At 45.0% G+C, this 125,886-nt stretch overlaps 20 protein-coding genes across 20 annotated transcripts in view; 12 read left to right on the top strand and 8 right to left on the bottom strand.

Moving 5' to 3' along the window:
• The window catches only part of arrb1 (arrestin, beta 1), an 11,808-nt gene extending 10,376 nt beyond the window's left edge, over nt 1-1,432 (top strand). The window contains exons 15-16 of the mRNA XM_056612072.1: nt 321-369; nt 975-1,432. Coding sequence (XP_056468047.1) covers nt 321-369; nt 975-1,077 — 152 coding nt within the window. The 3' untranslated portion in view covers nt 1,078-1,432. The remainder of the gene's footprint in view (nt 1-320; nt 370-974) is intronic.
• A 2,769-nt stretch (nt 1,433-4,201) lies between these two features.
• LOC130406693 (olfactory receptor 52K2-like) lies at nt 4,202-5,919 on the bottom strand. Its single transcript, XM_056612374.1, has 4 exons — nt 5,893-5,919; nt 5,468-5,475; nt 5,323-5,348; nt 4,202-5,205 (listed from the first exon to the last, which is right to left on the bottom strand). Exons 1-4 carry the CDS (start codon nt 5,917-5,919, stop codon nt 4,202-4,204), a joined length of 1,065 nt encoding a protein of 354 aa, XP_056468349.1.
• A 3,147-nt stretch (nt 5,920-9,066) lies between these two features.
• pgm2l1 (phosphoglucomutase 2-like 1) lies at nt 9,067-26,388 on the top strand. Its single transcript, XM_056612059.1, has 14 exons — nt 9,067-9,542; nt 9,876-10,043; nt 11,775-11,881; nt 12,747-12,831; nt 13,215-13,298; nt 14,405-14,601; nt 15,165-15,354; nt 16,186-16,283; nt 18,105-18,285; nt 19,404-19,497; nt 21,874-22,003; nt 22,190-22,376; nt 23,460-23,593; nt 24,626-26,388. The coding sequence occupies exons 1-14, from the start codon at nt 9,426-9,428 to the stop codon at nt 24,726-24,728; spliced, it is 1,875 nt and encodes a 624-aa protein (XP_056468034.1). The 5' UTR covers nt 9,067-9,425; the 3' UTR covers nt 24,729-26,388.
• LOC130406476 (olfactory receptor 4E1-like) lies at nt 26,038-27,002 on the bottom strand. Its single transcript, XM_056612075.1, has one exon. It carries the CDS (start codon nt 27,000-27,002, stop codon nt 26,058-26,060), a length of 945 nt encoding a protein of 314 aa, XP_056468050.1. The 3' UTR covers nt 26,038-26,057.
• A 1,443-nt stretch (nt 27,003-28,445) lies between these two features.
• LOC130406691 (olfactory receptor 142-like) lies at nt 28,446-32,217 on the top strand. Its single transcript, XM_056612372.1, has 3 exons — nt 28,446-28,457; nt 30,786-31,736; nt 32,194-32,217. The coding sequence occupies exons 1-3, from the start codon at nt 28,446-28,448 to the stop codon at nt 32,215-32,217; spliced, it is 987 nt and encodes a 328-aa protein (XP_056468347.1).
• A 2,035-nt stretch (nt 32,218-34,252) lies between these two features.
• LOC130406687 (olfactory receptor 11A1-like) lies at nt 34,253-35,194 on the top strand. The gene has a single exon (XM_056612370.1). It carries the CDS (start codon nt 34,268-34,270, stop codon nt 35,192-35,194), a length of 927 nt encoding a protein of 308 aa, XP_056468345.1. The 5' UTR covers nt 34,253-34,267.
• Nucleotides 35,195-38,564: 3,370 nt separating this feature from the next.
• LOC130406686 (olfactory receptor 142-like) lies at nt 38,565-40,015 on the bottom strand. Its single transcript, XM_056612369.1, has 2 exons — nt 39,092-40,015; nt 38,565-38,588 (listed from the first exon to the last, which is right to left on the bottom strand). The coding sequence occupies exons 1-2, from the start codon at nt 40,013-40,015 to the stop codon at nt 38,565-38,567; spliced, it is 948 nt and encodes a 315-aa protein (XP_056468344.1).
• A 4,687-nt stretch (nt 40,016-44,702) lies between these two features.
• Nucleotides 44,703-46,118, bottom strand: LOC130406683 (olfactory receptor 10A6-like). The gene is given in 3 exon segments (XM_056612368.1): nt 44,703-44,713; nt 45,369-45,381; nt 45,384-46,118. Coding segments are annotated over 3 exon segments (759 nt in total).
• Nucleotides 46,119-51,283: 5,165 nt separating this feature from the next.
• LOC130406682 (putative gustatory receptor clone PTE03) lies at nt 51,284-52,213 on the top strand. Its single transcript, XM_056612367.1, has one exon. It carries the CDS (start codon nt 51,284-51,286, stop codon nt 52,211-52,213), a length of 930 nt encoding a protein of 309 aa, XP_056468342.1.
• A 2,025-nt stretch (nt 52,214-54,238) lies between these two features.
• On the top strand, nt 54,239-55,189 carry LOC130406681 (olfactory receptor 142-like). The gene has a single exon (XM_056612366.1). It carries the CDS (start codon nt 54,254-54,256, stop codon nt 55,187-55,189), a length of 936 nt encoding a protein of 311 aa, XP_056468341.1. The 5' UTR covers nt 54,239-54,253.
• A 3,024-nt stretch (nt 55,190-58,213) lies between these two features.
• LOC130406484 (olfactory receptor 11A1-like) lies at nt 58,214-59,158 on the top strand. Its single transcript, XM_056612084.1, has one exon. The coding sequence runs from the start codon at nt 58,229-58,231 to the stop codon at nt 59,156-59,158; it is 930 nt and encodes a 309-aa protein (XP_056468059.1). The 5' UTR covers nt 58,214-58,228.
• Nucleotides 59,159-61,285: 2,127 nt separating this feature from the next.
• Nucleotides 61,286-62,230, top strand: LOC130406679 (olfactory receptor 1509-like). The gene has a single exon (XM_056612364.1). It carries the CDS (start codon nt 61,301-61,303, stop codon nt 62,228-62,230), a length of 930 nt encoding a protein of 309 aa, XP_056468339.1. The 5' UTR covers nt 61,286-61,300.
• A 9,686-nt stretch (nt 62,231-71,916) lies between these two features.
• LOC130406483 (olfactory receptor 11A1-like) lies at nt 71,917-72,861 on the top strand. The gene has a single exon (XM_056612083.1). The coding sequence runs from the start codon at nt 71,932-71,934 to the stop codon at nt 72,859-72,861; it is 930 nt and encodes a 309-aa protein (XP_056468058.1). The 5' UTR covers nt 71,917-71,931.
• A 3,710-nt stretch (nt 72,862-76,571) lies between these two features.
• LOC130406678 (olfactory receptor 11A1-like) lies at nt 76,572-77,513 on the bottom strand. The gene has a single exon (XM_056612363.1). It carries the CDS (start codon nt 77,496-77,498, stop codon nt 76,572-76,574), a length of 927 nt encoding a protein of 308 aa, XP_056468338.1. The 5' UTR covers nt 77,499-77,513.
• Nucleotides 77,514-84,089: 6,576 nt separating this feature from the next.
• Nucleotides 84,090-88,966, top strand: LOC130406676 (olfactory receptor 1D2-like). Its single transcript, XM_056612360.1, has 2 exons — nt 84,090-85,026; nt 88,887-88,966. Exons 1-2 carry the CDS (start codon nt 84,105-84,107, stop codon nt 88,964-88,966), a joined length of 1,002 nt encoding a protein of 333 aa, XP_056468335.1. The 5' UTR covers nt 84,090-84,104.
• A 3,401-nt stretch (nt 88,967-92,367) lies between these two features.
• Nucleotides 92,368-93,291, top strand: LOC130406675 (olfactory receptor 11A1-like). Its single transcript, XM_056612359.1, has one exon. It carries the CDS (start codon nt 92,368-92,370, stop codon nt 93,289-93,291), a length of 924 nt encoding a protein of 307 aa, XP_056468334.1.
• A 6,101-nt stretch (nt 93,292-99,392) lies between these two features.
• On the bottom strand, nt 99,393-100,397 carry LOC130406674 (olfactory receptor 2AT4-like). Its single transcript, XM_056612358.1, has one exon. The coding sequence runs from the start codon at nt 100,395-100,397 to the stop codon at nt 99,393-99,395; it is 1,005 nt and encodes a 334-aa protein (XP_056468333.1).
• Nucleotides 100,398-111,145: 10,748 nt separating this feature from the next.
• LOC130406670 (olfactory receptor 2AT4-like) lies at nt 111,146-112,150 on the bottom strand. The gene has a single exon (XM_056612349.1). The coding sequence runs from the start codon at nt 112,148-112,150 to the stop codon at nt 111,146-111,148; it is 1,005 nt and encodes a 334-aa protein (XP_056468324.1).
• Nucleotides 112,151-115,546: 3,396 nt separating this feature from the next.
• lipt2 (lipoyl(octanoyl) transferase 2) lies at nt 115,547-118,426 on the bottom strand. Its single transcript, XM_056612076.1, has 2 exons — nt 117,824-118,426; nt 115,547-116,617 (listed from the first exon to the last, which is right to left on the bottom strand). Exons 1-2 carry the CDS (start codon nt 118,272-118,274, stop codon nt 116,376-116,378), a joined length of 693 nt encoding a protein of 230 aa, XP_056468051.1. The 5' UTR covers nt 118,275-118,426; the 3' UTR covers nt 115,547-116,375.
• Nucleotides 118,427-118,823: 397 nt separating this feature from the next.
• The window catches only part of rnf169 (ring finger protein 169), an 8,778-nt gene continuing 1,715 nt past the window's right edge, over nt 118,824-125,886 (top strand). Inside the window, exons 1-5 of the mRNA XM_056612067.1 lie at nt 118,824-119,572; nt 122,804-122,874; nt 124,239-124,345; nt 124,581-124,668; nt 124,783-125,886. The exon at nt 124,783-125,886 is cut by the window's right edge and continues 1,715 nt beyond it. Of these exons, the coding sequence (XP_056468042.1) occupies nt 119,212-119,572; nt 122,804-122,874; nt 124,239-124,345; nt 124,581-124,668; nt 124,783-125,694 (1,539 nt within the window). The 5' untranslated portion in view covers nt 118,824-119,211 and the 3' untranslated portion in view covers nt 125,695-125,886. The remainder of the gene's footprint in view (nt 119,573-122,803; nt 122,875-124,238; nt 124,346-124,580; nt 124,669-124,782) is intronic.

The following is a 125,886-nucleotide window of genomic DNA, read 5'->3' as shown; positions in this document are numbered from 1 at the left end:
GGGGAGAGAGTACTGAGTGGGAGATACTTCTGAGGGGGAGGGACTAGGGGGGTTAATTGGACTGAAGTGGGTTGGGTTTAGGGTCAGGGTTCCGGTTAGGGAACGGCTCCTTGGTTAAAGGTTAGGGTTAGTTTCAGGGTTAGGCTCCCTGGTTAAAGTTCAGGGTTAGGGTCAGGGTTAGGGTCAGGGTCAGGGTTAGGTTCCTTGGTTAAAGTTCGGCGTAAGGGTTAGGGTTAGGGTCAGGGTTCAGCTCCTAGGTTAAAGGTGAAGCACTGATACAATACAGCGTTGGCTTGATTTGATCTTTTTGTCTCGTTAAGCCGCTGATGAAGTGCCCATCGACACCAACCTGATACAGTTTGATACAAAGTAAGTCTGTCTGACTTTGCTGTACCTGTCTTTATGCCTTCTGCAATGTCTGTCTGTCTGTCAATCCAGCTGGCGGTCTGTCTGTCTGTCTGCAGACAGTCTATCGTATGTGTTTTGGTCTGAACAGAGCGATGAAGTCTTGGTGGATATCGATGAACAGCTATGATCTGCAGCATGTATGATCTCTGGAGCATGTTGGAGGAGTCAGGAACTACTTAAAAGATCTCTGCTCTCCAGTGAATGATTCATGACTTTGATGAATGATTCATGGGATTATTAATGTGGTCTGCAGCAATCATCACCTGCTCTCACAGGCTTCACCTCAAATCAATTCTGATCTTTATGGACGTGATGGACTGTGCAGATTTCCGCTGCCGGGCAGAGGAGTGATTAAACACCGTGAAATATAGACCACATAAAGTTATGGATAAACGGCTAATGACTAATGGCTTGAACAACAGTGTTCATGTTGTACTGAGAGTGCAGTAGTACTTCTATCAGATGTTCAACTGTTCGTCAGTACGTGGGAGCACAGTCTTGTAGTACTTGTAGTAGGTATTCAGTTGCTTTCGATGTATTGACGTATCAACTCCTGTGCTGCTCAGCGACGATGACATCATCTTCGAAGACTTTGCCCGCCAGCGCCTGATTGGAGCGAAGGACGAGGAGGAGGAGGAGGGGGAGGGGCCAGAGACGAAGGACAGATAGAGAGCGGAGGTCTCCTCCAACGGAGGGGCACCCAGTGTTCGTCTTCATGTCCAAAATTAGCCTTCTCTCCATAGCACCACCCGGTGGGCGGCGGGAGTACTGCAGTCTAGACTAGTGTTTGAGAGGTGTGGTGGCCTGCTAGCTTAGCCACCGCTAGCAGGCGCGCAACGACATCACACACACATAGAGAGACTTTCTTTAAGGGCACCGGTCCCGACCAGTAACACAACACTATATCTGCCGAGGAGTCACCAAGGCCGGGGCATCAAGGGTAGTTAGTCCTGCACAGTGGGTGGTCTAGGCTCTCTAACCAATCAGATGGGAGTGTTTGGGAGCTCTGTTTTGATCAGCTAGATGAGAGAGTGCTCCAGTAGCAGGATTTCATGGATGACCTTGTATGCATGTCACACGCCAACATCATGGTTGAGAAGCCCCCCCCCCCCCCCCCCCCCCCCCCCCCCCAGCACAGGCCAGTGCTGTACTTCTGTTCTCCTCCTCCTCATCCCCTCACCCCCTCACCCCCTCGCCTGCTCACCCCCTCACCCCCTCGCCTGCTCACCCCCTCACCCCCTTGCCTGTTCATTGCGTGTTCATCCACCTGTTCAGCCCTTCACCTGGTTTCTTGTTCTACTCACCTGCTCATTAATTAACCTGATCACCTGTTCAGTTCACCTGTTCATCAGTTCATCAGTTAATGAGGTCAGGTGTTCACCAGTTCTCCAGTTCACCTGTTCACCAGTTCATCAGTTCACCAGGTCATGTGTTCACCAGTTCACCTGTTCATGTGTTCACCAGTTCACCAGTTCATCAGTTCACCTGGTCATTCGTTCACCTGTTCAGGTAGAGCTGCCGGTTTGCGTCCACAGTATTATTGTTATTATTCTGATTATTATTATTACTAGATGAACGTTTATTAATATATCAAATATTTCTTAATTATTTTAATAAAAGTGGTGTTATTGAGGATATTATTAAACAGTATATTGCATCTTTAATAAATCACATTTGTGGAATCCTTTATTTGATTATTTTCCTTCTCATTTCTTCACTTCTCAACAAAAATAAACAGATCTGCTCATCACTATCAAACGTTCACCCAGAAGGGTCCACAATATCCGGTTAGAGCAGGGGTTAATATTTTGTAATATTGTATTTGAAGACATTTTATTTCCACAGCTTTTTTAGAAGTGCATTCATAACTGATTCTTTGCAACAGCAAATCATTTCCAACTTCATGCAGGCCTAATTGAGGCTACTTTTAAAATCACTGAACATCAGTAGGCCTATCCACAAGTCAACAAAACATAGCTACAACCGATGACACCCGACGGCTGAAATCGGCGCTGTGTGTCTGTGCCTTAAGCGCACTTTTGAAGGAGATGCGCATTGTCTCGAAACAAATCAGCACAATGGACAGCTCTCTGTCTGATCTATGAACGACAACGGCATGTTATGAGATCGAACAGATTCACATATTTTCATCAAATTTGTTAACGATTTCAGCCACATAAATCCTCCGATTTAAACAACAAACAAAATGCGCCAAATTCACATAATTTGCTCTACGAGCGGCATCTACCCTATGGCCCAACCAATTTATGCATTCAAGACAACACAACTTTGACTTTCAATTCCATATCAGTGAGAACAATGAGGCCTTGCTTTTAATGTGTTCAATGTGGGGCTGCACTGCAGAGAGAAATAAACGCAAGTCGTCCTCCACCTGCAGCCTTGATCTGCTTTTGTTTTTAATCGGGGTCAGTGCGGAAAACCCACACTCACACGAGTAGGTGGAGGTGAAGGGGATAAGGACTTTCATAGCCTTTGTGGAGATCTGAGGGAACTCGCTCTCCACAGAAAACCAGAAACGCACCATTCAGGATCATATTTCCTACGATTTTTGCTGGGTCCTGTTTCCTCCCTTAATGCTGACTTCTGGTGACTGGTGAGGACAAGGAAACGATGCATTTTAAAACTAATACACGCGGCACGCACAATTACCGATATCAATAGAGCGTCATACAGATGTGTATTCTTTCTTTGCGTGTTGCGTGTCGCGCCTCCCCTGTGGCTCTTTGGCGCCCCCCAGGGGAGGCGCGCCTCACCTATTGAAAACCGCTGGATTAGAGCATATTCACCCAGAAGGGTCCACAATATCACATATTAGAGCGTTCAATCACCCAGGAGGGGTCAACAACATTACTGTTTAGAGTTTTACTACACACACACACGTTCTTTGTGAAGCTTGGTGGCCCCAGAAGGAATGAACCCCCGGCCTGGCAGTAGGCCTACTGCTGCCCTGTGAGGTGGACAGGTAGTGCATCATACTGGTGTGGTAGACCACATACTACTCTGATGGTCCATTCTTTTCTGAATGATTATGCTCTGATGGTAAATGTATTCTGATGGCAGATTATATTCTGATGGTACATTGTATTCAGATGGCAGATTGTATTCTGATGGCAGATTGTATTCTGATGGCAGATTGTATTCTGATGGTACAGTGTATTCTGATGGTACATTGTATTCTGATGGCAGATTGTATTCTGATGGTACATTGTATTCTGATGGCAGATTGTATTCTGATGGTACATTGTATTCTGATGGTACATTGTATTCTGATGGCAGATTGTATTCTGATGGTACATTGTATTCTGATGGTACATTGTATTCTGATGACAGATTGTATTCTGATGGCAGATTGTATTCTGATGCTACATTGTTTTTCTGCTGGTACATTGTTTTTCTGATGGTACATTGTATTCTGATGGCAGATTGTATTCTGATGGTGCATTGTATTCTGATGGTACATTGTATTCTGATGGTGCATTGTATTCTGAAGGTACATTGTATTTCTGATGGTACATTGTTTTTCTGCTGGTACATTGTATTCTGATGGTACATTGTATTCTGATGATACATTGTATTCTGATGGCAGATTGTATTCTGATGGTACATTGTATTTCTGATGGTTAATTGTATTCTGCTGGTACATTGTATTCTGATGGCAGATTGTATTCTGATGGCAGATTGTATTCTGATAGTACATTGTATTCTGCTGGTACAGTGTTTTCTGATGGTTTAAGTATTCCAGCCAATGTCTCGCTGCGTAGATAGATCCATCTCACCCCGGTTCTTTGACGATTGGAGAAACCTTAATGGAGGTGACCTTCACTGCCATGTTGTCCTTGGCTTTGACGTTAAAGACTTTATAAAAGCCGTTCCTGATCTCCTTAGTCCGGACCCCGTAGATGACGGGGTTGACGGTGGCGGGCAGCAGGATGTAGGCCAGGCCCATGAAGGTGTTGCCGCTGGTGGAGATGGGGATGTGGAGGTTGTGGGACAGGAAGGTCACGCTGCCCACCAGGTAGAAGCACATCATCACCATCAGGTGCGTCCCGCAGGTGTGGAAGGCCTTCCAGCGGTCTCCGTGGGGGGTCCGCAGCACCGCCCGCAGGATGCACACGTAGGAGAGGAAGATGAGGGAGATGTCCCCGCCCACGAAGCAGCCGATGACGGCCAGCCCCATGGCGTTGCTCCGGCCCGTGTCGCCGCACGCCAGGCTGACCAGCGCCATGTGGTCGCAGTAGCAGTGCAGGATGACGCTGGAGCCGCAGAAGGTCAGCGAGCCGGCCAGCGCCACCAGGGCCAGCATGATGGAGCCGCTGCGGAGCACGGCGAAGGCGCACAGCTTCAGCGCCGCGCGGGGGTTGATGACGTCCGCGTAGCGCAGCGGGCGGCAGATGGCCACGTAGCGGTCCAGCGCCATGGCGAGGAGCAGCGTGGACTCCAGCGACGACAGGAAGTGGGCCACGAACATCTGGAGCAGGCAGCCGGCCAGACTGATGTGATCCTGCTCCGAGAAGAAGCCCACCAGCATCCTGGGGATGATGGCGCTGACCGCCAGGACGTCCACCAGGCAGAGCGCGGAGATGAGGAGGTGCATGGGGCTGTGCAGGCTGGGCAGGCTCCTCACCACGTGGACCAGCAGCAGGTTCCCCAGCAGCACCCAGCCGTAGGACAGCGAGAAGGGCAGCGCCAGCAGACGCAGGTGTCTGCTGAGCTCCGGGAAGCCCAGGAACACAAAGGAACTGTGGGAGAGGTTCCTGTCCTGCAAGGGGTCCATGGCTGGGCAGGTTCAGGGTATACACCTGTTCACAGGAACCACATCGCACACAGGAACCACATCACACACCTGTTCACAGGATAAACATCAGTCAAGAACCACGACACACACCTGTTCACCTGGACACAGGAACCACATCACACATCTGTTCACACAAGAACCACATCACACACCTGTTCACAGGAACCACATCAGACACAAGAACCACAAACCACGCCTGTTCACCTGCACACAGGAACCACATCAGACAACCACATCACACACCTGTTCACCTGCACACAGGAACCACATCAGACAACCACATCACACACCTGTTCACCTGCACATAGGAGCCACAACACACACCTGGTCGCAATAACCACAACACAGTTAACAAGATATGTACGCTGAAATGTACTGTAACATCCGGAGGAGCCCAATAGAGGTCCCCTAGGTGGTGTGTAGAAAGGTCCAGGTCCCCCCCCCCCCCCCCCCCCCCCCCCGGATGACCTCTATCGGGCTCCTGCAGACCAAAGGACACGGGGTGATGGTGAAGGTGTGTAACGATTTGATAACGATACATGTTCTTTGTGGCCATCTAGGATAACTTAAGTGCGTGCACAGGTAGCTTGTCTTAACCCGTGCTCCCTGATTACTCAACGTGCAACAGGTGTGCAGCCTCACCAGCCCCAGAGTCCAGTCAGACTCACCCAGGAGAGGCTGCTGGAACCAGCCATCACACACACACACACTCCCACCGTGCGCTATTACACTGCCTCAATATAAGGTAAAGAAACAAAGACTCAAGTACTCAATTAAGACAGATATTAGACGATACTAATATTAATCCCAGATGATGAATCTGGATGGTAGAGCATTGGTATGGGTCAGTATTACGTGTTTAAAAAAGATTCTTTATAATAAGATGAGCCTAAGTGACACAAATATATGAAGAATACATACAATAATTCAATAAGAAATAAAGAAAAGAAAATGCATTGTAAGAATTTACATATGACAGAGATACAAGAAGCTACGGAACAAAATGACATTGTTCAGACGGCATCTCCTCGATAAAGAGGACCCCCTCGAGGAGACCACGAGGACCACGACCCCTCAAGGAGACCACGAGGACCATGACCCCTCAAGGAGACCACGAGGATCACGACCCCTCAAGGAGACCACGAGGACCACGACCCACAAGAGGACCACGACCCCCTAGAGGAGACCACGAGGATCACGACCCCTCAAGGAGACCACGAGGACCATGACCCCTCAAGGAGACCACGAGGACCACGACCCACAAGAGGACCACGACCCCTCGAGGAGACCACGACCCACAAGAAGACCACGACTCCTCGAGGAGACCACGACCCACAAGAAGACCACGACCCACAAGAGGACCATGACCCAGAAGGACCAGGACCCAGAAGGACCACGACCCAGAAGAGGACCACGACCCAGAAGAGGACCACGACCCACAAGAGGACCAGGACCCACAAGAGGACTACGACCCACAAGAGGACCACGACCCACAAGAGGACCACAACCCACAAGAGGACCACGACCCAGAAGAGGACCACGACCCAGAAGAGGACCACGACCCACGAGAGGACCACGACCCACAAGAGGACCACGACCAACAAGAGGACCACGACCAACAAGAGGACCACGACCAACAAGAGGAGCAGGACCCACAAGAGGAGCAGGACCCACAAGAGGACCACGACCAACAAGAGGACCACGACCCACGAGAGGACCACAACCAACAAGAGGACCACGACCAACAAGAGGACCACGACCCACAAGAGGACCACGACCCAGAAGAGGACCACGACCCAGAAGAGGACCACGACCCACGAGAGGACCACGACCAACAAGAGGACCACGACCAACAAGAGGACCACGACCAACAAGAGGACCACAACCCACGAGAGGACCACGACCAACAAGAGGACCAGGACCCAGAAGAGAACCAGGCCCCACAAGAGGACCACGACCCACGAGAGGACCAGGACCCAGAAGAGGACCAGGACGCACATCCCCCACCAGCAGCTTCACACATATTGAGTCCACTACCTGGGGCTTCTCCATGGACCGACCATGTGGTCTACAGCTCCGTGTCCCAGACGTTGAGAGAAGCCCTCAAGGTGAACGAGCGTTAAACCCCCACTGAACAGAGCTGAGGGGAGCTTACCTTCCTGCCGTGTGCATCCAGGTGTTCTGGCTCCAGGTGAAGTCAGGACCCCCACCTCTCCTCTTATATCTCCATAGCGACCCCTGACCCCCCCCACACGCAGGAACGGACCGACCCGCCGCGGAGCAGAGACCAGCAGCCATCCGGTCCCCCTAGTGGGACTCCACCGGGGACCAGAGACCAGCAGCCATCCGGTCCCCCCAGTGGGACTCCACCGGGGGCTGGAGGAGGATTCATTCCGTGTGTCAGTGTGGAGCAGGCGGGCTGGAGAAGGCGGAGGTCCCTGGGAGAGGAGGAGGAAGCACTTGTTGTGACCACAGTCCGTCACAGGGAGGAGCTGCCTCAGTAATCACACCTGGGGGAGTCCTGAGCCCCACAGCGTCAATCAGCCCGGATTACCCCCCGCCCTGGGGACACAATCATTTAGAAGAGTGTAACCTCAAGATAATTATTATATTATGATGACTATAGGATGCGGGTTGATCACCGTGAACAGTTCCTCAGCCTGGGAGCACACATGAAGACAAACAGAACGTACAATAGGACAGTTTATGGGTTTATTCAGCTAACAGTGACACCACAAGGAGATCAACTCAACTCAAAGAACCAAAGAAGAACAACAAACAGAGTCCGTTCATCAGCTGATCTTGGAAGAGTTCTGACCCAGTCTGGACTGGGACTGTAAACCAGCCCTGGACTGGGACTGTAAACCAGCCGTGGACTGGGACTGTAAACCAGCCCTGGACTGGGACTGTAAACCAGCCCTGGACTGGGAGCGTAAACCAGCCCTGGACTGGGAGCGTAGACCAGCCCTGGTCCTCAGGCCTAGACCGGCCCCCCCAACCTCCTGCAGGCGTGACCATGCTCTAGTGCTCTCACAGAGCGGGCCCGGCTGGGGGCCCCAGCACCCGCACCAGGAGGGCCCTGAAGGTTCTCCTACACCTCTCTGCTGCACCCCACGGGCCCCGAAGGTTCTCCAACCCCCTGCAGCAGCAGAAGGGCCCTGAAGGTTCTCCAACCCCCTGCAGCAGCAGAAGGGCCCTGGAGGTTCTCCAGCCCCCTGCAGCACCAGAAGGGCTCTGGAGGTTCTCCAGCCCCCTGCAGCACCAGAAGGGCCCTGGAGGTTCTCCAGCCCGGGGCCCCTCTGCTGAGGTTCTCCAGCCCGGGGCCCATCAGTCAGTTTGGTGGACCTGGCAGCTTGTGTCTGAGGGGCGTGTCCTCAAGACCCACCTACCCACCAGGGGGCACTAGGACCCACCAGGGGGCACTAGGACCCAGCAGGGGGCACTAGGACCCACCAGGGGGCACTAGGACCTGATGCCCACCAGGTGGCAGTGACGACACATAACGGAATGCGTGCGCCAATAAATACATTATGAATATAAACAGACTATAAATATAAACACAATATAAATATATTATAACTATAAATACAATGTGAATACATTATAAAGAAGTATAAATATAAATACATTATAAATACATTATAAATATAAAAACATTATAAGTATAAATACATTATGAATATAAATGCATTACATATACGTTATAAATACATTATAAATATAAAATCCATTACATACACGTTATAAATACATTAAAGCCATAATGTTTAATAGAGTCTGAATCACACTGGATAGGGGGTGGATCCCAGACCGGGAGGCTGGACCCCAGGATGGGGATGGGAGATGGACCATCACATGACAGTCTGGGGTTTCCCTCCAGATGCACCAGCGAACACGCAGCCGCAGTCCGCAACTGGTCGCGCCGGGTCCAGGTCTATTCCCGGTCCAGGTCCAGTCCCTAGTCCCACCGAACATCCATCATGTCAGCTTCATGCTTCAGTTCGGTTCACTTCCTGTAAACAAACGCACGTTCCCTTGGAAGCTTCCGGCTAACCAATAGCTAGGCTAAGCGCAGGGCTAGCGCTCCAGCAGTGACAGGAGTCCCTGCAGTCCCTGTAGTCACGGTCCCTGTCCGGCTCCGGACGGCCTGGTGTCCCGGCGGAGGCGGACTAGACTACCGTGGAGCGGTTCGCCCGGCAGCATGGGCGACGAGCCGGCGATGAACGGGGACCTGAACGCTAACGTTAAGACCCGGTGCTCTGCAACCGGAGACCCGGTACTGGACCAGCGGACTGATCAGTGGCTGTCCTGGGACAAGGTGGGGCTGTTTGGCAAGGGTTTAACTGGAAACCATTAACGTGCCTGTGTGCGTGCGTGCATATGTGTGCGTGACCTGTCTGAAATGTCAGCCAGTTTGTATTTCTAGAGACCCCCCCCCTCCCCCCATAAAGTCTAGGAGGACCCCCCCATACAAGACCAAGGTCAACTTGCTGTTTAATCCAAAAATAATCAGGAAAAAATTCTCCAGCCTTTACTGCATGTGTCAGACTCCTCGACACTACTGCTGTGGCAGTACTGTTGGTCAGAAGTACTGCGTACTCTCTAGCTGGAGTATGGCCTGTGGTTCCCTGATGCTTGCGGTGTTCTCCAGAACCCGCAGACCCGCGGGCAGGTGGAGGTGCTGCTGGAGCAGGGGAGCAGCGAGGAGCTGAGGAGGAGGTTCAGCTCCCGGATGGCGTTTGGAACCGCCGGTCTGAGGGCACCCATGGGTGCTGGCTTCTCGTTCATCAACGACCTGACGGTCATCCAGACCACACAGGTAGATTAATACTACCACACAGGTAGATTAATACTGCCACACAGGTAGATTAATACTGCCACACAGGTACTTAATACTACCACACAGGTAGATTAATACTGCCACACAGGTAGATTAATACTATCACACAGGTAGATTAATACTACCACACAGTTTAGATAACATTCTAACCATTGTTAGATTTCATCTTATTTCTAAACTGTTCGTATGGACTCTGCGTTGTGTATTTTTCGTCGTGGTAGTAATTCTTGAGGTGGAAATCAAAGCAACTTGACAGGTTGGATCAAAAGGTTGAATAGGTGGTTTATTCCAGGGTGTAATACACCCCGGTTCGGCTGTCGATCCCTTTTCTCGCCGAACCGAAGGGTTGGGGCGAGTATTATAATAAAGAGAACAAGAGAACAGAAGCACTCTCCCCTTGATAAGGTATATGGCCCTGGCTATGTCCCAGAGGACCAGGTCGGTTCATCCTTGATAAGGTATATGGCCCTGGCTATGTCCCAGAGGACCAGGTCGGTTCATCCTTGATAAGGTATATGGCCCAGGCTATGTCCCAGAGGACCAGGTCGGTTCATCCTTGATAAGGTATATGGCCCTGGCTATGTCCCAGAGGACCAGGTCGGTTCACCCTTGATAAGGTATATGGCCCAGGCTATGTCCCAGAGGACCAGGTCGGTTCACCCTTGATAAGGTATATGGCCCAGGCTATGTCCCAGAGGACCAGGTCGGTTCACCCTTGATAAGGTATATGGCCCTGGCTATGTCCCAGAGGACCAGGTCGGTTCATCCTTGATAAGGTATATGGCCCTGGCTATGTCCCAGAGGACCAGGTCGGTTCACCCTTGATAAGGTATATGGCCCTGGCTATGTCCCAGAGGACCAGGTCGGTTCACCCTTGATAAGGTATATGGCCCTGGCTATGTCCCAGAGGACCAGGTCGGTTCACCCTTGATAAGGTATATGGCCCTGGCTATGTCCCAGATGACCAGGTCGGTTCATCCTTGATAAGGTATATGGCCCTGGCTATGTCCCAGAGGACCAGGTCGGTTCACCCTTGATAAGGTATATGGCCCTGGCTATGTCCCAGAGGACCAGGTCGGTTCACCCTTGATAAGGTATATGGCCCTGGCTATGTCCCAGATGACCAGGTCGGTTCATCCTTGATAAGGTATATGGCCCTGGCTATGTCCCAGAGGACCAGGTCGGTTGACCCTTGATAAGGTATATGGCCCTGGCTATGTCCCAGAGGACCAGGTCGGTTCACCCTTGATAAGGTATATGGCCCTGGCTATGTCCCAGATGACCAGGTCGGTTCATCCTTGATAAGGTATATGGCCCTGGCTATGTCCCAGAGGACCAGGTCGGTTCACCCTTGATAAGGTATATGGCCCTGGCTATGTCCCAGATGACCAGGTCGGTTCATCCTTGATAAGGTATATGGCCCTGGCTATGTCCCAGATGACCAGGTCGGTTCATCCTTGATAAGGTATATGGCCCTGGCTATGTCCCAGAGGACCAGGTCGGTTCATCCTTGATAAGGTATATGGCCCTGGCTATGTCCCAGATGACCAGGTTGGTTCATCCTTGTTGAAACATAACAAATGGCAGAATGTTGGAAATAACACCTCGTATCAGTGTGAGAGGCACTGGCCTGTTCCTAGACTAGAAATGTGAACACAGAGAGACACTACAATTCTCATTCTAATCAAACCCTCTCTAATCTGAATCCAGGGGTTGTACGTCTACCTGTCCAGGTGTTTCTCGAACCTCGGTACCAGAGGCGTGGTGGTGGGATTCGACACCAGAGGTCAGGAGGCCAGCGGCTGTACCAGCGAACGGTGCCTCACTCATCTCTCTCTATTGTCCAGACTCAGTGGATCAGTCTCTATCACATTGAACTCAAAGTAGACCCTCTGTGGACTGCACTCTATTGTATCAACTTTTGGGATAAGACTATCGTATTGTATGAACTTCTAGGAATAAGACTCTATTGTGTTATATGAACTTGTTGTGGCTTGGCCTCTATTGTGTTGTATGAACTTTTGGGATAAGACTCTATCCTACTGTTTGAACTAGAAGGGATAAGTCTCTATTGTGTTGTATGAACTGGTAGGGATAAGTCTCTTTTCGGTTGTATGTACTTGTAGGGATAAGTCTCTATTGTGTGGGATGAACTTGTAGGGATAAGTCTCTATTGTGTTGTATGTACTTGTAGGGATAAGACTCTAGTGTGTGGCATGAACTTGTAGGGATAAGTCTCTATTGTGTTGTATGTACTTGTAGGGATAAGACTCTAGTGTGTGGTATGTACTTGTAGGGATAAGACTCTAGTGTGTTGTATGTACTTGTAGGGATAAGACTCTAGTGTGTTGTATGTACTTGTAGGGATAAGACTCTAGTGTGTTGTATGTACTTGTAGGGATAAGTCTCTATTGTGTTGCATGTACTTGTAGGGATAAGACTCTAGTGTGTGTGTGGTATGAACTTGTAGTAGATTGGCCTCTATTGAGTCTGCAGCCAGTGCCTGTCAGCCCCCTGCTGTCAGCCCCCTGCTGTCAGCCCCTGCTGTCCTGACCCTGATCATTTGAACCAGTGAGCATCCTGCCTGCAGCCCAGTGACCACGGTGTGTCCCCAGGCTGGTGTGGGTTCAGTGTGTGGGTTCAGTGTGTGGGTGCAGCCCAGTGACCACGGTGTGTCCCCAGGCTGGCCAGGCTGACAGCGGCCGTGCTGCTCAGTAAAGACGTTCCAGTGCTGCTCTTCTCCACCTACGTCCCCACACCATTCGTGGTCCGTGAGCGTTCTGCACTAATGTGCTAACAAAGTGTCTTGTTGTGCTATGCCTACTCTAACATGCAGTGTTTTGAAAGCCTAATCTAACATGAAGCATGTTTTGTAGCCTACTCTAACATGCAGAGTGTTTTGTAGGCCTACTCTAACGTACAGAGTATTTTGTAGGCCTACTCTAACATGCAGAGTGTTTTGTAGGCCTACTCTAACATGCTGAGTGTTTTTTAGGCCTACTCTAACATGCAGTGTTTTGTAGGCCTACTCTGACATGCAGACTGTTTTGTAGGCCTACTCTAACGTGCAGAGTATTTTGTAGGCCTACTCTAACGTACAGAGTGTTGTGTAATGTGTATGCCTACTCTGACATGCAGACTGTTTTGTAGGCCTACTCTGTAAAGAAGTTTGGAGCTGCAGCAGGGGTCATGATCACCGCTTCACACAACCCCAAAGAAGACAACGGCTACAAGGTGAGAACTTCCTGGTTCACCTGCTTATCCTGAAGGATTGTGCTCTATCTATAAAGAGTGTGTTCTATCTATAAAGAGTGTGTTCTATCTAGAAAGAGTGTGTTCTATCTAGAAGGAGTGTGTTCAATCTAGAAGGAGTGTGTTCAATCTAGAAGGAGTGTGCTCTATCTAGAAGGAGTGTGCTCTATCTAGAAGGAGTGTGTTCTATCTAGAAGGAGTGTGCTCTATCTAGAAGGAGTGTGTTCTATCTAGAAGGAGTGTGCTCTATCTAGAAGGAGTGTGCTCTATCTAGAAGGAGTGTGTTCTATCTAGAAGGAGTGTGCTCTATCTAGAAGGAGTGTGCTCTATCTAGAAGGAGTGTGCTCTATCTAGAAGGAGTGTGCTCTATCTAGAAGGAGTGTGTTCTATCTAGAAGGAGTGTGTTCTATCTAGAAGGAGTGTGTTCTATCTAGAAGGAGTGTGCTCTATCTAGAAGGAGTGTGTTCTATCTAGAAGGAGTGTGTTCTATCTAGAAGGAGTGTGCTCTATCTAGAAGGAGTGTGTTCTATCTAGAAGGAGTGTGTTCTATCTAGAAGGAGTGTGTTCTATCTAGAAGGAGTGTGTTCTATCTAGAAGGAGTGTGCTCTATCTAGAAGGAGTGTGTTCTATCTAGAAGGAGTGTGCTCTATCTAGAAGGAGTGTGCTCTATCTAGAAGGAGTGTGCTCTATCTAGAAGGAGTGTGTTCTATCTAGAAGGAGTGTGCTCTATCTAGAAGGAGTGTGCTCTATCTAGAAGGAGTGTGCTCTATCTAGAAGGAGTGTGTTCTATCTAGAAGGAGTGTGTTCTATCTAGAAGGAGTGTGTTCTATCTAGAAGGAGTGTGCTCTATCTAGAAGGAGTGTGTTCTATCTAGAAGGAGTGTGTTCTATCTAGAAGGAGTGTGCTCTATCTAGAAGGAGTGTGTTCTATCTAGAAGGAGTGTGTTCTATCTAGAAGGAGTGTGTTCTATCTAGAAGGAGTGTGTTCTATCTAGAAGGAGTGTGCTCTATCTAGAAGGAGTGTGTTCTATCTAGAAGGAGTGTGTTCTATCTAGAAGGAGTGGTCTAGAAGGAGTGTGTTTCGTGCAGGTGTATTGGTGTACAGGAGCGCAGATCTCCTCCCCTCACGACAAGGAGGTTCTGCGGTGCATCGAGGAGAGCGAGGAGCCCTGGAGTGATGCATGCTGGGACGCAGGACTAGCTGACCGCTCCCCTCTGAGGACAGACCCCCTGGTGGAGGTGACCAGCAGCTACATGGAGGAGCTCAAAGACCTCTGCTTCCACAGGTACAGACAGACTGTTACATACTTTATCTCCTGGGGTTAAACTAGACTACGTTCTATCTTCTAGAGGTAAACTAGTCAATGTTTTATCTCCTGGGGTTAAACTAGACTATGTTCTATCTTCTAGAGTTAAACTAGACAATGTTCTATCTTCTAGAGTTAAACTAGACAATGTTCTATCTTCTAGAGTTAAACCAGAATATGTTTTATCTTCTAGAGTTAAACTAGACTGTATTTTATATCATGGTGTTAAACCAGATTATGTTTTATTTTCTAGAGTTTAACTAGGCTATGTTTTATCTTCTAGAGTTAAACTGGTCTGTGTTTTACCTCTCGGTGGTAGACTGGTCTGAGTTCTATCTTCTAGAGTTAAACTGGTCTGTGTTTTACCTCCTGTTGGTAGACTGGTCTGTGTTTTACCTCCTGGTGGGAGACTGTTCTGTGTTTTACCTCCTGTTGGTAGACTGGTCTGTGTTTTACCTCCTGGTGGGAGACTGGTCTGTGTTTTACCTCCTGGTGGGAGACTGGTCTGTGTTTTAAATCCTGGTGTTAACTGTGTTCCTTAGGGAGCTGAACCTCTGCTCTCCGCTGAGATTCGTCCACTCTGCGTTCCACGGCGTGGGGCATCGCTACGTCCAGCAGGCCTTCAGCGTGTTCGGCTTCCCCCCGCCCATCTCCGTCCCGGAGCAGAGGGACCCCGACCCAAACTTCTCCTCCCTGCGCTGCCCCAACCCTGAGGAGGGCCACTCTGTGCTGGTAAGAGACCCTGGAGCTGGTCTCAGCGCAAGTAGAGCCTCTAAGAAAACATACCGCCTGTTCTGTCGTGGGGAAGTTAGTCTGGACTATTCTCTGGTGGTGGAGTTAGTCTGGACTACTCTCTGGTGGTGGAGTTAGTCTGGACTATTCTCTGGTGGTGGAGTTAGTCTGGACTATTCTCTGGTGGTGGAGTTAGTCTGGACTATTCTCTGGTGGTGGAGTTAGTCTGGACTATTCTCTGGTGGTGGAGTTAGTCTTGACTATTCTCTGGTGGTGGAGTTAGTCTGGACTATTCTCTGGTGGTGGAGTTAGTCTGGACTATTCTCTGGTGGGGGAGTTAGTCTGGACTATTCTCTGGTGGTGGAGTTAGTCTGGACTATTCTCTGGTGGTTGAGTTAGTCTGGACTATTCTACGTTGGTGGAGTTAGTCTGGACTATTCTCTGGTGGGGAAGTTAGTCTGGACTATTCTCTGGTGGTTGAGTTAGTCTGGACTATTCTACGTTGGTGGAGTTAGTCTGGACTATTCTCTGGTGGTGGAGTTAGTCTGGACTATTCTCTGGCGGTGGAGTTAGTCTTGACTATTCTACGTTGGTGGATTAGTCGGGACTTTTCTCTGGTAGTGAAGTTAGTCGGGACTTTTCTCTGGTAGTGAAGTTAGCCTGGACTATTCTCTCTGTTATTGTATTTAGTCTGGACTATTCAGTGTGTTCTTGTATTAGTCTGGACTATTCAGTGTGTTCTTGTTTTAGTCTGGACTATTCTCTCTGTGTTATTGTATTTAGTCTGGACTATTCAGTGTGTGCTTGTATTTAGTCTGGACTCGTTTCCAGGAGCTGTCTCTTCGTCTGGCGGAGAGCGTTAGCGCGCAGGTTGTGCTAGCGACGGACCCTGACGCCGACCGCCTGGCCGTCGCAGAGCTGCTACCAGGGTAAGAGCTAGGCTAACCATGCTAAGGGCTAAGTTAACCATGCTAAGAGCTATGCTAACCATGCTAAGAGCTAGGTTAACCATGCTAAGAGCTAGGATAATCGTGCTAAGAGCAAGTTTCACCATGCTAAGAGCTAGGCTAACGTGTTAAGAGCTAGGTTCACCATGCTAAGAGCTAGGCTAACCATGCTAAGAGCTAGGTTAACCACGATAAGAGCTAGGTAAACCCAGCTGGGAGAGAGTCTAACCCCGCTGAGAGAGAGTCTAACCCTGCTGAGAGAGTCTAACCCAGGGGTGCCCAACCTTTTTTGACCCAAGATCTACTTTTCAAGTAGCCAACCTCCCGAGATCTACCAGGCGGGGGGGGGGGGGGGGGGGGGGGGGGGGGTTGTATCGTGAACCTACGGACTTCAGTGGGGGTTTCATTCCATCTGCGCACGGCACCTTCTCAACGATAATCAATAATCTTCCTCCCACTCAGGGTGAAAATGGTAGGTCTTAGCTTGTTTCCCCTCAGCCATGCCAACGTTTAGGAGTGTGTAACTACTGTTGACGGCTTTCAACTGCTGTTAACAGCACATGCGCTACCGCACGTATATGTCCCGCGCAAATTTAATTTTATTAAAAAAAAAAAAAACTTTTTTTTTTTTTTTCTTCACCCCTCGCGATCGACTTGGGATCTGTCGGCGATCTACTGGTAGACCGCGATCGACTGGTTGGGCACCCCTGGTCTAACCCCACTGAGAGAGTCTAACCCCGCTGAGAGAGTGTCTAACCCCGCTGAGAGAGTCTAACCCCGCTGAGAGAGAGTCTAACCCCGCTGAGAGAGAGTCTAACCCCGCTGAGAGAGAGTCTAACCCCGCTGAGAGAGAGTCTAACTCCGCTGAGAGAGAGTCTAACCCCGCTGAGAGTCTAACCCCGCTGAGAGAGTCTAACCCCACTGAGAGAGAGTCCAACCCCGCTGAGAGAGTCTAACCCCACTGAGAGAGTCTAACCCCACTGAGAGAGAGTCTAACCCCACTGAGAGAGAGTCTAACCCCACTGAGAGTCTAACCCTGCTGAGAGAGTCTAACCCCGCTGAGAGAGTGTCTAACCCCGCTGAGAGAGTCTAACCCCGCTGAGAGAGTGTCTAACCCCGCTGAGAGAGAGTCTAACCCCGCTGAGAGAGAGTCTAACCCCGCTGAGAGAGTCTAACCCCGCTGAGAGAGTCTAACCCCGCTGAGAGAGTCTAACCCCGCTGAGAGTCTAACCCCACTGAGAGAGTCTAACCCCACTGAGAGAGAGTCTAACCCCGCTGAGAGAGTCTAACCCCACTGAGAGAGTCTAACCCCACTGAGAGAGAGTCTAACCCCACTGAGAGAGAGTCTAACCCCACTGAGAGAGAGTCTAACCCCGCTGAGAGAGAGTCTAACCCCGCTGAGAGAGAGTCTAACCCCGCTGAGAGAGAGTCTAACCCCGCTGAGAGAGAGAGTCTAACCCCGCTGAGAGAGAAAGTCTAACCCCACTGAGAGAGAAAGTCTAACCCCACTGAGAGTCTAACCCCACTGAGAGAGAGTCTAACCCCACTGAGAGAGAGTCTAACCCCACAGAGAGAGAGTCTAACCCCACTGAGAGAGAGTCTAACCCCGCTGAGAGAGAGTCTAACCCCGTTGAGAGAGAGTCTAACCCCGCTGGGAGAGAGTCTAACCCCACTGAGAGAGTCTAACCCCACTGAGAGAGAGTCTAACCCCACTGAGAGAGTCTAACCCCCCTGAGAGAGAGTCTAACCCCGCTGAGAGAGAGTCTAAACGTGGTCCGTGTCATGGTGTTGACTCGCTCGCAGGTCGGACTGGAAGGTGTTTACTGGGAACGAGCTGGCGGCCCTGCTGGGATGGTGGATGTTGTTCAACTGGAGGGAGAGGAACCCCCCCCCCGCGGACCCCAGCAGCCTCTACATGCTGGCCACCTGCGTCTCCTCACGCATCCTGAGGACGATGGCGCAGCAGGAGGGCTTCCGCTTCGAGGTAGGAGGCCCCCCGCCGCCGGCCCCCCGCCGGCGGCCCCCGCTACATCACTCCTCTCCCCCGGCGCCCCCTAGTGGCTGACATCTGCTCACTGAGGCTGCTTCAACAAGCATGCTGTGACATCAGCAGAGATAATAGACGATTACAAAGAGACTTTAAGGAGGTGTATTTAGGGGGTGTCTGTCTGTCTGTCTGTCTGTCTGTCTGTCTGTCTGTCTGTCTGTCTGTCTGTCTGTCTGTCTGTCTGTCTGTCTGTCTGTCTGTCTGTCCCTCCCTCCCTCCCTCCCTCCCTCTCTCTGTCGGGGACAGCCTTAAAGGCAGTGTGTTACAGGTGGGGTCTGTCTGTCTGTCTGTCGGAGAGAGTTAAAGGAGGTGTATTACAGTTGGTATCCGTCCGTCCGTCCGTCTGTTTGTCTGTAGGAGAGAGTTAAAGGAGGTGTATTACAGTTGGTATCCGTCCGTCCGTCTGTCTGTGTATGGACAGAGTTAAAGGAGGTGTATTACAGTTGGTATCCGTCCGTCCGTCTGTCTGTCTGTAGGAGACAGAGTTAAAGGAGGTGTATTACAGTTGGTATCCGTCCGTCCGTCTGTCTGTAGGAGACAGAGTTAAAGGAGGTGTATTACAGTTGGTATCCGTCCGTCCGTCTGTCTGTAGGAGACAGAGTTAAAGGAGGTGTATTACAGTTGGTATCCGTCCGTCCGTCTGTCTGTAGGAGAGAGTTAAAGGAGGTGTATTACAGTTGGTACCCGTCCGTCTTTCTGTCTGTAGGAGACAGAGTTAAAGGAGGTGTATTACAGGTGGTACCCGTCCGTCCGTCTGTCTGTGTATGGACAGAGTTAAAGGAGGTGTATTACAGTTGGTATCCGTCCGTCCGTCCGTCTGTCTGTAGGAGAGAGTTAAAGGAGGTGTATTACAGTTGGTACCCGTCCGTCCGTCTGTCTGTAGGAGACAGAGTTAAAGGAGGTGTATTACAGTTGGTATCCGTCCGTCCGTCTGTCTGTATGGACAGAGTTAAAGGAGGTGTATTACAGTTGGTACCCGTCCGTCCGTCTGTCTGTATGGACAGAGTTAAAGGAGGTGTATTACAGTTGGTATCCGTCCGTCCGTCTGTCTGTAGGAGACGCTGCCTGGGTTCAAGTGGATCGGTAAGAGGATGGTGGAGCTGAGCAACGCCGGACACCAGGTCCTCTTCGCCTTCGAGGAGTCAATCGGTTAGTCAACTAGCAACCCCTCACAGCATACCAGCTGACCTAACTAACTAGACCCTGCCACACTAACAGCTGACCTAACTAACTAGACCCTGCCACACTACCAGCTGACCTAACTAACTACACCCTGCCACACTAACAGCTGACCTAACTAACTAGACCCTGCCACACTAACAGCTGACCTAACTAACTAGACCCGCTCCACTCTAACAGCTGACCTAACTAACTAGACCCGCTCCACACTACCAGCTAACCTAACTAACTAGACCCTGCCACACTAACAGCTGACCTAACTAACTAGACCCTGCCACACTAACAGCTGACCTAACTAACTAGACCCTGCCACACTAACAGCTGACCTAACTAACTAGACCCTGCCACACTAACATCTGACCTAACTAACTAGACCCTGCCACACTAACAGCTGACCTAACTAACTAGACCCTGCCACACTAACAACCCTACTAACCGGGGGTCTCACTGCAGTGTGGTGGTGGTGGTGGTGGTGGTGGTGGTGGTGGTGGTCCTGGGGGTCTCACTGCAGTGTGGTGGTGGTGGTACTGGGGGTCTCACTGCAGTGTGGTGGTGGTGGTACTGGGGGTCTCACTGCAGTGTGGTGGTACTGGGGGTCTTACTGCAGTGCGGTGGTGGTGGTGGTGGTGGTGGTCCTGGGGGTCTCACTGCAGTGTGGTGGTGGTGGTACCGGGGGTCTCACTGCCGTGTGGTGGTGGTGGTACTGGGGGTCTCACTGCAGTGTGGTGGTGGTACTGGGGGTCTCACTGCAGTGTGGTGGTGGTGGTGGTCCTGGGGGTCTCAATGCAGTGTGGTGGTGGTGGTGGTGGTGGTCCTGGGGGTCTCACGGCAGTGTGGTGGTGGTGGTACTGGGGGTCTCACTGCAGTGTGGTGGTGGTACTGGGGGTCTTACTGCAGTGCGGTGGTGGTGGTGGTGGTGGTGGTGGTGGTCCTGGGGGTCTCACTGCAGTGTGGTGGTGGTGGTACCGGGGGTCTCACTGCAGTGTGGTGGTGGTGGTACCGGGGGTCTCACTGCAGTGTGGTGGTGGTGGTGGTGGTGATGGTGGTGGTCCTGGGGGTCTCACTGCAGTGTGGTGGTGGTACTGGGGGTCTCACTGCAGTGTGGTGGTGGTGGTCCTGGGGGTCTCAATGCAGTGTGGTGGTGGTGGTGGTCCTGGGGGTCTCACTGCAGTGTGGTGGTGGTGGTGGTGGTGGTGGTGGTCCTGGGGGTCTCACGGCAGTGTGGTGGTGGTGGTACTGGGGGTCTCACTGCAGTGTGGTGGTGGTGGTACTGGGGGTCTCACTGCAGTGTGGTGGTGGTGGTCCTGGGGGTCTCACTGCAGTGTGGTGGTGGTGGTACTGGGGGTCTCACTGCAGTGTGGTGGTGGTGGTACCGGGGGTCTCACTGCAGTGTGGTGGTGGTGGTACCGGGGGTCTCACTGCAGTGTGGTGGTGGTGGTACCGGGGGTCTCACTGCAGTGTGGTGGTGGTGGTACTGGGGGTCTCACTGCAGTGTGGTGGTGGTACCGGGGGTCTCACTGCAGTGTGGTGGTGGTACCGGGGGTCTCACTGCAGTGTGGTGGTGGTGGTGGTCCTGGGGGTCTCACTGCAGTGTGGTGGTGGTGGTACTGGGGGTCTCACTGCAGTGTGGTGGTGGTGGTACCGGGGGTCTCACTGCAGTGTGGTGGTGGTGGTACTGGGGGTCTCACTGCAGTGTGGTGGTGGTGGTACTGGGGGTCTCACTGCAGTGTGGTGGTGGTGGTACTGGGGGTCTCACTGCAGTGTGGTGGTGGTACCGGGGGTCTCACTGCAGTGTGGTGGTGGTGGTACTGGGGGTCTCACTGCAGTGTGGTGGTGGTGGTACTGGGGGTCTCACTGCAGTGTGGTGGTGGTGGTACCGGGGGTCTCACTGCAGTGTGGTGGTGGTGGTACCGGGGGTCTCACTGCAGTGTGGTGGTGGTGGTACCGGGGGTCTCACTGCAGTGTGGTGGTGGTGGTACTGGGGGTCTCACTGCAGTGTGGTGGTGGTGGTACTAGGGGTCTCACTGCAGTGTGGTGGTACTGGTACCGGGGGTCTCACTGCAGTGTGGTGGTGGTGGTACCGGGGGTCTCACTGCAGTGGGGTGGTGGTGGTACTAGGGGTCTCACTGCAGTGTGGTGGGGGTGGTACCGGGGGTCTCACTGCAGTGTGGTGGGGGTGGTACCGGGGGTCTCACTGCAGTGTGGTGGTGGTGGTACCGGGGGTCTCACTGCAGTGTGGTGGTGGTGGTACCGGGGGTCTCACTGCAGTGTGGTGGTGGTGGTACGGGGGGTCTCACTGCAGTGTGGTGGGGGTGGTACCGGGGGTCTCACTGCAGTGTGCTGCAGGGTTCCTGTGTGGGGCCATGGTTCCTGATAAGGACGGGGTGAGTGCGGCCGTGGTGGTGGCAGAGATGAGCTCCTACCTGCAGACCAAGCAGCTCAGCCTCACCCAGCAGCTGCACTCCATCTACCAGAGGTACGCACCACACGGTGTGTGTGACGGTGGGCGTTGTGTAACAGTGTGTGCAGAGTGTCTTACAGTGGGTGTTGTGTAACAGTGTGTGCAGAGTGTCTTACAGTGGGTGTTGTGTAACAGTGTGTGCAGAGTGTCTGTGTGTGTTGTGTTGCGTGCGACTGCGTTACCTGCTGCCTCTCTCTCCAGGTACGGGTTCCACGTGTCCAGGACGTCCTACCTGCTGTGTGACCACGCCCCCACCGTGCTCCGCATCTTCAGTCGGATCCGGAGCTACGAGGACGGCTCGTACCCGCGCTACTGCGCCGGTCAACGGGTCGTCTGCGTCCGGGACGTTACCGTGGGTTACGACAGCAGCCAACCAGACCACAGATGTGTAAGCGTCCCCTCATGGCTGTAGTTTGGAATTTAAATGGTTCTGTAGTTTGTAAGTAGTGTTATGTTTCCTCCAGCTTGATATAGCTGATATAGTTCTGTAGTTCCATCCTAGTGTTATGCTTTCTGTAGTTTAATCCTAGTGTTATGCTTTCTGTAGTTGATTTCTAGTGTTATGCTTTCTGTAGTTGATTTCTAGTGTTATGCTTTCTGTAGTTTAATCCTAGTGTTATGCTTTCTGTAGTTTATTTCTAATATTATGCTTTCTGTAGTTTAATTCTAGTGGTATGCTTTCTGTAGTTTATTTCTAGTGGTATGCTTTCTGTTGTTTATTTCTAGTGTTATGCTTTCTGTAGTTTAATTCTAGTGGTATGCTTTCTGTAGTTTAATCCTAGTGGTATGCTTTCTGTCATTTATTTCTAATATTATGCTTTCTGTAGTTTAATTCTAGTGGTATGCTTTTTGTAGTTTAATTCTAGTGGTATGCTTTTTGTAGTTTATTTCTAGTGGTATGCTTTCTGTAGTTTATTTCTAGTGGTATGCTTTCTGTAGTTTAATTCTAGTGTTATGCGTTCTGTAGTTTAATTCTAGTGTTGTGCGCTATGTAGTTTGATTCTAGTGGTATGCTTTCTGTAGTTTATTTCTAGTGTTATGCTTTCTGTAGTTAATTCTAGTGGTATGCTTTCTGTAGTTTAATTCTAGTGGTATGCTTTCTGTAGTTTAATTCTAGTGGTATGCTTTCTGTAGTTTAATTCTAGTGGTATGCTTTCTGTAGTTTAATTCTAGTGGTATGCTTTTTGTAGTTTAATTCTAGTTTTATGTTTTCTGTATTCCTGTCTTTTTTTTTTTCTGTAGTTGATTTGATGTTGAAGGCTGCTTTTTTCTTTTAAGACATGTATAAAGACATTATCTCTTACATTCCCAAATGGCTGATCCATTTCGAACCTGTTTTTTCCTTTATACTTAGGACAGGAATTTATTTTCTTTACATCCTGACGGCAATCTTTAAGTCAACCTCTGGGAGCGGTATGGTCGACCGTAGCTACAGGCCAGATAGACCTAACCCTGTCGTCTTCCATTCCAGATGCTTCCAGTCACGAAGAGCAGCCAGATGATAAGCTTCACTTTAGCTAACGGTATCCGAGCAACGCTGAGGACCAGTGGAACCGAGCCCAAGATCAAATACTACTCCGAGTTCTGCGCTGAGCCCGGAGAAAGGTGAGGCGTCTGTCACTAGTGCAGTTATTACAGTTATAAACCCTTCACTATTACACCTTATTACAGTTCACTAGTACACCATGAACCGTTCCCTAGGTTAAACTGTTCACTAGTACACCATGAACCGTTCCCTAGGTTAAACTGTTCACTAGTACACCATGAACCGTTCCCTAGGTTAAACTGTTCACTAGTACACCATGAACCGTTCCCTAGGTTAAACTGTTCACTAGTACACCATGAACCGTTCCCTAGGTTAAACTGTTCACTAGTACACCATGAACCGTTCCCTAGGTTAAACTGTTCACTAGTACACCATGAACCGTTCCCTAGGTTAAACTGTTCACTAGGACACCATGAACCGTTCCCTAGGTTAAACTGTTCACTAGTACACCATGAACCGTTCCCTAGGTTAAACTGTTCACTAGGACACCATGAACCGTTCCCTAGGTTAAACTGTTCACTAGGACACCATGAACCGTTCCCTAGGTTAAACTGTTCACTAGTACACCATGAACCGTTCCCTAGGTTAAACTGTTCACTAGGACACCATGAACCGTTCCCTAGGTTAAACTGTTCACTAGGACACCATGAACCGTTCCCTAGGTTAAACTGTTCACTAGTACACCATGAACCGTTCCCTAGGTTAAACTGTTCACTAGGACACCATGAACCGTTCCCTAGGTTAAACTGTTCACTAGTACACCATGAACCGTTCCCTAGGTTAAACTGTTCACTAGGACACCATGAACCGTTCCCTAGGTTAAACTGTTCACTAGTACACCATGAACCGTTCCCTAGGTTAAACTGTTCACTAGGACACCATGAACCGTTCCCTAGGTTAAACTGTTCACTAGTACACCATGAACCGTTCCCTAGGTTAAACTGTTCACTAGGACACGATAAACAGTTTGGCTTATTTCTGGTCCGAGGGTTAATATTTTCCTGACCCCTCTCTCTCACCCCTTTCTCTCACCCCTTTCTCTCACCACTCTCTCTCACCCCTCTCTCTCTCACCCCTCTCCCCCCCCTCAGGGAGGTGTCTCGTTTGGAGGCGGAGCTCGAGGAGGTGACTCGAGTTCTGGTGGCGGAACTCCTGGAGCCTGAGAAGAACCTCCTGATTGGCCGATTAGCCTGATCGTATCTGTCTCTGTCTCTGTCTCTCTTTGTCTGTCTGTCTGTCTGTGTGTGTGTCTGTCTGTGTGTCTCTGTGTCTCTCCCCTCCCTGGGAGGGGAGGATTATAATAGCACTGGGCTCATAGAGCAGGTGAACCTTCAGGGTCCTGATGTAGTCACAGAGCCCTCCTCAACCTCCTTCAGGGTCCTGATGTAGTCCCTCCCCCTCCCCCTCCTTCAGGGTCCTGATGTAGTCAGAGTCCCTCTCCCCCCTCCCCCTCCTTCAGGGTCCTGATGTAGTCAGAGTCCCTCCTCCACCTCCTTCAGGGTCCTGATGTAGTCAGAGTCCCTCCTCCACCTCCTCATGGTGGTGTTGTGTTTGACGTAGCGCTGCTCTAGCTGTCCCTCTAGTTCCACTCCTGCCTCAGACTGTCTGAAAGGCTTATTTATTTTTCTATGTACATATCTAAAGCACAAGGCGAGCTCTGGGCTGTTGTTTAGATCGCTGATCGCTGGTCAATGTGGGGTCTTAGTGGACGTACCAAAGTGTGGCGGGACTAGGGAAGAGTTCTGATTTGATACAGATTAGACATTATATAATATAAGACAAGTGTTGTTGACTAGACTGAATGTAAGAACCGATGGCCGAATGCTGGTGCTCCTCAAATAAAACCAAATGAAGCCACAATGAACTCGACAGTTCTCAATTCAACTCATTTAATAAACAGTACCGAGATGTCCCCCAGTTATCTTCAGCTGCCTCAAGGCCTTCTGGATATAAAGCAGGCTTACATCGTGTCTGATGGCCAATCCCCCCGTCACATCGATGCAGAACACATCTTTACAATGTCCAACAAGGCTCTTTCATCACCCATCAAGTGTGTCATGTTGTGGTGACTCTCTACACACTGTCCCTCCTCTGAGACCATACACCGTGCTCCAATCACTGAGGACTGCAGACCCAAGCTGCAGGGGATATGCCTAGGACTTATGAAACAGAATCATTGTCATCATTATGTAACTGTACATTTATGATACAGACGACATGCTTATGATGTATGAAACACTAGATTTATGCACAAAATATATTCTAACTGATGTATTTGTACATTGATGCAGATTAAATACATGTTACTATGAGAACTACATGTATGCTGCACCAGACATTATTTGGACTTATGAAACATCAGATTTCTTCCCCCCGTATTGTCACCAGAAGTGGGTGTGTGGTCTGACCAGCGGCGGCCTCCCTGAGTCTGGCCCCATGGTTCTGTGGGTGTGTGGTCTGACCAGCGGCGGCCTCCCTGAGTCTGGCCCCATGGTTCGGACGGTTCTCTGTAGAGGCCGTGTCTCAGGTGAGGGGCCGCACCTTGCTGCCCCCCAGCCCCCGGAGAAGCTGGCTGTGGATGCGCCGCAGGTTCATCCCGTAGACCAGAGGGTTGACGAGGGGCGGGACCACCAGGAACTCGGCCGCCATCAGGTTGCTAAGCGTCGCGAGGTTGGACGTGTTGCCGTAGCGGGAGAACAACGTGTCGAACAGCAGCGACAGCGTGAACACGGTGAGCGTGGTGACGTGCGGCAGACACGTCTGGAAGAACTTGCGGCGGTTGGTCTTGGAGGTCCGCGAGGCCTGGATGATGTTGGCGTAGGAGACGGCGATCAGCAGCGCCTGCAGCATGTGCACCGTTATCAGCAGGAAGCCGTAGTGGTTGTTGGCGCTGGTGTCGACGCACGACAGCTTCACCACCACCCAGTTGGTGCAGAGGATCTTGTCGATGTGCAGGCTGCAGAGGGGCAGCCGGCTGGTGAGGAGCACGCCCACCCCGCTCTCCAGCAGCGCCCAGCTCCAGGTGAGCAGCAGCAGCTGGGCCACGCGGCGCCACGTCATGATCAGGTGGTACTGCAGCGGGCGGCAGATGGCCACGTAGCGGTCGTACGCCATCACCGCCAGGTTGGTGTACTCGCAGAACACGTAGGAGTAGACGGTGAAGATCTGCGTCAGACAGCCGCCGTACGAGATGAGCTGGGAGTCGGCCAGCAGGTCGTGGAGCAGCTTGGGGTAGAACCCGGACGCGCCGTAGACGCCGTTCACGCACAGGTTGCAGAGGAACACGTACATGGGCTCGTGGAGGCTCTTCTCCACCACCACGATCAGCACCACCGTCAGGTTGGCCAGCACGGTGGCTCCGTACAGCAGCAGGCTCACCGCAAACAACAGCTGGCGGTTGGCCTGGGTAGTGTTGAAGCCGTGCAGCGTGAACACCAGCGCTGAGTTGTTCCCCGGGTCGAACATCATCGCCACTGGGGAGCAGGTGGAGGAGCAGGTGGAGGAGCAGGTGGAGGGGTTAGATCAGCTGCTGTGACGCTGCTGCACACACGCTGACACACGGCTCCAACAAACGACCGTTATTCTAGATTTTACAAATTGATACACACGAGAGGAGCAGACAGCCGGTGGTCCAACGATTTATATAAAAATTGAGGTAACTGTACATTTATGATACAGAAGACATGATTGACGAAACACTAGAATTATGCACAAAATATATTCTAACTGATGTAGCTGTCCATTCATGCAGAATGAATAGTGTAACAACCGGAGCCTTCGACCCACAGAGCAGACCAGGGAGGCTGACCGGAGACTGGCTGGGCACCAGTCTGTCCGTCCGTCTCCGCTCAGCACTTTATAGAGAGATACCCTGAGACGACAAGCAGAGTGCCAGGTCGCCCTACAGAGTCACCCCATGGGGTTGCCATGGAGACCGCCTCCGAGCAGCCCTCCTGGCCGACATCACCGTATACTTCTTTATCACTTCTAGTCATCTTTCCAAAATGTAATAAGATACATTAAGCCTTAAACCGGTCTAATCCAGTAGTGTACTGGTATACTGGCCCACTCGCGCTAACCTTACGTGATCTAGATCTGGATGGTGCAAGATGAGTATGAGGATGCTCAACAGCAGTCCAGTGGTTTAACTCAGCCCATCAAATGTTTGGATGTTTAGAGCAGGACCTCCAGGTGATATTTGGTGACATTCCTACAAACTTCCCTTTGGCTCGAACCATAAGACAATCGATTGAATTAATTGTGCAAGTGTGTTTCCTGTACAGTACATCAATGTACTGTGTATACATGAATGAACTGTTAGGACATTCATGTACAGCATACACATTAATGTACTGTGTATACATGAATGAACTGTTAGGACACATGTACAGTACACACATTAATGTACTGTGTATACATGAATGAACTGGTCGGACACATGTACAGAATACACATCAATGTACTGTGTATACATGAATGAACTGGTCGGACACATGTACAGTATACACATTAATGTACTGTGTATACATGAATGAACTGGTCGGACACATGTACAGTGTACACATTCATGTACTGTGTATACATGAATGAACTGGTCGGACACATGTACAGTGTACACATTAATGTACTGTGTATACATGAATGAACTGTTTAGCCCATCATTAATTGTGAACACACCACCGTGCAGTAAGCACATTTATGTAATGGATAAACATGAATTGTGCTTTCAATATGTACATGAATGTGTAAACAGTGAATTCATGCTACATGAATGTACGTATACTGTATATTAATATGTTCAGTATACATATTCATGTACTGGACATACATTAATTCACGGTATGCACATTGAGGTGGCATTGATTTAATCTAGATATTGAAAGAGCTAGCCTGCTGTACTATCACTCTTTAATGTTTGTAGTTGTTTTTGCTTATTCACAGACTTTTCTTTGACAGCTTCAGTTAAAATAAGTTACAATTTTTTCTCATGAGATCGGGGGTAGAGTCTGCTGCGTTTGATATCTAAAACCACACTTATTCCATTCTTTGTGTGTGTGTGGGGGGCGGGGATGTGTGTACGTGTGTGCAGGAGTGTGTGTATGCGTGCCCCTGTCACATGCATGTTCAGCCGACCAGGAATATAATTGGGTTCGGTCCAAACCGGGAAAGAATAACATGTTTACAATAACAGTGCTGTTGTATCAGTTCCTACTGGGCGAGGAGGTCACTAGAGGTCGCTGGAGGTCATTAGAGGTCACTGGAGACCGCCCCAGATCCTCGGCCAAACAGTGAGGGGCCTCTGGGGGCCCCGGGGCCAGACCTCCAGGGCCCCGGGGCCAGACCTCCAGGGGCCCGCAAGGTCCAGCTAATCACACACACACACACACACACACACACACACACACACACACACACACACACACACACACACACACACACACACACAAACAGTGTACTCTCAAATATAAAGTGTGGTGAACTGGAATAAATTACCTTTGGAAATTAAGAGCATAGACAACTATCATTGTTTTAGAGAAAAGGTAAAATCCTGGCTCATGAATTTAAATCCCTTGTGACGCTAACATGTCGTCCTCCATGTGAGCTGTTGTCTGTTGGTGTTTGTCTATGTAACTTTAATACAGAAAGTAAGGGTTAGGGAAGATTATTTTATGTTTAGCCTCTCATACTAATTTTTATGATGTTCAATGTTTTGTTTTATGTGGATGTATGTCCTGTCTCTTATACACACACACACACACACACACACACACACACACACACACACACACACACACACACACACACACACACACACACACACACAGAGAAAGACAGGCAAAAGCATAAGCAAACACACAGACACACACACACACACACATAGACAGACACAAAGACAGGCAAAAGCACAAACACACACACAAACATATACACACACATACACACATACACACAAACACACACACACAAACAGACACAAAGACAGGCACACACACATACACACAACCTCATAGACAGACCAGGGCCGTCGTAAAGGGGTGAAAGGTGATTTAGATTCTAGGGGCCCACAGCCCAGGGGGGGCCCATGGCAATAAAAAAATAAAATAAAATAATAATAATAATTAACTACCAGCCCATAGTACTAGCCCCCCCCCCCCCCCACCCCCGTCAACAATTGCTCCTTCTGTATCTCTATGATCTATGAACTTTATACAGATGAATTGTGAACCAGAATTCAGAGTTCTAAACGCTAGCTACTACCCTCTCAATTACCACGGCAACCAGACAGGTATCGAGGCCATAGGAAGAATCCTAATCTGGAAGGATCCTGGACCTAGTTAGTCACAGTGGTTTGGAACGGATTCACTTTGAGAACTTCAATTACTCTTACTACAGAACCATGTGTTCTAACTACAGAACCGTATGTGTTCTAACAACAGAACCATGTGAGTTCTAACTACAGAACCATTTGTTCTAACTACAGAACCATGTGTGTTCTAACTACAGAACCATTTGTTCTAACTACAGAACCATATGTTCTAACTACAGAACTGTACGTTTTCTAACAGAACCAGGTGAGTTCTAACTACAGAACCATTTGTTCTCACTACACAACCATATGTTCTAACTACAGAACCATTTGTTCTAACTACAGAACCATTTGTTCTCACTACAGAACCATGTGTGTTCTAACTACAGAACCATAAGTTCTCACTACAGAACCATGTGTTTTCTCACTACAGAACCATGTGTTTTCTCACTACAGAACCATGTGTTCTAACGACATTAAGTAAATGTCTAGAAAGCAGATGCTTGCATTATAGCGGTTGGTGTCAGGAATCAGCTCCCATGATTCCTGTTGTTGAGCAGAGCTCAACGAATCCATAGTGCAGAACGCCTGTGTCCCCCAGGGCTCCGTTTGAGGCCTAATACTGTTGTCATAATGAAGAGATGGTCCTTTGTTGGTGATGTTGGAGGTCCTGCTCCCATGGTTTCTGGTGTTGGGAGAAGCTTTATCGGGACAGAGGAGAGCCTTAGCTCAGTCTAACTGACTGGAGTTCCTGGTTGAAGAAGAGGCCACAATGTCTTTCTACATCTTCTCTCTTTTAAAGCTGTGATGGATACGTTTTAGGTTCAGAGGGGGAAGTACATGGCTGTCAATATGTGCTGGACACTAAATGTCTTCTGATATCCAAAAGACAAAGACATACAACATTCCTTCAAAGGAACGAAGGCTCTACAATCTCCTGTGAGGAACTTCTTCTGAGAGTGAAAGGTATCATGGTCAATTCAAGCCAGATTCCATATTTCCTACTGACTGCCTACCTGGACATGGGCTATCTGAAGTACTTATATTTTGTGATTGTTTTGATGCTGTACATTGTGATTGTGGTTGCAAATGCTTTGCTCATTGTAACTATTTGTATGAATAGGAGCCTACATGAGCCTATGTATGTGTTTCTGTGTAGCCTGTTGGTTAATCAGCTGTACGGTAGCACTGGTATATTTCCATTCCTCCTGCTGCAGATCACCTCAGACACTCACACCATATATAGATCCATGTGTTTCCTTCAGATCTACTGCTTGTATACGTATGCATCTGTGGAGGTTTGTAACCTGGCTGTGATGTCCTATGATAGGTACCTTGCTATCTGCTGTCCTCTGCATTATAAGGCTCGGCTGACCTCTAACAAGGTGGCTCTGTTGATCGCTCTCGTATGGCTGTACTCTTTTATCAAGTTCCTAATAACTCTTTGTCTGTCTCTCCGTCTAAAGCTCTGTGGGAATGTCATAGACCGGCTATTTTGCTTCAACTACGATGTTGTCTTACTGGCGTGTTCTGATACCACACTAAATAATATCTATGGGCTTTATGGAATATTTCTGAGTGTATTAGTTCCTCTCATCCCCATCCTGTTCTCCTACATCAAGATCCTCAGGGTTTGTTTTAATGGTTCTAAAGAGACCAGACAGAAAGCAGTCAGTACCTGCAGCCCCCACATCGCCTCCCTGATCAATTTCTCTTTTGGGTGTTGTTTTGAAATATTTCAGAGTAGATTCAATACGACCAGTGTTCCCAGGATAATACGTATTGTTTTATCGCTGTACTTGGTAACCATCCAAGGACTCTTTAACCCTATTATTTATGGACTGAGGTTATCTAAAATAAGACAGATCTGTAGTAATCACTTTTGCTCTAAGAAGGTATTGTTATAATTTTTTACTAACTTCACATATACTGATATTAATCATATTTAATGTGAATCATACCTATTTGTGCATGATCTGTCATTTTCTAGTTTTATTATTTGCACTTAGCATTATGTCTATAAATTCCCCTCAAAAGTTGTAGTGGGTCATATGAAATGCAAAAAAATATTATTTTCTCCGCCATTGAGAAGTGTTGCAATCACATGTGGTGGAGTTATGATAAGGCTGTGTGCACAAACGTGATGGACAGGCATGTTGGATCCCCCCAACCAATCGGGAATGAGACCGATTTTTCTCATTCACCCACTAAGAGCTTAAGCAGCATTTTTCTTTTGACCAAATGACACTGAAATTGTAGCGATTGAATATGAACTACAACATCTTTAACCATGCATTCATTAAATTAATACATTTTTGTTCATGTTTTCTTATGTTTGCCCTATTGTCCCAGGACACCCGTGGGTTCCACAGATGAGGACACTATAGACAGCAGTGTGACACGGACCAATAGCATATTTTCATTTATGTATTCATTAAAGGACAGTGCACATTGATCAACATTTCTATCAACGTGCCAGTGTTAGCCAGCAGGCTAATTTACAACTGTGGGAAAATCATAGACCGGCTGTACTGTCATAACTACTATGTGACCAGACTTGCGTGTTCTGATAAAACAGTAAACAATGTCTACAGACCTTTTGCAACATTTCTGACTGTTTTTGTTCCATTGATCCCCATCCTGTTCTCCTACACCAAGATCCTCAGGGTTTGTGTCGTTGGTTCTAAAGAGACCAGACAGAAAGCAGTCAGTACCTGCAGCCCCCACATCGCCTCCCTGATCAATTTCTCTTTAGGGTGTTGTTTTGAAATACTTCAGAGTAGATTCAATATGACCGGTGTTCCCAGGATAATACGTATCGTTTTATCACTGTACTTTCTCATCATCCAACCACTCTAAGCCTATCATTTATGGACTGAGGTTATCTAAAATAAGACAATGTGTAGGAATCAGTTTTTCTGCAAGAAATGATAGTTATTGGTTTTGTAATAAATTCACATATATTGATAAGAATGATACTTAATGCGATTCCTATATATTCGTGTAGGAAAGGTCATTTTTTTACTTTTATTATTTGCAATTAGTTGCACGTTATGTCCATGATTTTGCCTTAAAAGCTGTAGTAGGTCAGATTTAAGAGTTGTGAAGAGAATGTAATACATTGGCAAGATGAATTCCTATAGCCAATCAGGAAAGAGATGCCCTGATTGGTCAGAAATTAGCCAGGATAAGTCTTAAATCGTAATAGTCTAGCTTTTGTATCTGAACTACAACATCTTTAACCGTGCATTAATAAAAGAAATACAATATTGTTCGTGTTGTCTTATATTTGCCCATTTCTCCTAGTAAACGAGTGGTTTTCATAGCTGTTGACCCTAGTCAAACTATCTAAAGGTCCACTACAAATTGTACTGACCCTTCTGTGGTCACTGGATTAGAAACACAGACCATGATGTAAACTGATTTCATCTAGTTGTATGGATCCAAACCTATTCCCTGGTTTTAAATCTGTATATTTTGAAGTACTTCAAAATCCTGAATTGCAATTTGGAAATGGGACATTATTGCATAAACTTGTTTCATATCCAATATTTTATTGATGAAGGTTGAACTAAACACAAAACATTTTTACATGTTTTACTGGTCAACAAATTAATCTCTGAAGAGCTTGATGTGTCATTTGATTTGGCTTAATGTTCCATTGGTGGTCCCTCCGTCTAAACATGTTTTCATTGGCTTGCATAATCCAAAATGATATGCTCAATATGTTGATTTGAGGCTGATCTAATACCAATTCAATCGCATGATGATTCCCATGGACATATAGCATGTTCAAAACCAGGTAATGGACCTATAGCATGTTCAACACCAGGTCATGGATCTATAGAATGTTCACATATACACACACACACACACACACACACACACACACACACAGAGACTCATAGACGGACACAAAGACAGGCACAAACACACACACAAATACATTCAAACACAAACACACACACACACACACATATACACAGGCAGACACAAAGACAGGCACAAGCACACACACAGAACGCCCCCCCCTCGGTGTCCCCCAGGGGTCCGTTTGAGGCCTCTTACTGTTGTCATAATGAAGAGACGGTCCTTTGTTGATGATGTCAGAGGTCCTGCTCCCATGGTTTCTGGTGTTGAGAGAAGCTTTATAGGGACAGAGGAGAGCTTAAGCTCAGTCTGACGGACTGAAGGTCCTGGTTGAAGAAGAGGCCACAATGTCTGCTACATCTTCTCTCTTTTAAAGCAGTTTAAAGCTGTGATGGACACGTTTTAGGTTCAGAGGGGGAAGTACATAGCTGTCACTAATGTGCTGGACACTAAATGTCTTCTGATGTCCAAAAGATAAAGACATATAACATTCCTTCAAAGGAACGAAGGCTCTACAATCTCCTGTGATGAAATCCTTCTGAGAGTGAAAGGTATCATGGTCAATTCAAGCCAGATTCCATATTTCAGACTGACTGCCTACCTGGACATGGGCTATCTGAAGTACTTATATTTTCTGATTGTTTTGATGCTGTACATTGTGATTGTGGTTGCGAATGCTTTGCTCATTGTAACTATTTGTATGAAAAGGAGCCTACATGAGCCTATGTATGTGTTTCTGTGTAGCCTGTTGGTTAATCAGCTGTATGGTAGTGCTGGTCTATTTCCATTCCTCCTGCAGCAGATCACCTCAGACACTCACACCATATCTAGATCCATGTGTTTCCTTCAGATCTACTGCATCTACACGTATGCAACTGTGGAGTTTTGTAACCTGGCTGTGATGTCCTATGATAGGTACCTTGCTATCTGCTGTCCTCTGCATTATAAGGCTCGGCTGACCTCTAACAAGGTGGCTCTGTTGATCGCTCTCATATGGCTCTACTCTTTTATCAAGGTCCTAATAACTCTTTGTCTGAATCTTCGATTAACACTGTGTGGGAACGTCATGGACCGGCTGTACTGTCATAACTACTATGTGACGAGACTTGCGTGTTCTGACACCACAGTTAACAATATCTACGGACTTTTTGGAACGTTTCTGACTGTTTTTGTTCCATTGATCCCCATCCTGTTCTCCTACACCAAGATCCTCAGGGTTTGTGTTGTTGGTTCTAAAGAGACCAGACAGAAAGCAGTCAGTACCTGCAGCCCCCACATCGCCTCCCTGATCAATTTCTCTTTTGGGTGTTGTTTTGAAATATTTCAGAGTAGATTCAATATGACCAGTGTTCCCAGGATAATACGTATTGTTTTATCGCTGTACTTTCTCACCATCCAACCACTCTTTAACCCTATCATTTATGGACTGAGGTTATCTAAAATAAGACAGATGTGTAGAAATGTTCTTGTCTGCAAAAAGTAAAGCAATGCGGATAATTGTTTATTGATCCCGAAGTTAACGGTTGTAAGTGTGACCTTTTAAAACACTTATTATAAGGTTAAGTCAATTTTCTAAATATGGTCCTTAATCACAGTTTCAGTCTTCAAGTACTTCACAAGCCACATTTCACGACCCCCTAGTCCTCTGGTTAAGGCAGGGTTCTTGTTCAGGGTCAGTATGGGTTTTGAAGGGGGATAAGTTTAGTAGAGTGACTCGACTCCTAGAGTAATAGGAGTTGAGTCATGGTGGCAGGGTTATGTTCAGGGCTAGGGTTAGATCAGACGTTGATTATTACGATGCACATAAGCTAGCCTGCCCCTTTACAAAGCCATCAATCATTCTGATGAGCTTTTGAATCTCCCAATGTTCAGATAAAGTCCAATTTCCTCCCTATGTTGCTCAATTAAGGTTGATAGTATTACGGTTCAATAAAATGTGAAAAAGTTGATTGAAAGAATATGAATTAAATGTGGGTTTCTTCTTGTTGAATGCATGCAAAGATGTCTCTGACCAGCTTCTGGTCGTATTTGCGGTTGGGTCGGTGAACTCTCTCATGGAAGGCTGTGGATGTGTAGTTTCAGCCTGTGTCCGTCTCATTGGAGGTATGGATCTGCACTTCTGCTCCCCTATGAGGGAGTGTCCTGCTTACGCTCCTCATGAAGTCCCAAGGGAAAGGAATTTAAATGGGCCTTCAGTGTAGTTAGGTGTTCTACCCCCTTTACACCCAAACCAGATTTTACCCCATTTTGAATTTTGACTTTTGATTAGTTGTTGGACCTATTTACAGCAAATTGCTGACCTATCATCAGTTGATCACCAGTGATACACAGTGATTATAAACAAAAGTACATTGGATGATAACCCACAGGTTGACTCTGAGAACAGGATGGATCATAGCACACAGGATGACTCAGAGTAGGATGGATGATAGCACACAGAGTGACTCAGAGTAGGATGGATGATAGCACACAGGATGACTCAGAGTAGGATGGATGATAGCACACAGGATGACTCAGAGTAGGATGGATGATAGCACACAGGGTGACTCTGAGTAGGATGGATGATAGCACACAGGGTGACTCAGAGTAGGATGGATGATAGCACACAGAGTGACTCAGAGTAGGATGGATGATAGCACACAGGGTGACTCAGAGTAGGATGGATGATAGCACACAGGGTGACTCTGAGAGTAGGATGGATGATAGCACACAGGGTGACTCAGAGTAGGATGGATGATAGCACACAGGGTGACTCAGAGTAGGATGGATGATAGCACACAGGGTGACTCTGAGAGTAGGATGGATCATAGCACACAGGGTGACTCTGAGTAGGATGGATGATAGCACACAGGGTGACTCAGAGTAGGATGGATGATAGCACACAGGGTGGCTCTCAGAGTAGGATGGATGATAGCACACAGGGTGGCTCAGAGTAGGATGGATGATAGCACACAGGGTGGCTCTGAGAGTAGGATGGATGATAGCACACAGGGTGGCTCTGAGAGTAGGATGGATGATAGCACACAGGCCACAACTAAAACAAGCGTTCCGAGCCAAGGAAGGATTAACATGACCACGGGCCCTGGACACAAACCAGCCATGGACCCCTACCAACACGCAAATACACGCACTAGCACACCGAATTTGGTCGCACATTCTAACTCCTGGAATCCACAATAAAAAAAATTGAGATGGATGGTATTTAAAAAAATACATATATATATATATATATATATATATATATATCAAGGGCCCCCCCAATTGGCCAGGGCCCTGGACATGTGCCCACTTTGCTTCCTTTCAGAAACTCAAAGGAGAAGTTACTAGCCGTAGCGTTGATGTCAGAGTAGCAAGTATTGATATTTATGCATGTTTACTAAATCTTTGATGACATATTATGTTTTATTATATTATTTTATCCCTCATTCGATTTAAATGGTGTTAGGTAAATCAACATATTGAGCGTATAATTCTGGATTATACAAGCCAGTGGAAACATGTTCAAACGATGGGAACACCAGTTGAGCACTAAGCCACATCGAATGACACACCAAGCTCTTCAGATATTCATGTGTTGACCAGAGGAAATGTGTTCAATTGAACTTTTATCAATAAGAAATTGTAAATGAAACAAGTTCATGCGATAATGTCCCATTTCCAAATTGCAAATCAGTATTTTGAAGATTTTGACCAGATTTAAATTTTTGAACTTTAGACGTGATCATGGTTTGTGTTTCTAAACCAGTGACCACATAAGGGTCGGTACAAATTGAAGTGCATCTTTAGATAATTTGACTTGTGTCTACAGCTGTGGAAATGACTGGTTTACAAGGAGAAAAAAGCAAATTTTATGCAACATATTTATTTTATTAATACATGGTTATACTGTATATGCTGTATGTTGGATTCAAGAGCTAGAATTTGAGCGTGATTTGTTAAGGAATGCCATTTCCTTCCATTAGCTGTTAGTGGGTGAAAGTGTGAATATCTGTTCCTAGTTGACAATAAAGCCCACTGTATGAGACCACTAAGATTTTAGTATGATCCTGGCTCATTTCTGACCAATCAGGGCATCTCTTTCCTGACTGGCGAGAGGAATTCATTTTGCCTGTCTATCACATTATCTTTACAACTCTTAAATCAGACCCACTAAACCATTTAACGCGAAAAATTGACGTAAAGTTGCGTTCAAATAATAAAAGTAAAAATGAACTTATCCTACACAAATATGTAGGATTGACAAAATGTATTATGCATGGTATATATATGAAGATACTAAAAAGTGTAACTATAACTATAACTTCTTAGAAAAAAAAAGATTTCTACACATGTCTTATTTTAGATAACCTCAGTCCATAAATGATAGTGTTAAAGAATGGCTGGATGGTTAGAAAGTAAAGCGACATAACGATACGCGTTATCCTGGGAACACCGGTCACATTGAATCTACTCTGAAATATTTCAAAACAACACCCTAAAGAGAAATTGATCAGGGAGGCGATGTGGGGGCTGCAGGTACTGACTGCTTTCTGTCTGGTCTCTTTAGAACCAACGACACAAACCCTGAGGATCTTGGTGTAGGAGAACAGGATGGGGATCAATGGAACAAAAACGGTCAGAAATGTTGCAAAAGGTCTGTAGATATTGTTTACTGTTTTATCAGAACACGCAAGTCTGGTCACATAGTAGTTATGACAGTACAGCCGGTCTATGATTTTCCCACAGTTGTAAATTAGCCTGCTGGCTAACACTGGCACGTTTATAGAAATGTTGATCAATGTGCACTGTCCTTTAATAAATACATAAATGAAAATATGCTATAGGTCCGTGTCACACTGCTGTCTATAGTTTCCTCATCTGTGGAACCCACTGGTGTCCTGGGACAATAGGGAAAAGATAAGAAAACATAAACAAAAAAGTATTAATTTAATGAATGCATGGTTAAAGATGTTGTAGTTCATATTCAATAGCTATAATTTGAGTGTAATTTGGTCAAAAGAAAAATGCTGCTTAAGCTCTTAGTGGGTGAATGAGAAAAATCGGTCTCATTCCCGATTGGTTGGGGGGATCCAACATGCCTGTCCATCACGTTTGTGCACACAGCCTTATCATAACTCCACCACATGTGTGTGATTGCAACACTTCTCAATGGCGGAGAAAATAATATTTTTTTTGCATTTCATTCTTTCTAAACCATGCCCTCTTGTGCTCTTTAACTTTTAAATACGACCCACTACAACTTTTGAGGGGAATTTATAGAAATAATGTTATGTGCAAATAATAAAACTGGAAAATGACAGATCATGCACAAATAGGTAGATTCACATTAAATATCATTCATATCAGTATATTTGAAGTTAGAAAAAAATTATAACAATACCTTCTTAGAGCAAAAGTGATTACTACAGATCTGTCTTATTTTAGATAACCTCAGTCCATAAATGATAGGGTTAAAGAGTCCTTGGATGGTTACCAAGTACAGCGATAAAACAATACGTATTATCCTGGGAACACTGGTCGTATTGAATCTACTCTGAAATATTTCAAAACAACACCCAAAAGAGAAATTGATCAGGGAGGCGATGTGGGGGCTGCAGGTACTGACTGCTTTCTGTCTGGTCTCTTTAGAACCAACGACACAAACCCTGAGGATCTTGGTGTAGGAGAACAGGATGGGGATGAGAGGAACTAATACACTCAGAAATATTCCATAAAGCCCATAGATGTTATTTAGTGTGGTATCAGAACACGCCAGCAAGACAACATCGTAGTTGAAGCAAAATAGCCGGTCTATGACATTCCCACAGAGCTTTAGACGGAGATTCAGACAAAGAGTTATTAGGAACTTGATAAAAGAGTACAGCCATACGAGAGCGATCAACAGAGCCACCTTGCAAGAGGTCAGCCGAGCCTTATAATGCAGAGGACAGCAGATAGCAAGGTACCTATCATAGGACATCACAGCCAGGTTACAAACCTCCACAGATGCATACGTATACAAGCAGTAGATCTGTAGGAAACACATGGATCTAGATATGGTGTGAGTGTCTGAGGTGATCTGCAGCAGGAGGAATGGAAATAGACCAGCGCTACCATACAGCTGATTAACCAACAGGCTACACAGAAACACATACATAGGCTCATGTAGGCTCCTCTTCATACAAATAGTTACAATGAGCAAGGCATTCGCAAACACAATCACAATGTACAGCATCAAAACAATCACAAAATATAAGTACTTCAGATAGCCCATGTCCAGGTAGGCAGTCAGTATGAAATATGGAATCTGGCTTGAATTGACCATGATACCTTTCACTCCCAGAAGAAGTTTATCACGGGAGATTAGCCTTTGTTCCGGTTTAAGGACAAATGTTCGTCTGGTTATCAATGAGAAGAATATTCCTACATTAATTCCTTCAAGCTGAAAAAAAACGAATATCTGATAACGTCTCTCATCTTGGACATCAGAGGACACTTTCCATGTGAACATTTAGTGTGATCCCCACACCTGACTGCCACACACTTACCACTCCCTCTCTGAGCCTAGAACATGACCTTCACTTCGTTAAAACTGTTTCAAATGACAGAGGGAAGATGTAGCAGACATTGTGGCCTCTGCTTTAACCAGGACCTCGAGTCCGTTAGACTGAGCTAAGGCTCTCCTCTGCTCCTATAAAGCTTCTCTCAGCCCCAGGAACCATGGGAGCAGGACCTCTGACATCATCAACCAGGGACCAACTGGAACCTGCTACATCTTTTACACGTGCACATTTGTGGCTTGTTGTGATAAATCAGTATGACCTACATCTCACGCCTGGGGAACATCAAAAGATGAAATATTGTTTTTGTACTATTTGATCCTTGTTTTTGTAAATTCTTAACTACTTTACCAAAGACTATAATAATAACTTCTGATAGTACTAAAAACTATTCCTTATTGTACATAATGACATATTGAACATATAAAGATGTAAATAATTTGCTGCTCTTCTCGATGTGCTCTTGGAGGAAACAATGGAACCCTCCTCTTCCTCGTTTACAGCCCCCACCTCTCTGTGGAACCCTCCTCTTCCTCGTTTACAGCCCCCACCTCTCTGGGGAACCCTCCTCTTCCTCGTTTACAGCCCCCACCTCTCTGTGGAACCCTCCTCTTCCTCGTTTACAGCCCCACCTCTCTGTGGAACCCTCCTCTTCCTCGTTTACAGCCCCCACCTCTCTGTGGAACCCTCCTCTTCCTCGTTTACAGCCCCCACCTCTCTGTGGAACCCTCCTCTTCCTCGTTTACAGCCCCCACCTCTCTGTGGAACCCTCCTCTTCCTCGTTTACAGCCCCCACCTCTCTGTGGAACCCTCCTCTTCCTCGTTTACAGCCCCCACCTCTCTGTGGAACCCTCCTCTTCCTCGTTTACAGCCCCCCCCCTCTGGGGAACCCTCCTCTTCCTCGTTTACAGCCCCACCTCTCTGTGGAACCCTCATCTTCCTCGTTTACAGCCCCCACCTCTCTGTGGAACCCTCCTCTTCCTCGTTTACAGCCCCCACCTCTCTGTGGAACCATCCTCTTCCTCGTTTACAGACCCCACCTCTCTGTGGAACCCTCCTCTTCCTCGTTTACAGCCCCCACCTCTCTGTGGAACCCTCCTCTTCCTCGTTTACAGCCCCCACCTCTCTGGGGAACCCTCATCTTCTTCGTTTACTATATGAAGTAGTTAATATGTACTTTATGAAGTAGTTAATATCAAATATATAAAGTAGTTAATATGTACTCTATGAAGTAGTTATTATATAGTATATCAAGTTTTTAATGTGTAACATGAGGTGGTTATTATGTACTATATTAAGTAGTTATTTTGTACTTCATGAAGCAGGTAATATATACTATTTGAAGAAGTTTATATGTACTATACAAGGTATTTATAGTGTACTTCATAAAGATTATGTACGATATTATAAACTATATACATTTGTTAATATGTAAAATATTAAGTTGTTAATGAGTACTATATGAAGACGTTATTATGTTCTTTATGAAGTAATTAATATGTACTAAATGAAGTCTATATACTATTTGAAGTGTTTAATACGTCTTATACCACGGTCTGCGGGAATACTCGATTCTGATTGGATGCAGGGTGTGCATTAACTCCTGATATACGGACACCTGGACAAGTAGTTCCGTCAAATTGTCTGTTTACCGTTCTCAATTAATGCGCCAGCTGGCGTATCGTCAGAGCCCGTCTACGAAGAGCCTGGGCACTCCCTATACGCCCCATTGTACCGATGTTGGTTGTAGTTCCATGAGACATCCACTGGGGGTGATCGCGGGCGAGTCCAGATTGAATGGGAGTCTATGGGGCTAAACGGCGAATTATGCCTCTTTCACCTGCTTGTCGTTGAAATATCGCAAATTTTATTGTAGATTCCGCAAGTTCAATATAGATTATGGTTCAAAAGTCAAATGAGTGAGTACTTATGTCCTTTCGATTTCTTACAGTTTGGGCCGTTGTTGGCCATAAACGCTAGCATTCTGCTAATGAATGCTGATTGGTCAGGGACGGACTTGCGACTGATTACGACCGGAGACCCCTCTTACGGCATCTGAAGCTGAAGAGCAATCAGAAACGTGTTAACTCAAATTTTTAGTACTGTATTTATATTTTCCTGCAGGTCCTTTTATTTTTTAGATAGTATGTATGGTGAAAGTACATGGGCATAAATGGAATTTCTTCCATTTCTTGTGTTCAATGTTCAATGTGTTATATACATGGTAGGTACGGTATGACCACCTTAAATAATACAGTCAATATCCCGCTCAATATCATTTAATCTGTCATTGTCTATTTTTCGAAAATAAAGATAGTTTAAAAAAGAAATGCCTCGTAAATGTGCAATGATAAACTGCACTTACAGTGGAAACGTATTGTCCGTCTTTTCGTTTCCCAAGGACAGAAAAAGGTAACGTTCTTGCTTGCTCCTGTATGAATGCTCCTAGGCTACTTCAGTAGGCTACTGAAGTAGGCTTCACCTGGTAAGGAAAGTTGCGCTGGAGCCCGGGTAATATCGCACATGGCTTATTCAAGTTGCGTGCTAGACATTCTCTAAAGTGTCGAGACTCAAGCACTTAACTTACCTTAACCGATTGTTCCATACAAATGGTTAGTTAACGATTTAACAACTTCAACATCTGCTATTACAGTCGGACTTCGCGGAGGCAACCGTCCTCCGCTTCGCGTCGGACGGTTCACGCCTCCACGTCGTCCATTAATTCCTGATAATGGACACCTCGTCGGGCATTATCCCTTACATATAAAATGTAGTTATTATGTAATAAATTAAGTAGTTGATATGTATTAAATGTGTAAGCATTGTTCCCGCTTTAGATCCAATTCCTGCAAAATGCATAATTGGCAGGTTAATGGATTATTAAACTTAATAAGCATAAAAAAAATGCTTAGTAAAGGTCTAACAATGACATAATAGGTCAGTTAGTAAGGCTCAATAAATGGGTTTGTAATGCGTTTATTAACAACTATGAGAAACTCATAAGACCATTATCAATGTTAATAACCAATCAAAAAATAGTTAACAATTTTCTGATAAGTGATTATAAAAGTATTATAATCTCACAATAAACGCGAAAAGTTTATTATGTTATATCTAACACTTATTGATAGTCTTATTAACGCAATTTAATGTTAATAAGCATATAATAAGGTCTTATTAAATAATAACTAAGGCTTATTACAAGGACCATAATAAAAAGCGTTACCTTATGTACTTGATTAGTTAATATGTGCTATATGAAGTTATTAATGTATACTATATGATGAATTTGTTAGGACTATATAATGTAATTGATATTAGCTTTAAGAAGTTGTTAACGACTTTGTGAAGTAGTTAATATGTACTTTACTAAGTAGTTAATAAGTATGTCATGAAGTAGTTAATATTAATTATATTAATAAGTAACCAGAAAATGTATTTCCTGCAGAAGATGAGTTTAGTACAAAGTGAGGTTAAAAATATTTTTAATACAGATATAGTTTAATACCAGAATAAATGTTCAATGGCTTAAATCCAGTAAAGGGAATTTAACAAATGAAAGTAAAATAAATGTAGTAAACAATGTATGCAAACTATTTCAAATCTTTTAAATGGTTGGAACCAAATGAAGTGAAGAGTTAAACAAATTGCTAATGTGATAAAGTTTGAATACATTTGAGATCAAATGTAAAGTAGCTGTTATTGCCCTTATTCCTAAAAACAACTAGTTCATCTAAATAATCTTTGAGTCTCAGCTTTCATCTGACACTTTGTGTAGATAGCATGACGTGAAAAGTATAGTTTAAACATTTTTGTTAGCATTTAGCTTCTACCGGAAGTAAACCGCATATGTAAAAGCACCTAGCATCTAGCCATATAAACGGGGGTTGATATGGCTTTATGTGGTTTAAATGCCCGATATAGAACAATCATATTACCAATAGGTTAACATTTTAGCGCCAGGGTAGCAAGAAGGTTAGATATTGACGTTCCAAGGCTCCTCAACGTCCGAAATAGTTAGCTTTTGTGATTTTTTTGCCCATAGATATTATTTAGTGTGGTATCAGAACACGCCAGTAAGACAACATCGTAGTTGAAGCAAAATAGCCGGTCTATGGCATTCCCACAGAGCTTTAGACAGAGATTCAGACAAAGAGTTATTGGGAACTTGATAAAAGAGTACAGCCATACGAGAGCGATCAACAGAGCCACCTTGTTAGAGGTCAGCCGAGCCTTATAATGCAGAGGACAGCAGATAGCAAGGTACCTATCATAGGACATCACAGCCAGGTTACAAACCTCCACAGATGCATACGTATACAAATCATGCATCTCAACATATGAAATCAGCTAACATCTTGGTTTGTGTCTCCAATCCAGTGACAACAGAAGGGTCAGTACTATTTGGAGGGGATCTATAGTAAGTTTGACTTGTGCCTACCGCTGTCAAAATCACTGGTTTACTAGGAGAAAAGGGTCAAATATAAGACAACATGAACAATATTGTATTTTTTTTATCAATACATGGTTAATCAGGCTGTAGTTCAGTTTCCAAAGCTACAATTTGAGCCTGACTATTTAAGGAATGCCATTCCCATCCATTAGCCCTTAGTGGATGAAATTGTGAATTTTTGTTCTAGTTGACATCAACGGCTATGAGACCATTACCATTTAAGACTGATACAGGCTCATTTCTCACTTATCGGGGCATCTCTTTCCTGATTTGCTAGAGGCATTAATTTTGCCTGTCTATCACATTCTCTTTACAACTCTTAAATCTGACCTACTACACCTTTTAAGGCAAAATCATGGACATAAAGTTGCGTGAAACTAATTGCAAATAATAAATGTACAAAAATGATCTATCCTACACAAATATGTGAGATTCACATTAAGTATCATTCTGATCAATATATGTGAAGTTATGACAAACCAATAACTATAACTTCTTGCAGCAAAACTGATTTCTACACATCTGTCTTATTTTAGATAACCTCAGCCCATAAATGACAGGGTTAAAGATTGGTTGGATGGTGAGAAAGTACAGCGATAAAACAATACGTATTATCCTGGGAACACCGGTCATATTGAATCTACTCTGAAATATTTCAAAACAACACCCAAAGAGAAATTGATCAGGGAGGCGATGTGGGGGCTGCAGGTACTGACTGCTTTCTGTCTGGTCTCTTTAGAACCAACGACACAAACCCTGAGGATCTTGGTGTAGGAGAACAGGATGGGGAACAATGGAACCAAAATGGTCAGAAATGTTGTAACAATTCCCCAAATGTCATTTACTGTGGTGTCAAAACACGCCAGTTTGGTCACATAGTAGTTCTGACAGTATAGCCGCCCTATGACGTTCCCACAGAGTTTTAAACGGAAAGTCAGAAATAGAGAAATTAGGAACTTGATAAGAGAGTACAGCCATATGAGAGCGATGAACAGAGCCACCTTGTTAGAGGTCAGCCGAGCCTTATAATGCAGAGGACAGCAGATAGCAAGGTACCTATCATAGGACATCACAGCCAGGTTACTAAACTCCACAGATGCATACGTGTACAAGCAGTAGATCTGAAGGAAACACATGGATCTAGATATGGTGTGAGTGTCTGAGGTGATCTGCAGCAGGAGGAATGGAAATAGACCAGCACTACCATACAGCTGATTAACCAACAGGCTACACAGAAACACATACATAGGCTCATGTAGGCTCCTCTTCATACAAATAGTTACAATGAGCAAAGCATTCGCAACCACAATCACAATGTACAGCATCAAAACAATCACAAAATATAGGTACTTCAGATAGCCCATGCCGAGGTATTCAGTCAGTAGGAAATATGGAATCTGGCTTGAATTGACCATGATAACTTACTGAGTTAATCACAGGAGATTGGTCTTTTACATTCATTCCTTCAAACTGAAAAATAAGGCTCATATCTGATAACGTCTCTCATCTTGGACATCAGAGGACACTTTCTATCAGAAGTGTGATCCCCACACCTGACTGCCACACGCTGACCACTCCCTCTCTGAGCCTAGAACATGACCTCCATCTTTAAAACTGTTTCAAATGACAGAGGGAAGATGTAGCAGACATTGTGGCCTCTGGTCTAACCAGGACCTCCAGTCCATCAGACTGAGCTAAGGCTCTCCTCTGCTCCTATAAAGCTTCTCTCAGCCCCAGAACCATGGGAGCAGGACCTCTGACATCATCAACAAAGGACCAAATGGAACCTGCTTCATCTTTTACACGTGCACATTGGTGGCTTGTTGTGATAAATCAGTATGACCTACATCTCACGCCTGGGGAACATCAAAAGATGAAATATTGTTTTTGATCCTTGTTTTTGTAAATTCTTAACTACTTTACCAAAGACTATAATAATAACTGATAGTACTGAAAACTATTCCTTATTGTACATAATGACATATTGAACATATAAAGATGTAAATAATTTGCTGCTCTTCTCGATGTGCTCTTGGAGGAAACAATGGAACCCTCCTCTTCCTCGTTTACAGCCCCCAAATCTCTGTGGAACCCTCCTCTTCCTCGTTTACAGCCCCCACCTCTCTGTGGAACCCTCCTCTTCCTCGTTTCCAGCCCCACCTCTCTGTGGAACCCCCCTCTTCCTCGTTTACAGACCCTACCTCTCTGTGGAACCCTCCTCTTCCTCGTTTCCAGCCCCACCTCTCTGTGGAACCCCCCTCTTCCTCGTTTACAGACCCTACCTCTCTGTGGAACCCTCCTCTTCCTCGTTTATAGCCCCCACCTCTCTGGGAGGCCATCACCAAATCTGCCTTCTATTAAACACATCTCCAGATTGAAGTAGTTAATTGTCCAGTAAAATGTACGACATGAAGTAGTTATTAACAAAAATGTGAAGTAGTTAGTGTGTACTATATGAAGTAGTCATTATCAATATATGAAGTAGTTAATATGTACTATATGAAGTAGTTAATATGTACTTTATGAAGTAGTTGATATCAAATATATAAAGTAGTTAGTATGTACTCTATGAAGTAGTTCATATGATCTATATGAAGTAGTTATTATATAGAATATCAAGTTTTTAATGTGTAACATGAGGTGGTTATTATGTACTATATAAAGTAGTTATTTTGTACTTCATGAAGCAGGAAATATATACTATTTGAAGAAGTTTATATGTACTATACAAGGTATTTATAGTGTACTTTATAAAGATTATGTACGATATTATAAACTATATAAATGTGTTAATATGTAAAATATTAAGTAGTTAATGAGTACTATATGAAGACGTTATTATGTTCTTTATGAAGTAATTAATATGTACTAAATGAGGTCTATATAATATTTGAAGTGTTTAATACGTCATATAAAATGTAGTTATTATGTAATAAATTAGTAGTTGATATGTATTAAATGTGTAAGCATGGTTCCCGCTTTAGATCCAATTCCTGCTAAATGCATAATTGGCAGGTTAATGGATTATTAAACTTAATAAGCATAAAAAAATGCTTAGTAAAGGTATAACAATGACATAATAGGTCAGTTAGTAAGGCTCAATAAATGGGTTTGTAATGCGTTTATTAACAACTATGAGAAACTCATAAGACCATTAATGTTATTAACCAATCAAAAAATAGTTAACAAGTTTCTGATAAGTGATTATAAAAGTATTATAATCTCACAATAAACGGGAAAAGTTTATTATGTTATATCTAACACTTATTGATAGTCTTATTAACGCAATTTAATGTTAATAAGCATATAATAAGGTCTTATTAAATAATAACTAAGGCTTATAACAAGGACCTTAATAAAAAGCGTAATTAGTTAATATGTGCTATATGAAGTTATTAATGTATACTATATGATGAATTTGTTAGGACTATATAATGTAATTGATATTAGCTTTAAGAAGTTGTTAACGACTTTGTGAAGTAGTTAATATGTACTTTACTAAGTAGTTAATGAGTACATCATGAAGTAGTTAATATTAATTATATTAATAAGTAACCAGAAAATGTATTTCCTGCAGAAGATGAGTTTAGTACAAAGTGAGGTTAAAAATATTTTTAATACAGATATAGTTTAATACCAGAATAAATGTTCAATGGCTTAAATCCAGTAAAGGGAATTTAACAAATGAAAGTAAAATAAATGTAGTAAACAATGTATGCAAACTATTTCAAATCTTTTAAATGGTTGGAACCAAATGAAGTGAAGAGTTAAACAAATTGCTAATGTGATAAAGTTTGAATACATTTGAGATCAAATGTAAAGTAGCTGTTATTGCCCTTATTCCTAAAAACAACTAGTTCATCTAAATAATCTTTGAGTCTCAGCTTTCATCTGACACTTTGTGTAGATAGCATGACGTGAAAAGTATAGTTTAAACATTTTTGTTAGCATTTAGCTTCTACCGGAAGTAAACCGCATATGTAAAAGCACCTAGCATCTAGCCATATAAACGGGGGTTGATATGGCTTTATGTGGTTTAAATGCCCGATATAGAACAATCATATTACCAATAGGTTAACATTTTAGCGCCAGGGTAGCAAGAAGGTTAGATATATAGCCTCAACCGAGGTCAATGAGACCAACTGAAAATAGAAGAGGTGGGTAAAGTTAACTGCTGACTTGGAAAAGGTATATAGATATTTATATATATATTGAAAATTTGTTTATATATATTTGAAGATCAAAGTGTTTTGATTTGTTTGAGAAAGTGTTGATTTGAATGTTTGAGTGAAGGTTAACGGTTAAAAATGTACCAAGAAATCTGAAGTAGTTGAAGTTCAGAGAATGGCCTTTGCCGTCCTCCCAATGTTTGGTGAAAAACAATATTTAAAATTAGAATATCTTAAAATGTTTAAAATATTAAGAAAAATGTAAATAGAAGCTCGTGATTCCAAGCTAGTCTGAACGTTTGAAAATTGTAATAGAGTCTCTAGGTGAAAAACTTTGGAAGGAGTAAGGTCCCAAAGTTTGAACAGAATAATAAAGAAAGAAAGAATACAATTTACGAACAACAATAGTTGAGCGCTGCATGCAGCACTCACCTAACTAGAAAAACTAAAATTAATTAACGAAGGTTAATGGTTTAAAATTGACACGGTTGCGAAGTCTGAAGTAGTTGAAGTGTCAGACACAGGGCGGCTGGCTCCACCGTCCTCCCTTTGATTTCCATGACAAAAAATAATATTTCAAAGGAAGAATATTCTAAAAAGTTAAAATATTGAAGACATTTGAATGGTATCATGCGATTCCAAGCTAATATTAACATTTTGAAATTGGAATGGAGTCTAGGTGAAGAATTGTGGAAGAAGTAGGGTCCCAAAATGTGTAAGAATAATAAAGAAAGAATGAAAGAAGGACGGCTAAAGGCAACCACACACCGGACCAACTGCCCGATTCGCGTCGGTAAATGAAGTCGGGCTATTTAATCTGGCCGACTCGAACACCGACATGGGCGGTACACACCTACGGGATTACAGCCGACGCCGTACGTTCCGCGCTTGTGCGAGATGTAATGTCTCCAAAACAACAGGCACCACTCATCTGTATTGTGGGCCAAAAAACACGAAAACCGGAAGTAGCAGGTCCTCTTCTTCGATCTGGTATGCTTACCATCCTAGCTTCCGGGCTTCACTGATTCGCTAGTCAAGCTGCTAGCCCTCCACCAATCAGAATGGTAAAAGAATGACCGACTCGAATGGCCGATTACACATTACGCTGCTTGCAACACTCACCTATGAACTAAATTAAGTAGATTGTATGTTTTTTAATGAATTTATCGCTTTGCACAATATGAAATAGTTATTCTAAACTATATTGAGCTCTACCATAGAAGTTCTGTACTTAATGTAGTAGTTAATATGGACTATATTAAAGCTTTACATAAACTATATGATGTAGGCCTAGTTATTATGTGCTGTAGAAAGTAGTGAATCTGTAGTATATTAATAAGTAGTTTTAAACTATATGATGTAGTTATTATGTACTATATGAAGTAGTTAATAAGTACTAAATTAAGTCTATACACTACTTTAATACTATATAAGTGGTACGAAACTTTACTTTGTCCCATTTTTTCTGAGCTCATTCATCGAACAAATATAAAGATAAAGACAGAAGAACCTTATGTAACAAGGGTGGAAAGTCAAAACCATCAGAGATCTGTTTTTAGCCATATTTATCATGATATAATAAGTACAACTAAGAATTGAGGATATGAATGTTTGATTAGTTTTATAGCCTGTGAATCTTTTTATCATGTTTATAATATTTTATAAATGCATCTGATTCTAGAGATTCATATTCTGAAAGAATATTGAGTCCAGGTCAATCTGGTGAGGATAAATAAGCCTAATTCATGATTTTTTATAATAGCTCCACCTTTGGGTGCAGTACCACACCGCAACATTCGGGTTTATGGATAGTGGGGTTTATTGGTAACCATACCTGAAAATGTCAAGAGTTTTCGATAGGCTGAAGTAAGACTTTTACAGAATTTGAGGAAAAAATAAAACGTTACAGAAACAACAGGGGACCAAGCAGCTTCGCTGCTCGGAACCCTAATACAGAAAATATGCATCAATGTGTACTCGTAAAAAATGTAACTAGTTCCATTGGGTCCTTTGTTGATGATGTCAGAGGTCCTGCTCCCATGGTTCTGGGGCTGAGAGAAGCTTTATAGGAGCAGAGAAGAGCCTTAGCTCAGTCTGATGGACTGGAGGTTCTGGTGAGACCAGAGGCCACAATGTCTGCTTCATCTTCCCTCTGTCATTTTAAACAGGTTTAAAGATGTGAGGTCATGTTCTAGGCTCAGAGAGGGAGTGGTAAGTGTGTGGCGGTCAGGTGTGGGGATAACACTAAATGATCTGATGGAAAGTGTCTTCAGAAATAAGATGGGGGTCTTGTTTGTAGTTTGAAGGGATCGATGTAGGTATATTCTTCTAAAGACCACAAGGCGAATAATAACAGGAACGAACGCTCAATAATCTCCTGTGACTAACTTCTTCTGAGAGTGAAAGGTATCATGGTCAATTCAAGCCAGTTTCCATATTTCATACTGACTGAATACCTGGACATGGGCTATCTGAAGTACTTATATTTTGTGATTGTTTTGATGCTGTACATTGTGATTGTGGTTGCAAATGCTTTTCTCATTGTAACTATTTGTATGAAGAGGAGCCTACATGAGCCTATGTATGTGTTTCTGTGTAGCCTGTTGGTTAATGAACTGTATGGTAGTGCTGGTCTAATTCCATTCCTCCTGCTGCAGATCACCTCAGACAGTCACACCATATCTAGATCCATGTGTTTCCTTCAGATCTACTGCTTGCATACGTATGCCACTGTAGAGTTTTGTAACCTGGCTGTGATGTCCTATGATAGGTACCTTGCTATCTGCTGTCCTCTGCATTATAAGGCTCGGCTGACCTCTAACAAGGTGGCTCTGTTGATCGCTCTCGTATGGCTGTACTCTCTTATCAAGTTCCTAGTTTCCATTTTTCTGACTTTCCGTTTAAAACTCTGTGGGAACGTCATAGGCCGACTATACTGTCAAAACTACTATGTGACCAAACTCGCGTGTTCTGATACCACAGTAAACAATGTCTGGGGACTTTTTGCAACATTTGTGACCATTGGGGTTCCATTGTTCCCCATCGTGTTCTCCTACACCAAGATCCTCAGGGTTTGTGTCAATGGTTCTAAAGAGACCAGACAGAAAGCAGTCAGTACCTGCAGCCCCCACATCGCCTCCCTACTGATCTTCACCTTTGGGTGTGGATTTGAAATATTTCAGAGTAGATATAATATGACCAGTGTTCCCAGGATATTGCGTATTGTTTTATCGCTGTACTTTGTAACAATCCAAGGACTCTTCAACCCTATCATTTATGGACTGAGGTTATCTAAAATAAGACAGATTTGTAGAAATCAGTTTTTCCATAAGAAGATATAGTTATCTCTTTTTGATATCTACATATGTATTAGATGTATAATACCTAATCCTAACCCTACATATTTAGGTCATTTTTTACTTTTATTATTTGCAACAAGTCGCACATAACTTTATTCATGTGATTTCCCCTTAAAAGGTGTAGTAGGTTCAATTTAAGAGTTGTTAAGAGAATGTGATAGACAGGCAAGATGAATTCCTCTAGCCAATCAGGAAAGAGACGCCTTGATTGGTTAAAAATGAGCCAGGATAATTATTTTTTTGTATAATTATTTTTATTTGATTTAAGTTGTTTTTTTAAGAACAAGCAAATAAACAAAACAGACAAGAAATAAGAGAGAAAAAAAAGCACAAGTGTATATGTTGTTCACTGTTTGATAAAATGCAGAAAATAATCAGTAATTTGATTGCATGTACACACACACACACACACACACACACACACACACACACACACACACACACACACACACACACACACACACACACACACACACACACACACACACACACTGTAGTTCCCCACCTTTCCTAGCGATGCTACAAGCATTATTTCTCATAATGCCTCATAAATGTGTTTCCATAGTTCATTAAATTGTTTTGTTCTATTGATATCCTCAAACAATGTATTTTCTATGGTTAAATGATATTTCATAAGTTCTTTCCAGCTCTTTAATGTAGGTGCCTCTGCTTCTTTCCAGTTTTTTTAAGATGAGCTTCTTATAAACAAGGGAAGAAAACCTAATCTGCCATCCCTTAGGGTACCTTACACCATCGGGATTCTGAAAAATACACAGCTGAGCTGAAAACTGCAGTTTCGTTTTACAAATACTTGATGTCCATTCTTGGATTTCCTTCCATCCTTTGTTCACTTTCATACAATGCCAAAAGGGGCGCATGGGGGAGTCTTGAGAGCCAACCTTCACACACTGGTCAGAGGAGTCCGAATAAAACGTGTGTAATTTATCTCTAGTGTAGTATATTCTTGTCATCAATTTATATAGCATTAACCTAAGATTTTCATTTGTGGTAATTTTATTGGTGAGACACAAGCATTTCATCCGTTTTATGTTGGCTTCTTTGAATTGGAGATTACTAAAAGATAGTGGAAGGCCTTCGGCATTCCTTGCATAGTGACGCACAAGTGGTAGCATTTGAATCCGAACAACTTTAAAGAAAGAAGGAAAGAAAGAATAAAACTTAAGAAGAACAATAGTTCAGCACTGCATTGAGCACTCCACTGATTAATGATGATGAGACTTTTAGTTAAATACAGCTGTGTGAAACATCTGTTTTCAGCATTAATAGCTGTGATAAAATGTTAATAAAGAAGTTATGCCTCAATGTGTGCGTCTAAAAGATGTAGCTGGTTCCATTGGGTCCTTTGTTGATGATGTCAGAGATCCTGCTCCCATGGTTTCTGGTGTTGAGAGAAGCTTTAAGGAGCAGAGAAGAGCCTTAGCTCAGTCTGATGGACTGGAGGTCCTGGTTAAAGCAGAAACTGTTAAAACCGTTTTATCGATGTGAGGTCATGTTCTAGGCTCAGAGAGGGAGTGGTAAGTGTGTAGCAGTTACTTAATGTATCCACACTTATTGTACGCACTTGATGTATGTTGTACCTATTCATAGTACTTAATTGTGTAGCATATGCAGTAGCTGCTATCACTGCTGTATACAGGGAATGGGTTAGCCTAGAGATTGTTACTTGCACTAGGTTCTGTGAACATCTTTACTGCACCGACAGCGATATATTGTTTCACCTTTTATGACAAAAGTACTTATTGTAACTAAGTCACTTTGTATTAAAGCGTCTGCTAAATGCCCTAAATGTAAATGTGTGGGGATCACACTAAATGTTCTGATGGAAAGTGTCTTCTGATGTCCGAGATGAGAAACGTTATTATCAGATATGAGACTTATTTTTAGTTTGAAGAGAATTATGTAGGGACAATCTTTGAAAAGACAACAAGACGAATAATATTCCTAAAACAGGAACAAAGACCAATCTCCTGTGACAAACTTCTTCTGAGAGTGAAAGGTATCATGGTCAATTCAAGCCAGTTTCCATATTTCATACTGACTGCCTACCTGGACATGGGCTATCTAAAGTACTTATATTTTGTGATTGTTTTGATGCTGTACATTGTAATTGTGTTTGCGAATGCTTTTCTCATTGTAACTATTTGTATGAATAGGAGCCTTCATGAACCTATGTATGTTTTTCTGTGTAGCCTGTTGGTTAATCAGCTGTACGGTAGCGCTGGTCTATTTCCATTCCTCCTGCTGCAGATCCCCTTTGACACTCACACCATATCTAGATCCATGTGTTTCCTACAGATCTACTGCTTGTACACGTATGCATCGGTGGAGTTTTGTAACCTGGCTGTGATGTCCTATGATAGGTACCTTGCTATCTGCTGTCCTCTGCATTATAAGGCTCGGCTGACCTCTAACAAGGTGGCTCTGTTCATCGCTCTCATATGGCTCTACTCTCTTATCAAGTTCATAATACCCCTTTATCTGAATCTTCGTCTAACGCTGTGTGGGAACGTCACAGATCGGCTGTACTGTCATAATTACCACGTGGTCAAACTGGCATGTTCTGTTACCACAGTTAACAATATCTACGGACTTTTTGCAACATTTCTGACCGTTTTTGTTCCATTGTTCCCCATCCTGTTCTCCTACACCAAGATCCTCAGGGTTTGTGTCGTTGGTTCTAAAGAGACCAGACAGAAAGCAGTGAGTACCTGTAGCCCCCACATCGCCTCCCTGATCAATTTCTCTTTTGGGTGTTGTTTTGAAATATTTCAGAGTAGATTCAATATGACCAGTGTTCCCAGGATAATACGTATCGTTTTATCGCTGTACTTTCTCACCATCCAACCAATCTTTAACCCTGTCATTTATGGGCTGAGGTTATCTAAAATAAGACAGATGTGTAGAAATCAGTTTTGGTGTCGGAAGTTAAAGTTATAACTCTTTAATAACTTCACATATATTGATATGAATAATACTTAATTTGAATCCTGCATATCTGTGTAGGATAGGTAATTTTTTACTTTTATTATTTGCTTTTACTAGTCACACATAACTTTATTCATGTGATTTCCCCTTAAAAGGAAGTAGGTCAGATTTAAGAGTTGAAAAGAGAATGTGATAGACAGGCAAGATGAATTCCTCTAGCCAATCAGGAAAGAGATGCCTTGACCGGTCAAAAATTTGCCAGGATCATTCTAAAATCGTAATGGTCTCATGCAGAGGCCTATGTGGTCTACTACGAACCAATTTTCACACTTTCACCCACTAAGAGCTAATGGACGGCAATGGCATTCCTTAAATAGTCACCCTCGAATTGAAGCTTTTGAAACTTAACTACAACAACTTTAACCATGCATTAATAAAATAAATACAATATTGTTCATGTTGTCTTATATTTGCCCTTCTTTCCCAGTAAACAAGTGGTTTCTACAGCTGTATACACAAGTCAAACTGTCTAAAGGTCCACTCCACATAGTACTGACACTTCTGTGGTCACTGGTTTAGAAACACAAACCATGATGTAAGCTGATTTCATCTAGTTGGATCCAAAATTATTCCCTGCAGGTTTTAAATCAGTATGTTTTAAAGTACTTCCAAATCCCGATTTACAATTTGGAAATCAATATTGTATGAACTTGTTTCATTACAATTTTTTTTTTTGTGATCAACATTTTAATTGTTTTTCAAATGGAGGGGGGCGGGGGGGGGGTACAGACATATCAAAAGTCATATGTTAAATTAAGAAAAGTAGAAAAGAAAAAGAAAGAAGAAAAAATATCAGGTTGGTAAGACAATACATAAAGCAACAAAAACATGTTCAGCAGGTAAATCACAACAAAGATTGCCTAGTTCTTGCTGTCGTCTCCCCTATCCCAAGAGATTATCTTGGATGAGAAAGAGTACCAAGCTTGAACAGTCACTGGTCGGGCCTTATTAAGTTTGACAGTTGTGTCTTCAAGATTGACAATGTTTACCAGGCTATGGATCCAGAATGATTTCATACACATATCTGGAGTAAACTAGTTGTTCAAAATTGTTTTCTATAAATCAATAGCAAATTCAGTTCAAAATGATATTCGCTGGGTTTACCTCTGCAAAGATCAGAATTATCATTAAGCAGACCAAAAACAGGATTAGGAACATAACAATTATCAAGTATATCCGCTAAAACTGAGTTTGCATGAAACCAGAACTTAGAGATAGCCGGACAATCCCAAAACATGTATTTACACTTTCTTATTGATAAAGGTTGAACTGAAAACAAATTATTTTTACATGTTCCTCTGATCAGCAAATAAATCCCTGTCAGGCTTGGTGTGTCATTCAATATAGCTTGGTGCTTCATTGGTCTTCCCATCAACTGAACATGTTTCCTCTGGCTTGTATAATCCAGAATTTTGTGCCCAATATGTTGAGTTCAAGCTGACCTACTACCATTTAAATCGCATGATGATTCCCACGGACATATAGCATGGTCAACACCAGGTCATGGATCAATAGCATGTTAAACACCAGGTCATGGACCTATAGCATGTTCAACACCAGGTCATGGACCTATAGCATGTTCAACACCAGGTCATGGACCTATAGCATGTTCAACACCAGGTCAGGGACCTATAGCATGTTCAACACCAGGTCATGGACCTATAGCATGTTCAACACCAGGTCATGGACCTATAGCATGTTCAACACCAGGTCATGGACATAAAGCAATCTTCAAGATACGATTGTGTTGATTTGTTAAATGTCTGAACAAAGGGTAACCATTACAAATTTAAAGTTTGAAGCCTAAGTAGTTGAAGTGTCGGAGAATGGGTTTCGCTGTGCTCCCATTGACTTCCAAGATAAAAAATAATATTTTAAAGTAAAATATCTTAACGGTTAAAAATATTTGGACATTTTGAATGGAAGTGCACGATTCCAAGCTAGTCTGATCATAAAAAAACTGGTTTGGAGTCTCACTGTGTACATTTGTGGAAAGAGAAAGGTCCCAAACTTTGAAGAGAATACGAAAGAAAGAAAAAGAAAGAAAGAAAGAAAGAAAGAAAGAAAGAAAGAAAGAAAGAAAGAAAGAGAGAAAGAAAGAAAGAAAGAAAGAAAGAAAGAAAGAAAGAAAGAAAGAAAGAAAGAATACAACTTAAGAAGAACAATAGTTGAGCGGTGCATTCAGCACTCCCGTAATTAATTATAAGACTTTTAGTTAAATACAGCTCTGTTAAATATCTGTTTTCAATAGCAATAGCTTTATTAAAATGTTAATAAAGAAGTTATGCATCAATGTGTACGTCTAAAATGTGTAGCAGGTTCCATTGGGTCCTTTGTTGTTGATGTCAGAGGTCCTGCTCCCATGGTTACTGCTATTGAGAGAAGCTTTAAGGAGCAGAGGAGAACCTTAGCTCAGTCTAACGGTCCGGAGGTCCTCGTTGAAGCAGAAACAGTTGAAACAGTTTAAAGATGTGAGGTCATGTTCTAGGCTCAGAAAGGGAGCCGTGTGGCGGTTACTTAATGTACACACTAATTGTACGCACTTGATGTACGTTGTACTTATTCATTACATCCATCACATTACTTAATTGTGTAGCATATGTAGTAGCTGCTATCACTGCTGTATACGGGGAATGGGTTAGCCTAGAGATTGTTAGTACTTGCACTTGGATCTATGAACATCTTTACTGCACCGACAGCGATATATTGTTTCACTTCTTATGACAAATGTACTTATTGTAAGTCGCTTTGTATTAAAGCATCTGCTAAATGCCCTAAATGTAAATGTGTGGGGATCACACTAAATGTTCCGATGGAAAGTGTCTCCTGATGTCCAAGATGAGAAACGTGATCAGATATGAGACTTATTTTTAGTTTGAAGAAAATAATGTAGGGACAATCTTCAAAAAGACAACAACACGAATAATATTCCTAAAACAGGAACAAATACCAATCTCCTGTGACAAACTTCTTCTGAGAGTGAAAGTTATCATGGTCAATTCAAGCCAGTTTCCATATTTCATACTGTCTGCCTACCTGGACATGGGCTATCTGAAGTACTTATATTTTGTGATTGTTTTGATGCTGTACATTGTAATTGTGTTTGCGAATGCTTTGCTCATTGTTACTATTTGTATGAAGAGGAGCCTACATGAGCCTATGTATGTGTTTCTGTGTAGCCTGTTGGTTAATCAGCTGTATGGTAGCGCTGGTCTATTTCCATTCCTCCTGCTGCAGATCACCTCAGACACTCACACCATATCTAGATCCATGTGTTTCCTTCAGATCTACTGCTTGTACACCTATGCATCTGTGGAGTTTTGTAACCTGGCTGTGATGTCCTATGATAGGTACCTTGCTATCTGCTGTCCTCTGCATTATAAGGCTCGGCTGACCTCTAACAAGGTGGCTCTGTTCATCGCTCTCGTATGGCTGTACTCTCTTATCAAGTTCCTAGTTACTCTTTGTCTGAATCTTCGTTTAACACTATGTGGGAATGTCACAGACCGGTTGTACTGTAATAACTACTATGTGGTCAAACTGGCATGTTCTGTTACCACAGTTAACAATATCTACGGACTTTTTGGAACATTTCTGACCGTTTTTGTTCCAATGTTCCCCATCCTGTTCTCCTACACCAAGATCCTCAGGGTTTGTGTCGTTGGTTCTAAAGAGACCAGACAGAAAGCAGTCAGTACCTGCAGCCCCCACATCGCCTCCCTGATCAATTTCTCTTTTGGGTGTTGTTTTGAAATATTTCAGAGTAGATTCAATATGACCGGTGTTCCCAGGATAATACGTATTGTTTTATCGCTGTACTTTCTCACCATCCAACCAATCTTTAACCCTGTCATTTATGGGCTGAGGTTATCTAAAATAAGACAGATGTGTAGAAATCAGTTTTGCTTTCAGAAGTTATAGCTATAACTTTGTAATAACTGTCTTCACATATATTGATATGAATAATACTTAATGTGAATCCTGCATATCTGTGTAGGATAGGTAATTTTTTACTTTTATTATTTGCAACTAGTTGCACATAACTTTATTCATGTGATTTCCCCTTTAAAGGAAGTAGGTCAGATTTAAGAGTTGAAAAGAAAATGTGATAGACAGGCAAGATGAATTCCTCTAGCCAATCAGGAAAGAGATGCCTTGATTGGTCAAAAATTTGCCAGGATCATTCTAAAATCGTAATGGTCTCATGCAGAGGCCTATGTGGTCTACTACGAACCAATTTTCACACTTCCACCCACTAAGAGCTAATGGACGGCAATGGAATTCATTAAATAGTCTCCCTCAAATTGAAGCTTTTGAAACTTAACTAGAACAACTTTAACCATGCATTAATAAAATTAATACAATATTGTTCATGTTGTCTTATATTTTCCCTTCTTTCCCAGTAAACAAGTGGTTTCTACAGCTGTATACACAAGTCAAACTGTCTAAAGGTCCACTCCAAATTGTATTGACCCTTCTGTGGTCACTTGTTTAGAAACACAAATCTTTATGTTGCCTGATTTCATCTATTTGCCTGGATCAAAACCTATTCCCTGGTTCTAAAGCGGTATGTTTAGAACTTCAAATTCCTGATTTGCAATTTGGAAATGGGACTTTTTTGTGTAAACTTGTTTAATTTACAATTTCTTATTGATAAACGTTGAACTGAACAAAAAACATTTTGAATCAACAAATGAATCTCTGAAGAGCTTGGCATGTAATTCGATATGGTTTAGTGCTTCATTGGGGGACCCATCGGCTGAACATATTTGGCCTGTTAAGCACCTTGAGACTGCAATGGTGATTAAGGGCTACACAAATAAAATTGAATTGAATTGAATGAACATGTTTCCACTGGCTCTTATAATCCAAGCTGACCTGCTACCATTTAAATCACTTGATGATTCCCATGGACCTATAGCATGTTCAAAAGCAGGTCATAGTCCATTAGCATGTTCAACCCCAGGTAATGGACCTATAGCATGTTCAACACCAGGTCATGGATCTATAGCAATCTTGAAGATACAAGTTTGATGATTTGTTAAATGTTTGAACGAAGGCTAACCGTGAACATTTTTAAGTTTGAAGACTAAGAACTTCAAGTCTCAGATAATGGACTTTGCTGTCCTCCCATTGACTTCCATTGTAAAAAAAAAAAATATTTTAAAGTAGAATATCTTAAAGTTAAAAATACTCAAACTTTTTGAATGGAAGCATGCGATACCAAGCTAATCTGATCATTAGTCCCTCTGTGAAACTTTGTGGAAGGAGAAGGGTCAAAAAGTTCGAAGAGAATAAGAAAGAAAGAAAGAAAGAAAGAAAGAAAGAAAGAAAGAAAGAAAGAAAGAAAGAAAGAAAGAATGAATGAATGAATGAATGAATGAATGAATGCATGCATGCATGCATGAATGCATGAATGCATGAATGCATGAATGAATGAATGAATGAATGAATGAATGAAAGAAAGAATACAATTTAAGAAGAACCAAAGTTGAGCACTGCATTACTCACTTAATTAATGATAAGACTTATACTTAAATACAGCTTTGTTAATTATCTGTTTTTAATATTAATAGGTGTAATAAAAAAGAAAATAAATAAGTAACGCACCAATGTGTATGCCTAAAAGATGTAGCAGGTTCCAGTTGGTCCTTTGTTGATGATGTCAGAGGTCCTGCTCCCATGGTTCCTGGGGCTGAGAGAAGCTTTATAGGAGCAGAGGAGAGCCTTAGCTCAGTCTGATGGACTGGAGGTCCTGGTGAGACCAGAGGCCACAATGTCTGCTACATCTTCCCTCTGTCATTTGAAACAGTTTTAAAGATGTGAGGTCATGTTCTAGGCTCAGAGAGGGAGTGGTAAGTGTGTGGCGGTCAGGTGTGGGGATAACACTGAATGATCTGATGGAAAGTGTCTTCAGAAATAAGATATGGGTCTTGTTTGTAACTTGAAGTGATCGATGTAGGGATATTCTTCTAAAGACAACAAGGCGAATAACATTCCTAAAAAAGGAACGAAGGCTCAATAATCTCCTGTGATGAACTTCTTCTGAGAGTGAAATTTATCATGGTCAATTCAAGCCAGTTTCCATATTTCATACTGACTGCCTACCTGGACATGGGCTATCTGAAGTACTTATATTTTGTGATTGTTTTGATTCTGTACATTGTGATTGTGGTTGCAAATGCTTTTCTCATTGTAACTATTTGTATGAAAAGGAGCCTACACGAGCCTATGTATGTGTTTCTGTGTAGCCTGTTGGTTAATCAACTGTATGGTAGTGCTGGTCTCTTTCCATTCCTCCTGCTGCAGATCACCTCAGACACTCACACCATAGCTAGATCTATATGTTTCCTTCAGATCTACTGCTTGTACACCTGTGCCACTGTGGAGTTTAGTAACCTGGCTGTGATGTCCTATGATAGGTATCTTGCTATATGCTGTCCTCTGCATTATAAGGCTCGGCTGACCTCTTGCAAGGTGGCTCTGTTGATCGCTCTCATATGGCTGTACTCTCTTATCAAGTTCCTAGTTTCTACTTTTCTGACATTTCGTTTAAAACTCTGTGGGAACGTCATAGACCGACTATACTGTCAAATCTACTATGTGACCAAACTTGCGTGTTCTGATACCACAGTAAACAATGTCTGGGGTCTTTTTGCATCATTTGTGACCATTGGGGTTCCATTGATCCCCATCCTGTTCTCCTACACCAAGATCCTCAGGGTTTGTGTCAATGGTTCTAAAGAGACCAGACAGAAAGCAGTCAGTACCTGCAGCCCCCACATCGCCTCCCTACTGATCTTCACCTTTGGGTGTGGATTTGAAATATTTCAGAGTAGATATAATATGACCAGTGTTCCCAGGATATTGCGTATTGTTTTATCGCTGTACTTTGTAACAATCCAAGGACTCTTTAACCCTATCATTTATGGACTCAGGTTATCTAAAATAAGACAGATTTGTAGAAATCAGTTTTTCCGAAAGAAGATATAGATATCACTTTTTGATGTCTTCATATATATTCGATGTATAATACCTAATGGGAATCCTACATAATTGTGTAGGATAGGTCACTTTTTTACTTTTATTCTTTGCAACTATTCGCACATAACTTTATGTCTATGATTTCTCCTTAAAAGGTGTAGTAGGTTCGATTTAAGAGTTTTAAAGAAAATGTGATAGACAGGCAAGATGAGGAGATGCCTTGATTGGTCAAAAATGAGCCAGGATCATTCTAAAATCGTAATGGTCTCATACAGAGGCCTTTGTGGTCAACTAGGAACAGATGTCCACTCTTTCACCCACTAAGAGCTGATGGACGGCAAAGGCATTCCTTAAATAGTCACCCTCAAATTGTATCATTTGATTCTGAACTACAACAACTTGAACCATGCATTAATAAAATATAAGCAATAACGTCATGTTGTCTTGTATTTGCCCTTTTTCCCAGTAAACCAGTGGTTTCCACAGCTGTAGAGACAAGTCAAACATACTAAAGATCCACTTCAACTAGTACTGACCCTTCTGTGGTCAATGATCCAAAACTATTCCCTGGTTTGTTTTGAAGAACTTCAAAATCCTGATTTGCAATTTTATAAATGGGACAATATTGCATAAACGTGTTTCATTCTTATTGATAAAGGTTGAACTGACCACAAAACATTTTTAAATATTCCTCTGATCAACAAATTAATCTCTTTCAAGCTTGGTGTGTCATTTAAAATGGCTTAGTGTTTCCACTGGCTTCATTTACAATATCTTATTGATAAAGGTTGAACTGAACACAAAACATTTTGAGATATTCCTCTGGTTCATGCTGCCCTAATACCATTCAAATCGCATGGTTATTCCCATGGACCTATAGTATGCTCAACACCAGGTCATGGACCTATAGTATGCTCAACACCAGGTCATGGATCTATAGTATGTTCAACACCAGGTCATGGATCTATAGTATGCTCAACACCAGGTCATGGACCTATAGTATGTTCAACACCAGCTCATGGACCTATAGTATGCTCAACACCAGGTCATGGACCTATAGTATGATCAACACCAGGTCATGAACCTATAGTATGATCAACACCAGCTCATGGACCTATAGTATGTTCAACACCAGGTCATGGATCTATGGTATGTTCAACACCAGCTCATGGACCTATAGTATGATCAACACCAGGTCATGGACCTATAGTATGTTCAACACCAGCTCATGGACCTATAGCATGTAACACCAGGTCATGGACCTATAGCATGATCAACACCAGGTCATGGACCTATAGTATGTTCAACACCAGCTCATGGACCTATAGTATGCTCAACACCAGGTCATGGATCTATAGTATGTTCAACACCAGCTCATGGACCTATAGTATGTTCAACACCAGGTCATGGATCTATACTAGCTCAACACCAGGTCATGGACCTATAGTATGTTCAACACCATGTCATGGATCTATAGTATGCTCAACACCAGGTCATGGACCTATAGTATGCTCAACACCAGGTCATGGACCTATACTAGCTCAACACCAGGTCATGGATCTATAGTATGTTCAACACCAGGTCATGGACCTATAGTATGCTCAACACCAGGTCATGGACCTATAGCATGTTCAACACCAGGTCATGGACCTATAGCATGATCAACACCAGGTCATGGACCTATAGCATGATCAACACCAGGTCATGGACCTATAGTATGCTCAATACCAGGTCATGGACCTATAGTATGCTCAACACCAGGTCATGAACCTATAGCATGATCAACACCAGGTCATGGACCTATAGCATGATCAACACCAGGTCATGGACCTATAGCATGATCAACACCAGGTCATGGACCTATAGTATGCTCAACACCAGGTCATGGACCTATAGTATGCTCAACACCAGGTCATGGACCTATAGTATGATCAACACCAGGTCATGGACCTATAGTATGCTCAACACCAGGTCATGGACCTATAGTATGCTCAACACCAGGTCATGGACCTATAGTATGCTCAACACCAGGTCATGGACCTATAGTATGCTCAACACCAGGTCATGGACCTATAGTATGATCAACGCCAGGTCTGAAGTATTATGAGCCTCAGCATAGGCGTGGGCCTGGGGTTAGGGTTAACGTTAGGGTTAGTTGGTTAGGGTGAATAGAGAATAGAAGAAAAAATGTAATAATGAATGCCTTAGTTAACATGAACACCACTGCCTCAGTTGACACGTACACCAAGAGTAAACATGAACACCATTAGTAAATGATTACTGTACCATTTGTTAATTGTTAGTGATTGCTTCTTAACTGCATAATGTTATTAGATGGTTCAATGTACATAAGTTACAAATGTACTGTACTGAATCATATAATTAGCATAACATGCCATCAAAAATTATGGGAAATTGCATAAATGGAAATTCTGGCTTCTCTGACATTACCCCACATCCAGTAACTCCTCTTTTGAGATTCTGCTCTCGGTCGGAACGCTTTGTTGTGGCCTGTGTGTAATGATCCACTATTCTCAGAGTCACAGTTTAGTAGTTTAAGGGTTAATAGGAGTCGGGTCATGGTAATTTATAGTAGTTTATAATTTTATTGTAACTAATTAATATAGTACATATTAATACTTAATCAGTACATAAGAGCTATATCACTACAAAAATAAAATACAGAACTTTACTTTGTGCAATCCCTCCTCACAACATCCCAAAAGATTGTCTGCCTCACTGCCTTCCCCGCTGGATTACTGCGTCCACTGGGATTTCCTCCATGCGGTCAGAAAAAGAAACAGAGAAAACTTCATTTTAATTTTTATTTTGGGGCGTGCAACGTGCGCACCCTTCTTGACAATGACTCCAATGAACGGCCAGAAAGACTCACAGCGTTCGTAGCAAGAGAACTGCAAAGGTTCAATGTTGACATTGCAGCCTTATCCGAGATCAGAATGGCGGAAGACAGGAAACTGAGATAGGAAAAGGGAGGATATAACTTATTTTGGAAGGGCAGGCCTGCTGGTGAACCAAGGTTTGCTTTGCCATCAAAAGCAACCTGGTAAGGCAACTCAAAGAACTGCCCCAGGGCATCAGCGAGCGCCTTATGACAGTCCGGCTAAAGCTGGAAAGCAACCGGAAGGCCACTGTTGTGAGTGCATATGCTCCCACTCTGGACTCACAAGATGTCATCAAAGAAGCCTTCTATGCCAGCCTAGATAACATCTTGTCAGCCATCACAAAAGAAGACATAATCATCCTCCTTGGGGACTTCAATGCCAGAGTGGGTCGGGATTATACTACATAGAGTGGCACCATGGGAAAAGAGGGAGGAGGGAATATCAACTCCATGCACCCTCGATCCAAGCATTGGCATCTGATCGACTACGTTATTGTTTGAGCCAGGGACAGACGTGACTTACATCTCACAAGAGCAATGACCAGTACGGATGGACGTTGAGAGTGTGGTGAGGTGTGAGGAGATACCATCAGACCTCAGGGATGCACTGATTGTCATCCTTTTCAAGAAAGGTGACAAAGCAGATTGTGGCAACTACAGGGGAATCTCACTCCTATCTATCAACAGGAAGATCATCACCCGCATTCTTTTTAAGAGATTCCTCCCTCTATCAGAGGAAGTCCTCCCTGAAACACAGTGTGGCTTCCGTTCTGCCTGTGGCACAACTGACATGATCTTCACAACCAGACAGCTACAAGAAAAAACCAAATCACTATGTATGGCCTTCATAGATCTAACAAAAGCCTTCGATTCAGTAACCGCCAGGCCGTTTGGACAATACTATCCAAGTGTGGATGCCCAGAAAAGTATATCAGGATCCTGAGACTGCTCCATGACAACATGTCAGCAGCTGTCCTCTGCAATGGCTCTGAGACTGAACCTTTCAAGGTTGAAACTGGAGTCAAACAAGGCTGCATTATTGCCCCAACCCTTTTCACAGTCTTTATAGCAGCCATCCTCCACCTCATTGGTAACAATCTACCCACCGGTTTCCAGTCTTCAGAACAGATGGCAAACTGCTCAACCTAAACAGATTAAAGCCAAATCAAAGCTCTCCCTCTCTTGGAGCTGCGATATATGCATATGACAATGCTATTGTGGCCCACACAGAAGAAGATCTACAGATCACATTGAATGCTTTTGCTTGGGCTAACAAGCTCCTTGGACTGACCCTGAACATCAAAAAGACCCAGGTTCTCCATCAGCCTCCACCAGACAATAACAATTGCAAATGAATGCCTTGTGAATGTGGACCACTTCCATATCTGGGTAGCCACCTCTCCTAAAAAGCAGACATTGACGGTGAAGTACAAAATAAAATCTGCTGTGTAAGTGGAGCTTTTGCAAAGCTCTGCAAAAGGGTCTTTGAGAATCCAGATCGCTTGCTAGGACTAATTTGTTTGTATATGGAGCAATCACCTTCCCGCACTCCTCTATGGTGCAGAGACATGGACAACATACAGCAGGCATCTATGATCTTTGGAGTCCTACCATCAGACACACCTCAGAAAAATCCTGCGTGTCAGCTTGGATGAGAAGCGGACAAACATCAGCGTCCTGGACGATGCAAACATACACAGCATCACCACCACTATCACAAAGCATCGGCTGCGATGGACAGGCCTGGTCATATGGGTGCCCGATACTCTCCTCCCAAAGCAGATACTCTACTCCCAGCTTTCAATTGGCCACCGTGCACCTGGAGGCCAGAAAAACATCACAAGGACAACATTAGGACAAACCTCAAACTGCACAACACAGATCCACCTGGAGAAACGGCCTGAGAGGGAAGGTGCCACTTTCCCTGAGGACCAACTTCGACAGGCGGCAAAACTCAAGCAGCAGCAAAGGAAGGAGGGTTTCACCACAAAACAGGCCACCCCAATCTCTCCCCCTTGCACCTCGCATCCATGCCCACACTGCAATAGAGCATGTGTCTCCAGAATTGGCCTCTTTGGTATAGTCCATGCTGAGACCGAGGAGCTGCATGACCAACGCTTAGATGAAGTGTTGAAGGTCATCAAGGCGGTGGGGCTCAAGCTCAAGCGATTCTTAGGCATGGTGAATTATTTTGCCAAGTTCATCCCAGAGCTATCATCAGTGGCCCATCCACTGTATGAGCTACTGAGGGGAGATACAGAGTGGACGTGGGGTGCTGCACACTGTGAAGCTTTCAGAAATCTAAAGAATGCATTAGCCACTGCCCCGGTACTTACCTTCTATGATGCCAACAAGCCCACCATCGTGTCAGCAGATGCCAGCAGCTACGGGCTGGGGGGCGTCCTGCTCCAGCAGCATAGAGAGAGGTGGAAACCTGTGGACTACTGCTCCAGACGATTGAGTGATGTGGAGAAACGGTACGCCCAGATCGAGAAGGAGTGCCTTGCCAGCGTTTGGGCCTGTGAACGCTTCGACAAGTACCTGTATGGACCGTACAGTTTTAGACTGGTGGCCGATCACAAACCACTGGTACCCCTCATGAACAGCAAGGATCTGGACTGCGTGCCAATAAGGTGCCAGAGGCTGCTGATGAGACTGATGCGGTTCAACGCCACCATGCACCTGGTAAGACATTACCAGTGGCAGATGCACTGTCTAGGGGCCCAGAGCAGTGTCAGGGGGATGGGGTCTGTCATGAGGAGGTAGCAGCACACATTGAGGCTGTTATGGACCAGGTCCCAGCCACACCAATGATAGGCAGCTGCAGTGCCCAGTGAGCTCCCATCCAGGCCATCGCAGAAAATTGCTATAGATCTGCGCGAGTACAAGAAGCACAACTACTTAGTAGTGTCCGATTATTACTCCAGATATCTAGAAATTTTGAATCTGCCTACAATTCCTACCCAATTACAATTTACTATTTACAATTTACAATTTACACCAGGTTGTACCTAAGATGAAAGCCACATTTGCACGTTTCGGTATCCCCGAAGTGATAGTGAGTGATAATGGGCCCCAGCTAGCTTCAGCAGAGATGAGGGAGTTTAGTAAGGACTATGATTTTGTACATATCACATCAAGCCCTAGCTACCCCTAGAGTAACGGGCAGGCAGAGAGGGCAGTTCAGATAGCTAAGTCTATATTGGGACAGAAAGACCCCCTCCTGGCACCAATCACATACAGAGCCACACCCACCTTGTCGACAGGACTCAGTCCAGCAGAACTGTTGATGGGCAGGAATATTAGGACCACCTTGCCCATCTTGCAGGACAATCTGGGACCTAACTGGTCCAACGAGGATGGGATCAGGAAGGCTGACGCTGCAGCCAAGCAGCGGCAGGCCTATTTCTACAACCGCAGCAATGGAGTCAAGGTCCTACCACCTCTGAGCCCGGGGGACTCCACACTAATGAAACTGGATGGAAAGAAACAGCGGACAACGCCTGCTGTTGTTCATAGCTCTAGCTCCACTCCAAGGTCCTATAGCGTGGAGACCGCACAAGGTGAGCGCTACAGGAGGAACAGACGCCACCTGCAGTCTACGCCTGTCAGTGAGAGTTCTGACCAGGTGACTCGAGCGGTCACTGATACTGACACTGGGGACACACAGGGTGCGGGGACACAATACACTCCCACCCGACCACAAGGGACTGAGATCGTCACTCGTTCTGGCAGAGTGAGCAAGCCTCCGGTCAAACTGAAGTGGTGAACAGGGACTGTGGGGATGTTTTGGGGGAAAGACTCAGGGTCAAGAGACTTTGCAGTATGGACTTTTGGGGAGAGAAAAAAGAAAAGAAAAAGTAGGGAAATGTTTGATTAATGAATGATTTGTTTGATTAATGAATGATTTGTTTGATTAATGAATGATTTGTTTGATTAATGAATGATTTTTGTTGAAGAAAAATTCACTTTCATTATTTCTGATTTACATTAACAGAAAATGCACTTTTGCTATTTCTGATTTACATTAATAGGAAATGCACTTGTTCAGGAAAGACAAGACAGTAGGAATGTTATGTTTTGTTACAGTATGAATAGAGACGGTAATTTTTATTAGACAACATTAAGGTCTGATGGTTGTATACAGTCACGTTTCAATAAGAAATATTGTTAATATACAGGAGTGTTAAATGTTTACTAGACACCAAAAGTTCATGTGAAATGATAAGGGCAACATCTTTAAAGGGGGAGATGTAATGACAGGTAGTGACCACTGGCGGTCAGTGTCATAGCCTAGGGCATTGTTCTGTGCCAAGTAGGTGAAGAAGGATACACATTAATGCATTGCGTTGTTCCGTTTGGCAGTTCTGGATCAAACCGAACACTGAGAAGAACTCACATGTAGTCGTGTCCAAATATATATGCCTGTTAGTAGTTAGCTACAGACATTACGATAACTACTTCATATACTACACAATAACTACTTCATATAGTTTATATTAACTACTTCATATAGTATATATCAACTGCTTCATGAAGTACATGATAACTACTTTATATAGTACATAATAACCACTTCATATAGTCCATATTGAATACTTGATATAGTCCATAATAACTAATTCATGTAGTTTATTTAACTACTTAATTTAGTACACAATATCTACTTCATATATTGAATAATAACTACTTCATGTAGTACATATTAACTACTTCATATAGTACAAAATAACTACTTCATATATTTGATAATGACTACTTCATATAGTACATATTAACTACTTCATATAGTACACACTAACTACTTCATATATTTGATAATGACTACTTCATATAGTACATATTAACTACTTCATATAGTACACACTAACTACTTCATATATTTGATAATGACTACTTCATATAGTACATATTAACTACTTCATATAGTACACACTAACTACTTCATATATTTGATAATGACTACTTCATATAGTACATATTAACTACTTCATATAGTCCACACTAATTGCTTCATATATTTTTTATTAACTACTTCTTGTCGTACATAATGACTACTTCAGTCAATCTGGAGATGTGTTCAATAGAAGACACATTTGGTGATGGCCTCCCAGAGGGGGGGGGCTGTAAACGAGGAAGAGGAGGGTTCCACAGAGAGGTGGGGGCTGTAAACGAGGAAGAGGAGGGTTCCACAGAGAGGTGGGGGCTGTAAACGAGGAAGAGGAGGGTTCCACAGAGAGGTGGGGCTGTAAACGAGGAAGAGGAGGGTTCCACAGAGAGGTGGGGCTGTAAACGAGGAAGAGGAGGGTTCCACAGAGAGGTGGGGGCTGTAAACGAGGAAGAGGAGGGTTCCACAGAGAGGTGGGGCTGTAAACGAGGAAGAGGAGGGTTCCACAGAGAGGTGGGGCTGTAAACGAGGAAGAGGAGGGTTCCACAGAGAGGTGGGGCTGTAAACGAGGAAGAGGAGGGTTCCACAGAGAGGTGGGGGCTGTAAACGAGGAAAAGGAGGGTTCCACAGAGAGGTGGGGCTGTAAACGAGGAAGAGGAGGGTTCCCCAGAGAGGTGGGGCTGTAAACGAGGAAGAGGAGGGTTCCCCAGAGAGGTGGGGGCTGTAAACGAGGAAGAGGAGGGTTCCACAGAGAGGGGGGGGCTGTAAACGAGGAAGAGGAGGGTTCCACAGAGAGGTGGGGGCTGTAAACGAGGAAGAGGAGGGTTAGACAGAGAGGGGGGGCTGTAAATGAGGAAGAGGAGGGTTACCCAGAGAGGTGGGGCTGTAAACGAGGAAGAGGAGGGTTCCACAGAGAGGTGGGGGCTGTAAACGAGGAAGAGGAGGGTTCCACAGAGAGGTGGGGGCTGTAAACGAGGAAGAGGAGGGTTCCACAGAGAGGTGGGGCTGTAAACGAGGAAGAGGAGGGTTCCACAGAGAGGTGGGGGCTGTAAACGAGGAAGAGGAGGGTTCCACAGAGAGGTAGGGTCTGTAAACGAGGAAGAGGAGGGTTCCACAGAGAGGGGGGGCTGTAAACGAGGAAGAGGAGGGTTCCACAGAGAGGTGGGGGCTGTAAACGAGGAAGAGGAGGGTTCCACAGAGAGGGGGGGCTGTAAACGAGGAAGAGGAGGGTTCCACAGACAGAGCCCTGGGGAACGCCTCCATTGCATATATATCTTTATAAGTTCAATATGAACAAGTCATTATTTACACCAAATATTTTTTCAGCACTATCAGATTCATTATAATTGTTGGGAATTGTCATAATTGTTAGAATTTAGAAAGACAAGGATCAAATAGAGCAATATTTCATCCTTGATGTTCCCCAGGCGTGAGATGTAGGTCATACTGTTTTATCACAACCAGCCACCAATGTGCACGTGTAAATTAATAGCCTGTTCCATTTGGTCCTTTGTTGATGATGTCAGAGGTCCTGCTCCCATGGTTCCTGGGGCTGAGAGAAGCTTTATAGGAGCAGAGGAGAGCCTTAGCTCAGTCTGATGGACTGGAGGTCCTGGTGAGACCAGAGGCCACAATGTCTGCTACATCTTCCCTCTGTCATTTGAAACTGTTTTAAAGATGTGAGGTCATGTTCTAGGCTCAGAGAGGGAGTGGTAAGTGTGTGGCGGTCAGGTGTGGGGATAACACTGAATGATCTGATGGAAAGTGTCTTCAGAAATAAGATATGGGTCTTGTTTGTAACTTGAAGTGATCGATGTAGGGATATTCTTCTAAAGACAACAAGGCGAATAACATTCCTAAAAAAGGAACGAAGGCTCAATAATCTCCTGTGATGAACTTCTTCTGAGAGTGAAATTTATCATGGTCAATTCAAGCCAGTTTCCATATTTCATACTGACTGCCTACCTGGACATGGGCTATCTGAAGTACTTATATTTTGTGATTGTTTTGATGCTGTACATTGTGATTGTGTTTGCGAATGCTTTGCTCATTGTAACTATTTGTATGAAGAGGAGCCTACATGAGCCTATGTATGTGTTTCTGTGTAGCCTGTTGGTTAATGAACTGTATGGTAGTGCTGGTCTATTTCCATTCCTCCTGCTGCAGATCACCTCAGACACTCACACCATATCTAGATCTATATGTTTCCTTCAGATCTACTGCTTGTACACATATGCCACTGTGGAGTTTAGTAACCTGGCTGTGATGTCCTATGATAGGTATCTTGCTATATGCTGTCCTCTGCATTATAAGGCTCGGCTGACCTCTTGCAAGGTGGCTCTGTTGATCGCTCTTGTATGGCTGTACTCTCTTATCAAGTTCCTAGTTTCTACTTTTCTGACTTTCCGTTTAAAACTCTGTGGGAACGTCATAGACCGGATGTACTGTCAAATCTACTATGTGACCAAACTCGCGTGTTCTGATACCACAGTAAACAATGTCTGGGGACTTTTTGCATCATTTGTGACCATTGGGGTTCCATTGATCCCCATCCTGTTCTCCTACACCAAGATCCTCAGGGTTTGCGTCGTTGGTTCTAAAGAGACCAGACAGAAAGCAGTCAGTACCTGCAGCCCCCACATCGCCTCCCTACTGATCTTCACCTTTGGGTGTGGATTTGAAATATTTCAGAGTAGATATAATATGACCGGTGTTCCCAGGATATTGCGTATTGTTTTATCGCTGTACTTTGTAACAATCCAAGGACTCTTCAACCCTATCATTTATGGACTGAGGTTATCTAAAATAAGACAGATTTGTCGAAATGTATTTTTCTGTAAGAAGATATAGATATCACTTTTTGATGTCTCCATATATATTCGATGTATAATACCTAATGTGAATCCTACATAATTGTGTAGGATAGGTCGTTCTTTACTTTTATTCTTTGCAAATAGTCGCGCATAACTTTATGTCTATGATTTCCCCTTAGAAGGTGTAGTAGGTTCAATTTAAGAGTTTTAAAGAGAATGTGATAGACAGGCAAGATGAAGAGATGCCTTGATTGTCCAAAATGGATCATTCTAAAATCGTAATGGTCTCATACAGAGGCCTTTGTGGTCAACTAGGAACAGATGTCCACTCTTTCACCCACTAAGAGCTAATGGACGGCAATGGCATTCCTTAAATAGTCACGCTCAAATTGTATCATTTGATTCTGAACTACAACAACTTTAACCATGCATTAATAAAATAAATACAATATTGTTCATGTTGTCTTATATTTGCCCTTCTTCCCCAGTAAACAAGTGGTTTCCACAGCTGTAGAGACAAGTCAAACTTACTAAAGATCCACTTCAACTACTGACCCTTCTGTGGTCACTGGTTTAGAAACACAAACCATGATGTAAGCTTGGATCTAGTTGCCCGGATCCAAAACTATTCCCTGGTTTGTTTTTAAGAACTTCAAAATCCTGATTTGCAATTTTGGAAATGGGACATAATTGCATAAACGTGTTTCATTCTTATTAATCGTCATCATCATCCTTTTATTATTAGACTCAAAGTCCATTTAAAAACATACAATACAAGAAATAGACAACACACACATAAATAAGAATAAAAACATAAGTATTATGTATTATATATTAATAAAGGTTGAACTGACCACAACACTTTTGTAAGTATTCGTCTGATCAACAAATGAATCTCTTTCAAGCTTGGTGTGTCATTTAAAATGGCTTAGTGTTTCCACTGGCTTCATTTGCAATATCTTATATAAAGGTTGAACTGAACACAAAACATTTTGAAATATTCCTCTGGTTCATGCTGCCCTAATACCATTCAAATCGCATGGTTATTCCCATGGACCTATAGTATGCTCAACACCAGGTCATGGACCTATAGTATAATCAACACCAGGTCATGGATCTATAGTATGTTCAACACCAGGTCATGGACCTATAGCATGTTCAACACCAGGTCATGGATCTATAGTATGCTCAACACCAGGTCATGGACCTATAGTATGCTCAACACCAGGTCTGAAGTATTATGAGCCTCAGCATAGGCATGGGCCTGGGGTTAGGGTTAATGTTAGGGTTAGTTGGTTAGGGTGAATAGAGTGTAGAAGAAATAATTTATTAATGAATGCCTTAGTTAACATGAACACCACTGCCTCAGTTGACATGTACACTAAGAGTATACATGAACACCATTAGTAAATTATTATTGGACCATTTGTTGATTGTTAGTGATTGCTTCTTAACTGCATAATGTTATTTGATGGTTCAATCTACAATAAGTAACAAATGTAATGCACTGAATCATACGATTTGCATAATATGTCATCAAAGATTTAGGAAACGTGCATAAATGGAAATACTGGCTTCTCTGACATCAACACTAAAGCCAGTAACTCCTCCTTTGAGTTTCTGCGCTCGGTCAGAACTCTTAGTTGTGGCCTATGTGTAATGATCCACTATTCTCAGGGTCACCCTGTGTGTATTGATCCACTATTCTCAGAGTCACCTGGGTTGCGAGATGTGATGCTTTTTAGCAGACAAACACAGTGTGCTGCAGCCATGGAAGCAAGCAAACCAACCGGATCCACTGAGATCGGATCAGATTCGACCTTACCTAAAAAGCCTCATCCTCTTTCTAATGCTCTGTGACCAATCCGTGCTGAAACACAAAAATGGAGTTGCATTAGAAAGATGGAGACAACTCAGCGCCCAGAAGAGTTTCAACATTGATGCAACATGAGCTGGTTTATAATACACAAACAATAAATGAATGAGTAATGTATATGAGCTGATAGACTTACAGTGTAGGACTCTCAAAGATGTGCTCTACTTCCCTTAGCGCCCATGGTTGGCAAATGGGAAGCTTTTTTTTTCACATTGTGCACCAATATCTTGTAGCATTGGATGATTTGGATAAAAATAAGCCTGTTGAAATTCATGTCATTTCTCAAATCAACTTTTTTTTATAATCGCTGTGTATCACTGATGATCCACTGATGAGCAATTTGCTGTAAATAGGTCAAACAACTAATCAAAAGTCAGAATTCAAAATGGGTGAAAATCTGGTCTGGGCGTAAAGGGGGTTGAACAGCTAACTGCTCTAGGCCCATGTCAACTCCTTTCCCTTGGGACTTCATGAGGAGCGTAAGCACGACAGAACAACTCCCTCACAGGGGAGCAGAAGTGTGGATCCACACCTCCAATGAGACGGACACAGGCTGAAGCTACACATCCACAGCCTTCCATGAGAGAGTTCTGGAGGACGAGAGGAGACCTCGCCCCACTGCAGATAGACGGGGTCTGTGTGGAGAGGGTCTCCTGCTTCAACTTTCTGGGGGTGCAGGTCAGTAAGGACCTCACCTGGCAAACCAACACGGCTGCGGTGGTCGGGAAGGCTCAGCAGAGGCTATATTTTCTAAGACTACTGAGAAAATGCCAGGAAGGGACACAGCTGCTGCAGACCTTCTACCACTCTGCTGTCTAAAGTGTACCGATGTTTGGCATTACGGTGTGGTACGCAAACTGCACAGCCAGAGACAGGAAAACCCTGCAGGGGGATATTAAGACAGCAGGAAAAATCATCGGCTGCCCCCTGCCCTCCATGGAGGACATTGCAACCTCCCAGGGGCTGAATAGGGCAAGAAGAATGATGAGTGACCCATCACACCCCGGAAATGGCCTCTTCCAACTCCTCCCTTCCGGTAGGACACACAGGTCCCTTGGGAGCCGGACATACAGGCTGAGGAATACCTGCTACCCCTGGGCAATTCGTCTACTAAACGCCTGACCCCCCCCCCTGGACATGTGAAATCCTCTACCGTATTTTTTTTTTTTTAAATACACATATATTTTATGTCTGCATATTTGTTGTGCCTATTGCTGTTGTTTCTGTTTGCATTTTGCTTTTTGCACTGCTTTATTTTGCACTGTGGGTGGTGAGCACCAACCCAATTTCGTTGTACAAGTGCACAATGCACAATGACAATAAAGTCTGAAATCTGAAGTCTTCACCGATCCAACAGCCAATATGCCCAGAAGCTGGTCAGAGACCTCTGTGCTTGCATTCAAATGGAAGAAACACACATTTAATTGATATTCTTTCAATAAACTTTTTCACATTTTATTGAACCGTTATACTATCAACCTTAAATCAGCAACATAGGGAGATTAAAAAGATAATCAGAATGATGAATGGCTTTGTAAAGGGGCAGGCTAGCTTATGTGCATCATATTAAGTAACGTCTGATCTAACCCTAGCCCTGAACATAACCCTGCCACCATGACTCGACTCCTATTAACCCTTATTCTACTAAACTTATCCCCGTTCAAAACCCCTAATGACCCTGAACCAGAACCCTGCCTTAACCAGAAGGCTAGGGAGTCGTGTAATGTGGCCTGTGAAGCACTTGAAGACTGAAACTGTGATTAAGGAAAATATTTCGGAAATTGACTTAACCTTATAATAAGTGTTTTAAGAGGTCACACTTACTATCGTTATGTAAGGGAACAATAAACGATAAAAGGATATCCTTGGCTTTACTTATTGCAGACAACAACATTTCTACACATCTGTCTTATTTTAGATAACCTCAGTCCATAAATGATAGGGTTAAAGAGTGGTTGGATGGTGAGAAAGTACAGTGATAAAACTATGCGCATTATCCCGGGAATGCCGCTCATATTGAATCTACTCTGAAATACTTCAAAACAACACCCAAAAGAGAAATTGATCAGGGAGGCGATGTGGGGGCTGCAGGTACTGACTGCTTTCTGTCTGGTCTCTTTAGAACCATTAAAACAAACCCTGAGGATCTTGGTGTAGGAGTACAGGATGGGGATCAATGGAACAAAAACAGTCAGAAACATTGCAAAAAGTCCATAGATATTGTTAACTGTGGTGTCAGAACACGCCAGTTTGGTCACATAGTAGTTTTGACAGTATAGCCGGTCCATAACATTCCCACAGAGTTTTAGACGGAGATTCAGACAAAGAATTATTAGGAACTCGATAAAAGAGTACAGCCATACGAGAGCGATCAACAGAGCCACCTTTTTAGAGGTCAGCCGAGCCTTATAATGCAGAGGACAGCAGATAGCAAGGTACCTATCATAGGACATCACAGCCAGGTTACAAAACTCCACAGTTGCATACGTGTAGATGCAGTAGATCTGTAGGAAACACATGGATCTAGATATGGTGTGAGTGTCTGAGGTGATCTGCAGCAGGAGGAATGGAAATAGACCAGCGCTACCGTACAGCTGATTAACCAACAGGCTACACAGAAACACATACATAGGCTCATGTAGGCTCCTCTTCATACAAATAGTTACAATGAGCAAAGCATTCGCAAACACAATTACAATGTACAGCATCAAAACAATCACAAAATATAAGTACTTCAGATAGCCCATGTCAAAGTAGGCAGTCAGTATGAAATATGGAATCTGGCTTGAATTGACCATGATAAATTTCACTCTCAGCCGACGTTTATCACAGGAGATTGGCATCCAAACACTTACCACTCCACCTCTGAGCCTAGAACATGACCATCACATCTTTAAATCTGTTTCAAATGAAAGAGGGAAGATGTAGCAGACATTGTGGCCTCTGCTTCAACCAGGACCTCCAGTCCGTCAGACTGAGCTAAGGATCTCCTCTGCTCATTTAAAGCTTCTCTCAACACCGGGAACCATGGGAGCAGGACCTCTGACATCATCAACCAGGGACCAAATGGAACCAGAGACATCTTTTACACGTACACATTGGTGCATAACTTCTTTATTAACTTCTTTATTTGTGGTTTTCAGCTGTGAAAACTACTGGTTTACTAGGAGATATGGGCAAATATAAGACAACATTAACAATATTGTATTTCTTTTATTTATGCATGGTTAAAGATGTTGTGGTTCAGATTCAATTTGTGCGTGATTTGTTAAGGAATGCCATACCCGTCCATTAGCTATAAGTGGGTGAAAGTGTGAATATCTGTTCCTAGTTGACCACAAAGCCCTCTGTATGAGACCATTACGAATTAAGACTGATCCTGGCTCATTCCTGACTCATTTCTGACCAGTCAGGGCATCTCTTTCCTGATTGGCTAGAGGAATTCTTCTTGACAATGTATGACATTATCTTTATGACTCTTAAATCAAATCCTGTTACAACTTTTGAGGAAATATCATGGACATAAAGACACATCAGAAGACACTTTCCATCAGAACATTTAGTGTGATCCCCATACCTAACCTCCATACACTTACTCCTTCCTCTCTGCGCCTAGAAAATGACCTCACATCTTCAAAACTGTTACAAATGACAGGGGGAAGATGAAGCAGACATTGTGGGCTCTTCTTCAAACAGGACCTTCAGTCCGTCAGACACCTGAGACATCTTTTACACTTACACATTGGTGCATAACTTCTTTATTAACTTCAGAGTCACAGCTATTACTTTTAAAACAGATTTTTAAACCAGCTGTAATTAACTATAAGTCTTATTCTTAATTCTTAGTTGTAATTATTATTTCATGATAAATATAGTGTTAAGGGACGGACAGGACGAGGGGACCCAAACGCTGGACACAGGGAGGCAGAGACGGAGTGAAAGGAAGTGGGATTTATTGGGACAAGGGGTAGACAACAAGCTGGTGCTAGGCAAGCGGTAGAAAGGCAGGCGAGGGTTCGGTCACGGAGTCAGTCAGGCAGGCAAGGACTCGGCGACAGGCGGGTAGTCAGGCAGGCAGGGGTTCGGCAACAGGTAGGCAGAGTGACGGACGGAGAACTAGGGAAGAGGGTTACGAGGAGAACAGGGAAAATGAACTGATCTTAGTAAATGCTAGTAGGACCGATACGAACTGGGAAGTTGTAAACGACGAACTGGCGCCGGCTGATTGGAGAACCCAGGCCGAAGTAGGGAATGGATATTGCAGATTACAGACAGGTGTGTCGGGAGAATGAGGACCAATGGCGTCAAGCGGCCAGTAAGTGGAGGTGTTTGACCGTGTAGCAGGACACGGCGTAACATATACAGAGCTTTAATGGGTTTGCCTTTCCGCCCTCATTACATAAGGTTCTTCTATCTTGATATTTGTTCGCTGGACAAGCTCAGGAATATGGGACAAAGTAAAGTCTCGTACCACTATAGTTTAGTACTTATTAACTACTTCATATGGTCCATAATAACTGCATCATGAAGTTCATAATTACTAAATAATATCCTCCAGATTCACTACTTTATTTAGCACAAAATAACTACATCATATCGATTATATTTACTAATTAAAATCCTTCGGATTCACGACATTATATAGCACATCATATAGTTTGTAATTAATAATCAATATACTTATCATAACTACTTCATATGGTACATAATAACTATATCATAGCGTTTATTGTAACTAATTAATACAGCACATATTAATTACTTAATCAGTACATAATAGCTATATAACTACAAAAATAATATATAGAATATACTTTGTGCAATCCCTTCTCCCAACATCCCAAAAGATCGTCTGCCTCACTACCTTCCTGGCTGGATTACCGCGTCCACTGGGACCTCCTCCATGCGGTCAGAAAAAGAAACAGAGAAAACGCCAATGAACGGCCAGAAAGACGCACAGCCTTCGTAGCAAGAGAACTGCAAAGGTTCAATGTCGACATTGCAGCCTTATCCGAGACCAGACTGGCGGAAGAAGGGAAACTGAGAGAAGAAAAGATATACCTTCTTTTGGAAGGGCAGGTCTGCTGGTGAACCAAGGAAACACAGGGCTGGCTTTGCCATCAAAAACAACCTGGTAAGACAACTCAATGAACTGCCCCAAGGCATCAGCGAGCGCCTTATGACAGTCCGACTAAAGCTTGAAAGCAACCGGATGGCCACTGTCGTGTGTGCATATGCTCCCACTCTGGACTCACAAGATGACATCAAAGAAGCCTTCTATGCCAGCCTAGGTAACATCTTGCCAGTCATCCCAAAAGAAGACAAAATCATCCTCCTTGGGGACTTCAGTGCCAGAGTGGATCGGGATTCTACAACATGGAGTGGCACCATGGGAAAAGAGGGGGTAGGGAATATGAACTCCATGCACCCTCGATCCAAGCCTTGGCATCTGATCGACTACGTTATTGTTCGAGCCAGGGACAGACGTGATGTGCATCTCACAAGAGCAATGACCAGTACGGATGGATGTTGGACAGACCATTGTCTCATCCGCTCTTCCATGGCCATCAGACTAATGCCCAAAAGAAGAGGGAGGAAAAAGCATTGCCGTCCCACCATAAACATCAAGGATGTTGACATTCAAGAGCTCCTCCAAGCTGCTTTATTTGATAGCCCACCACCAGCGTACCCTGACGACATCGAAGTACATTGGAACCTGCTGAAATCCACCATCCTAACCCTGGACAGGCAGTGCTGGGTCTTAAATCTAAGAGGCACCAGGACTGGTTTGATGACAATGACCAGGAAATCGAACATCTTATTTCCAAAAAACGGCACGCCTTTTGTGCATGGCAGAAGGACATCACTTGCCAAACCAAAAGGAAAGCTCACTCAACCGCTAGGGCCATTGTTCAAAGTGGTTGACAGAAGAAGCACAAGTATTCCAACATCTGGCGGACAAAGGAGACACGAGGGGTTTTTCTTCAATGCCACCAAAGCAATATACCCAGGAACCAGCGACCGGTCAAAAGGTCGAAAGCGACCGGTCGAAAGACAGAAGGAACATCTTGAAAACAGAGGAGGAGATCAAGGCACGCTGGAAGGGACACTTCAAGGATCTGTTAAACCAGAGAACAACAATTGAGGAGGAGGTCCTTAACAGTGTCCCACAATACCCAGGGAAGGAAGGCTGATCCACAGAGTCCGCTGGAGGTCTGCGATGCCGTCTCAGCGATACAACAACAAAGCCAACGGCCCTGTTGGGATTCCTGCAGAAATCCTGAAGGCCAGAGGGGCTAACCTCCATCAGCACATACATGCCCTCATTATGAAGATCTGGGACCAGGAGGTGATACCATCAGACCTTAGGGATGCACTGATTGTCATCCTTTTCAAGAAAGGTGACAAAGCAGATTGTGGCAACTACAGGGGAATCTCACTCCTATCGATCAACAGGAAGATCATCACCCGCATTCTTTTTAAGAGATTCCTCCCTCTATCAGAGGAGGTCCTCCCTGAAACACAGTGTCGCTTCCGTTCTGCCTGTGGCACAACTGATATGATCTAAACAACCAGACAGTTACACGGAAAAACAAATCACTATACATGGCCTTCATAGATCTAACAAAAGCCTTTGATTCAGTAACCGCCAGGCCGTTTGGACAATCCAATCCAAGTGTGGATGCCCAGAAAAGTATATCAGGATCCTGATATACTGCTCCATGACAACATGTCAGCAGCTGTCCTCTGCAATGGCTCTGAGACTGAACCTTTCAAGGTTGAAACTGGAGTCAAACAAGGCTGCATTATTGCCCCAACCCTTTTCACAGTCTTTATAGCAACCATCCCCCACCTCAATGGTAACAATCTACCCCCTGGCGTCCAGTTTGTCTTCAGAACAGATGCCAAACTGTTCAACCTAAACAGATTTAAAGCCAAATCAAAGCTCTCCCACTCTTCCATCATGGAGCTGCAATATGCCTATGACAATGCTACTGTGGCCCACACAGAAGAAGATCTACAGATCATATTGAATGCTTTTGCTAGGGCTTACAAGCTCCTCGGACTGACCCTGAACATCAAAGACCCCTTTCTCCATCAGCCTCCACCTTCGCACCTCCGCCAACAATAACAATTGCAAATGAATGCCTTCTGAATGTGGACCGCTTTCCATATCTGGGTAGCCACCTCTCCTAAAAAGCAGACATTGACAGTGAAATACAAAATAGAATCTACTGTGCAAGTGGAGCTTTTGCAAAGCTCTGCAAAAGGGTCTTTGAGAATCCAGATCGGCTTGCTAGGACTAATTTGTTTATATATGAAGCAGTCTCCCTCCCGCACTCCTGTATGGAGCAAAGACATGGACAATATACAGCAGGCATCTAAGATCTTTGGAGTCCTACCATCAGAGACACCTCAGAAAAATCCTGCGTGTCAGCTGGGATGAGAAGCGGACAAACATCAGCATCCTGGACGATGCAAACATACACAGCATGACCACCACTATCACAAAGCATCGGCTGCGATGGACAGGCCATGTCATATGGGTGCCCGATACTCGCCTCCCAAAGCAGATACTCTACTCCCAGCTTTCAATTGGCCACCGTGCACCTGGAGGCCAGAAAAACATCACAAGGACAACATTAGGACAAACCTCAAACTGCACTACACAGATCCACCTGGAGAAACGGCCTGAGAGGGAAGGTGCCACTTTCCCTGAGGACCAACTTCGACAGGAGGGGTTCACCACAAAACAGGCCCCCCCAATCCCTCCCCCTTGCACCCCACATCCATGCCCACACTGCAGTAGAGCATGTGGCTCCAGAATTGGCCTGATTAGTCATCTGAGGACCCACAAGAAGGATACCCCAGGATGACCATCAATCTCGACTCCCCATGATGATTATAACTACTTCATGAAGTACATATGAACTACTTTATATGGTGCATATTAACTAGCTCATATAATACATTATATCATATATATGTATATTTATATATGTATATTAACTACTTGAAATTGTATATATTTACTACTTCAGATAGAATAGTGTATTACTGATTAACGACTTTTTATAGTTGATATAGTTTATAACAACTAAATCATAGGGCAGCATAACTACTTGGTATAGTTTGTTATAACTACTTTACCCAATTCATGAAAACAACTTTAGATATAGTATAACAACTAGTTCCTAAAGTAACTAATAATTAATTCACATACTATATATCAAGTACCTTATTTTCCGCACTATAAGGCGCACCGGAGTATAAGCCGCAGAAGCTAAATTGAATGATGTGTACATAGATAAGCCGCACTGGACTATAAGCCGCGGGTGTTTTAATGTTTAATTACCATATGCAAGGTTTCGTGCACAGAGGGGATTGTCGGGAAAGAGATGGCTGCTTGAGGAAGCTCCCATTTATTAACATTTCAACAAACAAGTTGCATATTTGCATAACGTATTCAAGTGTTACCATTTAGTGCAATGGTGGCTATAGAACATATACTGTGCTGTGTAAACGGTACTGTATCACATAGCGTAACAGACACACAAACTTTTAAACTTTCAAACTTAAACGGTGCGCTCAGAGAGGTGGGGTCTGTAAACGAGGAAGAGGAGGGTTCCACAGAGAGGTGGGGGCTGTAAACGAGGAAGAGGAGGGTTCCAAAGACAGAGCCCTGGGGAACGCCTCCATTGTTTCATCCAAGAGCACATCAAGAAGAGCAACAAATGAAGTATATCTTTATAAATTAAATATTAAGAAGTCATTATTTACACCAAATTCTTTTTTCACCACTATCAGAAGTAATTATTATAATTGTTGGGAAAGTAGTTAAGTATTTAGAAAAACAAGGATCATAAAGAGCAATATTTCATCCTTGATGTTCCCCAGGCGTGAGATGTTAGTCATACTGATTTATCACAACAAGCCACCAATGTGCACGTGTAAAAGATGTAGCAGGTTCCAGTTGGTCCCTGGTTGATGTTGTCAGAGGTCCTGCTCCCATGGTTCCTGGGGCTGAGAGAAGCTTTATAGGAGCAGAGGAGAGCCTTAGCTCAGTCTGACGGACTGGAGGTCCTGGTTAAACCAGAGGCCACAATGTCTGCTACATCTTCCCTCTTTCATTTGAAACTGTTTTAAAGATGTGAGGTCATGTTCTAGGCTCAGAGAGGGAGTGGTAAGTGTATGGCAGTCAGGTGTGGGGATAACACTAAATTATTTGATGGAAAGTGTCTTCAGATGTCCAAGATGAGAGACGTCATCAGATATGAGTCTTATTTTTAGTTTGAAATAATTTATGTCGGGACATTCTTCTAAAAGACAACACGATAATATTCCTAAAACAGGAACATAGACCAATCTCCTGTGATGAACTTCTTCTGAGAGTGAAAGGTATCATGGTCAATTCAAGCCAGTTTCCATATTTCATACTGACTGCCTACCTGGACATGGGCTATCTGAAGTACTTATATTTTGTGATTGTTTTGATGCTGTACATTGTGATTGTGGTTGCAAATGCTTTTCTCATTCTAACTATTTGTATGAAGAGGAGCCTACATGAGCCTATGTATGTGTTTCTGTGTAGCCTGTTGGTTAATGAACTGTATGGTAGCGCTGGTCTATTTCCATTCCTCCTGCTGCAGATCACCTCAGACACTCACACCATATCTAGATCCATGTGTTTCCTTCAGATCTACTGCTTGTACACCTATGCATCTGTGGAGTTTTGTAACCTGGCTGTGATGTCCTATGATAGGTACCTTGCTATCTGCTGTCCTCTGCATTATAAGGCTCGGCTGACCTCTAACAAGGTGGCTCTGTTCATCGCTCTCATTTGGCTGTACTCTCTTATCAAGTTCTTAATTACTCTTTGTCTGAATCTTCGTTTAACGCTGTGTGGGAACGTCATTGACCGGCTGTACTGTCATAACTACTATGTGGTCAAACTGGCGTGTACTGAAACAAGCCTTAATAATATCTATGGGTTCATCTCCGGAACCCTGACTATCCTGGTTCCCCTCATCCCCATCCTGTTCTCCTACGCCAAGATCCTCAGGGTGTGTCTTTCCAGTTCCAAAGAGACCAGGCAGAAAGCAGTCAGAACCTGCAGCCCCCACATCGCCTCCCTGATCAACTTCACCTTCGGCTGTTGTTTTGAGACGCTGCAAAGTAGATTCGACACAACTGGTGTTCCCAATCTTCTGCGTGTATTTTTATCCTTGTACTTTCTGATCGGCCAGCCACTATTTAACCCAATTATGTACGGATTTAGGATGTCGGAAATCAGAAATGCTAAAGTGTTTTCACTCATTAAATCGTGTATGTTTAAAATGTATTAATAAATTAGGTGAATGCTTACATATCATCATGATCATTTAAAGGTTGGGTATGGAATTCGCTTTTTTGGCCATTTTTGCAAAATTACTTGAAATCCTTATAATAACCCACTTACAGCCACTGAGTTAGAAGTACTGACATGAAAATTAAACAAGTCAATCATCTGTGGAACGGGCAGGGCTCGAAAAACTCCAGCCAATGATTTCCAGAGCCACCAAGTTGCATTGGACAGTATGTACATCAATCAAACGGTCGTACTGCCCTTCCCCGCGCCCCGCGCGCGACCCCTTCGTGCAGTACTCGTGACCCAGAGCTCGTGACCCAGAGCAAGCTCCTGTTTGTTGTTATCCGGCGGTAGCTACTGGAACTAGTTAATCCACATTTGGACCTAGCAGTAGAAGACAATTCTATTCGCCATGTTGTTTAACGAAAACATACGCTAGCCCGGCTCGCTCTCGCGCATCTGTGTTCGCGCTCGTGCATGATTGCGCGTCCAGGTACTTGGAATGGGTGGAGTCAGAGTCAGCGTTGAAGGAGAGGGGGTAGGACCATTTGAGTTGTGTATTTTCAAAATCTGCTGGCGTTTCGCAAATCCCATACCCAACCTTTAAGGTTTCATGTTATTTGTACCATCTTCTTAACACAGAGATCCAACTACCAACAGCTTCTCCCAATACCGATGTCTCAGGGACCACTGTACCAAACTCAAGGATTAGTTCAGTAAGTTATAGGTCGAAGTGAACGAAGCGATGAATAGTAGTTCGCAAAGTGGTTAATAGTAGTGTTCACTGAGTGATCAGACGTAGTTCACCAAGTGGTTAGTAGTAGTTCACTAGTAATGAATGGTAGAAGTTAACAATGTGATAGCTCACTACCTGAACTGCTACTGCTGCTTCCCTTTTCCAGAGGGGAGGTTTGTGTATGGTCAGGGCACTGTTGGGTGTCATGAAGCCGCTCAAAGCACTTCATGACGATAGGGGTCAGTGCTACGGGGTGGGAGTCATTCAGGCAGGTGATGGAAGGTTTCTTGGGTAGGGGGACAATAGTCGTCTGTTTGAAGCAGGAGGGACTGCAGACTGTTTCAGGGTGAATATGGAGATGAAAACCTCCGCTAGCTGGACGGCGAAACCTCTGAAGACACGGCCATGAAGGCCGTCTGGCCCTGACGACTTCAGAGGAGTAACTGTTTATTAAACTCTCCTCAGGTCAGCCGTAGTGGGGGACAGAGTGCAGTGGGGGACAGAGTGCACCCAGGGCTAAGGGCAGAGGTCATGCTCTGAGCTTATCCCTTACCATGTTTATCTTGTTTTAGGCGCTGTCTGCAGGTTGGGAGGAGGGCCGGGGAAGGGGTTTATAGCGTCACTTAGTTGAGAGGAATAATAGTCAAGAGTCTGATCACCCCGGGTGGGAAACTTAACTAGTTAACTTAGTGATCAATAGTAGTTCAGTAAGTGATTAGTAGTACTTCACTAAGGGATCAGTAGTAGTTCACAAAGTGATCAGAAGTAGTTCACAAAGTGATCAGTACACACTTTTCCTGGTGACTACAAGTGACACACACACACACACACACACACACACACACACACACACACACACACACACACACACACACACACACACACACACACACACACACACACACACACACACACACACACACTTGATTCAACCATTTCAAACTATCAGAACAGCTGAGCTATTCCATATTTTATCTCAAATGTATTCAAGCTATTTCTTTAACTCCTACACTTTATTTGTTTACAACCATTTCACATTTTTTAAATGGTGTGCATGTTGACATTATTTACTGCATTTAGACCCTGGAACTCTTTTCCAATATATCTTCCTTGATTCAAGGCATTCAATATTTCTTTACGTCGTAAACTATGTGGCTTCACTGAAACCTATTTTCAACCTCACTTTACACTACAGCACTCAACGCATTTTCTGCAGGAAATGCATTTTCTAGTTTACTTAGTTATTTGCAGTTATTCACTCGTGGCTATTATTCATTAAAAGGTCTATCTTTACATACAGGACCTTAATAAGATCCTTCAAACATTTAAAAATGTTTTACTTTCTGAAAATTGTATCAACCAATATCTTTCTCACACAAGTCCGCCATCTCCAGCCCTGAACCTGTAGCCCGGCAGGAGCCCCCCAGGGGCCCCAACCCACTGGTTGGGAAACCATGAAATAAAACCAGACAGCTTACTGGACAACACTCGTATTATTTCTTGTCTTCGTTTTTATACTGATAAAATTGAAGGCATCAGACGCGCCATCAATATCTCCACTTCAAACAAAAATGTTGGACTACCACCCTGTTCAGGCAAAAGTAACATGGCAAGGGTGGCATCAGAGGCGCCGCATCCCATTAGGCATACCAGGCAACTGCCTGGGGCCCCGCAATTGTTTGGGGGCCCCGGGCCACGAGGGGGGCCCCCTAGAGCCAAAAAAATAAATAAAAAAATCCCCCCCCCCCGTACCTAGAATCGCCCCTGGGTGGCATGTTTTAATGTTATAGACTCTAAGGGCCCTATTTTAACGGCCTGAAACGCAAGTGGGAAGCGCAAAGCGCAAGTAGCTTTGTGGGCGGTTCTACGGCGCTATCGCTATTTTACAGGCGGATAAATGACACTTGCGTTGCGGCGCAAGTGTCAAAAGGGTTGGTCTGAAGCAGCCTAGTTACCCGTAGGTGTGGTTTGGGCGTAACGTCCAACAAACCAATGAGAGTGCCAGCTCCCATCCACTTTAAGAGCCATATGAGCGCATTTGAATCGACGAGTTGATATTTTGACAGCGGGTCTGCAGTCTCCGATGAGACAGATGCACATGAATTTCAAACTGCAAATGGCTCAGTTTATTGCCAAATAATATGGCCTAATTCACACATGGAATAAGGGGTTTTCTTCCACAACTTCAGAAATAGCCTACTGAGTCCTCAAATAAATTTCGGCAAAGAAAACGTATATGATATAGGCCTAACATATTATATGCGGTAACTGTGGTTCTATTTAATGATATACGCAATACATTATAAACATTGTTTCTTATCAGTATTGTATGCTATCCTAATATGCATGTGTCCCCGCGGTAATAGACATTGCCATTGATTGTATTATGCGTTACGTGTTTAGTTTGCGTGTGTTTAAACAGAGCACACACGCGCGCACGCATTCATTCATTCTTTTTAACACTCACTCGCGGTAAAACAATGTTTTTCACGATCAAATACTCATCAATCCTAAAAGTTATGGGCATGTAGGCCTATAAACGATGTCTGTGTCAAGAAAATATGTGTTTGCTGTACGGTGTTTGCAGATGCATTGATTTAAAAGTACAACTTATTACCGCTGCATCAGCTGTTCTTTCCCAAATAATTTACCAAGAATGTGTGGCTAGGTAGATGGGAGAAGCAAAGTGTATGCGCGAGGTGCACAAGCAATCCGTATGCATCGCATGCGCCCTTAAAATAGCATCTGAACAACGCGCCACTGACTTTAAACCAGGTATTTCCTGGTCAGTAGTGCAATGGTATTCAGAAACGGCAAAATACCGTTTGCGCCAGAACATGCCTCCTCCTTCCGCCGAACCGCCCCTTGGGGCACATGATCAATCCCTAATTTACCGGCGAGTGGCGGTGGTGGGAAAAGAATGCTCTGCACCAGTTGTAAACTAGCAACGACACATGCGCCAGTGACTAAGTCACTTGCGCCGGATGCAAGAAGGGCCCTAAGGGTGCACTAACACTAGGCCATCTGGCCGTGGCCGTTGGCCGTTTTCACACCTAACCGTGCTCAACTGGCCCCCTGTTCTCTGGCCTGCACTCACACTAGGCCATCAGGCCGTGGCCATTGGCCATCGCAACTGTGGCCTGGCCAAGGTAGGCTCTTGTATATACGTCATCACGTCGTGACACGTCATCACCAAGCGTCCGCTGCATGGACCATAATAAAGTCTGCCCCCAGTCAGAGTTTTAACAACAATGGACAACAACACAGAGAACACAGTTCGCACTTTGCTGAGTCTGTTGCTTATTTGGAGCCCAAATGCCCAAATGGCTAACAGACACTTGACATCTCTATGGGACCAACGTGAACCAACAGTTGAACCGCTTGACGCCATGTTTACCGTTTAATGGGAAAGAAGGCTTGTCGCCTTTATTATGTCCATGGTCGTCGCAGGGACTATACGTCATCCAGCTCAGGTTGCGTAGCCGTGCGTATGCGCGGGTCGGCTCATTAGCATCTGTACCGTGGCGGCCCGTACTGTAGCAGCACACCTCTCCCAAGTGGCCAAGTTGGCCTGGCCTGGCCTGGCCAGACTGGCCACACTCACACTGTCATTTTTGACACGGTTAGGTGTGAAAACGGCCAGTGCCACGGCCAGATGGCCTCGTGTGAGTGCACCCTAAAACTCTTGTGGAAACTGTGACACAACTAAAGCCATCCACCTGTTGCCTTGATACTTTACCTACCAACCTCTTTAAGAACCTCTTGTTTTTGACTGCCTAGTAATAGACATATTGCAGATAGTTAACAACTCTCTCCAGTCAGGCAATTTCCCAAAAGCTTTGAAAACTGCTGTTATTAAACCACTTTTAAAAAAGTGGAGCCTAGATGCCTCTATTATTAACAACTACGGAGCAATATCAAATCTACCCTTTATAAGTAAAATCATTGAGAAAGTTGTCCTCCAGCAACTTAATCACTTCCTGGCATCGACTGGTTGCTATGACACCTTCCAATCAGGATTTCGACCCCTGCACAGCACCGAGACCGCCCTTATTAAAGTTGTAAACGACATCCGTCTTAACACAGACTCTGGCAAAACCTCAATACTAATGCTACTAGATCTCAGTGCTGCATTCAACACTTTAGACCATACAATGCTTTTGGACAGGTTAGAAAACTGGGTGGGGCTTTCAGGCGCAGTGTTAAATTGGTTCAGGTCCTACCTACAAAATTGGTACTACTTTGTTTCCATTGGCGACTTTGTATCAGAATCAACCAATGTGACATGTGGAGTCCCACAAGGTTCGATCTTAGGACCCCCTTTTTTCAACATCTACATGCTCCCACTAGGGCAAATCATGCAAAATAACAATATTGACCATCATTGCTATGCTGATGACACGCAAATCTATGTATCGCTATCAACAAATGACTATCGGCCCATAGATCTGCTGTGCCAGTGCATTGAGCAAGTGAAAGACTGGATGTGCCGAAATTTCCTTCAACTAAATGAAGACAAAACAGAGATAATTGTATTTGGTTCTAAAACTGAAAGGCTTAAAGTAACCCAACACCTTAACTCTCTGGCCCTGAAAACCTCAATCAAAGCCAGAAATCTAGGGGTTATCATGGATTCAGATTTACATTTCGACAGTCACATCAAATCTTGTAGCAAAAATGTAGCAAGACTTAGAGGGCTCATGTCCACCGAAGACCTACAAAAACTTGTACATGCCTTTATCACTAGTAAGCTTGATAACTGCAATGGTCTCCTTACAGGTCTCCCAAAACAAACTCTAGGGAAGCTTCAGCTTGTTCAGAATGCTGCTGCTAGAGTTCTAACAAAGACCAAAAAATGTGAACATATTACACCAATTATTAAATCATTACATTGGCTTCCTGTAGGTCAGAGAATTGATTTTAAAATCATGTTGCTAATCTATAAATCCCTTCATGGTTTAGGCCGAAAATATTTAACTGATATGCCTTCCACTACATAAGCCTTCTAGACCACTAAGATCTTCTGAGACCAATCTGTTTATTATCCCCAGAGTAAACATAAAACATGGGAAAGCAGGATTAAGTTACTATGCAACAAATAGCTGGAATGAACTCCCTGAGGATTTAAGACTTGCCCCAACTCTGAGAACCTTTTAAACAAGACTGAAAACTTTTATGGTTGCTTTAGCTTTCTGCTAAATCTTAAATACATTGCACTTTCTAAAAAGTTTTTTAACTTTGCCTTTATTTTCTATTTTATTACTAAAATGCCTTTTTAACTTTCTATTTTACTGATTTCTTTGCATATGATTTCTTTTACTTATTTATTATTTTATTTTATTGTATGACGATGTTTATATGTGAAGCACTTTGAGTCTGCCTTGTGTATGAACAGTACTATATAAATAAAGTTATCTTTCCTTGCCTTGTCTGCTCAAATCTTGAGGAATACTCAGACTTTATATCCGCCTAGCACTCTATTAGACAGAATTAGCATTTCACCAAGTTTTCAAAAAACAAAGGAAGCAGATGGGGTTGACTGGTTTTGTCAATGTAGTGAGGGTAGAATAAACCATTCAAGCTTCTCCAAATTAAGATATTTCAGTGCTTTCACTCATCTCTGTGTGAAAAGTGAATCTAAATACAAAAAATACATCTTTACGGTTTCAGATAAACAGTTAATGTCATCTGCTTCCATTTTGGCTAACTTGGTCGAAGGCCAAATCGATCACATGCTAACAAGGTCAAATCAAACGCTGAGATGATTGAGAATTTTTTTGACAGTGCTTCTCATTGGACTATAGAAAATAACCTTATTTCCCCAAACGTTGGACTTTTGCTTTAAAGATAACTGTAGTCAAGCATGCGTTTTCATAGGTTTAGGGAATAGGACTTGCTGCTCTGGTCAACAGTTAAGCAGCAATTTAAGATAATTAAACAACAAGCAAGAAAACAGTGGATTATTTATGTATGAACGTCAACATTTGAATCCAGGTATCCATTTTCTGCCTGATAATATCAAACATGCTTTGAAAACATCTCTGCCCCCCAGACTCTACGGGGGTCTTAAGCATTACACAACAATCAGAGCAGACTTCAGCACCGTTTTCCAGACGGGCGGGCTGCTCTCCTATTGGGCAGGATGGAGCCTCTCTATGTGATGGTCCCTGTTGACCAGAGCAGAGGTCCTGCTCCCATGGTTTCTGGGGCTGAGAGAAGCTTTATAGGAGCAGGGGAGAGCCTTAGCTCAGTCTGACGGACTGGAGGTTCTGGTGAGACCAGAGGCCACAATGTCTGCTACATCTTCCCTCTGTCATTTGAAACTGTTTTAAAGCTGTGAGGTCATGTTCTAGGCTCAGAGAGGGAGTGGTAAGTGTGTGGCAGTCAGGTGTGGGGATAACACTAAATGTTCTGATGGAAAGTGTCTTCCGATGTCCCAGGTGAGAGACGTTATCAGATATGAGTCTTATTTTTAGTCTGAAGTAATTGATGTAGGGATATTCTTCTAAAATACATAATAGTCCTTAAAAAGAAACAAAAAACAATCTCCTGTGATGAACTTCTTCTGAGAGTGAAAGTTATCATGGTCAATTCAAGCCAGTTTCCATATTTCATACTGACTGCCTACCTGGACATGGGCTATCTGAAGTACTTATATTTTGTGATTGTTTTGACGCTGTACATTGTGATTGTGGTTGCGAATGCTTTGCTCATTGTAACTATTTGTATGAAGAGGAGCCTACATGAGCCTATGTATGTGTTTCTGTGTAGCCTGTTGGTTAATGAACTGTATGGTAGTGCTGGTCTATTTCCATTCCTCCTGCAGCAGATCACCTCAGACACTCACACCATATCTAGATCCATGTGTTTCCTACAGATCTACAGCCTATATAGCTATAGCTGTGGGGAGTTGTGTAACCTGGCTGTGATGTCCTATGATAGGTACCTTGCTATCTGCTGTCCTCTGCATTATAAAGCTCGGATGACCTCTAACAAGGTGGCTCTGTTGATCGCTGCTGTATGGCTGTACGCTTCTGTGGAGAGCCTTGGGTGTATCATTCTGAGTACCTCCCTGGTGCTGTGTGGGAACAGAATCAACAAGATCTATTGTGATAACTTCCCTGTTGTTAAGCTGGCGTGTTCAGACACCACTGTGAACAACGCGTACGGGGTCCTGGCCACCATACTGGCCGTGGCGGTTCCTCTCATCTCCATCCTGTTCTCCTACACCAAGATCCTCAGGGTTTGTGTCGTTGGTTCTAAAGAGACCAGACAGAAAGCAGTCAGTACCTGCAGCCCCCACATCGCCTCACTGATCAATTTCTCTTTTGGGTGTTGTTTTGAAATATTTCAGAGTAGATTCAATATGACCGGTGTTCCCAGGATATTGCGTATCGTTTTATCGCTGTACTTTCTCACCATCCAACCAATCTTTAACCCTGTCATTTATGGGCTGAGGTTATCTAAAATAAGACAGATTCTTTCGTTATATTACGTTTTGATGTAAGAATTTATAGTTATAACTCTGTAATAACTTCCGGACTGAAACGTAATCAAGTCTATTCTGCTTTCTAAGAAATTGATCTTAAGGTTTCTTTCACAGTCTTAGATTCCAAGCACGCCATAAATACATAAAGTCTTAGCTACCCAGGGACCTTGCACCTAAACATCTAACCTAACTAGATACCTGTAGCCTATCCTTAATTCCTAAGCCATCTAGCTATCTAGCTCATTACTGTCTAAGCTATCTATCTACCTAGCTCCTTATACCTTCTAAACAACTTAGCTACCTAGCTCCTTAACATCTAAGCTATGAACCTGGCTTCTTAATGTATAAGATACTAAGCTTTATATTCTCTTTACTACCTAGCTTAAACCATCATTCTTAACTTGTCATAAAGTAAGTAGGCGTTGTGATCCGCTGCTCGGGGCCTCGTTAATAACTAGATAATAACCCACAGGCCAAAACAAAGACAAACTTTCAGAGCCTTATATTTCAGAAGAGAACAGGTTGGCTGAGGGCTAACAATTCTTTTAAAAGTTTCCTTAATCTCTGAAATATCATGGTCATTTTAAGATTTAGTACAGGGCATTTGTAACATATAGCTCCTTTAATCTATATTGTAGTAACACTTGATAATGTTGTACCTTGTAATATATCATACATTTGTTGTAATGTTAAAAATGTATAAAATAATAAAATACATAATGGTGTGTTGGTGTTGCTTTACATTTTTGTACAATCCTTTGCAGTATTGTTGTTTATACAGTAAACAAAAATAATAAAATATCTTAAATATGGTAATATAAACCATTCATAAAGTAGGCATCCTGGTCTCACCCTGGTTCGGTGCATTGTAGATTCAAATAATTGATTACATTTTGAGGTTATGATTTTACATGAGATGTTTTAAGTTCATTGGTTTATGCAGAAATTGCTATATTTGGAATACTTATAAACAGAGAATAGAACTACAAAATGCATTTCCTGCAGAAAATGTGGTGAGTGCTGTAGTGCAAGGTAAGGTTGAAAATATGTTTTAGTAAGGCCACATAGTTTGAGACGCAAAGTAATGTTGAATGGCTTGAATCAAGTGAAAAGATTCTAACAGAGTTCAAAAGTGGAAATTGACGCAACAGTGTAAACATGCACATGATATACACAATATAAAATGGATGGAAACAGATTAAGTGAAGAATTAAACAAATACCTAAAGTGATAAAGTTTGAATACATTTGAGATGAACTATAACATAGCTGAGCAGTGTGTCAGTGTGTGTGTGTGTGTGTGTGTGTGTGTGTGTGTGTGTGTGTGTGTGTGTGTGTGTGTGTGTGTGTGTGTGTGTGTGTGTGTGTGTGTGCGTGCGTGCGTGCGTGCGTGCGTGCGTGCGTGCGTGCGTGCGTGCGTGCGTGCGTGCGTGCGTGCGTGCGTGCGTGCGTGCGTGCGTGCGTGCGTGCGTGCGTGCGTGCGTGCGTGCGTGCGTGCGTGCGTGCGTGCGTGCGTGTAAGTGTGTGTGTGTAAGTGTGTGTGTGTGTGTGTGTGTGTGTGTGCGCGTGTGGTAGTAACTTGGAAAAGTACTGAAAACCTGATTTCCTTCCTTCCGTAAGTTGAAAATGTATTCCTTCTCATCTATTCAATCAAGGTAAATTAACAAAATGATGAGTCCTATACCGTTTTACTCGGAGGAGCCTCAGCTGTCATATGGCATATCGTTTTTGTAGATTGCATTACGTGAAAAAGATAATTTTAAAGCATTGTTGATAGCATTTAGCTTCTACCGGATATACACCAGGGGTCTCATTTATAAAACTGCGCGGATCGTTACTAAAAGTGTACGTACGCCCAAAAGCCAAGTTTTGCGTCCGGCAAAAAATATTCAGACTTATAAAACCCTGCGTTGCACACCTCTAAGCAATCTTTGCTTTACTTTGCAGCTGATTCAGCTGCGCACACTTGTAGGCACTCTGTGCCTACAAGTGTGCGCAGCTGAATCAGCTTCACGTTCCGCCCTGTACACGCCCCTTTTTAACCATAAATGGTCAATGCAAACAACCTCATGAATGCGATCTGCATATAAAACAGACTCAGATGCAAGTATTATGTCTTGTCGGAAACAATGGCAGAAGGACTGAGAAAAGCAAAAAAGCGAAATTTCACGGAGACACTTGTGGGTGAGGTGGAGGCCCGGAAGGTAGTTTTGTTCGGCGGTCACGGGATTGGGTAGCCTGGTTCTACAAGACTCTCGTACTTCACTTCATTTCATTTAATTTGAACAGAGAGTCTGGACCTAATCCATTGACAAACGTTAACTCACTTGAAGGCGGGTGTCTGTTGAAGTTTAAAATGATTGGATCTGCCCAGTGCCACTCTGGATCTGCCATAACCAATCGCTAACGTTTGGTTGTGACGTATGTCATGCGCCGGAAATCACGCGCAGGTTGTAACTTGTACACAAACCAAACACCTTTCGAGTCTGCACGAAAATGTCCGCCAACGACAGCTGGCGGACGAATTTAATTTATCAGGGAAAAATTGCACATTGTAAATCAACTACCGACCTACAACAACAACTCAAACTGGCGTACGACTTATCGTCATTGTTCTCAGACACGCCCTCTGTTCGCTGATTGGGGGCCGCTGTGGCGGCACCAGAAAACCAAATTACATACAGCAGGTCCAGACCTAGTATTGAAGGGAAATTCAAATTGAGCGGAAGTACTTAGGCGGGCGGAGCCAGGCTAGGGATTGGCTCGTTAACAACAAAAAGCGGAGTGAGTGGCAGCATGTTGCTGCAGTAGTGAACTCTGTCAGTGGCACGTAGCGCACAGTCCCAGAATTAAAATAGAAGTGGTCTGACATAAGGATACATATTTTATGTACCAATAAATCGTCATGGTCCCTGAAGACCCACTCTCTCCGAATCCTGCCATTTGCATGGTCCTCCAGCAGTGCCATGGTGCAGCATTACCAGAGCCGGACAGTAACGGAGTACATTTACTTGAGTACAGTACTTACAGTACTACAGAACAGTACAATTTTGAGGGATCTGTACTTTACTCAATATCATTTTTGGGGAGTACTCATGACTTTACTCAAGTAAATTTGAGAGCTAAATATTGTACTCTTTACTCTGCTACATTTCTATCCCTAACCGTGAGTACCTGTTACTTCTTATAAAAAAATAATAATAAAAGGAGAAAAGAAAAATCTCGGAAACCCTAAATTTGTTGTTTCCCTCTCAAACGTGATTGGATTGTGCAGGCGCCAATGATTAGGACAGCCTTCAGCCTATCAGCAATCACCTTCGCTTTCTGACAAAGTCAACTCCATGGTCAGATTTAGATGAGACGATTGTTGATTTGATTGATAAAAAAACAGAGAAACTCACACATACATACAATGGTTAGCTGAATTTTATTTTCTGATATTACATATTTAAGTAAGCTGAGCAATTGTTTTTATGTTCTTGAGTATACTGTTATACTGCATACGATTGTGCTATTGCCTTGTGGGCAAGTGAGAAATGTTAAATTAAGCAACATGGTAAAAAGATGAAAATGACTTGATTTTACTTTCAATTCCTTTTACATTCTCCAAGGTATTAACATTTTTCATAACTCCATGTAAGACGTTTCTAACTATAAATGTAATTATGTGGCAGTATTAATGCAATATTTAGAAAATGTACTCTTGTACTCTTGAAACTCAAGTACTTTTAAAAACAAGTACTTTAGTACTTTTACTTAAGTAGACATCTGACTGTAGTACTTTTACTTGTACTTGAGTAAACTTTAGCAAGGGGTATCTGTACTTTTACTCCAGTAAGGAAGCTGTGTACTCTGTCCGTCTCTGAGCATTACGCACGGAGCTCACCGCTGTATTTATAGGGTTACAGTAATAAGACTGGCCGAGAACACCTTGGATAATCAGTTTGTAATCACCCACGTAAAATGTTCTTGAACATAACCCCTTTTTAATGCTTGATTTGTCATGAAAAGCACCAAGAGGAACGGACAATAATATAATGATTTTGATGAGGAGTATGTGGCTTGGTTTTCCACACTTTTTTAATTTACATTTGATTATGTGTCTACAGTGTCACATAAAAATAGAGAATTTTCATTTTTAATTTTCATTTAGATTCTAAGGAGATGTTTCTGGAGTTATAACTGAGAAATAACGCAGTTGACTCAAATTATTCTGATTACATAGATTTAATGCATGATACAGGTTGAAATTAAACTTATGAAGGGCGATGATAAAACATAATCGTTCTTCTCACTCTACATTTCTTCAGTCTGACTTCAGTTCACCACCACACCGTCTGTGTCGCCAATTCTCCTTTTCCTCCAAACCATGCGTACGCATGGGTCAGAGTTTGCTTAGGGCTGCAAACATTCTCCTGTGAAGTTCGTTTTTTATAGATCACAACCTTTGCGTGGAAAGTCACGTACGCCACTTTCATCCCCGTTTTGTGCGTACGCAACGGTTATAAATGAGACCCCAGATATGTAGCAAGAACCTAGCCTCTCGCCATATTTATGAGGGTCACCAAAACCCCCTTTTTAAAAAAATCTGTTTCGATATAAATGAAGATCGAAGTGTGTTGATTTGTTAAATGTTTGAACGAAGGTTAAGAGTTTAAAATTGACCAAGTTACAAAGTCTGAAGTAGTTGTGTCAGAAAATATATGAAGCGTATTTAAAATCCAACTGTTTATTATGAAAAAAGTATTAGCTTCAACACAAAATAAACCAGATATGTAAAAGCACCTAGCCTGTAACAATATAAACGGGGGTCCTAACTCACAAATGCCCGATACTTAACAATCATATTCCAATCCATTAATCATTTTAGCTCCAGTGTAATAAGAAATACCTTAACAGTTTAACCTCTACATTGTGTTTATGGTTAAATATTGACGTTAGGTTTCAAGATGTCAAAAATGGTTAACTTTTATTGATAGCCACCTCACCGGAAGTCGATGAGACCAACTGGAAACATGAGAAGCGGCTTTAAAATTAAATAGTTGATTCTGAAAAAAGTACAAATGACATTGAAATTTGTTTAGTTATAAACAAAGATCTAAGTGTGTGATTGGTAAATGTTTGAACGAAGGTTAAGGGTTAGAAATTGACCAAGTTGCAAAGTCTGAAATAATTGAAGTGTCCGAGAAATGGCTGACGGCTTCGCCATCCTCTCATTGACTTCCATTATAAAAATGTAAGGTATTAAGAGTTGGATATTTAAAAAGCTCTAAGATATTTCATTTAGGAAAGTAGTAGCACAAGAATCAGAGTAAATATGAACATTGTAAAAGTCGAATGGAGTCTCTAGGTGAAAAGCTGTGGAAGGAGTTGGAAACCAAATGTTGTAGAGAATAATAAAAAAAGAAAGAAAGAAAGAAAGAAAGAATAAAGCCTAAGAATAAAAAAATGTTGAGCGCTGCTTGCAGCACTCAACTAGCTATGAGATCATAATAATTAATCATAATATTTTGGTCTAAATATATATATGTATAGTGAATTTTATGTATTTATTTTTCGTTTCTAGAAATAAAAAAGAATAGGCCACAATTTATGAGCATTACATATAGGCTTATCATGTACTCAGTAGTGTGTGTATGTGTCCTAATGTCATTTATGGTGTTAGTGTTCCTAGCTCCTCCCTATGGAGGGGTTACCATGGTCACCCGGTGTTTAGAGAACATGATGATGATTTCATAGGAAGATGTCACCCCTGTAGCTGGCGTTTCTCCCTCATGTTTGTGAGACCACTCTCAGCCTGATGCCACAACACAGAGCTCAGACTGTCGTGTTTAATGAGGTGCTTTCAGCAGCACTTCTGGACCAGTGGAGCAACACAGTGGTTCCAGCCAACACAACAAGAAACGTGCTGCACAGGAAGGGGTTTCAGGTGTACAGGAAACAGGGGGGTCTGAACAACACAATCTGAATAAAACCCACACTACCAGCCACGATTGAAATAAACTAAATACTTCCATATAATAAACAGATTATTGTACAACAGCCAATAAAGGACCCTTGTGGAACAGAACCAGACGTCATTATAAGACTTGAGGTATGAACCAGGGTTCAGCTGATTGGTCAGCTCCCCAGCCGCCGTGAGGCCGGATGCGGACTCCGGTCGACAGGTACGACCCGTAGGTGAGGCAGCGCCGGGCCGGGGCGGGGCGGGGCGGCGAGGAGCAGCTTCTGGATGGAGCGCTGGATCTCCTTGGTCCTGAGACCATACACCAGGGGGTGGAAGAGGGGGGGCAGCAGGGCGAACAGGGTGGAGTTCAGGAAGTTCCCCAGCACCGACACGCTGTCCCTCCGGTTGTACAGCACAGAGTAGAAGATGATGGTGGAGAAGTTGATGAAGATGATGAGGTGAGGAGCACAGGTGCTCAGGGCTTTCCGCTGCGAGGCCTTGGAGGCCCTCCAGCTGATGGATAAGATCTGCATGTAGGAGAGCAGCACGCAGACAAAGGGGAACAGCACCAGGCTGCAGACGATGAACAGGCCGTACACGTTGTCCAGGTCTCTTCTGAAGCACGCCAGCTTCACCACCACCAGGTTGTCACAGAACATCTTGTTGACGGCGAAGCGGCAGAGGGGCAGCTGAGACGTGAGGTACACCTGCACCGCCGTCAGCCCCACGGGGAACAGGTAGGCGGCGGCCAGCAGCCCCCGGACCCGGCCGGGGGTGATGATGGTGTGGTACTGCAGCGGCTTGCAGATGGAGATGTAGCGGTCGTAAGCCATCACCGCCAGGATGGCGTAGGCACACAATGTATACACATTGACGAAGAGCACCTGCAGCAGACAGCCCCCGTAGGACATGAAGGGATCGCGGGACAGCAGGCTCTGCATCACCTTGGGACACACAGCGCACGAGCCCACGATGCCATTGAGAGCCAGGTGCAGCAGGAAGGTGTACATGGGCTTGTGGAGGTTGGGGTCACTGAGGATCAGAGCAATCAGAAGAACATTAGCACACAGGGTCAGCACATACAGGAGCAGGCAGAGCACGAAGAAGACATAGTTCAGCAGGCCTGGGGGGCTGTAGGCAGTCAGAGACAGCGCCGTATAGAGGAAGCTCTGGTTCATGCTGATGAGGAGTACAAACCAATCACTGCATCAGTAAAAGCCCTGAGGGTCCAACACCTGAGACTAATGCCATGCTGCTCTACGTGGGCAACATAAGAAACACTTTGGACATTTAAAGGAGTAGGAGCTGTCTGTCTGTCAGTCTGTCTGCTCACTGTCTGTCTGTCTACTCTGTTTGTCTGTCTGTCCTGGGTTGTGTGGCATTATCTACTCTTCTTATAGTTTGATCATAATACACATTACTTGCCCTTAGCCAATAAGAGCTGGTCATGTGACATACATAGCCAAACAAATCCCTAATGCCTAAAGTGGCCCAGACCTCCTTTAGGACTATTGATGAAGTGAAGGCAAATCAACCCGATCAACCCAATCAATATCTGTAGGATAAAAGGATAAAATTGTACATATGAACACAGTGCACAGAACCGTTTTGGAGTTCTGCTAAATGGTATATACCAGGGGTACTCAAGTAGAAATGATGAGGGGCCACAAATTTTTGTTTTCAGTGACGCAAGGGGCCGGTCGGTATACGTGTGACTGAGGCCGATATATGCTCTGTTTTAGACCTAACGCGTAAGCACGTAAGATACATAACCCCCCCTTGCGCGGTAAAATATCCCCCCTTACGTGCTTAAGTGCGTCGGCCAAAATTCCTGACTATGCGACTGAAACACTACGGCCCTACGCAGCTCGCAAAGACTGTGATTGGCCAGCTAACCACATCCTTTCAGGAGTCTCACATTTCCGGTTTTACAGCATAATAGCGCCATTTTTAAAAGGCTGTGACAGAAGCGAATGAAGAATTTTGAAGAAGGAGAAGAAGAAAACACAAGAACGAATTATGATAATTATAAATATAAACAAGCCAGCGATTTCCACTTCCACGCCCACAGATTCGTTCGTTGCTCCCCCTACTGTTCTGGCGGAGAATCCCCTTGCAACACGCGCAATCCTTAAGGAACCTTAAAGGAACCGTAAATCAAAACTTGTCTAAAACAAGTCCCTTGTGTAAATTAAGTGCTTACGTCTCTGCGTCTAAAACGACCCTAAATCGGCCTTGACTGCTGCTGAGATGGACTGTCTGCCTCGAGTTTGGGAGGGCTGGAGCGGTCTGTGGGCTGGAGTGCTATCTGTTTATCGTTGCAACCCCCAGCCTCGTATTGAGATCGCGGCGCGCGGTTTCAAAATAAGAGCGCCCAGCACGATTATTATTATTATTTTATTTTTTTATAATTAAAAAAACTTTTCAAAACAGCTCGAGGGCCACAAAAGGCCCGCGGGCCGCTACTTGAGTATGACTGGTATATACCATCAGATTCAGCTTTTATTGGCCAAATAGTTAATACATGCAAGGATTTGATTTAGTGATTTTAGAGAGTTCGGAGAGCTTGATTTGTGCTGTGCAGTAGTTTATGCCGGACTAACATGTTGTTGGACGTAGTGTAGTGGAACCATGGCAACCATTTGTTGTCTTGATAACGAAACTACATGGGGTCTAGCAGAGGTTCTGGGATGTCCTTCAGGTGGGCAGCAGCCAGCCTCTCAGAGGACTAGAGGTTTTAGTCAGGGCTCTCTGGGTCAGGAGTCTGTAGGGTACCCTAGGGTGGGGAATCAGGGTTCTCTGATGAGGTGAACCAGGGTTCCCCGATCATTGAACCAGGGTTCCCTGATGAGGTGTACCAGGGTTCTCTGATGAGGTGAACCAGGGTTCTCTAACGAGGAGAACCAGGGTTCTCCGATCATTGAACCAGGGTTATCTGATGAGGTGAACCAGGGTTCTCTGATGAGGTGAACCAGGGTTCTCTAACGAGGGGAACCAGGGTTCTCTAACGAGGGGAACCAGGGTTCTCTAACGAGGGGAACCAGGGTTCTCCGATCATTGAACCAGGGTTATCTGATGAGGTGAACCAGGGTTCGCCGATCATTGAACCAGGGTTCTCTAGGGTTCTCTGATGTAGTGGTGAACCAGGGTTCGCCGATGTAGTGAACCAGGCTTCTCTGAAGTAGTGAACCGGGGTTCCCTGATGTTGTGTGGTGATGATTGTAGATTAAAATAATTGTTCATGCAGAAATGTATGCAGAAATTGAAATTTTGAATACTTATAAACAGAGAATAGAACTAGAAAATGCATTTCTTGCAGAAAATGTGGTGAGTGCTGTAGTGCAAGGTAAGGTTGAAAATATGTTTTAGTAAGGCCACATAGTTTAAGACGCAATGTAATGTTGAATGCCTTGAATCAAGTGAAAAGATTCTAACAGAGTTCAAAAGTGGAAATTGACGCAACACTGTAAACATGCACATAATAAACACAATATAAAATGGATGGAAATAAATAAAGTGAAGAATTAAATAAATACCTAAAGTGACGAAGTTTGAATACATTTGAGATAAACAATAACATAGCTGAGCAGTGTGTATTTGTGTGTGTGTGTGTGTGTGTGTGTGTGTGTGTGTGTGTGTGTGTGTGTGTGTGTGTGTGTGTGTGTGTGTGTGTGTGTGTGTGTGTGTGTGTGTGTGTGTGTGTGTGGTAGTAACTTGGAAAAGTACTGAAAACCTGATCTGTATCGACCTCACTCTGGCCGTCACTACGGTCTAAAAAGGAATGAGTACATCGTTCTGCCTATCACCGAAACGATATGTCAAAATCGTCATGCCCATCAACACCGGAAGCAGAACGTCCCACGCTTGTAAATAGCATGGATTGCTACCGGTTCCTCCTCTTTACATTGATCGCCTCACCGGACCAGGTAAGACGTTGATCTATTTTTCAGAGCTATAGCACACAGCCACAAGATCGTAACCCACGGGTACAGGCGCCGTTGGGTCCATGTGGATCAGTGTGGACTGTGTAGTTAACTCTCTTGCGTTAACGTGCAGAACACTTAACGTTGGACTGTAAATTGTCTTTTTAGATTGTTTGGTAGAGCACTAGCGCACCCTAGCCAGCTGTCCGCAGCTGTGTGGTTTGTGTGAGCCCGCTAGGTTGCGTCCGCGAACTGGTGCGGGCCACTGTGCTTTTTAGTTGCTGACACAAGGCGAGCCTTCGCGACGCGTTCATGCGTGCCTGCAGGCCACCTTTGCACTACGGGCAGATTGTTTGTTGCCGGTAGTATATTGTTTGAGTTAAAAACTCCCAGAGTGAAGTCTCCCTTATTTAAATCTTATTTAAAAGCCACTATAATTTGTATTGTTGTAGGCACAATATCGTGTCATATACTTTTGATTTGTGGTTAGCTTCTCTACTGGCATTTATAGGTAAGTAGCCAGGAAGAGTGGAGATTATTGTTTAAAAACATATAGTTATTTAGAATTTTGGTGTACTGAATTAGTGTATGCTTACTGAATTAGCAATAAGTGTGCATTGTCATTATTCAGCCAATTGCTGTCTTCATCTGGGTAGTCAGTGTAGGTAAACAAACAGAACCCTAAAGCCGCTGTTCGCAGCCGCAGGGGGGAGTGTGAGCCGGGTCAGGTAAGTACGCGCGCCCTTGCCGGCCACCAAGATGTACTCCTGACTTTGCGTCTGTAGAAGTGCTTAATCCAACTGCGCCCTATAGCCGCTGTCTGCAGCCGCTGGGGTAAGTGTGAGCCGGGTCAGGTGTGTTCTCGTGCCCGTGCCGGCTACCAGAGCGTGCTGGTTATTCGGTGTTCGGGGAAGTGCAATTTGCCAGAATGGCCCCACACCACGGCAGATCTGCAGAGCGGCGATGAGCGCTGACGATGGGCACAGGAAGTGCACTGATTGAGTGGGGGCCGTCCACGTGCTGCAGGACGTAGACAACCCCAGCAGCAGTTGACCTGTCCAGGGGGGAGCGACTTCGCCGTGCCGACCAGGTACGCGGTCACGCGCAGGAGGGCTTGGGCATAAGCACACGCGCAGACATTCAAGAGATCGGTAGTATGAGTCTCCCCGTAGGTCTGACGAAGAAGAGACCCGAGGCCGGGGAAGCACCCCGCCCCGGCTGAGGCACCATGGGGCGGTAGCGCAGAGTCACGTCATATCCTCACAGTCCTGCAAGCACTAACAGAGAGGCTAGGCAGGCTGGAAGAGCAAAGAGGTCCGCCATCCCTACCATCAGGCCAGGAGGGTTTACCCTGACGCAGGCCTGACAGCCAGGATGAGCGAGAGGACGAGGCCAATGATGTGTTATCTCTGCTGGCATCACAGGCCACGGAGGACACAACAGGTGGAGCTGGCCGAGTCCACAGGGGTGGGGGAGATGCCCGTTAGCTCTCTGAGGTCCAGGGTGCTGAGCGCCGCTAACATCCTGGGCCTCCAGCCCCCCACACCGGACCCAGTCTCTCAGGGTGGTGTTTGGGAGGGCGTCTCGCACACTAGCCCCCCACTTTCTATAGTGGGGGGGGGACTACACCAGGATGCTCACGTCCAGTTGGGGCATGGCCTCGAAGTGGCCCCAGTTGAATGCAGGCTGCAGTCGGCAGCTTGCTTGATCGAGACCCTGAGTCATTTTCGGCTGGGCAAGCTGGTTACCGCCAACAGAGCCAAGAGACTGCTGGGCTTGATGGCTGCAGCAGCTGTAGTAGCTCCACTTGGTCTGCTGAGGTCTCGGCCCTTCCAGTGCTGGTTCAATGCTTTCCAACTCCACCCAAGAGACGACAGGCAGGTCAAGCTGCGTGTTTTCTCGAGCTTGCATTCGGGCCCTGCATCCTTGGAGGAACAGGGAGTTCCTGCTCAGAGGTGTCCCCCTGGGGGGTCTTCAACACAGGAGACAGGTCATCTCGACAGATGCATCCCTAACAGGGTGGGGGGCTGTCTGGGAAGGACGTTCGGTAAGGGGCATTTGGCAACCTCCATGGACGTCAGAGCATATAAATGTCCTCGAACTGAAGGCCATTCACCTCGCCCTTCAGCGATTCCTGCCAGCGATACAGCGCAACCACGTTCTGGTGAGATCGGACAACACCTCAGAGGTGTATCATGTCAAACACCAGGGGGGGACAAAGTCCCAGAGATGCCTCCAGGTGGCGGAGGAACTACTGACGTGGGCATGGCCTCGACTTGCCTCAATAAGGGCTGTGCACATTCCGGGCATAGCAAACAGTGCGGCCGACATGCCCTCCAGGACGGGACCGCTCCCGGGAGAGTGGAGACTGCACACAGACATTGTCAAACAGACCTGGATACGCTACGAGGTTGCGCAAGTGGATCTGTTTTCAACAGCGGAAACAACCCACTGCCCAGAGTGCTCCTCTCTCAGGGGGCAGGGGGGCAGTTTGGGCCTGGATGCTCTATCGCAAGAGTGGCCGACAGGCTTGTTGTACACTTTTCCTCCGATCCCTCTCATCCCTCAGGTTCTGCAGAGGATCAAGGAGGGCCAACACACAGTCCTGCTGATTGCCCCACGTTGGCCAGCGAAACCCTGGTTTTCAGATCTGCTCCAGCTACTGCAGGGTCAGCCATGGCAGTTGCCAAGCAGGGAAGACCTGCTGGCACAATTGTAATGGTAATTGTTGCCATGGCGGCGCGCACAGACGCAGCGGCTCACAGCTCTCCCTACTTGTGCCTTTTTTGTGTTTTTTTTTCGTGTGTTGTTCGTTCGTTTACTTTTTCTACTAAACGCTACAGTCGTCTGGACTTACTGAATATCTGTTTCTGGAGCGGACCTTTGCAGGGCACCCGTCGGTTTGTCACATTTATCACATTTGTCTTTTCGGTTTTCGGTTAATCAGTTGCAAATTGTTGCAAATTGGTTGCCATGGCGGCGCACGCAGCGGTTACTTTCTCTACTAAACACTACAGTCGTCTGGATTTACTGGATATCGGTTTCCAACTGAAGTTTATGGAGAAGATGACCATCTCCAGTGACTTTCATCGCACTCACAACATTCCTGAAGCGATAGCAAGACCAGCGGGATCTCCGTGGATTGTTATCGGGTCTGGCAGGCGACGCAGACGGCGACGTGAGAGAAAACAAAGACGGGGCTGCAGGGCTGGGCTACTGAATAGGCTAAGGAAACAGCCTCTCAAACGTCCACTGCCGAGCCTCTACCTTACAAACGCCAGATCCCTGGTAAACAAAACGGACGATTTGGAAATACAGCTGGCTGGAAATCGCTATGTCCGCGAATGCTGCATGCTCACAGAGACATGGCTACATACACAAATCCCTGATGCCACGGTGCAACTAGCAGGATGCGCGCTACACGGATGCGATAGGAACAGTGACTCCGGAAAGAACAGAGGAGGAGGGCTCTGCATCTACGTGAATGAAGGTTGGCGTAACAACAGCACTATTCTGGACAAACACTGTTCTCCTGACCTGGAGTTCATGTCAGTGAGATGCAAACCCTTTTTTCTACCTAGAGAACTAGCGGCTGTTGTCGTCACTGCAGTCTACATACCATCGGAAGCTAATGTAAACACGGCCCTCTCTCTGCTGCATAATGCCATCAATAACCACCAGCGCGCCCACCCCAATGGTGCCCACATTATTGCAGGGGACTTCAATAAAGCAAATCTCAAGACTGTTCTACCAAAATTCTATAAATTTGTAAAATGCCCAACAAGAGGAGAAAACACTGGATAATGTGTATTCCAACATCAAGCGTGCATACAGAGCCGTACCCCTCCCCCACCTGGGCCGGTCAGACCACCTCTCACTGCTCCTCACCCCCGCATACACCCCCCTCTGTCGACAAACAAAGCCCACAAAGAAGACCATTACCACCTGGCCTGAGGATGCCCTCCCCCGACTGCAGGACTGCTTTGAACAAACACAGTGGGAAGCCTTCTACCATGAAGACCTGGCTACATTCGTAGACACAGTACTGTCTTACATCAAGTACTGCATTGGGAATGTCACTGTGGAAAAGTGCATCCGGGTGTTCCCAAACCAGAAACCATGGATGACAAGCCAGGTCCGCACGCTCCTCTAGGCCCGTGACTCATCCTTCAGATCAGGTGACAGAGCATTGTACAGCGCCGCTCGCGCCGACCTGAGGAGAGGCATTAGGTGGGCCAAAGTAGAATTCAAGAGGAGGTAGAGGAACAGCTCAACAACCCCCGGCAGGTGTAGCAGAGCATACAGACCATCACCAATTACAGAGGCTGTGCTGTGACACCCGGGGACTCAGATGCGGCATTGGCAGAGGAGCTGAACAGCTTCTTTGCCCGCTTTGAGTCTTCCACACAGCACTCAGCCACATCACTCCAACCACCACTACAACCCCCATCAGCCTCCAGCACCCCCCAACTCACTCTTGAGGTACAGGACGTGAGGCGGGTGCTCAGTGCAGTTAACCCCAGGAAGGCTGCAGGCCCAGATGGAGTACCAGGGAAGGTGCTCAAGGCATGTGCCAACCAGCTATCACAGGTCTTCACTGACATTTTCAACCTGTCTCTGGAACAAGCTGTAATCCCATCCTGCTTGAAATCTGCCACAATCATCCCAATCCCTAAAAAGTCACCCACTACCAGCCTCAATGACTTCCGCCCCGTAGCACTCACCCCAGTCATCACCAAGTGCTTTGAGAAACTGGTTTTGAGACACATCAAAGCCTGTCTCCCCCCCACCCTGGACACACACCAGTTTGCATACCGGACTAACAGATCCACCGACAACGCAATAGCCATCGCTCTCCACTCAGCGCTGAGTCACCTGGAGAAAGAGGGAAGCTACGTCAGGATGCTCTTCATTGATTTCAGCTCAGCTTTCAACACCATAATGGCAGACATTCTGATCCCCAAGTTAATCAACCTGGGGCTCCCACCACCCAACTGCTCCTGGATTAAAGACTTTCTGGTCAACCGTGAAACGGTGAAACTGGGTCCTCACCTCTCCTCCTCCCGGACTCTCAGCACTGGCTCTCCCCAGGGCTGTGTGCTGAGCCCACTACTATACTCCCTCTACACATCAGACTGCAGTCCCACCCACCCAGATAACATCTTTGTTAAATTTGCTGATGACACAACGGTGGTGGGCCTTATAACAGGGGGAAACGAGGCGGCCTACAGAGATGAGGTCCTGAAACTTGGTGAGGGGTGTGTTTCTAGCAACCTGGCACTGAACACCACCAAGACCAAGGAACTCATCCTGGACTTCCGACGGAACAGAGCCCCCCCTGCCCCCCTGTATATCAACGGTGAAGGTGTGGAGCGAGTGCAGTCATTCTAATTCCTCGGAGTCCACATCTCTGCTGATCTCTCCTGGTCGGTCAACACCTCAGCGCTGGTCAAGAAGGCCCAGCAGCGGCTACACTTTCTGAGGGCGCTCAGGAGGGAGCATCTAAACACACAGCCGCTGGTGACCTTCCACCGTTCCACCGTTGAGAGCCTGCTGACCCACGCTGTGTCAGTGTGGCACTCAGGCTGCACGGAGGCCAACAGGAAGAGACTGCAGAGGCAGTCACTGGCTGCCCTCTGCCTTCCTTAAGCACCATCTACGGCTCCCGCTGTCTCAGCAGGGCCAGAGGCATCCTGAAGGACACCCCCACCCCGGCTACCATCTCTTCAACCTGTTGCCCTCTGGCAGGCGCTTCAGGTCCATATATGCCAGAACAAATAGACTCAGGAACAGCTTCTTTCCTAAAGCTGTCACCATACTGAACTCAGTTCTGCACTGACGTTTTTTTTTTGTCTGTTGGTAGTCTTTACGGTGTATTTAAGTTTTACTGTGTATTTTAAATTTTTATTTATTTATATTATATATTGCTTTTGTAATTATTATATATTTATATTCGATTACATGTATGCATGTATGGAGCTGCTCATTGCATTTCGTTGTACTTGTACAATGACAATAAAGCTTTCTATTCTATTCTCTATTCTACAAGCAGGTGGGCAGATATGGCATCAGAACCCGGTCGCCCTGCGCCTTTGGGTTTGGCCAGTACAGAGCCCGTCACTGAGCGTTTAGATGCGTCTGTTCAGGAGACACTCAACAACGCTAGGGCTCCATCTACGAGAGCCAGCTATGCGCTCAGATGGAGAATTTTCTCAGGCTGGTTCCAGAGTATGGATATTGAGCCAGCAGCGGCTTGCCCTGTGCCTCCCGTGCTGCGTTTCTTGCAGTCCCAGCTGGACCAAGGCAAGGCGGTTAGTACGGTGAAAGTCTACGCTTCACCATTTCTGCTTTCCACCAGGGCATGAACAACGGGCCTCTCGGGAGGCATCCCTTGGTGGGCCAGTTCTTGAAGGGAGCACGCCGTTTGCGCCCAGCCCGTACCCTACGGGCACCAGGCTGGGACCTCCCGATGGTTTTAGCATCACTCACTGAAGCTCCGTACGAGCCGATTGCGGATGCCGATCTACGCTCTTCATCACTTAAAACAGCATTTCTTTTAGCCCTCTGCTCAGCAAGACGGGTTGGGGAGCTGTGTGCCCTCTCTGTCAGTGACGATTGCCTCAGGTGGAGGGAAGGTGGCACCAGTGTTTCACTGTGGCCAAATCCGGCCTTTTCTGCCAAAGGTTGTTAATAGGCAGTCCATCAATCAGGTTTTGGAGGTGGATGCGTTTCAGCCCGCCTCTGCCTCACAGGCAGAGCAGGAGAGGTTGCTCACTTTGTACCCAGTGAGGGCCTTGAGAGCTTACCTGACCCATACACAGCCACGAAGGGGAGCACACTCCCAACTTTTCGTCTGCTACGGGGCAGCAAAGAGGGGCATACCTCTTTCGAAGCAGAGGCCGTCCCATTGGTTGGTAGACGTTATTTCCCATGCCTACAGAGCAAGCGGGATGCATGTCCCGCCTGGTATAAGGGCTCATTCAACCAGAAGTATGGCAACGTCCTGGGCTGCCCTCAGGGGAGTGCCAGCTGACGACATCTGTGCAGCGGCCTCATGGTCTACGCCTTGAAGTGTCTGAGAATTGGCTGACGGCTTCGCCATCCTCTCATTGACTTCCATTATAAAAATGTAAGGTATTAGGAGTTGGATATTTAAAAAGCTCTAAGATATTTTATTTAGGAAAGTAGTTGCACAAGAATCAGAGGAAATATGAACATTGTAAAAGTCGAATGGAGTCTATAGGTGAAAAGCTGTGGAAGGAGTAGGAAACCAAATGTTGTAGAGAATAATAAAAAAAGAAAGAAAGAAAGAATAAAGCCTAAGAATAAAAAAAATATTGAGCGCTGCTTGCAGCACTCAACTAGCTATGAGATTATAATAATTAATAATATTTTGGTCTATATATATAGATGTATAGTGAATTTTATGTATTTATTTTTCGTTTCTAGAAATAAAAAAGAATAGGCCACAATTCAAGAGCATTACATACAGGCTTATCATGTACTCTGTAGTGTGTGTATGTGTCCTAATGTCATCTACGGTGTTATTGTTCCTAGCTCCTCCCTATGGAGGGGTTACCATGGTCACCCGGTGTTTAGAGAACATGATGATGATTTCATAGGAAGATGTCACCCCTGTAGCTGGCGTTTCTCCCTCATGTTTGTGAGACCACTCTCAGCCTGACGCCACAACACAGAGCTCAGACTGTCGTGTTTAATGAGGTGCTTTCAGCAGCACTTCTGGACCAGTGGAGCAACACAGTGGTTCCAGCCAACACAACAAGAAACGTGCTGCACAGGAAGGGGTTTCAGCTGTACAGGAAACAGGGGGGTCTGAACAACACAATCTGAATAAAACCCACACTACCAGCCACGATTGAAATAAACTAAATACTTCCATATAATAAACAGATTATTGTACAAAAGCCAATAAAGGACCCTTGTGGAACAGAACCAGACGTCATTATAAGACTTGAGGTATGAACCAGGGTTCAGCTGATTGGTCAGCTCCCCAGCCGCCGTGAGGCCGGATGCGGACTCCGGTCGACAGGTACGACCCGTAGGTGAGGCAGCGCCGGGCCGGGGCGGGGCGGGGCGGCGAGGAGCAGCTTCTGGATGGAGCGCTGGATCTCCTTGGTCCTGAGACCGTACACCAGGGGGTGGAAGAGGGGGGGCAGCAGGGCGAACAGGGTGGAGTTCAGGAAGTTCCCCAGCACCGACACGCTGTCCCTCCGGTTGTACAGCACAGAGTAGAAGATGATGGTGGAGAAGTTGATGAAGATGATGAGGTGAGGAGCACAGGTGCTCAGGGCTTTCCGCTGCGAGGCCTTGGAGGCCCTCCAGCTGACGGATAAGATCTGCATGTAGGAGAGCAGCACGCAGACCAAGGGGAACAGCACCAGGCTGCAGACGATGAACAGGCCGTACACGTTGTCCAGGTCTCTTCTGAAGCACGCCAGCTTCACCACCACCAGGTTGTCACAGAACATCTTGTTGACGGCGAAGCGGCAGAGGGGCAGCTGAGACGTGAGGTACACCTGCACCGCCGTCAGCCCCACGGGGAACAGGTAGGCGGCGGCCAGCAGCCCCCGGACCCGGCCGGGGGTGATGATGGTGTGGTACTGCAGCGGCTTGCAGATGGAGATGTAGCGGTCGTAAGCCATCACCGCCAGGATGGCGTAGGCACAGGACCCATACACATTGACGAAGAGCACCTGCAGCAGACAGCCCCCGTAGGACATGAAGGGATCGCGGGACAGCAGGCTCTGCATCACCTTGGGACACACAGCGCACGAGCCCACGATGCCATTGAGAGCCAGGTGCAGCAGGAAGGTGTACATGGGCTTGAGGAGGTTGGGGTCACTGAGGATCAGAGCAATCAGAAGAACATTAGCACACAGAGTCAACACATACAGGAGCAGGCAGAGCACGAAGAAGACATAGTTCAGCAGGCCTGGGGGGCTGTAGGCAGTCAGAGACAGCGCCGTATAGAGGAAGCTCTGGTTCATGCTGATGAGGAGTACAAACCAATCACTGCATCAGTAAAAGCCCTGAGGGTCCAACACCTGAGACTAATGCCATGCTGCTCTACGTGGGCAACATAAGAAACACTTTGGACATTTAAAGGAGTAGGAGCTGTCTGTCTGTCAGTCTGTCTGCTCACTGTCTGTCTGTCTACTCTCTGCTTTTCTGTCTCTCTGTCTGTCCTGGGTTGAGTGGCATCATCTTCTCATCTTTTATTGTGATCCTAATGTCCCATGACTTGCCCATAGCCAATAAGAACTTGTCACGTGACATACCTATCCAAACCAATCCCTAAGGTGGCCCAGACCTCCTTTAGGCCTTATGAGGAGGTGAAGGAGGAAGAGGAGAGGCCAAGACCTCCTTTAGGCCCCATGAGGAGGTGAAGGAGGAAGAGGAGAGGCCAAGACCTCCTTTAGGCCTCATGAGGAGGTGAAGGAGGAAGAGGAGAGGCCAAGACCTCCTTTAGGCCTTATGAGGAGGTGAAGGAGGAAGAGGAGAGGCCAAGACCTCCTTTAGGCCTCATGAGGAGGTGAAGGAGGAAGAGGAGAGGCCAAGACCTCCTTTTGGCCTTATGAGGAGGTGAAGGAGGAAGAGGAGAGGCCAAGACCTCCTTTAGGCCTCATGAGGAGGTGAAGGAGGAGGAGGAGAGGCCCAGATCTCCTTGAGGCCTCATGAGGGAGTGAAGGAGGAGGAGAGGCCAAGACCTCCTTGTGGCCTCCCTACATCAGAGAACCAGGGTTCTCTGGTAATTGAACCAGGGTTCACCAGGGTTCTCTGATGTAGTGAACCAGGGTTCTCCAGGGTTCTCTGATGTAGTGAACCAGGGTTCTCCAGGGTTCTCTGATGTAGTGAACCAGGGTTCTCCAGGGTTCTCTGATGTAGTGAACCAGGGTTCTCCAGGGTTATCTGATGTAGTGAACCAGGGTTCTCCAGGGTTCTCTGATGTAGTGAACCAGGGTTCTCCAGGGTTCTCTGATGTAGTGCCTGAGGGGTTCTCCGGTGGAACCTCTTCCTGGCCCCAGCTGTCCCGGGGAGCTCATGATGACTGCGGGGTCGTCAGGTCAAACTTCTCCAGCAGGGACCTTGAAGCTCTTCCTACAGCCTGCGATGTACTGATCCTCGTAGTTCTAAACTCCTTTTTCAGGTCTTTTCACTTCACTTTCATACTTTGACAATTTTTTAATGAATCCTGTAAATAAATAGATATTTTAGGTACATAGAATAAAAAGTTCTTGTTTATTGTATAGGTTGTATGATAAGTAGATACCGTATGGCACGGTATCTATGGTATATAATGTATGCATGTAGATTATGAAATATTTATATTATATTCTTGATATATTATTATATATATATTATGATATGTATATGTTATGATGTGATATTATGATATGCACATTATTACATTATAATATATCTATATTATGATGTTATTTTGTAATGATGAACCAGAGAAGGCTGTGAGGCTCTCAGGTCTGGCCCTAATACTGTTGTCTTCTCTAGAGACTGAATGTTTCAAACGTCTCATCCTCGCCGTCCGTTTGACCTCATTAACCTTTCACACCCAGAGTGTCCACAGAGTAACTGCTGGTTAAAGCAACATAACAAGCATCCCCTTGCTGACGCTGTTGTTCCGCTGGTCACTCCTGAGGACGGTCATCCCCACCGTCGGCAAGGAGACGCTGAAGCCAAACCACTCCGGAGGTCCTCCTCCACACGTGGGAGCGCACCGGCTAATTGGCTTCCAGGTGTCGCCCCTCCAGGTGGCCCCCAGTCCGGTAGTCCGGCCCGCTGAGACCCTCCAGCCCGCTGGGACCCTTCGACCCGCTAACACCACGCCTCGGGGACGACTCCTTGCATCATGCTAACGAGGTCATTACCCGGACGTTTACATCGGACTCATAACAAACCTCTCGTCCTGCTGCAATTAATACAGAACCAATAAAGTTGTTATTATTATATCATCTAAAAGCTGCAACATATCTTCATCCAACAACGATATAAGTATATATATGTGTATATATATATAGGCCTACAGAGGTGCATCTCAATTAATTAGAATATTGTGGAAAAGTAAATTAATTTCAATATTGTATATTCTATGTAGATTCATTCAACCAAAAGTGAAATAAATGCTTTATTTTTTAATAGGGACAGTGCACATTAATGAACATTGATGTTCAAACATCTTTGTAAACATGCCGGTTTATAGCAGAGCTGCTAATTTGCATCCGTATTCCCTAAATATTTCAAGCCTTTGTTTGTATTAATCTTGATACAGAGTTTTGGGTTTTCATGAGCTGTAAGCCATAATCATCAAGATTAAAATACATAAAGGCTTGAAGTATTTCACTATGGGTGCAATGAATCTCTATAATATAAGTTTCCCTTTTTTAATTGAATTATTTAAATTAACATTTCCACAATATTATAATTCATTGAGATGCACCTGTGTGTATATATATATATATATATATATATATATATATATATATATATATATAATATTTATGTATCATCATCATCATCAACTTGTATTATTAGACTCAAGGTCCACTTTAAAAGACAAAAAATAGACAACACACATATGCATTAGAATAAAAACATAAATGATAAAAGGCATTTATACCAATGTCTCCAAAGGTATGATAGCATACTGCACTATAACTTGGGTTCGACAGCAGCATTATAATTAAATTCTTTCAGTCATTCAAGCGACCGATAAATCTGTACATATATGGTGTCTCAATGAAGCTTGTAAGGTGTTAACTCCTGCATTCACAAGTAGCTCACTCTCACTGCTCCATCTTGGCTCTTTAAGAAAGATCCTAAGGCAATCATTGTAAGCAACCTGATGTCTGTCATACTTGATTTTTTGAGCTTACCCCATAAGGGGGCAGTATAAAGGAGAGTGCAATAAGCTCTAGAGTAGAGACATATCCTTACATGATCAAAACACTTATGAAATGTTCTTGCCAACATATTAGCTTGCTTGGGCATATAATGTACGAGAAATATTGTCATCGTCAGACATTTGATCTGTTATAAAGGGCCTGAGGTATTGGCTTTATAACAAACACAAAGCTCTTCCCCAGAAAGATAACATTGTGGAAAGTGGAGGTCCTTATCTCCCTTCGCCCTACATATCATCACACTGCTCTTGTTTGAATTATAATGCACATCATGTATGACACCTTATTCTGTACACGTATTTAACAACCCAGCACTACTGGGAGAGAAAATGGTCGAATCATCTGCATACATTATATCACAGTGCTGCCAATCATACAGCCAGTTCCACAGCCGTTGGTCAGATAAACCGTTCATATACAGGTTGATGAGGGCTGGTGACAGTAGACCCCCATATATATAGATATAGATATAGATATACAATATAATAATAATGATGAACCAGGGACAAGTAGGACTTTATTGAAAGAGGAAATATACAGAAAACATTGATATCTTGTAATTGGACCATAGACTATATAAAGTCTTGCCTATTTTAAGGTGCATGGTCCAACGTCTACATGGTTCTTCTTTTTATGGTAAAATTATCGCTCAAAAGATCTGTTGTAATAAAAAAGCCCCTGAGAAACTTGACCGGTAAAACTCAGAAGGCAGGTGTCAAGGTACCATCCACAGAGACTTGATTTTTATATTTATATGTTTTGTATTTGTTGTATTTATTCACGTATGCAGACTTTGGATTTGGCATAAGCAAAACGATTAGTAAGAATCTGATTCCAGACAGTCATCCCACCTACCGGGTAATATAGTTTGAATTATCTGAGAGCTTCGGTCATGTAAAAATGTAAGCATTCTTGAATATGTGTACAGCATGAATATATAATCAAACATATACATATACAGAGAGCAATATTTTCTGCATCATATGACTTGATAAGACATCATGTTTATGCTGTGTTTAACGAACTTCCTGCGTGTAAGATCCCTCTTTAGAGATAGTAGAAATAGCTTATAATCGTTTTTATATTGCATTAGACAACATAGTACTCTTTAGTTTTCAGAACAGGATGCAGCATGAGTTGGGCTTTTCAGTGTATAACAAATAAAAACATTCGTTGGTGAATGAATATTACACGGGAAGTGAAGGTACAAGTGACTTAGTCTTTTTTGCCCCTTGAAATGAAACATTTTATTCACAGACATAGTTCTAAAGTCCGCCAGAAGAGGGCGCCCCCCCCCTCAGCCAGGGGGGGGTGGAGGGGTTCTGGTGCTTGTGACGTCACGACCAAAGTGTTCCGAGAAGGAGTCCAGCAGGCGGGGCAGCAACTCCTCCACCGTCACCGCTCGGCCCAGCTCCTCGCTCACAGACGTCACGCCTTTACCCACAATGCCGCAGGGAACAATGTGTTTGAACCACGACAGATCTGTATTGACGTTGAGGGCCAGGCCGTGAGATGTGATGTAGCGGCCACAATGGATCCCTGGAGCACAGAACACAGCGTTTACACCTGATCAGTAAGAGTTTAAACCAGATTAACAGACCAGGAGCACAGAACACAGCATTTACACCTGATTAGTAAGAGTTGAAACCAGATACACAGACCAGGAGTACAGAACACAGCCTTTAAACCTGATTAGTAATAGTTTAAACCAGATACACAGACCAGGAGTACAGAACACAGCGTTTACACCTGACTATTGTGATCTGAAACCAGATTAACAGACCAGGAGTACAGAACACAGTGTTACACCTGATTAGTAACACCAGATTAACACTAGATTAACACCTGATTAGTGACGACAGTTGAAACCAGATTAACAGAAACCTGGAGTGGAGAACCAGACTGCTAGTAACTAGCAGTTTGAACCTTTTCAGGCTTCTACCTTTTCTCCATATTTTTTTCTCAAAAAGTGGCGGAGACCATTGACCTCGCGGCATCTTAGGTTCCGGTGTTAAACCGAATTCTGCGACCCACCGAAAAGTGTGACCCCAGGGGGCGCTGTTGCATATTTTCTGCAATATGCACGAGTTTGAAGCGTAGAAAGGCTTGACAAAAACATACATGAAACATAAGATCTCCCCCCAACCATTTACCTTTTTATTAAAGTGCTTAATAAATTAATTTGATTAGCATTTTACAGACCCATACAATGGATAGGGCGTTTAGTAGCCTACGGTCCTTCACCGTTGCTTCTTTACCCATAAAAAGCTACAGTCAGTGTTAAATTAAGCTGATTTACCTTTGAGCATTTCCTATTATAGGAAACTGTGTAAAATGCTGTTTAGAATTAATGTCAGTATCAAGAAAAGAAAGATCCACCGGAGATCTTATGTTTTATTTATGTTTTTGTTATACTGCACACGTGCATGTTGCAGAAAATGTGCAACAGCGCCCCCTGGGGTCACACATTTCAGTGGGTCGCAGAATTCTGTGTAACACCGGCGCCCCTGAGTTGAAACCAGTTAATTTGAGTAAACTATTGTCTCATTAGTTGAGACACGTTTAGACAGTGTGTAGTGAAATGTGCCATTAGCCTCCTGTCAAGCCAATGAATAGGCTTTCGGATCACTAAATAGTACATTAATAGCCCTATTTTTCTATTGATAGATTTATTGATTGTTTGGTGAACTATGAGGCGATGTGTCCGGTGGCCCTGAACCCAGCTGAGGGGTCGTCGTTACGCACCGATAGCGCAGATCTTGTTGTCCCCAACCCACACTCCGGTGTCCGGGGAGGTCGACGCCTCGATGCCCAGTTGACCGCACAGCCCGATGACGGTCTGCTCCAGCTGACCGACGTACCAGCGCAAACTCTTCCTGAAGCCCCGGAGGTCAAGGACCGGGTAGCAGACCAGCTGGCCCGGCCCATGGAAGGTGATCAACCCGCCTCGGTTCGTCCGGAAGAACTCGGCTCCCAGGAGGGCCAGCCTGCGCTCCTCCTCGGCGGGGTAAGGGGCCTGGCGGATCCCGATGGTGTAGACCGGCGGGTGTTCGCACACCAGCAGGGCGTCGGGGGCCGGGCGGCTGGGATCTCGGTTACGGTGTCGCTGGACGAAGCGCTGCTGCTCTAGGAGCGCCTGGGAGTAGGAGATCCGCCCGAGCTGGACGAGCTGCACCGCGGCTCTGGGGCTCTGCATTCCGGGCAGTCTGACCCCGGTCCCCCGGTCGGTCCAACCCGCTCTGTGGGTCAACGTGGAGAGGTCAGCCGGTCTCACTCAGACTTCAGACTCCCCAAGTCCCGGTTGTTGCTTGTTTTTTCCTCGTTATGTCGGGAAAGTATTGCAGTATTGTGGTAATGTGTATTACCGCCCCCTGCTGGGCGGGAGTGTTTAAAGATTCTATTCAAAGATGATATGAATTGTCTTGTTTAGTCCCACTAAAACCGTGTGTTATCCTCCTCAACCAAGCTGAATCCAGAGGCCGTATGACAGAGTTTTACCTTTATACGATGTTTTAAGAGTGAGTTCGCCTGAACTCCTCTTCACCGAATGTGTTTTTAGGTCCAATATTTTTGTGGTGCTTGCCCTATAAACTATGAACAATAAAAAATATATGCAATACTTTTGTTAGTTTCAAATATCAGGTTTTCTTGACTGGAGTAAACCCGTCGTCTGTCTCCCCCTGGCGGCCGACCACCGCCGACACACCAACATCCCTGGATCAGCTAACACACCAACAACCAGACATCCCTTGAAACCACCAAAAGAGGATAGGACGATATTAGCCCTAACCCTTAACCTAACTTAAGTGATCATTTTAGTTAAAATAATCAGTTCAGACCTCCTGTCCTTTACATCCGAACTGTTGATACTGCGATATAAACAAACGGAGAGCTCATGTAGATCTAAACAGTTTTTATTTCCTTCTATAAGAGTTAACTGATCTCAGTAACAGAATAATGACGTCAGATTAAGTTAGAGGATCGACTTTTCTCGGTCTTTCGAGAGAAAACAGGTGACCCCACGCACACGCACACACGCACACACACAGAGTAGCGGGAGGGGGGGGCGACGAGCCGACGGGGGGCGGGGTTGTTTGTTTTCAAACTGAACCAGAAGGAAAAGAGCAGCGAAGATGGCGGCCGCGGCGTCCGCCGAGCGTCCCGCTGAAGCAAAGGAGATGTGCCCGGGGAGCGGGCCTCTGCTCCGGCTCAGATCCGCGTCCGACCCGCAGGCCCGGGCCCCCACGGGCGAGCTGAAGTGTCCGGTGGGGTGCGGGGGGGACCTTCCCGGTCCCGGGCCCGCCGCCCAGCCCCGCTGCGGACTCTCCGCCTGCCTCCGCTGCTTCCAGCGGCCAAGGAGCGGTCCCCGCTGCCGGCTGCGGGGTTCCTGGCGGCCGGGCAGCGAGACGGGCCCGGCGGTGGAGCCGGAACCCTGGGAGCCGAGCAGGAGGAGCCGCCCGGAGCGCTGCAGGAGCAGACTCGACCGGAGAAAAGGTTGGTTTTCTAGATTATAATTCGTAACATTTGGCTCCGTTCACTTAATTTGTCGGTAGGTCTATTTAGTGTTTAACTTCTCATCATGGTAACTGCTCTTAAAACCAATAACCCCCTTGGGCTCAGTAAAGTTGGATGTTTTCAAAGGACCCCCTCGGGTCCAGAGGTAGACCCTCGGGTCCAGAGGTAGACCCCCTGGACCCCTCGGGTACAGCAGCAGACTCCCAGTCCCCCGCCCGGTCTGCTCTTTGGGGTCCGGGTTGAGGGTCTAGAGGAGGTCGGGGTCTACCGTCGGGATCCAGGTCTACCGTCGGGATCCAGGTCTTGTGAACTTGTCCGGACTTGTCTCCTCAGCTCATCTCTTTATCTCTATCTGGAAGCTGCTCTCAACTTACTCCATCAAATTAGTTTTTTACATTTCTACAATAATGTCACCTTATTAACGTCACATATTATTATAACATTTATATCGTAGATAAGAGCTATAAGTCTTCATATCGCCATGTTGCTGAATTATTAGCTCACAACCAAACCAACCTCCTTCACGCTACGTGAACTATATGGTGTGGTTGGAGGTGGTCATGGTGGCTGATGGTGATGTAGCTGAAGGTGGGGTTATGGTGATGTAGCTGAAGGTGGTGTAGCTGAAGGTGGGGTTATGGTGATGTGGCTGAAGGTGGGGTTAAGGTGATGTGGCTGAAGGTGGTGTAGCTGAAGGTGGGGTTATGGTGATGTGGCTGAAGGTGGGGTTAAGGTGATTTGGCTGAAGGTGGTGTAGCTGAAGGTGGGGTTATGGTGATGTGGCTGAAGGTGGGGTTAAGGTGATGTGGCTGAAGGTGGTGTAGCTGAAGGTGATGTAGCTGAAGGTGGGGTTATGGTGATGTAGCTGAAGGTTGGGTTATGGTGATGTGGCTGAAGGTGGGGTTAAGGTGATGTGGCTGAAGGTGGGGTTAAGGTGATGTGGCTGAAGGTGGTGTAGCTGAAGGTGATGTAGCTGAAGTTTGGGTTATGGTGATGTGGCTGAAGGTGGTGTAGCTGAAGGTGATGTAGCTGAAGGTGGGGTTATGGTGATGTGGCTGAAGGTGGGGTTATGGTGATGTGGCTGAAGGTGGGGTTAAGGTGATGTGGCTGAAGGTGGGGTTAAGGTGATGTGGCTGAAGGTGGGGTTATGGTGATGTGGCTGAAGGTGGGGTTAAGGTGATGTGGCTGAAGGTGGTGTAGCTGAAGGTGATGTAGCTGAAGGTGGGGTTATGGTGATGTGGCTGAAGGTGGGGTTATGGTGATGTGGCTGAAGGTGGGGTTATGGTGATGTGGCTGAAGGTGGTGTAGCTGAAGGTGGGGTTATGGTGATGTGGCTGAAGGTGGGGTTAAGGTGATGTGGCTGAAGGTGGGGTTATGGTGATGTGGCTGAAGGTGGTGTAGCTGAAGGTGGGGTTAAGGTGATGTGGCTGAAGGTGGGGTTATGGTGATGTAGCTGAAGGTGGGGTTATGGTGATGTAGCTGAAGGTGGGGTTATGGTGATGTGGCTGAAGGTGGGGTTATGGTGATGTGGCTGAAGGTGGTGTAGCTGAAGGTGATGTAGCTGAAGGTGGGGTTATGGTGATGTGGCTGAAGGTGGGGTTATGGTGATGTGGCTGAAGGTGGGGTTAAGGTGATGGAAAACAGCTTTTTCCACAACACTACAACACTGCTCAACACAAAGACCCTACACTAGCCCCCCCCCCCCCTTCTTGAACATGGCCTATGCTCAGTCTGACTACCTCAAACCACCTATGCACTTTACTTATGCACTCCAATATGTACTTTATATTCATACTGCATTCTATGGACCCTTCAGAACTATATGCACCTTATAAACTGACTGGATATTTTTAACTTTGTTGACCAGCTGCTATCTGCTATCTGTGTCTTATGTATTATTATTATTATTCTTATAGTGCTGCTTTAACAAAAACGTTTTTATTGATTGCACTACTGGTTAGATGCTAAACTGCATTTCGTTGTACTGGTTGTCCTTACTTGTGCAATGACAATAAAGTTGAATCTAATCTAATCTAATGTGGCTGAAGGTGGTGTAGCTGAAGATGATGTAGCTGAAGTTTGGGTTATGATGTAGTAGATGAAGGTGGTGTAGCTGAAGGTGGGGTTATGGTGATGTGGCTGAAGGTGGGGATAAGGTGATGTGGCTGAAGGTGGTGTAGCTGAAGGTGATGTAGCTGAAGTTTGGGTTATGGTGTTGTAGATGAAGGTGTTGTAGCTGAAGGTGGGGTTATGGTGATGTGGCTGTAGGTAGTTGGGTTCCTCTCCAGACAGCTCCACCCTGATCCTCATGTTAATACAGCAGGGCCTGGCTGTAGTCCAGGGTCTGGTAGTTGCTGTCTGTTGCATTGTGGGTGTTCTAGTGGACTGGTTGATACAGAGTGGTATGATGGCTGTGGTTCTGCCGGACTGGTTGGTACAGTATGATGGCTGTGGTTCCAGTATGATGGCTGTGGTTCCAGTATGATGGCTGTGGTTCCAGTATGATGGCTGTGGTTCCAGTGTGATGGCTGTGGTTCCAGTATGATGGCTGTGGTTCCAGTACGATGGCTGTGGTTCCAGTACGATGGCTGTGGTTCCAGTACGATGGCTGTGGTTCCAGTATGATGGCGGTGGTTCCAATATGATGGCTGTGGTTCCAGTATGATGGCGGTGGTTCCAGTGTGATGGCTGTGGTTCTGCCGGACTGGTTGGTTGGTACAGTATGATGGCTGTGGTTCCAGTATGATGGCTGTGGTTCCAGTATGATGGCTGTGGTTCCAGTATGATGGCTGTGGTTCCAGTATGATGGCTGCGGTTCCAGTATGATGGCTGTGGTTCCAGTATGATGGCTGCGGTTCCAGTATGATGGCTGTGGTTCCAGTATGATGGCTGTGGTTCCAGTATGATGGCTGTGGTTCCAGTATGATGGCTGTGGTTCCAGACAGTGTGATGGCTGTGGTTCCAGTATGATGGCTGTGGTTCCAGTATGATGGCTGTGGTTCCAGTATGATGGCTGTGGTTCCAGTATGATGGCGGTGGTTCCAGTACGATGGCGGTGGTTCCAGTACGATGGCTGTGGTTCCAGTACGATGGCTGTGGTTCCAGTACGATGGCTGTGGTTCCAGTACGATGGCTGTGGTTCCAGTACGATGGCTGTGGTTCCAGTACGATGGCGGTGGTTCCAGCTGACTGGTTGTGTCTCCCCCTCAGACAGCTCGGAGGCGGGGTCCCAGGGCTCGCGGTGCGGGGGGATGACCTCCGATCAGCAGTCCAAGGTCAAGGTGAGTGGGCTGGAGGGGGCCGGCCCTGAGGGGGTCCACCCGTCTGGTCCAGAGGGCCGCCCCGAGCCGGGACCAGGGCGCTGGTTGCGGAGCGGGTGTGCAGCGTTCCTGAAGATGTACAGTGACCTGTCCGTCACCCAAACCCTAACCCAACCCGTCCAACAGCCTCACACCCCAGACTAACTCTACACTAGGGCGGGGCGATATTGCAAAGATTATTGTCACGATTATTTTTTCGATATTAATCACGATGTATAATTTGATACTGCTGAAGCCTGAAGGAACCAGACTGTTCATTAGTTAAACCATACACTTTTGTTTATTACCATATTTGTGATAAGGGAGCATAATCACATTTAAATAAAAACATTTAAATGAAAACACAAACATGTTTTATGTGCCCAAAGCAGAACAATATAAGGTTGCTTCGTAAAGCTTGCCTTGTAACCTATTGAAAATAAAATTAAAATAAAAGCTCTGACTTCTTTCACATTAAACTCCTTTGGCAGGGCTTCAGAAAACATCTTAAATCTTGTGGATGAACAAAGGCCCTTGCACATGAACTGAACTTTAATACATAAAATATGAACTACGTAGTGCTTACGTAAGTGCAAAATGTAAACATTGTAAAAACAGATATTATGCTACATAAAATAATGTGTTTAAAACTTTAAAACTAAAAGATCTGTGAGTCCCATCAAACTCCTTTGGCAGGGAGGCAACAATCTCAAATGTTTGTAGAGGTTTATTCTGCTGTGTGATTGGTTGTTAGGGTAAATCCATATCAGAACCTTTTTTTTTTATATCGAGCATTTATGACTAATGCTTGTCAACGTGAGTTTTTTTCGCGGTTAATAATCGTAATCGAATTATTGCCCAGCCCTACTTTAGACCTAAACGATGTTAAGGTCAGGTTAACGTTGGCATTGTCCCTTTCCAGACAATGATCTTTGTTTAACTCACTGCCGACTGCCCCGGCCAACTGGTTTATTCCAGTATTTCCCACTAACAATCCAATCCACCAGTTTAGATTGTGTCAACTCGCCACAGCGCAGGCTCCCAGGCGGTTAGGACGTCCTGGTCACCTACAGCCTTGTGACTTCCTGTCCCTAGCGACCGGCTCTTGAAGACTTCCTGTCCCTAGCGACCGGCTCCTGAAGACTTCCTGTCCCTAGCGACCGGCTCCTGAAGTCTTCCTGTCCCTAGCGACCGGCTCCTGAAGACTTCCTGTCCCTAGTGACCGGCTCCTGAAGACTTCCTGTCCCTAGCGACCGGCTCCTGACGACTTCCTGTCCCTAGCGACCGGCTCCGGACGACTTCCTGTCCCTAGCGACCGGCTCCTGACGACTTCCTGTGTGTTTCAGGTGAAGGCGGTCCTGTCGGACTCGGAGAACGAGGAGCCGGTCGGGAAGAGGACCCGGAACGTCTCGGGAGCGCTCAGGAAGAGCAAAACCCCGTCGGCCTTCAGAGAGTAACACATTTATATATAGTAGAACATGGGTTTAATAATATTCATGGATAGTAGAACACTTATAAAATGTTTATATAAAGTTGACCATGAATTAAATAATAACCGTAACATGTAAATACCGCTAGATAACATATTAATACCGCTACGTAACATGTTCATACCGCTACGTAACATGTCAATACCGCTAGATAACATGTCAATGCCGCTAGGTAACATGTTAACCCTGACCCCACAGCGCCTCCCAGAGGAGTCAGAGCTGTACTGCGTCGGTGGAAGGAGGCGGGAAGCGGCGGTTCCTCCCGCAGTCGTCCGTGATGAACGCGGTGAGTCGGAGGGGTTGACTCCTCGCAGATGCAGCCTCCTCTGCTGGTTGTACTGGGCGGCCCCCAGTAGACCCAGCAGCAGGCCGGTCCGTTCACCCGGTGTGTGGTTTGCAGGCCGGGGCGAGACACAGCTGTGTGGCGGGGATCCTGCTGTCCTCAGAGAACAGCCCGGCCGTCTCCTCGCCCGTCAGCGGCGACCGCCGGCTGGCGTGGCGCGGCCCGACGACCTCCTTCCCCCCCCCCGCCCGGCCGGAGCGCAGTGTCAGCCCCGAGAGCAACGACAGCATCTCGGAGGAGCTCAACCACTTCAAGCCCATCGTGTGCTCCCCCTGCACGCCGCCCCGGCGCCTGGCCGACGGCCGGCTGCTGGAGCCCGCCGTCGTCAAGTCCACGCCGCGGAACCTGCTGCGGGGGCTGCAGAGCCCCACCAGCTACCAGGCCAGCCCAGCCGTGCTGCTCAAGTGGCGGCAGATCGAGCTGGACCGCCAGAGCCTGAGGGTCACCTCCAAGGCCACGCTGACCTGCAGCCCGCCGGGGGCCCCGGAGGAGGGCCCCCCCGCCCAGGGAGCGTTCCCGCTGCGCGCGCGGCGCCGGGTGTTCGGGCCGGCGGGGGAACCGGGGGACCTCAAGAGGACGGCGGTGAAGGACCCGCCCGGCCCCTGGAGGAGCAGGACCCCGGGGCCCCCCCTCCCCAAAGAGACGGAGACGCAGGACCACCCGGACCCCAGGAGAGGCAAGCACACCCAGAAGACCCGGCACACGGAGCCGCCGCCGCCGGACGGGAAGAGGGCCCGGGTCCTGCTGCAGCCGGCCCCCCCCGGGGCCCCCGGGGGCCCCTTCCCCCGCGTCCCGCCGGACCTGCCGGGCCACGCCCTGGCCCTGCGTCGCCGCACGCCGCTGGCCTGTGAGCAGCAGCCGGGGGGGAAGGCCCGCGCCCCGCGCTACCTGCTGCGGCCTCGCGTGGCCAAGCAGAGCCAGCGCCGCCAGAGCCCCCGCAGACCCAAGCGGCTCTCCAGGAAGTACTGAGGCCCCGGATGACTTGTACCCATGATGCATTGCTTCCCACAGACCCTTAACAGGAACGGGCGAATGGCTTGTGTGCTATCATGATTGCTAACACCACCTCGTGGCTAACTATGCTAGCATAGTACCACAGTGTCTACGGACGGACACACTACAAGCCCCCCCAGGCCCTAGCGCAGACCTAGCCAAACCAGT

The sequence above is a fragment of the Gadus chalcogrammus genome, chromosome 16 (assembly GCF_026213295.1).
Source record: "Gadus chalcogrammus isolate NIFS_2021 chromosome 16, NIFS_Gcha_1.0, whole genome shotgun sequence".
NCBI classification, from domain to species: Eukaryota; Metazoa; Chordata; class Actinopteri; order Gadiformes; family Gadidae; genus Gadus; species Gadus chalcogrammus.
The sequence above is the reverse complement of the archived record's forward strand: the minus strand, read 5'-3'. Positions and strand labels throughout refer to the sequence as shown.

Coding starts and splice junctions, on each gene's coding strand:
- LOC130406693 (XM_056612374.1), bottom strand. CDS start 5,919: ATGGCTGGTTCCAGCAGCCTCTCCTGG. Junction 5,206..5,322: donor GATGTGGTTCCTGTGTCCAG/GTGAACAGGTGT, acceptor GAACCTGCCCAG/CCATGGACCCCTTGCAGGAC.
- pgm2l1 (XM_056612059.1), top strand. CDS start 9,426: ATGGGCGACGAGCCGGCGATGAACGGGGACCTGAACGCTAACGTTAAG. Junction 16,284..18,104: donor GTCGCAGAGCTGCTACCAGG/GTAAGAGCTAGG, acceptor ACTCGCTCGCAG/GTCGGACTGGAAGGTGTTTA. Junction 22,004..22,189: donor CTGCACTCCATCTACCAGAG/GTACGCACCACA, acceptor CTCTCTCTCCAG/GTACGGGTTCCACGTGTCCA.
- LOC130406476 (XM_056612075.1), bottom strand. CDS start 27,002: ATGATGTTCGACCCGGGGAACAACTCAGCGCTGGTGTTCACGCTGCAC.
- LOC130406691 (XM_056612372.1), top strand. Junction 31,737..32,193: donor ATCACTTTTGCTCTAAGAAG/GTATTGTTATAA, acceptor CTATTGTCCCAG/GACACCCGTGGGTTCCACAG.
- LOC130406687 (XM_056612370.1), top strand. CDS start 34,268: ATGGTCAATTCAAGCCAGATTCCATATTTCAGACTGACTGCCTACCTG.
- LOC130406686 (XM_056612369.1), bottom strand. CDS start 40,015: ATGGTCAATTCAAGCCAGATTCCATATTTCATACTGACTGCCTACCTG. Junction 38,589..39,091: donor ATCACTTTTGCTCTAAGAAG/GTATTGTTATAA, acceptor CTATTGTCCCAG/GACACCAGTGGGTTCCACAG.
- LOC130406682 (XM_056612367.1), top strand. CDS start 51,284: ATGGTCAATTCAAGCCAGTTTCCATATTTCATACTGACTGAATACCTG.
- LOC130406681 (XM_056612366.1), top strand. CDS start 54,254: ATGGTCAATTCAAGCCAGTTTCCATATTTCATACTGACTGCCTACCTG.
- LOC130406484 (XM_056612084.1), top strand. CDS start 58,229: ATGGTCAATTCAAGCCAGTTTCCATATTTCATACTGTCTGCCTACCTG.
- LOC130406679 (XM_056612364.1), top strand. CDS start 61,301: ATGGTCAATTCAAGCCAGTTTCCATATTTCATACTGACTGCCTACCTG.
- LOC130406483 (XM_056612083.1), top strand. CDS start 71,932: ATGGTCAATTCAAGCCAGTTTCCATATTTCATACTGACTGCCTACCTG.
- LOC130406678 (XM_056612363.1), bottom strand. CDS start 77,498: ATGGTCAATTCAAGCCAGATTCCATATTTCATACTGACTGCCTACTTT.
- LOC130406676 (XM_056612360.1), top strand. CDS start 84,105: ATGGTCAATTCAAGCCAGTTTCCATATTTCATACTGACTGCCTACCTG. Junction 85,027..88,886: donor GTTTTCACTCATTAAATCGT/GTATGTTTAAAA, acceptor CACTCACACTAG/GCCATCAGGCCGTGGCCATT.
- LOC130406675 (XM_056612359.1), top strand. CDS start 92,368: ATGGTCAATTCAAGCCAGTTTCCATATTTCATACTGACTGCCTACCTG.
- LOC130406674 (XM_056612358.1), bottom strand. CDS start 100,397: ATGAACCAGAGCTTCCTCTATACGGCGCTGTCTCTGACTGCCTACAGC.
- LOC130406670 (XM_056612349.1), bottom strand. CDS start 112,150: ATGAACCAGAGCTTCCTCTATACGGCGCTGTCTCTGACTGCCTACAGC.
- lipt2 (XM_056612076.1), bottom strand. CDS start 118,274: ATGCAGAGCCCCAGAGCCGCGGTGCAGCTCGTCCAGCTCGGGCGGATC. Junction 116,618..117,823: donor CAACAAGATCTGCGCTATCG/GTGCGTAACGAC, acceptor TCTGTGCTCCAG/GGATCCATTGTGGCCGCTAC.